The sequence below is a fragment of the Castor canadensis genome, chromosome 4 (genome assembly GCF_047511655.1).
Source record: "Castor canadensis chromosome 4, mCasCan1.hap1v2, whole genome shotgun sequence".
Classification (NCBI taxonomy): Eukaryota; Metazoa; Chordata; class Mammalia; order Rodentia; family Castoridae; genus Castor; species Castor canadensis.
The window spans coordinates 118,657,178-118,801,356 of record NC_133389.1 but is presented as its reverse complement, the minus strand read 5'-3'; the positions used below and the strand labels follow the sequence as shown (position 1 = coordinate 118,801,356).

Below are 144,179 nucleotides of genomic sequence, written 5' to 3'. Positions count from 1 at the left end.
GTGCTGTGGTTTTGATCAGGAATCCCCCCAAAGGCCCATGTGTTAAAGGCTTCATCCCTAGTCCACAGTGGTATTGGGAGGTGGTGGAGCCTATGGAAAGTCTTAATGACATTGGGGAAGTGCCCCTGAAGGGGACCGTGGAGTGCTGATCTCTTCCTCTCTTTTACTGGTTTGCTACTCCATTACTCCATTTGCTCCTTGCTACTTACTGCCATCCATTACTAGAGAACTTAAAACAATGCATCAGCCTGATCATGGACTGGAACCTCCAAAGCTGTAAATCAAAATAAATCTTTTCTTTTTATAAGCTGATTATATCAAATATTCAGTACAGTGACAGAAAACTGACTAACTCACTTGTGCACAGTACTGAAAACATAACCATAAATACTTCCAGACTGTTGGGTTTGTGGGTGCACGTCTGAATGCACAGATAACTGTGACCAGGGAGAGTGGAACACTGAAATGGCTTTAGCAGAATTAGCAACTGAATTAAAAATTGGTCTACCAGTACTGTGGGCCTTGGAAGTTCATCTTTCTATGCTTGATTTTTAGATCTGAGTATTATCAATTAATGACCATTTACTGCCCTGTAGAGAATGAAAGTATGTATTGAGGCAGATAAAAAACTTCCCTGTGGCTTGAGAAATAGGCCCTACAGTATAATGATACTGACTATAATTTTAAGTGCTCAGCATTGTATTTTCTGATATCCCCTCCACTTTTGAGAAGCAAATACATGACCATTGGATGCAGTGTATATGTCACTTCACCCAAACTGTTACCCAAGTTATAGGTGTAGCACAAAGGTTTTATGTAACCATGGATTTTCCACTAGTTAATCATACCATGTACATATTCATACAAAGTGCATTAGTACCAGTAAGCAAAAGGAAAAATAAGAAAGAAAAGATGTTTAGCTAGCTAGTTGTACAAAATATATTTTATAATTATTATTATTTTTTGATATATTAAGTTCAAATAGCTGTTGAATTAGGTTCCTAAGAGGGAAAGGTCCTCTAGTAGAGTCAGAGCTATGAACTGAGTGGCCTGAGGCAGAAGGAGGGTTCAGGAGGAAGTGTTCAATTAAGCTCAATTTACTCACTTGATTAGTATTTCTTGAATGGCAGACACTGTTCTAGGCACTGAGGAGGTACAAGTTAAGAAGATAAACTTGTCTTCCACAACCATGTGAGGAGTAAAACAATAAATGGAGGAATAAATTATCAAGATGGCTTCTGGCAGGCGTAAGTGCTATGAAGAAAATAATACCATGGTGTTATGTTGTACCACAGTGGCAAGAGAAGGGTTGTTAAGAAAAGACTCGCTGGGAGGTGACATGTGATCAGAGGGAACAAGAGGAGGGAAACATCTGTACTTCCGTGTGGGGAAAGTATCACCGCAAAGGCCTTTAGGCTGGAGTGAACTTAGTGTGCTTGTGTTTGAGAAACAGTAAGAAAGGCAGCATGACAAAAGGGAAAGAGAGAGGTCAAAGGAGGAGAGAATGGTATAGGATCAGACCTGTAGGCCATGGCAAGGAGTTTGGGCATTAAATTAATTAAAGATTGGACCTGTTTTATTGATTCTGGTACCACCTGTACACCTTCTGCCTTTGTTATCCCTTGTTTCTAGCTGGTAGTTTCAGGTCTATGTTATCTCCCTCCTCTTGTCCTGGCTATTGTTCTGAGGAATCCATCATCTTTTAAACAGGAAGACTTTATGTCTTTGAGGAATTATTTGGAGAAAACATCTTTGGTGGCTCATGAACTTCAAAAAGTATACCCTGGTTCTTATATGTGGCTTTTTTTTGCAAAAATTATACAAGTTATGAAACTGAAATCTAAATACAAGAATGGGTAAAGTGAGGTATGTTTTAGAAGCTTTATGTGTACTTTTATGGTGTAGGTTCCAGGACCAACTTACCTATATGGCACAGGGATACAGTACCTAGGGCCCACAATACTTTTAGGGGCTCATAAAAATTTTTTAATTTCTTTTAAAATCAGAGGGTTAAAGAAAACAAATAATACTATTTATAGTCATCTTCATGACAATGTACTCATAAATGTAATTTTAAATACAGATGTTCCTTGACTTATCATGGGGTTATGTCCCAATAAACTCATCATAAGGCAAAGATATCACAAATCCAAAATCCATCTAATGCACAGACCATACTGGCATTATAGTACACTATAGAGCACTGTTGTTTACCCTCATGATTGCTTGGATGACAAAGAGCTACAACTCACCTATGCTGCCCAGAGTCAGGACAGTCAGTCCCAAATTCAAAATGTGATGTATGGTTTCTACAGAATTTATATCACTTTCACACCATTGTTGAGTCAAAAAATCCTAAATCAGAGATCATCTATATTGAAAAAATAAAAGAGTGACTTAATTGCTGCAACATCCATCATCAGTCATGTCATTAATTGACTTCCTTCTTTTTTTTTTGCAGTACTGAACCCAGGTCATACCACCATGCTAAGCAATCACTCTACCACTTCAGCCATGTCCCTCAGCCTTTTTGTTTTTGAGATAGGTTTTTACTACGTTTGACCACACTGATCTTTGAATTCATGATCCTCCTGCTTCTGTTTCTGAGAAGCTGAGATTGTAGACATGCGCCAGCACACCCAGCTCTGGCTGTATTTTTAATTCAAAGTGTACTTCTGTTGCTAGTAATTGAAGTCACATTTTTAGCGAGTCTAAAACTTGACTTGGAAGACTATTCCTAAATGTTCTGCAGTAACGATTCACTAGAAATCCATTGTCCATCAATATTGTCTAGACTTAGCCCACCTAGTTTTATTTAAGTAAGGGGGAAAAAGGAAAATGAACCAAGTTTGAAGTAGCATTGTTAAAAAAAAAAGTTTTTAAGAGTCAATAGTCACAAAAAAAATTGTATCCAGCTCATCAAATTTGCCTTGGCTTAATATGTATTTACTAACTTACTTCTGTCTTGCTATTTTCATAATCTTCTATCATTAAACCAAGACAGTAGTTCTCAGTCTTGAAACTGCAGAAATAACCCCTTGAGGAAGGTAATAACTACTTACTTTTCCAACTACGCCTTCTCTGTCTACTTTGAGGCTTCTTCTTCCTCCTTCTGGCCCCTAAATCTTCCTGCCTGAAGTTTGCTTAAGTCTTTACTTTTCTTACTTTTGCCTCTGATAATCTCATTTACTCCATATTTTCAATGACAACTTTTCTGCAGAAAGATCCCAAATAGGTGAAAGTAGCTGAGACTTTCAAACTACAGACTCACCTTCCAACTGTGTGCTGCTCATCTACATTAGGATGGTCCAATGCAAATTTAATGCCCACAAAACCAAAAGCCCAAACTTCTTAGACTTGAATTTAACTCCTCCATTTCTGTTTAATGCTTCATTTCTTAACCTGCCTCTCCTTCTTACTGTAGCCTCACCATCACTATCATCATGGATACTACTTTCAATAATTTCTCTTTTTTTATTATCATATTATTGTTGTATTGGAGGTACATTGTGACATTTACAAAGTTTCTTACAATATATTATAGCTGAATTCACCCCCTCCATCAATAATTCTTAATTGGTTTCTTTACTTCCAATTGAGGAACATATCAACTTGAATCATCATTCTAAACCATGGCTTGAATCATGTTTCAAGAATTCTTTAAACACCTTGGTTTGCTTCTGCTTAAAATAGAGGAATGTTCCTATCCCTCAGTCTGATATTTAAAAGTTTAAAGATCTGTCAAACTTTTCCAGGTTCATTGCTTATCATCCAATAATTTACAGCTTATACACTAAAGTTGAACTTTATTACTATACTTAATATTTTCCCAAGACAGCATATCATAACTTGCCCCTTCAATTTTGCAGTTATTATCAATGCTATTTCTAGGCTGAAGTGATACACAACTTTTGAAATTTACCTTAAATTGTACCTTTGCCAAAAAAATTCCTGGTAGCTTGATCTGGCTACCATCTCTACTTCCAGAGGTACAATGATGTAATGGAAAGGACAATGACTTTAGAGTTCTATACAGCTGCTTTTCAAAGTCATTCTACAAGCTTTGTGATAAGGAAACCTATTAACTACTTTAAATCTTGGTTTTCTCATCTATAGAATGGAAAGAAACAGTTTACTAAAAAGTTAGATGATTGATGTCACCATTAGTTAGCCAATAGAATTGTGTTCAAATGATTAAGAAAGCAGAATTTTCATTCATTCAGATATATAGAACTTCAACTGGGGATCAGTTACTTTAAAATAAAGAGGAATGAACATAATAAACAAAGTCCCTCCTTTCCTGGAGCTAGCAATCCTGAGCTAACCATCATCCCAATCTTATCCTCTACTTTGAAGACTCAGAAACTTGAACTAGATTTGATAGGATTAATGGTTAGAATTATTTCCTATGATGCCTTTGAAAATGATGTAGGAAAACAGAATAACAATTTCTTTAAGCTAAAAATTAACTGTCAAACAAACTGACCCTTGAACATTAGTCTAACCACATAGCATATAGAGTCAGAATGAGAAAAAGTAAAGGTTGAAATATTTGATGAACAAGGCTATGACAACTGAATGGGTTGATATCTAAAACAGAAAGACAGTCTTTTTTTGTAAATACAAGTTTGTAGAAAGATGGCATCTAAGATATCAGACCCAGATGCCTGGGAATGGTCTTCTTCTGCTGCTTACCTCAATTTCCTGGAGAATTTGTAGAAGAGGTTCTCAAGTGTTATGGATCTTGAGGGGAGGGTTGGAAATGCTTACCACATATCTCTGTACAAAATGTTATGTAATGGTGAAGCTGGGATGTTGTTGAGTGAAAGACATTCTGATCTCATTTTTAAACAGGATTTATGAACCCTCATAAAATCACAGGATAAAATAGAAAGTACTTGACTGAATATCTTCCATTAGGTAAAGTAGCAGCTCAGAGTCAAATGAGATTTCAGTATCAGAACAAAAGAAATGTCATTATTTCCACATCTATTTTTAAGTTTTGGATTGTATTCCTAAAAAATTTGCATTTGCTAAAGTATAATCTAAATTTCTTATAGGCTGAGAACAGGCTTAATATTAAAACACCCTACCAAGCAGGGGCACTGGATTTTCAGGTACTTTGAGAAAAGAGTGACAGAAAAGGAGTTCTCCCCAAGAGCAGGCCAGAGGCTGGGTAAAATAGCACTCTCAGGGCTGGCCAGATATGTCCTGAACTATAACCTTGTTATTGGACCAAGGACCGGGAGAGAAAGTTTTTTAAAATTTTTGTTTACTGGAAATCCAAGATGGTGACTGGGACACAGCCACAGACTGCATGAGCTCTGTGAACCAGATACTTTTCTGAGATGCTGGAGACACGCTTGGCTGTGGTAAAGCACCAGGGATAGCCAAAACTTCAGCACTCTGAACCCCTAGCTCATGGAAGGCTTCTCCACACCATGATTTATGAACAGAATAGCTGGCGCTGCACACCAAGCCATGGAGCCACTGCTCCACAGGCAGTGGGATTTCCAATCCTCTGGCCCACTCCTCAGCCCTGCCAGTCCTGCGCTCCACAGGCCCACATGATCTCCCCCAAGCTCCCACCCCTCAGGCCTAACAAACCTGTGATCCACAAGCCCACCAGATCTCCACAGAGTCCCACACAATCTCTGCTGGGACTGCACCTTTCAGGCCTGCCAAGCCCATGATCCACAGACCCACACAATCTCCCCCAAGCTCCCAACCCTCAGGCCTGATAAGCCCATGATCCACAGGCCCACCAGATCTCAGCCAGCCCGCACCCCTCAGGCCTGCCAGGCTGGCTATCCACAGGCCTACATGATCTCCTACAAGCCCACACCCCTCAGGCCTGCCAGGCCTATGCTTCACAGGCCCATCAGATCCCTTCAACAACAGGCCTCCACCTGCAGGCCCGTGGGGCCCTGCCCACATGCCACCCACCACAGGAGAGCTCCAAATCTGCCTAGGAGACACAGACAGACAGGACTAGATGATAAAGGAGTAACGCCAGAACTACTAAGACTGAAATTCCACTGTACCTGAACCAGTGATTTTTTTTTTTGCTTCCTTTAAAGATTTGGCTTTATGGTTTGCTGTCTGATCATCCACCATCTCTCCCTGATGTTTTCCTTGGTTATCTCTTTTTTTTCTTCTATTTCTCTTTCTTTCTCTTTTTCTTCTTCCTTGGTTTTGTTAGTTTCACTATTGTAACTTAGCTAACACTAAATTACACATAGTCCAGGGACAGAAACAGTACCAAGTGGAAATATGGGAAGACAAAAAAAGGGATGGAAACCACTCTCCCCACAAAAATGAATTAGTACAGGATTCAGAGGGAAATGAAGAAAATGGATACCCAGATACAGACTCCAACAAAACAAAGATAAAGTATGCCAAAGAACCCAAAGAAGCCCACAAGAACACTCTGAAAGAAGAAATCCTGCAAGTAATCACTGAGAATTTCATGGAGATGTTACTAGACATGGTCAACCAAAACACACAAGAGGAACTCAAGAAATTCCAAAAAGACAAAAATAAAGAATATGAAAAAACACAAAAAACAAATGAATGAAATCATAGGAGCCCTAAATAAACACCAAAATGAAACAGAGAACACCATAAATAGATAGATAAATGAATTAAGGATGAAAATTGACAACGTTAAAGAGCAAGTGACCCACAATATGGAAAACCTCAAAAAAAAGAAGGAAACAAATACAAAACAAAATTGAAGGCCATTCCAGCAGAATAGAACAAACAGAAGACAGAATCTCAAAACTTGAAGATGAATGGTAATTAAAGAAAAACTGAAGAAGTTTAGTCAAACAACTTAAGACATGTGAAAAGAATACTCAAGAACTCACGGACTCCATTAAAAGACCACATCTGAAAACCATGGGCATTGAAGAAGGAGAAGAGGTGCAAACAAAAGGAATGTGGAAAATATTCAACAAAAACAATAACAGAAAATTTCCCAAATCTGGAGAAAACTATGCCCATCCAAGTACATGAATCCTTGACCAAAATAGAAATACCCCATGACACATTATTGTTAAAACAACAAGCACAGAGACTAGAGAAAGAATATTGAAGGCAGTAAGAGAGAAAAAAACAAATAACATACAAAGGTAAACCCATTAAAATCACAGCAGATTTCTCAACAGAAAACTTCAAAGCAAGAAGAGCATGGAGTGAGATATTCTGGGCACTAAACGAAAATAACTTCAACCCTAGGATACTCTACCCAGCAAAACTGTCATTCAAAATAGATGGAGCAATAAGAGTCTTCCATGATAAGCAGAAATTAAAACAATGTACGACCACCAAGTTACCACTACAAAAGATTCTCCAAGGAATTCTGCACACAGAAAATGAAAGCAAACAAAAGGGCAGGCAATACCAAACCACAGGAGAAGAAAAGGCAAGAAAGTAAAGAGTAACATTGATTCAGCTACATACAACCAAACCCTTAAACAACAAAGACAACTAAATGACAGGGATCACCATATACCTATCAATACTAACACTAAATGTTAATGGACTTAATTCTCCATCAAAAGACACAGATTGGCAAACCAGATTAAAAAGGAGGATCCAACAATCTGCTGCCTACAGGAGACCCACCTCATTGACAGAAACAAGCACTGACTGAGAGTGAAAGGCTGGAAGAAGATCTATCAAACCAATGGCCCCTGTAAATAGGCATGGGTAGCAATACTTATCTCAGATAAAGTAGACTTCAAACTTACATTGATCAAACAAGATAAAGAAGGACACTCTATACTAATAGAAGGGGAAAAACAACAAAAGGAAATAACAATTATCAACCTGTATGCACTCAATGTCAATGCACCCAATTTCATCAAACATACTCTGAAGGACCTAAGAACATATATAAACTCCAACACAATGATAGTGGGAGACCTTAATACCCCCCTCTTACTAATAGATAGGTCATCCAAACAAAAAAATCAATTAAGAAATCCTAGAACTAAATCACACCATAGACCAAATAGACCTAGCTGATGTCTACAGAATATTTAATCAAACTGCTGCACAAAATACATTCTTCTCAGCAGCTCATGGAACCTTCTCCAAAATTGATCATATTATAGGGCACAAAACAAGTCTCAGAAACTATAAGAAAACAGAAATAATCCCATGCATTCTATCTGATCACAATGCATTAAAACTAGAAATCAACAACAAAAACAGCAGTAAAAAACATGCAAACAATTGGAAGCTGAACAACACATTGCTCAATGATCAATGGGTCATTGATGAAATAAAAGAGGAAATTAAATGTTCCTGGAAGTTAATGAAAATGAAAACACAACTTGCCAGAACCTTTGGGACACAGCTGAGGCTATCCTAAGAGGAAAGTTTATAGCCGTGATTACACATATTAAAAGATCAGAAAGATCTCAAATCAATGATCTAATACTACAGTTCAAACTCCTAGAAAAACAAGAACAAGCAAACCCCAAAACAAGGAGAGAAATAATTAACATAAGAACTGAAACCAATGAAATAAAAACAAACAAACAAAAACACATATAAAGAATTAATGAAGGAAAAAGCTGGTTCTTTGAAACAATAAATAAGATTGACTCCTGGCAAACCTGATTAAAATAAGGAAAGAAAAAACTCAAATCAGTAAAATCAGAAATGCAAAAGGGGAAATAACAACAAAAATTCTCAATAAAATAATGGCAAACCAAATCCAACAACACATCAGAAAGATCATACACCACGACCAAGTCGGCTTCATCCTAGGGATGCAGGGGTGGTTCAATATACACAAATCTATAAATGTAATACAGCACATTAATAGAAGCAAGAACAAAAACCACTTGATCATCTCAATAGATGCAGAAAAAGCCTTCAACAAGATCCAACACAACTTCGTGATAAAAGCTCTAAGAAAACTAGAAATAGAAGGAATGTGTCTCAACATTGTAAAGGCTACATATGACAAATCTACAGCCAACATCATGCTTAATGGTGAAAAACTGAAACCATTTCCCCTAAAATTGGGAATGAGAAAAGGGTGCCCAGTATCCCAACTCCTATTCAACATAGTCCTGGAATTCCTAGCCAGAACAGTTAGGCATGCAGAAGAAATAAAAGGAACACAAATAAGTACAGAAACTGTCAAAATATCCTTATTTGCAGATGATATGATCCTATACTTTAAAGACCTCAAAAAAAATCTACCCCAAAACTGTTAGACACCATAAACAGTTACAGTAAGGAGGCAGGATACAAAATCAACTTACAAAAATCCGTAGCTTTTCTATACACTAACAACGAACAAACTGAGAAGGAATATATGGAAACAATTCCATATACAATAGCCTCAAAAAAAATCAAATACCTAGGAGCAAACGTAATAAAAGATGTGAAAGACCTCTACAAGGAGAATTAGAAACTCCTGAAGAATGAGATCAAGGAAGACTACAGAAGATGGATAGATCTCCCATGCTCATGGATTGGTAGAATCAACATAGTAAAAATGGCTATACTACCAAAAGCAATCTACATGTTTAATGCAATTCCCATAAAAATTCCAATGACTGTCATCACAGAGATCGAAAAATCTACCCTAAAGTTCATTTGGAAACATAGGAGACCACAGATAGCCAAGGCAATACTCAGCAAAAAGAGCAATGCTGGCAGTATCACAATACCCAATTTCAAACTATATTACAAACTCATAGCAATAAAAACAGCACTGTACTGGCACAAAAACAGACATGAAGACCAGTGGAACAGAATAGAGGACCCAGATATTAATCCACACAACTATACCTACTTATTTTTGACAAAAGGGCCAAAAAATATATGATGGAGAAGACAGCCTCTTCAACAAATTTTGCTGGGAAAAGTGGTTATCCATCAGCAAGAAACTGAATCTAGATCCATGTTTATCACCCTGTACTAGTATCAACTCAAAATGGATCAGACCCAAAACTCTGAAGTTAGTACAGGAAGGAGCAGGAAATACTCTGGAACTACTAGGTATAGGCAAGGACTTCCTCAGTAGAACCCCAGCAGCCCAGCAACTAAGAGAAAGAATGGACAAATGGAACTTCATAAAATTAAAAATCTTCTGCACAACAAAAGAAATGGTCTCTAAACTGAGGAGACCACCCACAGAGTGGGAGAAAATATTTGCTAGCTATACATCAGACAAAGGACTGGTAACCAGAATATACAGGGAATTTAAGAAACTAAACTCTCCCAAAATCAATGAACCAATAAAGAAATGGCAACTGAACTAAGTAGAACTTTCTCAAAAGAAGAAATTCAAATGGCCAAAAAAACACATGAAAAAATGCTCACCAGCTCTAGCCATAAAGGAAATGCAAATCAAAACCATGCTAAGATTCTACCTCACCCTTGTTAGAATAGCCATAATCAAAAACACCACCAACAACAGGTGTTGGTGAGGATGTGGGGAAAAAGGAACCCTTGTACACTGCTGGTGGGAATGCAAGCTGGTGCAATCACTCTGGAAAAAAATTTGGAGGCTGCTTTAAAATCTAAACATAGATCTGCCATATGATTCAGCAATACCTCTCCTGGGGATATACCCAAAGGAATGCAACACAGGTTACTCCAAAGGCACCTGCACACCCATGTTTATTGCAGTGCTATTCACAATAGCCAAGTTATGGAAATAACCAAGATGCTCCGCTACTGATGAATGGATCAAGAAAATGTGGTATTTATACACAATGGAATTTTGCTCAGCCATGAAGAAGAATGCAAATTACTTATCATTTGCAAGTAAATGGATGGAACTGGAGAACATAATTCTGAGCAAAGTTAGCCAGACTCAGAAGACCAAAAATCGTATGTTCTCCCTCATATGTGGACTTTAGATCTAGGGCAAATACAGCAGTGTTGTTGGACTTGGGTCACATGACAAGGGGAAAACACATACAGGAAGTATGGGGATAGGTAGAAAACCCAAAGCTTGAAAGCATTTGATGTCTCCACTCCAGAGGAACTAATACAGAAACTCTAAAGTGACAGAGGTCAACATGAGAAGGGGATCAGGAACCGGCGTAAAGATGATTTAGAGATGAATCAACCTGGGTTGTAATACATTTGTACACAAAAGCAAAGCTAGGAATCTCTCTGTATAGCTGTCATCTCAACTAACAAAAGCACTTTGTCTTTCTTATTATTGCTTATTTCTACTCTTCAACGGAACTGGAGAAAAGCATAGAACAGGTTCTGTCTGGAAGCAAGGGGGAAGAGGGGAGAGTGAGGGGGTGGGGAGTGTGGGGGGGAGGGCGAAGGACCCAAACAATGTATGCACATGTAAATAAATGAACAATAAATAAATAAATAAATAAAACATCCTATGTATAGATACTACACTCTGAATTAATATGAAGGAAGGAATAAATTATCCATTTTATCCCTAAACAAAGAGTATATATAATATTTAGTCATCCTCTGCTCTTCATTATTAGGGAGATGTTTGGGGGTTGGAAAAGGGCTTGTGAAATTCAGGCCTTAGATGTTGTGATAGTACTAGATTAGATCTGGAGAGAAGGTTGAATTTCATGTCTGTTTTACTCCTATCCTGTTGATACTAAAGTGTCCAATATATCCCGAAGACACATTGAATGGACATGCAAAGAGAAAACACAGAAGCAAAATATTCTTAACAAAACAATGTTTCTCTGACTTCGTCCACATTTATTCCACAGGCCATTTAGCCACACACAAAAGTGAAGAGCATTCGGTAATCACTGTAAGTGCTTAACCATCATTATTACTTATATATCCTTTCACCACTAAGGCCACTCTAAAAAGGATTTGAGGTGGCTTGCACAAACAGAGCAAGACAATAACAAAAACAATAGAAATGACAGTTGATGTTACTGGTAAGGATAAGGAAAGGAAACTAAAGCCAAGGGACTAAATTCATCTGCAGGGTTTAGGGTCTGTATACATGCACAAATGGGCACAATAACAGCACTGACGTTTCTTATACAAGTTTTGGTTTTTGTAGGTATCTTCTGTTTTCTTTGGAAAATCCTAGTTCTTTAGAACATGAAGCCAAAAGAGACTCTATAGTGAAGGAGGAATATATTAACTTTTCTTTAGATAGACCGTGCTATTTACTGAGCCCTCGCACAATGGTGCAGTGCTAGTTTAAAAACTGTTGCCTGAGACTTTCAACTCCTGTAAAATGTTCTTTAAGGAGATTTTCTTTTCTATTTTATTCTGGCACTATCCCAATGTTTTCATTTTTCTCCTGTTTTTCTTTTTTAAAATCCAATTATACTGCTCCTTTATGATATTCACTTAAAGGTGAGTCTTCAGATTTAGTGACACTGATGTTTAAAATAAGAGATATTTAATTTGTTCATATTTCAAAAAATAATCAATGAGAAGGGGGAATTATACTTAGGCACCAAAAGTAATAAAAATTGAGATTTCAAATAGTTGCACTTCACACTTTCATATTAAGAGTTGGTGGCGGAATTGCTGAGAGCCATCTGGAGCTCGGAGGTCTAAGACATGTATAGCTTTGATCTAATAAAGGCAGGCATGCACAGGTGTGCTGAGAGGTATTCACTAAAACTTATGCTTCTAGGGCAGAAGAATAATGCTCACTCCCTAGAGTACTGTTGTGGTTTTCTTTTCCAATTAAAAAAACAATTTTCTGCTGACTGTAGCTCATAAAAGTGTCAGACTGACAGTTTTGAAGCCTCAAATTTCTTCTTCCCCCAAAACAAGAGCAGCACAGGCAGGGTATTTACAAACTTGCTAAAGCATGCACAGTGTTACCAAGAAATCGGAGATTTATCGGACATTCTAGGAATTCATCAGAATGCTAAAATTTTTACATGAATCAGGTTGAACATCTGAAGTCTGTTCTATATTAGAAGAGGAATGGAAAAATTCTTAAGAAGTACTGGTAGCTGCCCTGTCAACTTGATTATTGCTCTTAGGAGTGTCATTTTTGATTAGGCTCAAAGATTATTTAAAATGGACATTCATTCTGCTTCACAGAAAATAATGGGACCTCTAATAGATTGTGTTCCATGAAAATAAGGCCACAGCAAGTAGATAAGCATTCAGAGGACTGACAGCTTAGCCCATGTGAGGCAATTCCAGACATCTAGTTCTACTGCAAATCTGACAGAAGAAAATACCATCCTTGCGAGAGGAATCTAGCAACATCTTAGCCTTCTAATTCTTTCTTAAAATTATTTTGTAAATCAGTATTAGACAAGCAATAAAAATAATAACTAAATCATCAAGTGTTCAAAATGACAATTTGACATGCATAAAATCTAGCAGAAACAGAAAACAGAAAATCAAAACAGAAATTTAAATGCTGGACATACATACCAGACACATATTCTAGTTAACACTATTATTTTCAAGGAGAAGAATCAAAACTGAAAATTTCAGTAGTTACTTAAAAATTAAAAGTAGTATAACACAAATTATGTGTGAGTGAGTAAGTGCATTAATATTGTGGACTCAACTGAAGAAATGTATACCAGAAAAAACATCTAGAATAAAGCACTGAAAATTTTTTAAAAGTTGGTAACACACAAGAAATGGTAAAGACAAAGAGGGCACAGTGGTAAGGCTTAATATATATATAATTGGAAAAGGGAGAACTTGAGAAAAGGAGAAGAAAAGTGGAAAAGAAGCACCATTTAAAGAGAAAATGGCTGAAAATATTTGTAAATTGATGAAAAATATTATGTCACAAATTCAAAACCTCTTACAAACTGTAAGAAGAATAAATAAAAAGAAAATTCACTAGGTACATCTCAGTAAAACTGCTACAATCCAAGAAAGTAATCTGGCAGGGGGACAAATTACTTTCAAAATAAGTAAGTTAGATTTACATTTGACTTCTCAACACAAACAATAAACCCAGAGCCATGGGAGGATATGTTCAAAGTGTTGAAAGAAGGTAGTGTCAGCAAATAATTCCATAGTCAAAAAACACACCTTTTAAATTTGAAGTTGAGCACAAAAGCATTTGACAAAATCCAGCACATTTTCATGATAAAAACTCTCATCAAGGAAGGGAAATGAACTTTTTCAACTTGATAAAGGGCAATTATGAAAAACCAGCAGATAACCATCATACTTAATGCTGGAATATTGAATATTTTCCTCCTAAGATCAGAGATCTGATCATTTCCATTCAACACTGTAATGGAGGTTCTAACCAGGTCAATTGGGAAAATGAATAATAAATAAATAAATGGCAGCCAAAGTGTAAATGAAGACCTAAAATTGATTATTAAATAAAAATATCTTTTTTCAGAAACAGAGTTCAAGAAGTAAAACAATTCCTGTCTAGGGGTTTGCACCAGTGAGAGGGGGAGGATGCAGGGAAAGGCTGTAGGAGGGGAATGTGGTGGAAATATTACGCACTCATGTATGAAAATAGAAAAATGAGACTGTTGAAACTGTTCTAGGAATTGGGGGAGGGGGATAAAGGAGAATGATGGGGGGGTAAATTCAACTATGCTATATTATAAGAATTTTGGTAAATGTCACAATGTGCCCTCAGTACAACAATATTAAAAAAAATTTAAAAAGATTTGGCCATTTTGAAACAGAGCAAAAAAAATTAAAATTGTTTGTTGGCAGATGACATGACTTCATATTTAGAAAGCCCTACAAGTCACTAAACAACAACAATGAACTAGTAAGAACTAATAGCCAGGCATGGTTATACACCCCTGTGATCCCAGTACTAAGGAGGCTGAGGCAGGAGGATTGCAAGTTTGAGGTCAGCCTGGGTTACATAGTAAATCCCTGACGTCAAACAAACAAACAAATAAACAAAAAATCCACCTGAGACAACAAACAAAACATAAAAACAAAAAAAGAGCTATTAAATGAGTATAATTAAGGTTGCAGGACACAAGATCAGTATACACACCAATTTTATTTCTATTAACTAGGAATTAATATTCTGAAAAGAAATTTAAGAAAAAAAATTCTATTTACAATAAATGCATATTAGAAATACATATAAGAAAAGTAGCACAACATTTACACTTTGAAAACTATAAAACATTGTTGAAAGACACTAAAGAAGCCCTAAGAAGATGGAAAGGTATCTCCTGTTCAAGTACTGGAAGACTCAGTGTTTTTAAGGAGAAAATACTGTACAACTTGAATCATAGATTCAATGCAATTCCTACTAAAATTCCAGCTGGCTCTTTTGCATTAACTGACAAGCTGATCCAAAAACTCATGAGGAAATATAACAGACCCAGAGTAGTTTAAGTAATCTTAAAAATGAGGATTAACAATTCCTGCTTAAAAATTTTTAAAACTTACTTAAAAAAACCTACAAAAATAAAAACAGTATGATACAGCATGAGAATAGGCATACAGATTGATGGACTAGAATTAAAAGTACAGGAATAATCTTCATACATATGGTGAGTTGATTTTTGACAAAGATGTCACAAAACTCAAAGGACAAAAGATAGTGTTTTCAATAAATGATGCTGGGACAACTGGCTTACATATGCAAAAGAATGAAGTTGGAGTCTTTCCTTACACCACAAAATATACAGTTATTAACTCAAAGATGTGTCATAGACCTAATGGTAAAGGCTAAAACTGTAAAACTTTTACAAAAAGTGTAGTAGCAAATCTTTGTGACTTTGGCTTAGTAAAAAAGCCTTTTGAGATATGACATCAAAATCATGAGAGTTAAAAGAAAAAAGTAAATTGCAATTCATCAAAATTAAAACTTTTATGATTCAAAGATGCCATCAAGGAAGTGAAAAGACAACCCCTAAAGTGGAATAAAATATTTGAAAATCATAAATCTGATAAAGGACTTGTATCTAGACTATGTAAGAGATAATTAAAGTCAACAATAAAAATATGAATGACTTAATTAAAATTAGGCAAATGGGATGGAAATGTATCTCAGTGGTAGAGTACTTGCCTAGTGTGTTCAAGGCAGGCCATGGGTGCAATACTCAGCACCACAGCCACACATCAACAAAGGCAAAGGATTTGAATAGACATTTCTCCAAAGAAGACACACTAATGGCCAATCAGCACATGAAGAGGTGTTCATCATTAGCCATCGGAGAAATGCAAATCAACACCATAATAAAATACAACTTAACATCCACTGGAATGGTTGTAATAAAAAAGACAGCAAGTGTTAAGATATGGAGGAAATAGAGTTCCATACATCAGCAGTGGGAAATTAAAGTGGTGTAGACACTTTAGTAAACGTTCTGGGAGTTCTTCAAATGATAGATTGTCCATATGACCCAGAAGTTTCAAAGAAAAATGAAAACATATTTCCACACAGAAACTGGGAGACAAATATTCACAATAGCCAAAAGTAGAAACAATACAGATGTCCCTCAACTGTTGAATGGATAAACGAAATGTATATGCATAAAATAAAACACTATTTTGCAATAACTCATAGCAGACAGTGTAGCTAGAGTATTAACACTGGTACAATTTGGCTGAGGCTTAATTCCCACAGGTTACAGGAAGAGGGTCAGGTAACACCTGCACATACAGTGGGTCGCATTGGAGGAGGGGAAGCATGTAATCTGGAAGGGAAGAAGAAAAGAGGATAAATATCTCAACTTCATTTTCTTCCCATTCTTCAATCTCATACTGGTGTATTCCATTGAACAAAACAAATCACACTCAGAGAGCCAGGATGTACATTGATGTCACCCATAAAGTAGATTTTCCTGGTGCATTGTGGAGAGGGGTGGAAAATCCAATGAAACAAATGGACAAGTTGGGTGAGGAAGTGTGGTTGAAATGGAGCAACAAAATAATACAAAAGAATATAAGAAACTGTAACCCAGATCTAGAAATAGTCAGATTTAATCCACAATGTTTAGGAGCTATCATTAAAAGTAACACATTGAACTACGCTTAGGTAATTCTGATTGCTTCTACCCAAAATAATAACTGCCATCAAATTAGGTGCACATAAAATTCAAAGACTGACCCTTAAATTAGCCTTTACTTGAAGCTGACAGCCACAAAAATTCCACATGGTACAGCCAGCAAAGTGTGTCCAGTCCTGGGGAAAAAAGCCCCTTAGCTGTTCCTTTTTTTTTTTTTCTCCCAACAAGCAGAAGACAGAGAATTAATCAGAATCAACCTCTGTGACATCCTGGACCCCTAGCCCATGGAAAGCCTCCTTAAGCCACATGGCACTGAGAAAAGTGGCACCATTTCTCCCTGCTGGCCAGCTCTAAGGCTGCTTATGTGAATTTGCAGAATGAACAGGTAAGCATCATGCACCATGTGCGACTCCATACCCACACACTGGGAACATAATCCAGGGCAGTCTCTGGGGAGACTGAATCCCCCCACCAACAAAATTGAACAGCATAAGCAGCAAATTGTAATCTGACACTGACAGTAGAGGTGGGAGTGGAACTCTGAACCTGCCCTGGAGAATGGGGGTGGAGCAAGGAACCGAACTCTCAGTGCCAAACTCTCAGTGAGGGAATGCAAGTTGAGCAACAGAGGCTAAGAGCAGGAGTGGGGTGACAAACCAACCTCCCAGAGGAGGCAAACTAGCACCTAGCAGAGGTTGTAGATGCACAAAGGCTGAGAGCTGGGGTGGGGCGACAGGCCAACCTCCCAAAGCAGAGCAAGTGCTGAATCCTGGAACTATCTTGCGTGGCAGAGGCAGCATTCAAAACTGAATTGGCCCACCTTGCTGGGGGAGGAGCTGACCAATCAGAGTTGCAGCTGAAGGGCAACACACCTGCTGCCTGTTGAAAACAACAGCTCTGACCATCCTGCATGAACTGGCAGGTGACTTAAGTCACCTCCCAATTGCAACTAACTTTGTGGATAGAGGAACCAAATGCTACTCATAAGCTAGTCACCTGGTGAGACCACATCAGAGCTCCCACTGTATGCCAATATCAGGATTGGATGCCTGAGAAATAACTCCAGAACTTTTACTAAAAGACTGAAATTTGTGTTTTTCCTGTATCGGGTGTTTTTTGTTTTGTTTTGTTTTCTGTATTATTAGCTTCATCGCCACTATTTTCTTACCCTATCCTTACCCATTCACTTTCCTTCCTTCTCCTGTACAATCCGTTGTTCTCCTTCCCAACTACTCTTTCTGCCCCTTCTCATCCACTTCTCTCCATCTTCACCTCCCCCTCCTATCACGCCCAATCTGTTACCATACTACCGCTCCCTCCTACACACTTACCATCCACTGACTAGCCTACTGAACCAAGTATACACAACCCCATCCCCCAGCAATTCCAGACACAAGCAACCTCCACTACAACAATAGAAATACACCCAAACACATACAAGAGTCACAAAACCCAGCAACCCCCTTACTGCTTCCTCCACCCATCCACCCCTTTTCCTGTCCCCCTTTTAGTGCCACCTTCACCAATTTCCCAAATTTCTGTATCTATCCTAATAACCATTACCCTCTCCCACTGTTTATATATATTATCAGCAAGGGGTTTTCCATATAATATGTAAACAACTGGTCTGGCATTGAAACCTGTGAATTTGCTATTGCTCAATTTCACCTCTAGGCCAGGAACAGAAAGAGCATATCAACCTAGCTAACAACCAAGTCAGTCACTACATAAAAATTAAATCAAAGGAAAGAAAACATGCAATTAAAACCACCAATTAGCCTCTCAAGAACATAGTTGCACAGCACCAAGTGAAGCTATGGGAAGAAGGGATGGAAACCACTCTCCTCAAAAAAATAATTCAATACAGGATTAAGGGGGAAATAAAGAAAATGGATACCTAGCTCCTGACCCCAACAAAACAATAATAAATATCACTAAGGACTCCAGTGACACCCATATAAAAACCCTCAAAAAGAAATTTTGGAAGATATCACTGAGAAATTCATGGAGAAGATAATAGACATGGTTAACCAGAATGTACAAGCAGCACTCAAGAGCATGAAAAGACATAGAAACAAATAAATGATCTCAGAGAGGACTTCAACAAACATCAAAGTGAAACAAAGGACACTATAAAAAGAGAGACAGATGAATTAAAGATGACAATACAAAAATAGACAACATAAAAAAGGAGTTGAAAAAAGATATGGAAAACCTCAGAAAAAGAATCAAACAGAAACACTGGAAATAAAAAGTCAAACAAAAAGCACATTGGAAGGCCACTCCAGCAGACTAAAACGAGTGGAAGCCAGAATTTCAGAGCTAAAAAATAAAATAGAAATTAAAGGAAAAAAAAGAAGAAATCTTAGTCAAACAACTCAAGAGCTGTGAAAGGAGTATGCACGAACTCAGCAACACCATCAAAAGACCAAACCTGAGAATAATTTGCATTGAAGAGGGAGAAGAGGTACAAGACAAAAGGATACATAACATATTCAATAAAATAATAACAGAAAATTTCCCAAATCTTGAGAAAGTTTTGCCCGTTCAGGGGCGGGAAGCCTCCAGAACACCAAATAGACTTGACCAAAATAGAACCTCTTCATGGCATATTATCATTAAAACAACAAGCACAGAAAACAGAGAAAGAATATTGAAGGCTGTAAAAGAGAAAACACAAATAACATATAAAGGTAAATCCATCAAATTAACAGTGGATTTCTCAACAGAAACCTTAAAAGCAAGAAGACCACGGAATGAGGTATTTTAGGCACTGAATGAAAATAATTTCAGCCCTAAGATACTCTACCCAGCAAAACTATCATTCAAAATTGGCAGAGCAATAAAAATCTTCCATGATAAACAGAAACTAAAACAATATATGACCATCAAGCCACCACTACTGAAGAATCTCCAAGAATTCTGTACACAGAAGATGAAAGCAAACAAAACCACAAGAAGATAAGAAATATCAAACCATAGGAGAAGAAAAGACAAGTAGTCAGGCAAGATGGTCCAGTACCAACAAATGGATTAAAAAAATGTGGTATTTATACACAATGGAATTTTATTCAGCCACAAAGAAGAATGCAATTTTGTCATTCGCAAGTAAATGGATGAAACTGGAGAACACCATCTTAAGCGAAGTTAGCTTGGCTCAGAAGGCCAAAAATTGCATGTTTCCTTCATATGTGTATTATAGACCTAAAACAAATGCAGTAATATTATTGGACATGGGTCACATCTAAAACTTGAATGTGGATGATATGCTCACTGTAAAGGAGCAAATATAGTAATTCTACACTGGCAGAGGCCACTATGGGAAGGGGACTAGGAAGTAGTGAAGAGGTCTGGTAGAGATGAACCAATTTGGGTTGTAATACATATGTGCATGGAAGCAATGCTAAGAATCTCTCTCTATAGCTTTCTTTATCTCAAACTAGCAAAATGCTATGTCTTTCTTATTATCTCTTATGTTTTCTCTTCAACAAAATCAGAGAACAAGAGGGAAGAACATTTTCTGCCCAGAAAGGGGAGGAGGAAGGAGGGAGGGGAGGGGAAGGAGGAAAGAAAGAAGGGGTGAGGAGGGTGCCCAAACAATGTATACACATGAGTAAATGAAAAAAGAAGAAAATAAAAAAAAAAATAACTGAAGCAAAAATTGCTGGGGGCATGAATTAAGTGGTAGAGTACCTGCCTAAGGGCAAGTTCAAGGCTCTGAGCTCAACTACAGTACTGTCTGCCAACCCCCACACAAAAAAAAAGAAAGGCAATAAGAAAACTAAATACCAGTGAGCTAGTTACTTAGAAAAAATAGACAAAAAGACTGGGGATGTAGCCAGGTGGTATGCAAGTGCTTGCCTAGCATACATATGGCTCTGGATTCTATCTCTAGCACTCAAAAGAAAAAAAAAAAGAATTAACAAATAAACCAAAGAGGAGGTTAATAGGGAAGATAAGAATAGCAATTATTAAAATAGAACACAAATGGAAAATAAGGTCAATCTTAACAAGCTTAAAAATTTTATTTTTTAATCAATATAATAAAGAAAATAGGAGAAGGCTCAGATACTAAATGTTAAGAATAAGGAATGGGGAAGCATAATAAATCCTTCAGATAGTCAAAAGCTAAGAAGAAAATACAAATGAACAAGACAATTTCTCAGAAAATGATGCTTGTCAAAATTCAGAGTAGAAAAATAAGAATTCAGAATAGTCCTCTATCTATAAAAGATACTGAGTCATTTATGAAAAGACTTCCCACAAAGAATATTATAAGGCCAGATGGCTTTATAAGAATGTTTACCAATGATTAAGGAAGAAGTAACTCCAACCTTCCTTTTCAACAGAATGAAAACAGGAAACAATACCCATTTCTCATGTGAGCACTATGCTATACTAACATCTCAGAAGAACATTGTAAGAAAGAAAAATCATAGGTCAATCTCATTCATAAATACACGTGCAAAAACCTGTAAAGAAGATATCAGCACACTTATCTAAAGCATATAAAATAAGTGTTTATTTATAAAAGTTAGTTTGCCATCAAAAAGTCAACATAGGGTGGGCATAGTAGCACACACCTGCTGTCCCAGCTACTCTAGGGGTTAGGTAGGAGGATCTCAGCCCAAGGCCAGCCTGGATAAAAGCATGCAATCTTATCTAAAAAACAAACTAAAAGCAAAACAACCAGGGACATAGCTCAAGCAGGAGGCTCTGAGTTCAATCCATAGTACTGCCAAAAAGCCAAAAACTCAACATATTTCATTACTTTAATAAAATGAAGGAGGAAAACCATATAATCAACTTGGGAGAGCAGAATAGTGGTTTAAAAATATTTCATATCAATTTGTGATAAAAATTCTTAGCAAAGAAGGAAAATTAAGAAATCCTCCTCCTTTATCTGATAAAGGGTATCCATGGTAACTGAATGATAATATTATACTTAATATCAATCCTTTTGAAATAAAGAACAAGACTAAGATCTTTGCTATTGACATATTCAACATTTTATTCAAATTCCTAGGCAGTGTTATAAGGTGATGGAAAAGAGATAAAAGGATACAGAAGATGTAAGTAAGAAAGACAATAAAACTGTTATTTATATATGGTTTTACATATAGAAAGCTTTAAAATATTTATAGGCAAATTTTTAGAATATGTAAAAGAATTATGTGAATAGAAAGTGCAATACAGAGGTGTCAGTTATTTTTCTCACTATAACAAATGATAGAAAATAAAATTAAACAAAAGGGTATCCAAAATAGTGTAAAATGTCAAATACTTGAGAGTAATCAAGCTGGGCGCCAAAGGCTCACGCCTGTAATCAGGAAGCAGGGATCAGGAGGGTTTAGTTTCAAATCCAACTCTGGCAAATAGTTCCTGAGACCCTATCTCGAAAAAACCCATCACAAAGAAAAGCTGGTGGAGTAGCTCAAGGTGTAGACCCTGAGTTCAAACCTCAGTACCCCCCCAAAAAAGTAGTCAAACAATAAATATACACGATATCTATGCAGAAAATCATAAAACATCACTGTAATAAATTAAAGGCATATGCAAGTAGAAAGAAGGGGTAATTATTTATGTTGGAATCTTCTTCATACATTGTGACACCCCTTTGAACATTAACTTAAATATTAATAATGAAAAACAGGACTGTAAAATAGGCACAGTGCATGGGGTACTAGTGGGAGGGGGGAGGGTGAAGGAAGGAGATTAAGGTGATGGTATATGGTGGGTGGACTTTATAGACCTACATGAGACAGAACTAAGACACTTCTTGCAATTGTTTTAAGTGGGGCAGGGTGGGGGTTGAGGGGGAGAGACAATGTAACTAATGTATAATATAAGCCTAGTAGAAATTGTTACTATGAATCCCCAGTATAATGAGTATATCCTAAAAGTTTATAAAAAAGAATATTATTTCTCCCCAAACTGACTTATAGATCCAATACAACAGAATGAAAATCTCAGTTGGTATTCATAGAATCTAGAAGCTAATTCTAAAATCAGATAATCTTGAAATTATTAAGACTTGTTAAAAATCATAGCAATTGAGGCAATGTAATATTGACATAAATATTGATAAATAAATGGAAAAGAAGACCTATACATAGACGGATAATTGATTTTGACAAAGGAGCATGTAAAGTTGTAAGGAAAGAATAGTCATTTTAATGAATGAGGCTAATGACATTACGTATTTATACTGAAAAATATCCTTCACACCTTTACATTATAATAAAAATATCAGTCTCAGTAGATTAAACCTGAAAGGCAAAATAATAAATTTTTGCAATATTCAGGAAAAAATTTCTAATCAGAATTTAAAAAATACAATCATTACTATATTTAATAAATTGTTTGTCTAAAATATAAGGCCAAAAATGGGAGGAGACACAAAACTTACAAGCAAAAAGGAGCTATCAACTAAAATAGAAAAGATCTGTGAGTAAAAAACAGACAAATAACCAATCATAAAAGTGGGCAAGAAATCTGAATTGGCACTTATCAAAAGAGGATACCCAAATGGCAAAGAAGAAAAAGTACAAAATTTTATTACTTATGAATAAAAGTCAGATTCCACAATGAGATACTGCTTTGATATTCACCAGAATGTCTACTGTGAAAATTCAAGGATATGAAAACCTGGGGAAGCTAATGAATGGTGGCAAATTGATGCCATCAATTTGGGAAGGTGGCAGTATTTACTAACAAACCATGACTTCACAATAACACTCCCACATGGTACACTTTCCAGAAGTGTATGCACATGTGCAGCAAAAGAAGTGTCATGTGCATTACAGAAGCAATAAATGTGGCCAAGGTGGAAATAGCCTAGAAGTGTAACTATAGTAGAATGTATTTACATAGGATGGAAGGAAAGGATGAGAAACTACATGCAAAAGTGTGGATGAGTTTTGCAAATATAATGTTAAGGAAACAAAATCAAGCATAAAAGGGACAGACTGTACAATTCCATTTATATAAAGGTCAAAACCAGAAAATCTAATTTATTTGGTTTAGGGATGGCTAAATTATAAACCAAAAAAAGGCTTTGGTAACTATGAAAATCTGGACTGGAGGGAGGGGCATCTGGAGCATCTAAAGACCGGACAATTCATTACCTCATTACCTCACCTGAGTGTTTGTCTAACTTCTGTTGCTTAATGTGTGTTATTTTCCTGATATAAAGGGTTAAGAAATTTGATTTTGCAAGCAGAGAGAAAGGAAAGCAAGGAAACAAGGATGACTAGGGTTCCTCCCAAGAGGCAGGGGCAAAGGGACAGAGAAGGCCCACCCTGGGGGGAGGGATCAGGAAATGAACTGCTTTCTCTGCAATTTTAAGTGTTGAAGTCCAAAGGGACAAAAACCACTCAGGGGAGTGTACCGCTCTTTTGTACCAACATATCTGCTTTATAGTTCCAGAAGTCTGAGGTTATGGGGAGGAAAATCTATAATAATACTTCATTAACTTCCCTTTTATAGAAAAATGCCTGCATAGTTCTTTATCTAGAATCATTTCTTGTAAACCCCTTGGATATGAAAACTAGTTCACCTGTTATTCCAAAATATTAATTCTAATTCAATAATCAATACCAATCTGTAAGACAAAATATTTGGAATCTCATTCTCAAAGATCTGTTCTTTTTTTTCTTGCCTATGGCAACTGTAATTTCAGAGACTATAATTTCTACCTATGGGGACTAGAGGAGGAGTTTAAAGCTTTCAAATGGATCCTCACTAATGCCTGGAGAGGGGAGACACATTGGGATCTCATTCCAGCCAACCAGTACTCTTCCTTGAGGTTAAGAAATTAAGGTGGCAACAAACCTAGAGTCTGTGTGTATAGGAGAAGGGGGAGGGAGGGAGAGAGAGAGAGAGAGAGAGAGAGAGAGAGAGAGAGAGAGAGAGAGAGAGAGAGAGAGAAACTGACTTAGTTGCTGGGAGTAGAAACAACAGCCATTGATAACTCTGCTGTTATGTTTAAACCTTATCATTTTAGAAGAGAAACAGCTACAAAACAGTTTTGAATAAAGTAAGATAATAACTCTAAAGTTAGTTTTTTCTTTGTTTCTTCAGTTCAAGTTATTTGCAAACACATACCTCATTTATACTTTGTTGGAATGAACTCAATATATCTCAATGCTTTTACATTAAACTCATTTTAAAAACCACACATAGAATTCAAACCATAATTCTGAAAATTGAACTGATGAGGAGTTTGCATGACACACATCATCAAAAAATGTTACTTTAGCTATTACCACAATTAGTATTAATTTTGTCCCCCAGGAAAGTCACCATTTCATCCTGGCTTGCCCACTGCATTGTATAAAGCATCTTGGAGAACACAACCTCCATGTGACCCAGGTCACTTAAGCCCTTTTCTGGGCCTTAATTTTGACATTAGGAAAATAAAGAAATTGGAATCCTTACATTTTTTGACTCAAAGTTTTTCTCCCCTCATGAAGTACCCCAGTTTTCTTCCTTGAAGTTAGGGAACTCTGTGTGTCACCAGTGGTTAGTTTGGTGCCCTAGAGGGGTAGAATGTGAGGTGGGCTGGGGGACAGATTTCTGGCTTCTTCAGGAGGCAGTGTTTACCTTTCCCTGGGCAGAGGTTATGGAGGTTAAGAAAACCTGGTGAAACAGATGCCAGGGACAGATGTTACCTAATTTGGTCAAAGAACATAGAGTGTGTAAAATATTTGGAAACCCTGAACACTGCACGGGGGGGGGGGGGTGACACGTCCTCCGGGAAGAGCAGAAACAGCAGCTCCCTGAATTTCAGTGCTGTATCTGGGAGGCACAATGTAGTTACTATTTTAAAGTCTGGGTTTGTAGGATCTTGACTACACCAGTGAGGTGTGCTGTTGTGCAAGGCACTTGATGGCTCTGGGCCTCCACTTCCTTTTGTGTAAAGTGAGATGAACATCTAATTGATGCAGCTGTTAGGAGGATGGAATAGGACAAGGCAGAGTGGTACTTCATTAATGGAAAGTGCTCTCTTTAAAGAAAATTAATAATCTTTTAAATTCCAGGCACCTTCAGGTTTACTCGTGCTTTACTGAGAATTCTCAACATCTCAGTAGTTTTCTATAATGATAGTTTCCACGGTCTCTCATCGCTCCCTACCCAACCCCCACCTCTGGCAGCTGAAAGAAGGGCAGAGGTTCGTGGGGAAGGGCTGGTGCAAACCTGGCCCCAGGATCCCCTGGCCTCCCAGTACTGTGGGGCCTGTCATGGCGGCCCGGCGACAGCCTAGGTGATCTCAGATCGCAGTGACAGAAGAATGGAAGGGTCTAAGGGTCAGTGCTGCCCAGACTCCAGAGCTCCGCCGGCCGGGGCCGGCTCAGCCACAGCTCCCGCTCTGCTCTTCTGGGTCTCCGGAGGCGCTGGGGCCGCCCGGACCCGGGGTTCAGCCGCGTGCACCAGCGCCCACCTGGAGAGGTGGCGGTGGCTGCACCAGTAGCCGGCGGCCGAGGCGTGGGACCGGGCCGGTGGCCGAGGACCGACGCCAGCGCCCCCGAGCGTCCAGGGCCACGCGCGGGGCCGACCCAACGCTCGCGCGCCCTCCCCGCCCCCTCCGCTCCGAGCCGCGCCCCGCGGCCCCCACCCACCAGCCGCTCCTCCCTCTCCCCACCCTCCTCCTCCGCCCCCTCCTCTCCCCCGCCGCCTCGCAGACTGCACCGGCGCGCGTCGGAGCCGCCGGGCCGCAAGCGCAGGCGGCGAGTCCACCGCACCTGCAGGGAGCTCGGGCTGCCCAGTCGGGCACCTGGGTTTTCGCTGCCTGATCCCCTTCCATCCACTCGCCGGGTGGCCCATGACGCCCAAGACCCCAGGTGGGAGACAATGACCACTTCTCTGCAAGATGGGCAGAGCGCCGCGGGCAGGGCGGCTGCCCAGGACTCTCCCCTGGCCGCCCAGGTGTGCGGCGCTGCCCAGGGGAGGGGCGACGCCCACGACATGGTGCCGGCGCCCTGGCTGCACGCGCGGGCGTTCCTGCCCGCTCCGGACGGGACCCACGGCTGTGCGGCGGACAGGTAGGCAGCCCTGGAGGGCTCTGGGGGAGTGTCCTGGGTTGGCAGCGGGCGAAGGGGTGAGGAGGCTAAGAGGCGGACCTAGGGGGTGAGCCATGTGCCCAGAGCTGGACCAAGTTTGTGAAAGTCTCATAAGACAATTCCCTTTAAGCTGGCTCCTACTGGATCAGCTGGACATTGCGATCTCACAGCACCTTATAAATAGCATCACCATTTCATTGAGAGCTTTTCTCTTGGCCCAACATCATGAACTATGAGGCCAAACTCCAGATTGACCACACTCTACTGCTGCTTAGTGGCCCTGCATTGTTTAAAAAATAAGCAGTCTTTTTATTTTCAAGGTTTGAAAGAATCAAAGCATAAATGGATCACCTCCCACAGACTATTACAGCAACCCTGGAGAAGCAAGGCATGGATTGACATTTGAGCAGTCTTTACTGTTCACAGGAAAGAATAGAGGCTTTAAAAGGTTTTCCAGTCCCCACAGCATTCAGCACTAAGTGCCTTTAGAGTTGCACATACTTTAGGAAAGAAAAAGACTACAACAGTACAAAAAATAATCTGTGCTTCTTTATGTTCATGCATTTAAACGGTACTGCTTTTCCTTCAGATTTTCAAAGTGCTCTGAATTCAGTCAAGTTCAAATTACTCTCCAGTGAACTACAGTACATTTTTACAAGCAAGTTCTATCAACTTACCTCCTCAGAAACACTGCCTTGCTGTTTAGTATGTATATAAGCATTTGAAAAATCAGCAGACTGTGTGTGGGCAAACATTGTGAATGAAATTTGAAGTGAGATGAACCAAAGCTATAATTAATAAATCATAACTTCCAAAAGTGATTAGTAACTTAATATAGGGATGAATTCACGAAATGAAACTTAAAGACTTTGTCAGTTTAATGGATGCATAACAGTGTCTGGCTTCTCAGGATAATTTTTGTATTAGTAATTATATGATCCATATTGCTGCTTCACAAAGATTGTTAAAAGTGCAGGAAATGGAGTTTCCAGCCTAGTGATATTTCTAAAGGTAAAAAAGAGATAGGAACACTATAGATTATTCGTATAATTAGCATATTTTACTTCGATCCACAGAAAGTACATTACAGACCTTTCCTGTATAGTTTATATAACATTAGCATTGTCACAGAGTGGTACATGTTGGCCTCAACAGCACTTTTTAATCCTGACAGCAATTATATTTTACATTCTGTTTTATGTAAATTATATCCTACGTTCTCTTGGTGTAGGAGAAAAAAGAGAGATCTGGATGTTCTGGAAATGCCACCTATTCCAAATCCTTTTCCTGAGTTGTGCTGTTCTCCATTTACATCTGTGTTGTCAGCAGGCCTATTTTCCAAAACTAATTCAAGGAAAAAGCAGGTATGGGTTTTTAAATTTTTCTAATTCATATATCTTGGGAGTTCTAAATCCATATGGTATTTAAAATTTTTGGTAGCTTATATTATTAAGCAGAAGCATTGCCTATGTTAAATGACTACTGACTGACATAGCCCTTTGGAATTGCTTTTCTATTAGGGCCTCAGTTTTCTCAGCTGTATAATGGCATGTAAAAAGTTACCTCTTAGTAGGGCTTAAAAGAGCATAAATATAAAGTAGTGTCTTAGAGCTATCATCATTTTTCAGGTAGGTAGGAGAGTTTTATAGGATAATAGATTATCAATTTTAAGTTCCACTTTTACTTGGAAAGGGGAGGGACAGTGGTTGTGGGGTGAACAGGAGACTGACTGTTTCTTTAATACCTTGTTTCATCTTACACATTTCAGCCTTTGCCATCCTCATTTGCTAAAGGGATGTGATAGAGTGAATCTGGCAAAAGGTAATTGGAGTTTAGGGCTTGACCTATCTTCTTCATTTCAGTCAATTCCATACTTTGAAGACTCTGATTGTAGAAGGCATATGATGTGATTAGAAGACAGACTTTTTAAGAAATGATTTTCTTTCTTTTCAAGTTTCTAGTTTGAGACTGACACACACAAATTAGACTGTGATGACCAAGCAACTAAGAGGCAGTGCACCATGATTATGCATTTTGAGAAAAAAGATCAGTGTATCTGGAATACTCATCTCTTGTCATATACTTCAAGTTTGAATGAGCAAAACAAAGAGGAGCTTTGTCTGTCAAAATGCACCTTGTTCTTGTAAGGGTAGAAGCAATAAATGTAAGCAGCTAGGTACTCATAGTGAGGAGAGGCATAATGGTCAGTGTGGGTAGAGGACAGTTGGTCATTTTCCCCATCTATTTTTCTCTTGCCTTTTTCTATACCTTTATTACCTCTGATGGATTCAGTGATTTGCATTTATACTTTTGGGAATGGAGGAAATACCCTAGGATGTAGGTGAATTGTTAATGAAATAGAGCAATAACAAAGATGGTAGGAAACATTGTCTTTTGATGAAGTCTGATACACACACACACATACACATACTTTGGAGGGGATAGCTTAACTGAACTATAATTTTTGACTGGAGAGATAGGCAAAGAAGGTAATCTCTCAAGAACTTTGTTATCAGGGTGAAGTTTAAAGTCAAATCTCAAGATAAAATTGGCCCTACTAAAACATCTAAGCCCTTTGAGAGTTTGGCTTTTGGGTCAGAATATAAAATGGGAATAGGGATGATTGATTTGACTGTGTGCCATGATGGTGGAAAACTGATTCTGGATTGTATCATCAGAGTGAAAAAGGAGTTGTCTAATGGTGACATTATATTCATTTAGAGAAATTTAATGGATAATTTTCCTTGTTATGGAAGGCTTGCCACATTTCTCACACCATGCTAGGCACCAGGGACCTAACTAAGAAGAAATGCTAGCCAATGAGTGTTTTACCAAAGTGTGACTTTTGTTTGGGATAGGGGTAGGGGTTGAACAGGGGATAGGAAGTAAAGAGAGAGGTCTGGACTCTCACTTCAATTTTATGAATGAACACAGAATGACTATGTCTCAGAGATACTTGATGACACAGGGGTTGTTTTGAATAGAAAGCTCAAGTAAGTGTTGGTATGTTCACGATAATATAACAGGGAAAAAGAAAGACTGTGGGTAACATGTTAGGGTTAAGGCAGGATGTTTGGGTATCTGAATGGTCAAACCACCAGAGTAACATGGATTGGAGAGTTACATTTTTTTTCAGGTTATCTTAACAAATTGGAAAATTGAAAAAAATGCTATGTGTTGTTATTGAGTCCAGTAGCTTTCCTGCTTTGGCCCTGAGTCCTGTGTCCAGTGGGACCAAGAGTAATGTCCCTACACAGCAGCTGTACTGTTTCATGAACAGAGTCCTGACTTGACTTCTAGTGACCAATCCCAGATGGGTGTACCAATTTTGAAGACCACCTCTTGCCATTATCTTCTTGGGCCCCAGAGCAGGGGACTGTATGAAGAAAAGGGTATCCTATATATATTTATTTTTTATTTTTATTTTATTTTTTGATGGTACTGGGGTTTGAACTCAGGGCCTCACACTCGATATGCAGGTGCTCTACCACTTGAGCCACTCTAAAGTTGTGGAAGAAGGCTCCATTTTACTTTCTTTTATGTTCCTCCCACACGCCTAGACTTTGCATTTAAAACTGATCCTTTTGTTTTTATTCTTTTGTACATGTTCTTTGGAATGATGGAAGTTTTGAGAATATTTGACTCTGTGTCAGTAATTTCCCCAAGCTCAGTATCTTTGTGACCCACATATTCTTTTTACGAGATGGTATTTCTGACCCAATTATTTCTAGCCTTCAATTGAGATGATGTAAACGATAGTATTTAATTGTATTATCCTAATGAATATTATCTATGACTGAAACATTACAGGATAATGTCTCTTTTCTTTATTTTCTCTTTTATCTGTTTTGCTTAACCATTCTTTTCTACCCATAGGAAGAGTAAAGAATTGTTACTGGTTATTTACATTTGAATGAAAGTACACATACAAATACACATATATGTAATAATAATATATTATTATTTGCAATAATAATATATGTTACAGTTTGAGATGCCTATACAAAACATAAGTAGTAAAGTACATTGAAGCCACAAATAGGATGCATTTTATCTCTGCAGATAACATGTCCCAAAGTATACAATATTGTAGGCTTTTAGTATTATTTTAAAAAGACAACTGGAATGAGAATCTTTATTCTTTATTTTCTCTGCCTTTTTTTATTGATGCTGACTACATAAAGCCTATTTCTTTGTGTTTGCCAGTAATACAGTTTTTCAAATTCAAATAATTTTTGTGCTTAGACACAGTTCATGTGGGAGCTATGGCCAATTGCTTCCCAAAACTATATAGTAGAACTAATGCAGAATGAAGTCTCTGAACATATTAAAGATTAAATCCTATGAAAAACTGTAAGGAGAGATGTTTGAGGTCATATAGTCTACTGCTCTTCTTTTACATATGTATAAGTTGAGCCTAAGAAATGGTAGGTGGCTAGGAGTGGCGTAATGAGGAACTGAAATCTGGATTTCTTGAAGATTTGACAGTAACTTTTTAAAGAAGATACAATTTCCAAAGAAAGCAAGGACCATAAAAGTACTATAATTAATACACTTTATATCACCCATAATATAAGACTAGCAGGGGTGACAAGTACCATTTGTTAATATTTCTCTAAGGACCTGGAACTTCTCTTTTTTTCTTTCCCAAAATGTGACTAACTCTCTATGTTTTTCCTCTACTGAAATTGAAATTAAAAATCCAACAAATAATTGGCTCTATCAAGTGATATTTGTTAGTATTAATACTAACAGTTTTTATGTATATACTCCACTGCATTTTAGCCAATGAAAACCGTAGGAAGTGAGTCTGTCATCTAAATTTTAAGATTTAAAAATGAATGTGTAAAAACTGGAAGTGATTTACCCATGTTTCCACAGTTTAAGTTAAGTGAAATAAAAATATTATATATGTTTTGTACCTTATCACACCTCATCTGGTCTATTCTGTGTGAAGTAAGCTTTTTTTGTACATCTCAAAAAAGATAAAGCGTGTCTTCCAAATAATTAAGAAATTAGCTTTCCATATGCTTTGTCTTTGATTTCCCTTTTCTCTAATGTTTCAAGGACTTTCAAAGGAAAAGTAGGTCTCTGTCCTCAAATTAAAAGGCCTCTTATGTCACTCTTTTGTGATACCAATAATTATTCCAGTTTGTATGTACTGAACCTGTATTTGTGGTCAAAGGGATCTTTGTGGCTGCTATATTAACTGAACTCTTATATGCTCATTTCTCTAGTATACATAGACACAGGAAGACATAAACTCTACCCTTACACTTTCAGCTTTCTAGACACAGCACTTATCAAGATTTTTGCCTCATTTTCTTCATCTATTCCTTAAATTTTTCATTTTCTTTGCTGAATTATTTTGGAGTAAGTCCTAAATATCCTATCATTACAGACCTGCCTAGTTTTGTATGTATTTCTGAAAAACACATTTAAAAATATAACCCAAATGCCATTATTACCTAACAAAAATAACAACAATTCCTTGGTATCATCTAAAGCCATCCATAATCAAATTTTCTCAGTTGGAATGGCACACGAAATCCTCAAATTACAAATGGGTTATGTTTCAAAAGTCTGCAAATTAGCTCTTTGAAAGTTTGATTCATTTTCAGATGGAAGCAACAACATAAATTGTGTTTAGGCCCTCCAAGCTATTTTATAAAATCCCATTTAATGTGAAATGAAACACGAATATATATGCAGAAAGAGTAATAGAAACAATACTTGTTTCTATTTGTGTTTCAAACAAATCTATCTTTGTAACAGCAGTTTTCTTCTTTTGAGTGCTGGTACTTGATGAATATCATTTTTTTGGAGAAGAATTTAAAACTGTACAGATCTCTAACATCTACAGTGTTAAAGTAGCCTGCAGAGAAGTGCTTCTCAAAGTGTGGTCACTAAACCATCTTCCTCAGAATACTTGGACTTCTTGCAAAACCCACTGAATAATGGGTTCTTGGTGGGAATAATTCCTGGGAAATTTGACTTTTTATATATTTTTCTCTGACATGTACAAAATTGGTGCTATTTTTATTCTCTACCACTTTCAGACTGTGTCAATCTGACCTTGCAAAACTGTGGACAAATCTATTTATTTGAGAAAAAGTGGGGATATTGAAAATGGACTTTAGTAGTTATTGTAGCTACTTATTGATTGTTGGAGATGAACTTCAAATGAACTAGTCTGAAAGGTTATGTTTTAGTGCCTGAAGGCCAGAAGTTCACTGGTCTCATGAGAGACTGGAGCTGAGAACTAGAGTGTCAGCACACATCAAGGAAACCACCTTCCCCCTTTTATTCCCCCTCAAGCACACCACATGGTCTCTGCATTACTGCTCATGAACAGCTGCCCCTAAGTTTTCCTAAGTTAATTACTAAGTGGTCCAGTACTTAGTAATTGGCTGGAATTTGTATCTGGAGAGTGATATTATCCCAATGTATCCATTGCTTATTCAATCGGTTGTGGCCAGAGGGATAGAGAGACCTCTGCTCGCTCAGCACGGGAGTGGGAGGTTCTGTGAGGTGGTATTGGTTTAGTTGGTGTGGCATAAGGTGAGAAAGAGAGGAATAATGGACAGCTAAGGCCCTGCGGGAAATTTTCAAACAAAAAAATAAGAGGGCACAAAAACTAATTGGTGTGCTATATGATTACCTGCTGTCTAGTTCACAGTGTCTAGCTCCTTTGCCTCAATTTACATGAAGCATATTTACTTCACAGTGGATTTGGCTCAGCCCACCTTCCATCACAGTCAACTTCTTGAGCCATTGTCCTGAGTGTACATCTTAGTGAGGTCCCTCAGTCTCTGATTGTGGGAGCTACCAAATCAGGATCCTTTCTACCTCATGCTAGTTATCTTCATTTGAGGCAGAAAACAGCTGTCTCTTCCTACTTTAAAACCTAAATCCCCTAGCAGATCTCCTACTTGTTAACCTTTTATTTCCGGTTTGAAGGTTACCTCCAATTTTGATTGGTTCTCAGTGTATATTTGCAGTCCAATCTTCTATAGGTTCTGTTTTTCACTTTTGAAAGCCAAGCTTCTGTTTTGTTTTTCCTTAGGGGCATATATTATGTTCTATCAAGAGAAAATTTGGTAGAAAAATTGGAGTCATTCATGGTTCAATATAAATGTGGATTTTAATTAATATAAGAAGATTTTTGCAGTCTTATGAATGTTGCTTTGAAAATGTCAGTTTATATGGGACAGTAATGAATTCTACTGGGGTAAAGTATATACTTAAGTGTGTTGGAGTGGAAATAAGTGGATTTCAGCTTTACCTTTTTAGCACTTTAAATACAGGACAGCTCAAGGCAGACCCCAGAAAGGCCACAAGCCTTTGTCACAGCAAAGAATAAAGGGAAAGTTTCATAGTTATTTTAGAAGAGAAATTAGAGAAATCCTTTATTTCTTGTTTTTCCTTTTGACCTGCACATTTAATACTCTTCAAAGGCACAGAAAGAATAAACAAAGATAGGAGGTTTAGTATTATTAATTAGTTTACAAATGTTTGTGTTCCAAAAGATCATTAATAAATTGGTAGTTTATTCACAAACATGTTTCCATAAATGTAATGCTGTATGTTCGTGGTTAGGTTAGCAGGCCAGTCAGTCAAAGGATTTTCTTTTAACCTGTCGTAGTTCTAACGAATAGTACACATAAAACATCCATGCAACACTTTTAATATTGTGTCTATGGAAAGATGTGGATCCTTATGATGTGACTAAAAGATAAGGGACTGGGATTTAGCAAACCTAGTTCTTAGTATCATCCTATTGCTGCTGAGTGATGTGATAACAGACCATTGCACTTATTTTCTGGGCCTTGAGGGTTGATAATTTTATTCTGTCCCCAGGACAAGTGATTCAGCTGGATCCTAAAGCATGGATCAGTCCATTGTAGTCATGAGAATGTCTTTGGTCTCACTGGTTCTTGACATTCCTCTTAGTCTCCATTAAGATCTTCCCATGTGGTCATCATACCTACTTTAATAAAGAGCACATTTGAGATGCCAGAAGGCAAACAGTATCCCATAAGCTGCCTTTATAGAGTTTTATAGAGACAATGGGTACAGGAGGGTCTCTTTAAATTAAAAATTGTGAATCAAAGTCAAGGTTTAACTATTAGAATGAAAAAGTTGCATCCTATTTGGAAGTTTGAGGTATGTGGGCAAAGTACAGAACCAAGTAAACTTAGAACTTAGGGTGTAAGATTAGATGTGAACATTCAGGGCTGGCATAGGTCCAATATACATTTAGTTGTGCTTGGCTTGAGGAGTGTGTAATGGTCATAGCCCCTGAGTTTTCTTCTAAATTCCTCTTGGTCTACCCTTCATCCATTCTTTTGTTGACATAAACCAAGGAAACTGCTTTCTGGTCTAGTTACTTCTTTCAGCAAAATAAACTGGATTCTGTGTACTTTTCTCCATCTCTGCTACTATAATCCTAATTTTAACCACTTTCTTTTCACCTGCAGAAGCCAGAAATGGCCTTGCTTCTACAATAACTTGTCTTGGACCATTTGCCATGCATTTGTTAGTGGGAACTTTTAGAAACATAGTTCACAGCATGCCACACCCTGGTAAAAAAATTTGGATAGCTTAGAGTAAATTCCACATTTCTTACTTGGCCTACAGCACTTTATGTGGTTTGGACCTGTCTGCTTCTTAAACCTTACCTGCATTCTACACTTTGTTCATTATACCTGAGCCACATTGTATCTGCTGTGAACTTGACAAATTCTTGTTTCTCCTTCCTTCCTTCCTTCCTTCCTTCCTTCCTTCCTTCCTTCCTTCCTTCTTTCCTTCCTCCCTCCCTCCCTCCCTCCCTCTTCCTTTCCTCTCTCTCCTCTCCCCTCTCTCTTCTCTCCTCTTTCCTTTTGGTTTGACTGTTCTTTGTCTGGAAAAATCTTTCCCTGGCTCTTTATTTCCCTAGATAACTCCTCTTTATTCTTTAGGGATCAGAATAAGATCATCATACCATGCGGCATTTTTTTTTTTTTGACCAGTTTATCTTCAGTAGTCTGGCTTTTCTTTTTCTTTTTTACCCTATCATAGTATTCAGTTTATTTTCTTGGCTGTGCTTATTGTAATCTGAATTGACTCATTTATCTATTTGTTGTAATTATTTATTGGTTTTCCATCCAAATGAATTATCTTGGGTTCATTGTTCTTAGGCTTTTTTGTTGAAAGAATGAGTAAATGGATTATTACAGATAAATGCATAAAAGCAAGTTTTATCAAATTTTGTTTTGACATATTTCTTCTAATCTTTATCAGTTATCTTCCTCATTAAATTAACAAAATATTCCCAGTTCTATTGAAATATTATATTTTTAAATATAATATTATATTTTTAAAGGCAAAATTATATGTTCAGATCCTAGAGTAATTGGATTTTAGCAATGTAATATTTTGCTTTCATTAACACATAGGAAATTTTGATCATGTGTAATGAAATTAGTGGAGACATTTCTGATTTTATGCATTATTTTTATATGTGTAGTCCCAAGTGAGGTGTGCTCAGTGGGCTGTTGTACTTTCTTCCCATTTACTATGTATTCATAAAATCCTCAAAATAATTTAAATGAAAATGTCAGGGGGGTTTGAGTCTCTTAAAGGGTAGATGACAGCAAATGTTTTAATTATTAACTATTAATGTCATTGGTGAATTATTTAGGCAGAGTTCATCACATGGAAATGGGGAGACATATATTTCTTAAAATATACACAAAGACTTTCCAATTGGATACAAACTCACAGATTTAAAGGATTAGTTTCCAGGTCATCTTCTATATTTACTTTTTCTTAAAACTTATTTTCTGGAGAACTCAGATTCTCCAGAACATGGAGCCTTTTCACCTGGAGTGTTAGCCTGGGGCGTATAACCTTCCAGGGCATCACACACAGGGAAAGTTTCCTATAGTGATTAGTCAAAATACCAAAACACCACAAATCATGTTTCCTTTTCTTTTCCCCCTTTCTTTTCTTTTTTTTTTTTTAATTTGAGACAGGGTCTTGCCATGTTCCCCAGGCTGGCCTCAAACTTCTAATCTTCCTGTTTCTGCCTCCCTATTTCTGGGAATGCAATTATAGACATGTTCCACTAAACCTTGGTGCTTAATTCTGTTTCTCTTAAGAGTGAATCATGGCCAGAAACAAGAATTCTGGTCCACTTTAAATGTTCTTTATTGAGATTGATGGTAATTTTCCTTTTCCACTTTTAGTTTTTGACTTCAGTTCTTCTAGGTTCAAACTGTTGTCAGAGAAGATATAACAACTCTCAAAAGAGAATTTCTTAAGAACAAAGCAAAGAGTGCATCACTGAAAAAGAAACATTGAATATTGAGAATGTTGTGTATTTCAGTGTGCATACCTTAATACATAGCTGAAAGAAAATGTGCCTACAAACACCTGACATGATACAGGTTACTGCTACAATTGAGGTTCCCAGGGAAACTGACTTGGAGCATAGGTTTGCCTGCAGGAAGTTTCGTTGGAAGAGATCTTGGAAATAATACTGTAGGAATCAGGTATCGATCCATACAGGAAGATGGTGGGCTGTGATGCAGTTGCAGTGTTGGAGTGTTGGATGTGTTGAAGTTCTCAACACATCCCATAAGAACTCTGGAGCTGGGCTGACCCTGCAGAATTGTTCAGAATTGGGGCATACATAGAATGGGTTACCTAGGAAATGCCCAACCTTGGATGTGGTAGCTCTCTTTTTTTTTTTTTTTTTTTTTTTCATTTTTCTTTTATTATTCATATGTGCATACAAGGCTTGGTTTATTTCTCCCCCCTGCCCCCACCCCCTCCCTTACCACCCACTCCACCCCCTCCCGCTCCCCCCCTCAATACCCAGCAGAAACTATTTTGCCCTTATCTCTAATTTTGTTGTAGAGAGAGTATAAGCAATAATAGGAAGGAACAAGGGGTTTTGCTGGTTGAGGTAAGGATAGCTATACAGGGCATTGACTCACATTGATTTCCTGTGCGTGGGTGTTACCTTCTAGGTTAATTCTTTTTAATCTAACCTTTTCTCTAGTTCCTGGTCCCCTTTTCCTATTGGCCTCAGTTGCTTTAAGGTATCTGCTTTAGTTTCTCTGCATTAAGGGCAACAAATGCTAGCTAATTTTTTAGGTGTCTTACCTATCCTCACCCCTCCCTTGTGTGCTCTCGCTTTTATCATGTGCTCAAAGTCCAATCCCCTTGTTGTGTTTGCCCTTGATCTAATGTCCACATATGAGGGAGAACATACGATTTTTGGTCTTTTGAGCCAGGCTAACCTCACTCAGAATGATGTTCTCCAATTCCATCCATTTATGTGGTAGCTCTCTTTAGCAGAGTAGAAGGGAAGACAGGAGGCCTTAGCCACAAGGTCTTCCTAACTGGTACTGGGAGAATGAGTGCATCAGCCCCTCAGAAGGGAGTGGGTTTGGTTGACAGCATCTACTACAGTTAGTGACTGATTCTCTTAAATGTAACAGAAATCTTTTCTGGAACTACTACAGTTTTTAGGATAAATTTGGTGAAACTAAAGTTACATGATTTTTTTTTCATATTTTTATGTATTTCTCTATTGTGGTTAAATCTATTTTAGTAAATTGTATTATGAGCTATTTATTTTAATTCTACTCAGTCTTCATCTTATTTCATCATAAAATATCTCAATAGTTTCTGCTTCCTAAAAAATTGTATGATAGCTGCTAGACTGATTTTTTAAAAAAGTTTGCTTTCATTAAAAGCATAAGGAATTTTTATCATGATCAGCATTACATTTAATGGGGCTATTTCTATTTTATATTTGGTTTCTACTTAATTACATCCAAAGCTGAAACCCAGAGGTGGAAATGTACACTCATACTATCGCCAGAGGGATCTTGTGACTTCCTAGCACTTCATCATATAGCTCAGAACTCTTACTTCAAGATTGGACGGCTTTCAAATATTTCTCTTGTAAAATGCAGTCCACAGCTTATTTTTTCAGTTTTTTAACTATTTTTCTCAGAATGATACCAACTCCATTATGTAATTACAAAGAAAAATTGAACTTTAGCTGATCAACTACAAGTTTGATTTGGCTGATTGATTTGAGAGTGAGGACCTTTTCTAATGTATGTTCAACATTTCTCATTAAATTGAGCAAACTAAGTCTGAAGCCTTAAACTTTTGATGAAAAAATATATAAAACATATCAGGAAAGCATTTCATGAAAAAAAAAAAGAGAAAGAAATCCTGCCCAAACCATTTGAGTATGTTAGTTTTGCCAAGGTACGATAATCTATCGCATTTTTCTTCAGATTTTTCCAGGTATATTAGTGAAAAGAATTGCATTTATGTGAAAGAATAATAAGTCACTCATTGTGAAGCTTTGTCAATTGAAGTATCCAAGAATTGAAAAAGGAGTGAATCTGATCAGGTACCAAGTCTTTTTAGGTGGTTTTCAATTTTTTTCCCAATTATATTATAGGAGGTCTTACTTGACTTACAGTTGTTTGGTGGACCATTAGAGATGATTTTAGATCAAATGGAATTCAATGGTTAGCATTCTCTTTCACCACCTCTGCACTCCTCTTTTATTGTGTTAGTCAAGTTTTCATTGCTGTAACAAAATGCCCACGAAAATCAACTTAAAAGAGGAGAGGTTTATTTTGGGTCATAGTGTTGGGAAGTTTCAGTCTGTGGTTGCTTGGCCCCATGACTTTTGGGCCTGTGGAAAGGTAGCACAACATGGTGGGGAATACATGATGGAGCATACATGGTGGAGCAAAGCTGCTTAATTTTTGGTGGATGGGAAGTGATGAAGGCAAAAGTGAAGAAGCCAGGGTTCTAGTATCCCCTTCCAGGCATTCCCCTAATGAACTAACTTCCTCTTACTAGTCCTGAGTCTCAAAGTATCTGCCACTTCCCAACTGTACTATGGGTGCAAGCTTTTAACCTGAGCCTTTTGCATGCATTCAAGATCCAAACTAGAGCATTTACCTGGCTTAATTTTCTTTTCTAGCTCTTGCTATAATCTGGTATATGTTCACACATATATGTTTTCCACCTGCCCTTTCCTACTAGCATATAAGCTCTGTGAAGGTAAGAACTTTGTCTTTTTACTCAGTTTTTAGCAGGTAAACAATGCCTGGCACTTAACAGGCCCTCACTAAATTCTTGCTGAATGAATGAAAACAACAGTGAATAAATGAATGGGGAAGGAGCAGGGAAGTATTTGTTATTAAGGCAAGGAATGGAAAATATTTAGTAATATACTGATAGTTTAATATAAATGGTATGAAATTTGTAAAAAAACTTGGAAATGTGAATTTTACTTTTGAGAAGGAGACTGATATTGTTAAAGGCAGAAGAACTCCTGGTCAGGATGTACATTTGGGTCTTGTTTTACCACTCTAAGCACATTCTAAATTTGGATTCGCCTTGCTCGGGATAAGTCCCCTTCTTTGTCTCTTTGGTCTCCTTGTAAGTATTTTCAGCCTTACCAGCACATGTACGCCAGTTAAAAAGCACATATACTTGAGGGCTGAGTTTAGTAAAGCCTTTTCAGTCAACTCACATCCACAGTGAAAGATTGCTTTCATTCTTCGGAAGGGTGACATATGTGTGAGAAGCACAGTATTCAGATGAAAGAGCTACTTTGGTATTATTTAACTGTGTATTGGCAAGACTCTATCCTGTATCTGGTTTCTCTTTAGAGCCATTTTGCATTATATTACAGTACTCTGACTGTGCCAAGGAAATCAGGATCAGCTGGAACACTCTGTAGGTCATTGGCTTGAAATCTTAGGGCACTGGGAACTTGATGTTTTGTTTTAATGACCTCATTTAGGCTGAACCTGCCTTTGTCCTAAAAGCATAAGGGCTTCTTTACAAAACCATGTCTGAACCTCAGGAAAGATATGGGAGAGGTTCAGAGAAAATAACTACATTTTTGAAGGTATTTGGGTCAATCTTCCAGGGTACAGTACTTAATAAATTATGACACTTTGTTGAGGAAGATGAAAAGGAGGCATAAAGCCTCTCCTGTTTGGATTTAACCACCCAGTTCCATGATACAGGTGACATACTTTAAAGGTTGAAAGATAATTGTTTTAAGGAAAATGAAGGAAATATTTACAGCTCATGTAGTAGCTTACAGGTCTTGTGTTCTGTCAGATATGTTTTCTGAAGATTTCTTCCCACACTTGTGGGAAGAAGAATTTCTTCCCTATTTCCCACAGTGGGAATCTATAATACATATAATACACAGTGGGAATCTATATGGCATGTGTGAGGATTGTGGAAAGGCCGCATGAAACACCTTTTTGAAATGTTAGTTTCAATTGAAAATTTGAGGAAAATAATTTTTGCATTAGGATCAGTAATCCTGTATTTGAGTAGAATCATAATTAACATGGATTGTTAAGAGCATGTTCAACATCTTAGCATTATTGCATGCCCTGAGATGGCAATGGTTGTGCAACTGCCCTCTTCCATTCTGGGTAGCTCTGATGGGAACATTTGAGAAACACTAGTGTAGTTTTTAGTTCTGCAAGAGTTCTTGGTAACCCTCGGGAGGGTTGTTTATCATCTCTATGTTTCTTCTCATTTCTTCTCTAGCCAAAGTTCTTTCTTTCTAGAAATTGTTTAATTTATTGGTACTTGTTTTGTTAATATTGAGACTATTGAGTTTTGAAGAGTATTTTCTAATCTACATTCTGCATTCTTGGTAGGAAATTGCTCTCACTAAAGTCTTTGAAAACCATCTATTCCTGAGCATCTACTTCTCAGTTTTTATTTTGATGTCTGAGCAGTTTGGACATTTTTGACTAGTCTTTCCTCCCTAAAACACTTTCTTAACTTCTTCCTCTTTCATGTCTTTATTGTAGGAGACTTATAGTGTTGGTGTTTAGAGTTTCGTCTTAAAAATTATTTCATTGTACTGTGTGATCTTATCTACTTTCATGGCCTCAATTGTAATACTGTAAGTCTAGGCTAGAATTTTAATTTGGACTGTCTACTCAATATCTTCACTTACACAGCCTGTAGACATCTCAAATTCAGCATATTCCCTAGTGAATTAATATTTTTTCCTCAGAAACAGGCTCCTTCTTGTCAGTTTCTCTTCATTGGAAATGGAATACTCTCTAACCACATCACAAATCACAAATCGTAGCTCACCTTTAGTCTCTCTGTTCCTATCTCTCCTCACCAGTTGGTTACCAAGTCTCTTTGAGAAGGCAACTCTTGGATTTATCTTCTTTTCATAACCTCGCTGACACTGCAGTATTTCAAACCAAATCATCTCTTTCACCACTAATTTGGACTCCCCTCACTGGTTACTCAACTTTCAGTTACCTTCTGCTTCTAGAAGGGTAATACGTTTTAAAAGGTTCTTTTGTTGTTGAGGAGGGAAATTACATGGAGTATAAAATTAGCTGTTTTAAAGTATTCAGTCACTAATATTTGCTGTACTCATTCACAGTATTGTCCTGCCTTCATACTTACCTAGTTTCAAAACATTTTTATTACTATGAGAAGAAGTGCTATAACCATTAAACAGTCACTCCCCACTCTTCAGCCACTTACAACCATTGATCTGTGTTATGGTGTCTATGGATTTATCAATTCTGAAATTTTGTAAAAATGGAATCATATAATATGTGACTTTTTGTATCTGTTTTTTTCATGTTGCAGCATGAGGATATATTTCACACCATGAAATAATTCCAAACATGTAGAGATGAAACTACTTTTTCTTTTTAAGAAATAAGAGATTATTTGTATAGTATATGGTTGCTCTCTCTTTGTACTTTTGTTCTCTATCCTGGTTTGTTTCTCCTTTTTCTACTATGAGAGGACCACTGATTTAAGGTTAGTGGGTATCTTTTCTTTCCTTGTTTTCATACCTTTACAATATATAGTACTATAGTGCTATAACATGTTTTAATAATTTTGTAAAAACACATGGTACATATGTGTATCTGTAACATACTGTTTTCATTTGATATTTTTGATTAATCCATATTAGTGAATGTATATCTAATTAATTTTATTTCACTGTACGCATACATCATAATTTATTCATTGTTTCTCTACTCAAGAAAATTTCCATCATAACAGCCCACATTGTAGTGTAGGTCCCTGCATCTGTGTTAGGGCGTTTCTGTGCTGTATGGATGCAACAGCTGGGATGTAAAGTGCATGCGCAATTTGACCAGATATTGCCAAAGTGCCATCCAAAGTGTTTGTACCTGTTGGCCCTTCATTCATCTTTTCTTTTTCCTACAAATTCTCATCAGCAGCTGGAATTTTAAGAGTTTAACCTCTTTACCAGTATAATGAAATTTAATTATTGTTATTTAGTATTACCTTGATTACTTATAAGACTGGGCATCTTTTCATTTGCTTCTGACCATTCACGTCTGTTCTTTGTGAAGTGACTGTATTTTTCTATTATGTCATTTTTTCTTTTAAAAACTTATTTGTAAGAGCCTTTTATGTGGTACTAATAGCAGTCTTTTGCTATCTATAAATGTTGCAGCTCTATTTTTTCAATAACAGTGACTTGTTTTAACCTTGTTTATAGTGTCTCTTATGATAGAATATTTGAATTTAGCTGAATCTACTTTTGTACTTTTGTGTGTCTTAGTTAAGAAAATTTTCCCTGTCTGTAGTGAATGTATTTTCATCTAATTATTTTAACATTTTACTTCTCATACGTGGGTCTCTAAAACAACCAACCTTCCTTCCTTCCTCCCTCCCTCCCTTCCTTTCTTCCGTCCTTCATTCCTTTTTTCTTTATTTTCTTATTTACTTACTCACTATTGCAACAGGCTCTTGTATGTTAGACTGGCCTGGAAGACATTATGTAGCCCAGGCTGACCTTGAACTCATGATCCTTCTACTTCATCCTCCTGAGTGCTGGTGTGCACTACCATGCCTAGCTGATTTATAATATGATAGGAATCTATTTTTTTTCAAATGAATAGCCATTCTGTTACCATTCACTAATCATCTCTTTCATCAGAGCTTTAAACATTTTCTTTATGACCCTTTTTGTAGATTGAAGTGAATGACAAACCTTATTATGTCATTCTCTTAAAACCATTTCATGCATTTCCCTTCTCTGTTCAAATACTGATTTTAACAGGGCCTTTGAGGTACTGTTTAGCACCACCTCTGTAATCCTGGCTTTACCTGATCTGGTGAGGGTTAGGACTTTATAAGAGAAGGTGTGAAGCCTACCTGCAATACTCTTCTTTCTTTAAATAACTAGTTTCAAATACATGTTTTTGATGTATCAGCTGAGAGTGTTCTCTACTCCTACTATATCAGCATTAGATGCCCTGCTTAGAGTTAACCTACCAGTTCAATTACATTGTTTACACCAGCTTGTTTACTTAGCTGTGTTCTGAGATCCAGAAGCTTTCTGGGGGCACCAGGAACCATATCTTATATCTGCCTTTGATATCAATATATTTTTGAGTTCTAGTGTCTGGCACATAGTAGGTCCTCTACAAATACTTGCTGGATGGACAGAGGGTTCAGATAACACTCTCATGATTAGAATTTGTTACCAAAATATCTGATAGATGACTATCAGATGCATAGTCTTCTCTTAAGAATTTTCAATGCTAATGAGCTAATTTAGCTCAAAATCAATAAAATCCCTATATAAATGCTTTTTCTTATGTCCATACTAAGTTTGTGCATAATGGTTAGAAAAATTAATTGCAAAAAATTTTGCAGAATCTTGCCTCCATCTTTATTTAAATCTCAGTTTTGATCCTTATTCCAACATGTCAAGGCATCATAGAATTTATTTCATTATAGTAATTGTACCTCTTAGCTTTCCATCATGTAGGTATAGCTGTCTTCATTCAAGAATACAAAGAAAAATAATATTATTTGATTGAAATTATACAGGTAGGAAGTGGCAGAGAGAGAATCCAAACTCAGATTGCCTTTTATTACTGATATTTGCAGACTTTTGACCTTCCTGCAGTCCTTTCTGCTTTCCTTCCCTCCCTTCCTTTTTTCCTCTCCTCCCTCCTTCACTTCCTTCCCTTCTCACTCTCTTCCTTTTTTCTTCAGTCCCTCCCTCCCCTCTTTCTTTCTTTTTTCTTCTACCTTTTATTTAAAAAACATTTTAAAGATGAACATATAAAGATTTAAAAATGGACCAGGCTCATACTACAGACAGAATAGCAAAGTAGAATTCTAGAGGCAGACATTGAATAGACATTCCTCTTACATGACACAAACAGTATGCTTAATGGAGTAGAAACAGTTTTAGATTTAGTCAAAGATTCCTTGTATTGAGTATATTGATGAGTTTACTTCTTGGTATATAAAATTATTGTAATTTTAAAAAAGTCAAATCTAAAATGACTTTTTACTTCTTTGAGGAAAATGACTCATGAAAGCAATTAACATATGAATTGTGAGGGTCTGCACAGTTTTTCTTCTTTTTTTTGTTTTTGGTGGGACTGAGGTTTGAACACAGAGCTTTGTACTTGCAAAGCAGGTGCTTTACAATTTGGGCCACACCTCCAATCCATTTTGCTCTGGTTATTTTGGAGATGGGGTTTCACAAACTCGTTACCTAGACTGGCTTTGAACCATGATCTTCCTGATCTCAGCCTTCAAGTAGCTATGATTACAGGCATCAGCCACCAGGGCCCAGAAGTCTGTTCAGTTTGAAAGCAGTGTGAACTCTTTTCTCTAACACTGGTTAACAAAGTGCATATATCATGCCTTTATATTAGAGACAACACAATTTTTAAGATGCTTTCAAAGATGTTATCATTTTTTTCCTTTTAACATCTGAATGTACTAAGTAGAATAATTTTATGCCAGTTTTGCAGATGGAAAACAATAGAGCTAAATATCAAAGTTTAAACCATACAGATAATGTCTATCAGAGCTGGGACTTTAACCCAGATTTTCAGATTTCAATTTCAGCTCTGAATACCTAACATAAAATTGATAGGTAGAGTTCTGTTTAAAAATAAAATTACATACAAATACTTTCTCCATGTTTTCAATTTTGTAGCTGTTTATATAGTGAAACATGGGTTGTGGCACTGTTCAGTCATCCTTTAAACTATACATCTAACCCAAATTGGGTATATACTGATCCCCAGCTACCTTCATAGCATTTTTCTTACAGTATTGCTATAATGTCTTTAAGAAGCATGAAAAACTCTTTTTGCTATTGATTCTGGAAATGTCGGAAGTCTTTATTTTTTTATTTTGTGGGATTTTTGAATGATTTTCAGAAACTAATAGGGAAATTGGATTATTTTAAAATCAGGATGTAAACTGACTGAAAGAGTTTAGCTGTACTCTGGGGTATTAAATTAATTTTCATTGACACATCCTTGTCTGGGATTTAATTGAGATTTAAGTTAGTAAAAATTCTGCCCAATGGCATAGAGAAGAAGTAGATGGAGCGGAAAGGAATGCATTTTCTCAATGTTTTATTTCCCGACACAGCTCAGGTCACCTGCTGAGACAGTAGAGATTTGGCAATAGACCTTTCCTGCTTCTATGTGGTCACCATTAGCAAGTCAGATAGTTACCATTTGAATAAATGTGGAGCTATAAATGAGTTCAAGTCATATTTTTCAAGTATAGTATTAAAAAGTGATTCAAGTGTTTACAGATTGCTTATAATTCCATTTTTTAAAAAATCAGTAATTCTTTCCTTATCAATGTAGTTATCCTTATTTCCTACAATCTTAGAAAAGTTGTTTTATTTATAGTACTTCAGGGTGGCAATTCTCAAACCTCTGTGGTTTGAAAATGCCTAGAGCATTTTCTAAGTGCAGGTTCTTTGGTCTCATACTTGAAGTGTCTCTTGCTATAGGTTGAGAAATTTTTACAGGCATTTCCCAGGAGATTCTTACAACTCTGATCCAGCTTTGTCTATAGAACACCTTTGAAGAAATCCTGATATAACTTGATTTCAGGGTTTGGAAGAACAGCATTTCCACTCCAGAGAAAAAATTGGGCAATCTGCCATCCTTACAGTAGGAGGTGTTACTCCTACATCCACATACTTTATACATATTTATGGTTTTATAATATTTTTTCTAAGGATAACACTTGTGTAACTTGTTTACTGCACCTTAAAAACTGATTAGGTTTTGCTTGGATTTTGAATTGGGTTGGCTTTAAAATTAAAGGGCGCATTTATTGTTTAATAAGGAACTGCTATGGCAATGGGAAGTATCATTGCTCCTGACTTCTGAAGTGGTTGCTGAAGTAGATGACACTGGGGGGTGCTGTTTAAATGTGCTTTTGTCTGGATAGTTCCAAATACACACAGCAGAGGGGGCATGCTTTAAACGACACAGGGAACCTGTGTCCTGATTGTTTTTACGTGAATTATTCTAGCTTGCATTATTAATTCATTTCATTTTGATTAGTAGAGACATATCATTTGTTGAAACAAATGATCTATTGAATAAAGGACTATGTGAATTTCTTACAAGGTAATTATTTGCAGAAAATATATTAAATGTGTATTTAATGAATCCTGTTTCTTTTCATGTTCTCACATTATATTATGAACAGTGACTATAGCTAGCATCTCCTGTAGGGTGATGGTTGTTTTTCAGTTGTGAGAATTAAGATTCTAGTATGCCTTAGGGCTAGTTCATTATGAAACTAGAATTAGCAGACTGCAGATGATTTGTTGAATACAATTTTGTAGTGTTTTGCCTGCGTTGAAGATATATGTCATTCAGACTATATCATGTCACTTCTTTCTTTTCTTTCATACTTAGTGCATTGTGGCAAATGTCTTTGTTTATAATGTAATATTATGTAGCACTTTTCATATATATATGTTAATCAGTTAATTCTTTATTATTTACAGCTGAATAAATCAATTTGAGCTAGGTTAAGCAGAAAAGGAATGCTTTTTTTGTCATTCTTTTTATCAAACTGAACTTTCTGGGTGAAGTTAAGGACACTATGTCCTTTCTTATCTCTTCAGTTTCTACTATGAAACATTGAAGAGTAAGGATTATCACTAATGGTGTCAATTCCTAGATACAGGGTATGGTGTATTAAAGATGGCTCTGAAGTCTGTGCTACACCTTTCACTGAGAGGTGGAACCTGTGTCTCTTGGAGGCCTTTGACTATTCCAGTACATTTTGGTGGAAGTGACATTGTGACAGTTTCTGGTCTGAGTGAGGCTTTGATAAACTGGCCGTTTCCATTTCCTGGTTTTGGACAATATTGTCTTTGGGAAACCTGAACTGCCTGATTTGAGCCCTGTCTGACTATACTGAAATACTCAGTGCTGGAGAAGCCATGTGTAGGTTCTCTGATAGTCTCAACTGAGACCAACTTTTCAGCCAATGAGCTGCCCAAGGAATTTGACATGAATGAAGCAATTGTAGATTCTCCAGACCAGCCCAAAGCCCAACTACCAGCTGAATGCATTGTGACCCTTCTTTGACATCATGTAGAACAGAAGTAACCTGCATGTAACCTGCTTCCTAATCCACAAAATCATGATACATAATCAAAAGGTTATGTTTTAACTCACTAGGTTTTGGGACAATTTATTGTGTAGTCATAAGAGAATCATAATACAGGTTAAGTTCATGAGTGGAAAGTAAATGAAGGCAACTGAAAGTAACCTTAGAAAACATCTTATTTGACCCCTCTCTTTTGCAGGGAAAATCTGTATTCTAGAGATGAAGTGACATGTTCAAAGTCAATTAAACATTTGTAGTCTCAGCACTCCAATCTGACTATGTTGCTCTTGCCTCTAGAAGACATAGGTATTTATATTTATTAAGATCATTAACTTTGCACTTTGCAACTGGTTAAATGAAGACATAGGGGTATAGCCTAGAGACACTTAAGGAACTGCTACCGTGTCTGAAAGAAGTTTGTAATCTCAAAGAAGACGTAAAACAATTTGTTTCAGGAAAACCCAGCCCAGTCATTTTGTATTATTTGACCAGTATTATAAAAAGTTACTTTCTAGTGTAATTGTATGTTTTAATACTCAACTATAGAAAGCAATAGTAAATAATGATGCACATAGTGTACACTCATATTGTATATATGCAATCTAAATATTAATGCAGTTTATATTTCAAAAAGTTCTTTGTAAATTTGGAAACTTGAATGCATTTTCCCAAAAAAGCAATTTTATGCAAAATTCAGTTTAACTGTTTAATATCCTGAAGTATGATATTAGCAGTAATCACCATATTTATGAGTTTTCTTTGGGGGAAATGCTTGCCGAATTCCAGCTTGGTGTCTGTGAACTCATCAGTCCAGTGCCTCCTTTTATTTGGCTTTGGTGGAGGAACTTCCTAGTTGTCAAGTAATGGAAGAGAAATTTCTAGGGGCTTCTGTGTAGATGGAGAGTATGTTCCACTTGGTGATGGGAAAAGATGGGGAACAACAGCTTGGTTCAGGACTTCTTGTTAATTACATTTACTAGTTCAAGTTAGCTCCTGGTGCATCTCCTCCCTTCCTTTTTCTAAGTATCCTACAGATTGGTTAACATGCTTTTCTTTCCATCCTTCCTGTTGTATTCATCTTTTAAAGATATTAATTCTTGAACACGCTCGAGAACAGGATGAAGTCCATTCATTTTTCTATATTTTCATATTTTTAAAGGCAAACTGTTTTTTAATTTCCTTTTTCTTTATTCTTTTCCCTCTTCTCATCTCTTACCCCCTTTTTCTTCCTATCCTCCTTTCATTTTTTCCCTCCCCCCCTTCCTTCATTCCTTCCTCTCCACCCTTTTTCTGTTTCTCTTAAAATCAACTGAATTTCTTTTATGCTTTGGGAACTGTTGACTGGTGTAGTTAATTAAATTCCTTGGCTTATTTTTAGGTGTAGTGCTCTGTTGTCTTTATTGCTTATATAACTAAGACAAATTGTTGTTTCTTTGCAATGCAGGGGCTCAAACCCAGGGCATGCTAGGCATGTGCTCTACCACTGAACTACACCTTCAGCCTATAACCAAGACAAATTCTAATATTTCTACTAGATTGTAAACCTTTCAGAGGAGGGATTACATTTAATTTGCTTTTATGATACCTAATGCTTAGCATTTGTATTTAATAAAGATTAAAGATCACAGGTGTGCTTCTCTTTATGAATACATGTCGGTGAGATGAAAGAAGGGCAAATGTACTGAACATTATTTTAATATCCTGCAAATGCTGTGTACTGCTCACTTTTCTAGCCTATGTGTTGTGTGTAACAAGAATATGTGAAGTTTTAAAGCCAAATTTTGCCACTGGTTTTATGTTTTACCTTTATTGTTTCCCTTCTGTAATGCTCTGGTGATATTGCTTGATTTTCTTGTTAGGATACCAATAAACAGCAGAGCTGTGAAGTATCATAGGTTGATTTGGTAACTTAACTAATGATAATGGGAATATCTAACATTAAATACACCCATTCCTTAGAGTCAGGTTAAATAAATGAAAGTTTTGTAAATAATTTCAAGGATTAAAAACTATCTAGGAATCTGTTTTTAAGGGTTTTTTTTAATGACAAATGAATCACAGTTCTTTACTCAGAGTTTACACTGTGACAATTCCAGCTTTCATCAAGGATAAGAGAAAAATTGAGCTGAAAAAGTTCAAGGTAATTTTTGAGTCACATGTTTCCTTAAGCCTGATTTGAAGTATAAAAATAAGATGCCAAGAGTCCCAAGTTGAAGAACAGACTCTTCTGCAAAATGTTGTCTTTATGCATTTATCAGTTTTTTTTTTTGTTCTGGCCACTCTAAACTTTTTGCTATTTTTATCTTGTTAGACTAAATGTACTTTGAAGAATTCCTCAAGTCAACATGAAGGGAAATGCAGCTATGTGAGAGTCCTAGAATTCTCAGAGAAACTCAGAATCTTATGTAAGAAAAGTTTTTATTATGGATTTTGGTTTTGGCCCCTTCCCTTTTTTAAAAACGAAAACTTGCATTTTAATGACTTAAGGAATATGAATTCCTTTCTTCTTATGTTAGGGTTAGAGTTGCTCAGATTTCATTGTAGCATAAAGTACCTAGGAACTTAATATTTGAAAAGATGAAGTAAATCTTTATGGAAATCTGACCTAAATTTGTTACATATTGAATAAAAAAACTCTGCTCTGTTCTTTTTGGCACCGTTTAATCACTTATGTTTGAGAAAAACTAATTTGCAATTATGCATAGAGTAGAATATTTAACAGTACATTCTAAGTTGGAAGTTCATATTTAGGCACAAATACAGAATACAGCCTTTGTTCACATTTCCCACTGGGCATGTCCAACACGTCTCGTGACCTTGCATGTATTTATTTGTTTGTTTGGTTTGTGGTGCTGGGGATTAAATTCAGGACCTTGTTCTTGCTCCACAACTTGAGCCAAGCCTTCAGTCCTTTTGCTTTTCGTTTGTCTTTTAGGTAGGTCTTGCTCTTTGCCTGAGGCTGGTCTTGGACCACAATCTTCCAACCTCTACCTCCAGAGTAGCTGGGACCACAGGCACACACTACTGTGCCCAGCTTGTTGCTGAGATAAGGTCTCATTAGTTTTTTCAAGGGTTGTCCTCTGATCACAATCTTCCTATCTCCATTTCTCAAGTAGCTGGGATTACAGGCATGTACCATTGTGCCTGGCTGAGACTCTTGATCTTATTTTTACACTGTGGCAGTAGTCTCTAAGTGCCATCAAATAGTCTCCCACATCATACCTTTCTCTTCTAAGTTATTACTAGAGTACTTTTTCTAAAAACCTAAATCTCAGCATGAGATTTGTTTGTGTTAATTTTTGAATGGCTTCCTACTGACTGCCTAGTAGAATGTAAGCTGTCTTCTGCTTACAGGGTCCTTTGTGATCTGACTCCTGACCACCTCCTCCTTGCCTGCTGTCTCACCTCACTCCATGTCTTACTTTCCCCTTCAGGCATAGCTTGCCATCCTTGAATGGATCATCACCTTTCCTAAGGAGCATGTCCTAGTATCCTGAAGGAAAACGAGTCTCATTCTCTTATATACATCACATTTGTTTTCACAGTGTCTATAACATCTGTGCCCATGACATTTTACATTAGCTCCATCCAACCATTGGATCATCAGACTGCTAAGAATAAGATTATTTCTTACTAATCCTTAGCATTAAGCCTTTGGTACAGTAGAATTTTAAAAAGCTTATGGAATGAGAGAATGTATAGGCTTTTCAAACTGAAAAATTCTTGATGTCCATTTGACTACATAAATATATTAAAAAATCCTTTGCATGCTTAAGTTATTTGATCATCTGGACTTGTTCTGTGTTTTCATTGATTTATCTAATAAACACGTGACACTGATCTGAGCTTTGGTGAATGAAATGGACAAGGGCCTATTAATGGGTCTGATATTATAGTTTGACCTTTAAGGAGTAAAATTATTTTCATGAAGAACATTTACTGAGTCTGGGAAGAAACTAATTTTGATGTTTAGTGTAAAGCTTGATGTTGAAGAACAGTTGGGGTACCCTTTTCTTCCTCTTCTCAAAACCCTATTTTAATTTTTATAAGCTTCTTTTTACCTTAAAAGTTTAAAGGAAAATATTTAGGCGTTAAGTTAAAACATGTACAAAGTAGTTATGGTAAATATATATATATATATATATATATATATATATATATATATATATATGTATATGTGTGTATAGCTGTATTGTTTCTCATGAAGAAATTGATTGCTTTTTCCTGCCCTTAATTATGGCTACAGCAGTTAATACTTGGAGATTGTCAAATTATGGGTGAGTCCATAGTTCTCTGAGTACTTGTGGTAGATAGTGAACATTACTTAAAAGTCATTGGGTAAATAATTACATGCAGCCTTTCTTACCATTTCTGTTAAGAAATGATATGGGATGTAAAAAATTCATTTTACAGGGCACTTTGTAACTTGTTAATATGGAGACTAATCCTTCCTTCCCCTTTCCTTCCCTTCCTTCCCCCTCACTTTCCTTGACCCCCTTCCTCTTCTCTTGCCCTTCCCTCCACCTCCCTTACCCTTCCCTGCCCATCCTCCCTTCCCCTTCCCCTTCTTCTTCTTTCCCTTCCCTTCTTATTTTGGATTTGTTTGAATCAGATGTTGAGCCTCTTGATTTGATCTGATTTTTTAAAAAAATCATTTCTTCCTTTCACCTTTTTTGTTTTGCTTTCTGTGTTATATATTCTCAATTTATGCTTCAATTTGAATAAGGTTTCTGTTTCAGTATTGAATCTTTAATATATTAGAAAACTCTCTTCTAATTTCTAGATATTAGAGTACCTTTTTCATTTTTAGAGTACCTTGATGTTATTTCTTCTGCTTCTCTCTGGAGATTATTCATGGTTTCTTTTAAGTTACTTTCTGTCCCATTTATTGTTTCTGATTATCTTCTCTGTTGATTCGCTGTGGTCCTTTGCTTTTCTGATAAAGATGCTCATCATATGTGTTGACTGGTTACCCATTCATATTTCAAAATGAGGCCATAAGTAATGATCCCTGTTTGTTGGCTAGCAGCTTTCTTGATAGTGTAATATTAACCAGGCTTATTGTGGAACCCACCTGACTGTAGCTGTAGTCCTTTTTTCTGAAACCATTTATATCTGATGTTTTGCTTGTCAGTATAATACTGGGGCTAATGTTTGGAGCTAGGTGAGGACGAAAAGCTTGGAAGGCAGCTAAGATAATGCAATTTCATTATGTGGGATATACATTTCACTCCAGCTTCCTCTGACTTTGGAGCATCTTCAGTTTCATTTTTCTTAAGACTTGGTGTTCCATGGGTGGTGGTTGAAGTTGTGGTCTAATCCTGCAGAGTAGGGACAGGAAGACATTGGGGAATAAAGACCCATTAGACAGATTTTTAAACCAATACCTTTTTTTATGTCTAGTAACAACTTCTCATCATGCCTTATATTTTTAGTTACTGTGCAGTACACAGTGAATTGTTTTCCTTTGTTTTTGCACCCAGGATAGACTTTCCTCCACTCTCCTAAGCAGTTTTCATTCTTCTAGCTACTTTATGGTTCTTTATTTTAAAGCTCATGGTTAAATTTGCTTCTGGGCTCTCTGTAGATGGATGTAGTGCCTGTTTATTGTTCTTGTTTTGAACAAATTTGAAAAGGAGGAGGAGAAACTGCATTATTCTGCCGTCTGGAAATTTTAAATCCAATGACAACACATTTTTTTCATTCATTTGATTTGTAACTTATTCTTTCAGTAGGTAGAATATAAAGTGCTTAACATTAAAAATATATTAAAATGTTCATTGAAGAGTCTTATGCCCATTCTTAGATCCATCATTCCCCTAGTATCTCCCTCAGTCTCAATAGTGACTTATTTTTATCAACTGCCTTTTACATATTACCATGTATTTGTTACATAAATATTAAGAATGGTAGGTAGGTGTTATAGGTATACTATATTTACTTTGCTTATTGGATTAACAATTTCTAGTGCATGTTAAAAGTACAGTCTACTATACAGTAATCTTCCCTTATCCAAGGTTTGTCTTTCTGTGGTTTCAGTTACCCACAGACAGCTTTGGTCCAAAAATATTAAGTGAGATATTCCAGAAGTAGACAGCTCATCAGTTTTAATTTGTGTGATATTCTAAGCAGCATATTGTCCCAAACCCTCCAGCCTGGGATATGACTCATCCCTGACTGTCCCATTAGTGACTTAGTAGCCATTTTCCTTATCAGATTGCCTGTTAGGTAGTATAGTTCAAGTCACCTTATGTAGTAGTGTAAGGTTGCATCACAATGCCCAGGTCATTCTTCTCACTTTATCTCACCAAAGAAGGATTGTATCATCTCACATCATCATAAGAAAAAGAAGAATGAGTACAGTACATAAGACATTTTGAGAGAGATACCACATTTACATACCTTTGATTATAATTGTTCAATTTTATTCTTACTTTTTATTGTTTGTCTCTTACTGTGTCTCATTTAGAAATTAAGCTTCATCCTAGGGATATATAGGAAAGAAAAAGAGTGCATACAGGGTTCAGTACTACCCATAGTTCAAGTTATCCACTGGGGAGTCTTGAAATGTTTTTCCCTCTGGTAAGGGGAGGCTAGTGTATAACTTAAAGTGATTTGTATTAGTAATTTAGGATTGGTTCTTGAATACTTGTAATCACATGTTCATTAAACAAAATATCCTGGAGAAACTAAAAAGATTAGAGGATAACAGATCAAAGAGGTAAGGGCACCAAGCAGAGTTGAGATGCATGGAGAGTAACAAAGCAACACTGAGGGAAATAAACAAAATAGGGTGGAAATGTTGATCAACTTGCATACCATGAGGAGGCATAGAGAACATCATCTGTGTAACACAGTGCCCTACTATATACAAAGTAAGCAAAGAGAGCAGGCTTGCTATTTCATCAATATCACACTGTTAAGTGATGGCCAGTTCTTTCATTGTTTTGGTCTCTGACGTGAGTAGGTTGCCATGCACATGAATGCGGACTATGCATACAGACAAAGGCTGTATGAACACAATGTGGCTAGTGGCCAATACTACCATGTGCTTTGGAGATCAGATTGTGGTGCCCAAGTCAGATCTGGGTTGATTATTCTCAAAGGTCTCACTGAGATCAGCAGCCTGTGAAGCATTGTGTCTGGGCCAAGTTTGCCAAGTGTATGTGCTTGAACTCCCAGAACAATAGACACTGCACTGGAGAAGGTGATAGGTTCAGGAAACAGATCTAGAGGATTAGTGAGGAATGATTGTGAAGTAAACTGGCCTGAGGCCTTTGTAGACCAACAACCCTGAACATTGGAGGATGCCAGGACTCCTATGAGAATTAGAAATGAAAGAATGGTGGTATTGGATCCAGATGGACATGAGTAGAACAGCCTTCACCCTTAACCTATTATTTATTTATTTAGGGAGGCAAGGCCTTGCTATGTTGCATTGCTGAAGCATCTGAGACTACAGTTCTATGCCACTGCACCCCACTCGCCTCTTTTATTGAAGAAATAAGGATTTACTGAGGCACTGTGGTCCTGAGGCTCTGAATGAGGTGTATTACTGAGGGGATGCAAGGGGAATTGTGCTTTTTCTTCTTGGTCTTGAAGTTTTTGAAGACTTTCGTCACGTAGTGTATAATTTAAATATAATGTTTTGGTCAAAATTCTTTACTTGATAGACCAAGGCAGAAGGTACTTCAGGGTTATGATGACAGTAGGAGCAAAGGCTGCTGCATCCTGAGTGCTCCTCCCTGATCCCTAGTCTTTTTTTTTAAAATTCATTTATTCATATGTGCATACATTGTTTGTGCCACTTCTCCCCACTCCCTCCACCCCTTCTTTCTCTTCCCCCACCCTCTTCGCTTCCAGGCAGAACCTGTTCTGCTCTTTTGTTGAAGAGTACATATAAGCAATAATGAGAAAGATGTAGCATTTTTGCTAGTTGAGATAAGGATAGTTATACAGAGAGATTCCTAGCATTGCTTCCATGCACAAGTGCATTACAACCTGAATTGATTCATCTCTACCTGACCTCTTCACTACTTCCCAGTCACCTTCCCATATTGACATTTTAAGGTTACTGCATTAGCTCCTCTGCAGTGGGGACATCAAACACTTTCAAGTTTTGGGTTTCCTACCTTTCCCTATTCCTCCTGTATGTATCCTCCCCTTAGCGTGAGATCCAAGTCTAATAATATTACTGCATTTGTTTTAGATCTAAAGTCCACATATGAGGGAGAACATACGATTTTTGGTCTTCTGAGCCTGACTAACTTTGCTTAAGATGACATCCATTTACTTGCAAATGACAAGATTTCATTCCTCTTCATGGCTGAGTAAAATTCTGCTGTGTACAAGTACCACATTTTCTTAATCCATTCCTCAGTAGTGGGGCATCTTGGCTGTTTCCATAACTTGGCTATTGTGAATAGCACTGCAATAAACATGGGTGTGCAGGTGCCTCTGGAGTAACCTGTGTTGCATTCCTTTGGGTATATCCCTAGGAATGGGATTGCTGGATTATATGGCAGGTCTATGTTTAGTTTTTTAAGAAGCCTCCATATTGTTTTCCAGAGTTGTACTAGCTTACATTCCCACCAGCAGTGTATGAGGGTTCCTTTTTCTCCACATCCTTGCCAACATTTGTTGTTGTTGGTGTTTTTGATGATAGCTATTCTAACAGGGGTCCCTATCCCTAATCTTAAAACGTCTGCTGCAGAGAAGATTGATGGTGGGAGAAAAATTTTACTTGCCAACTTATCTAACTGCTGTGTTTGAGAGGAACTCTCAATTAAGTGCCCAGATAGAAATTTCTGTGCAGTGTTCTCTCCAATGAGCTTAATATTGCAACTAAAAGCAGTTTCTTAGGGATGATAGAAATTCATTAAATCAAATAATTTTGTTGTGCTGAACAAATTACATAATTGATGTAGGGTTACAGCAAAATATTGGCATGTGTTATTAGCCATTTTCAAAATAAAGCAAGTGGCAGCTTTGCAAATATGGATTAGATTGGTGGGATCAGTGCAGTTATAAATTTAGAGCACCTTAAATAAAAATAATGGAGCTAATATTTCTGTTTATATTATGAAGAATGTGATTGAGTCTTGTTTGTGAGATTTTAGAAAGGTGAAACCACTTATATAAAACACTATCAAAGGATTTCATTCACAGGTTAAGTGAAATAATATTGTAGAAGAGACGTGTGTAGTCTTGCAGGATTTATTCCGTGTGAAGGGGCTTCTTGTGTGCTCTCAATAGAGAAAACTGGATGTCAGTTTGTGCTAATTTGTGATATAAATAGTGATTTTGTTGCTTTTCCCTTCTACAAACTGTTGAATTAGCTTTGTTTGAGAATTAAGGTCATGTGAGTTAGTTATTTGTTTTATATCAGAATTGATACATACAAATTAGTATAGTCCCATTTAAGTAAGTCATTGCAAAATGACATTGATTCTCATAGCAGCCTTTCAACTCAGGGCCTTGCACTTGCCAGGCTGCCACTTTACCACTTGAACTACACTTCCAGCCCCTTTTTTGCTTTATTTTTTAGGATCTGTTGTTTTGCCTAGGTCATCCTTAACTATGATCTTCCTGATCTCCACTTCCCTGAGTAGCTGGAATTACAGGTGTGTAATACCACACCTGACCCTTTGGTGACTGATCTTAAATGCTCTGAAAGTATTTTTTTTTTTTTTAGTACTGGGGTTTGAATGTGGGACTTTGCTGTTGTAGAGAAGGTACTCTACCACTTGAGCCACACTCCCAAACCTTTTTGTGTTTTAGTTACTTTTTGGGTAGGGTCTCACGTTGGCCTCAGACCAAGATCCTCATACTTACTTTTCCAGTATAGCGAGGGATACAGGTATGCACCACCATTCCTAACTTAGTTGCTGAGATAGGGTCTAAGTTTTTGATGGAGCTGGGATTTAGTCACAATCCTCCAGATAGGATTATAGGAGTGAGCCTCTGCTCCCTGCCAAAGAATATCTGATTTGAGAAAGAGTGAGAAGTTGTTAAGAGAAAATTCAGGGAACTGAACCAAGCACTCAACTAAGGACAAATAGGAGAGATGGAGGAAGGTAATGAGGCTTTGAGTTTCTTACATAACTTTACACCCTGGCATTCCCATGAGGGAATAAATACTGCGTGAAGAGAAGTGTTTTTGGCTGAGTGGTTGGTCCCTCCCAAATTCATATGTTGGAATTCTGGGCAGGTGCTCTGCCACTTGAGCCATGCCTCTAGCTCCTAAACTGAAATTCCTGAGTTGTGATGTGGAATTAGATAGTGAGGCCTTTGGGAGGTAACTAGGTCACAAGGTGGAAAGATGAAATCCTCCAGAATGTGATTAATGTCCTTATAAAAGGGACCCTAGAGAGCTACTTAGGTCTCTTTCTGCCATGTGAAGACAAAGTGAATAACTGACTGCCACTCAGATCAGGGTCCTTGCCAGAACCTGACCATGAAAGCACTCTGATCTTGGACTTTCTCCTCTAGAACTATGAGAAATAAATTTTGTTTTTTATAAGCTACCCATTCTTTCATACTTGTGATAACCATCCAAACTGCTATCACAGGCACATTGTTAGAATAAGGATATAGGATCTCCCAAACTTGGAGACATTTTCTGTGGAACTGCAAAGTATTCTTCAAAGCATAAGGTATCAGTATAGTTGTACTTTGAACTAAATACATTCCAGTAGTTTTGTTTCTTGTAACCAAAAATATAACAACTATAAACTTTAAATAGCAGTTGAACACTAATCTTATCTTTCAACTCCTGTAGAATGTCTATAAATGTACCCACTGACTGTAGGAGACCCCAGTGTACTGTGGTGTGTGCATTCTACATGCAGAAAGTATAATTCTATCACATCAATTTTGTCTTTCAGATAATATGCTAAATTCTTAGCCATAACTACATCTAACTAAATGCTATTCATAAGAAACTTCTGAAATGATTTTTTATTAGAAATTCTTATAAAGGTATATGGGAGTTTAGGTAGGATGCATCTTTTTCTTAAAATAACCTTCCCTGCAGCAAGTTGAGCATTCAAAACTATTGCATTGATTGTACAACCATTTTACTAAAAGTAGCTTGCATCTCCTCCCCATTTATGTCAGAAAATAATTGTCCTTATTTTGGTAATACACTGACAAGTAAAAAATGATGGCTGAAAATAAAAATGTAGATGTATCTTAAACAATTTGGAATGAATCTTCACATGACAAAATCTACATGAATAACTTCTGAGACAATCACTTTTGAAGAATTTCACTCATTGGCTGCATCTATAGGTTCTGGTATATGTGTTAGATCAGAATCATTATCACATAGTCACACCTCATCAGTATTTGAACTTAAGGTCAAAAAAATGCATAATCTCCCACAACTGCAGCTAAGAATACTTTTCTCTCTCCACCTACATAGGACTCTATAATGATGTCCACATTTGCTTTTTCAAAGTTTCTACTGTGACCACTGGCAGAAACAGCCTAGCAGGCCAGATGGTCTGTTGATTGGAGTAGAGAAATTCTTTGGCCCTTGTTTAATTCAGTAGTTCTATTCAATCTGCTCAGGAGAGTCTAATGAGAGAACAGAAGGATGCTGCTGTTAAGAGGAGGTACATTGGCAACATTTCTGCATTTCTTGCCCACCCTTGGCTGGGCTTTGTCGTTCATTTTCTTATCTTTAAAAAACTGTTAAATGAATCATTCAAATAACAAAAGAGTATTTTTCCATGTGGCATCATATTTTAAATAGGTGGCTGTAGGTTTAGATCCTGTTACTTAGAGACAGTTTTAGAAGATACCAAACACAGATTTATCTGTTAACAATTGAGAAGTGAACCATCTTCATTTGGCTTAAATATTTTGATGACCACCATATCACTAGTGTGGAAGGATTGGAGCGAGTGCATGAGAAGCCCTAAAGGAATGCAAGGGTTCTCTTTGGGACTGGATATTTACTTAGAAATTGCCATGGCAAATGTCGTCTTTGCAAAGGTCCTTCTGGTGCTCTGTGCCTTCTGGCGTTGACTTCAGTGATTCTCCATCTCTCCACCCCACATGGTAGTTTTTCATCTGTGAGAAAAGTTTTATGTCTGGTACAGTTTTATCTCCAATTGGTCTTGATATTAGAATAAAAAATTTTTCTGGAAGGTAACCATGAATGTCAGTTTCTGATCTCAAAGGTTGACGGATTCTGACTAGGGAAAAATAGAAGTGAAGATTTTTACCTTGAGTTCCTTATTGGAGTCTAAATTAATTGACTGCCTAATTGATTCCCTCCTTCCCTTCTCTCCTTTATTGGTAATAATGTTGTTTGTTAGTGTATGATATAAACAATGTAACATTATTGTGCCAATTTTTATATTAAAATCATTTCCTGAATCCTGTGGAGACATTGCAGTTAAACCCTGTTTGGGGAATATACAGTATTCCAATAAATTGAATTTTTTTTAATATTAGCTAAATGACACCTTTCTTATTCAAAGAAACTGTTTTGGACAGTTATTTGCCTGAGAAATGATTTTCCTTGACACTTACAGAACTAACTAGAAAGGTGTTCATTAGGAGCTCTTTTTAAAGAATGTCTTCCCTTGACCCTCACCTTTTTTTAATGAGTTGACTAGATAACAGAATTCTAGGTTCAAAGGAACTTTATGTCCAGAGAATTACAGATATGAATCCATTGTCATCTAGCATCCAGATTTGCAGATGAAAAACTTGCTTCCGATTCCTGTTTACTCATAAGACTTTTTATTTTGATTTATTCATTAGTTTTTAAATTTTCCTGTGGAAACTTTGTAGTTTTTCTCTTGTTGGGACTATGATATTTCACTACAGTATGATAAAAATTGTCTTTAAAAAATCCCAGAGTGATTTCTGCTTTGTACTCGGCAGGCTCTTTTAATCTCAAGCCTGTAGTCTTTTATCCAGCTAAGAGAACATTATGTGTTTCATTATTTTCTCTCTTCTGTTTTCCCCTTCTGGGTACAAATTTTGCCAAGCATTATGTCAGCCTGTGGTTTTGAATGAATTAACCTCTAACATCTTTGATCATCAATTGTATTATCATAAAGTGGAAATTATAATCCCGAGGAGGCTAGGACTCAATATGGCAATAATTCTTTCTCCTTCAGATGTTTTGCTCCTCTAGGCTTATCATCTTGATCAAGGCACTTGAATCTAAATATAGACTTCTGGCTCATGAAGTTTTGTCTGGCTGTTTTTCCCATAAAGGTTACTGAACTTGACTCTGGTCTTCCTTAAGGTACTGCTGACTAATTTCTTGAAAGTCTTTTGATACTGTAACCTGTGTGTTATTTGGTGAACACAGAGGTCAGAACTTAGAAAGGGTCAGAGTGTAAGTACACATGGAAGCTAGAATCTTAAATGACAAAGTGACGCTTATGTTTTAAGGTAAAAGTCTATAAAAGAAAATGGTGGCATTGACAGTATTTCCATGTGGGCCCATCTGATGAATGGCTGCCAGGTTATTGTTCCCAGAAGAACAGCTCTGGTCATGACACATTCCTTCTTAAACGTCTTCTTTGGGAACCAAAGTTAACATCAGTTTTCTCACTTAATTTTGGAGCTGTACAACAAGATACACTCCAGTGAAACTTCTTAGTTGTTTGTCCCATTATCCTCTTCATGCTCCTTCAGTTTAATCCAAATGTATTACTCTGTTTCCCAGGTCTGTTCCACACCATTATCTTACACTGGAATCCTCCCCCCTCCTATGTATATCAGTGAAAGACTTCTCTTTTCGGTCCAGCATGGACTCTTTCCTTACAAAGTCTTTGCCAATCTCTACCTCTCTTTATGTCCCAATGTACATGGTTTGTGCATCTTTTATGAAGTGTAACCTACTGCACTGAAGTGACTTTTGGCAGGAACTGTCAAACTTGTATGTGATCTAAGATCTTAAGAGTGCCTCATGTGTAACCTGTGCTCACTGAATATGATGGGATGGTGGAATGGAGGCACTGCAGTCAGGCTGCATCAGAGTGCTGTGAATAGGACAAATAAATTTGGAATTTGTTTTATTCTGTTTTTTAATGGAACTGACTGGTGACCAAAATTTATTTTGTTGAATATCTTGACTTTAGAGCTTTTTGTATTATCTCTTTGATCACTTCTTGAAATTTATGAATTTATTAAGGTAAAATTGACAAATAAAATTATACACATTTAAGGTATAGAATGTGATGTTTTCATATATGTACCTATTGTGACATGATTATAGCAATCAAGCTATTCCTGTGACCCTGAGTGTTATCATATTTGTGTGTGGGTTAAAAACCTACAAAGTCTCCTCCTTTAGCTGATTTTAATACTGATTTTTATGAACAGTTATAACTTGCTAATGACTCAGGAATACTGTCAGATATTAGGAAACTAACTACTCAGCTTCCAGTTTTTTTCCTGTCAAGAGTTTAGATATTGAAAAATGAAAATAAAATAAAATACTGATTGTGATTGAAAATTAGGTATATTTTGATGAAGTTTCTTATATCACCTAACTTTGCCCTTGGAAATAGTTTGAAAATAAATTAACATCATTTAGCATTGATGACAATAAATCTTAAGAGTTGAGTTCTATTTGAAAGTGCATTGTCTCTTTTACTGATGAAATTGAAGATAGCGAAAGATCCAGTTTTTAAGTTGCAGCATTTCTTATAAGGAAAAATAACTTTTACAAAGGCACTTGCAGTTTCTTGATAGGTATAAAGAAGAGCAGGGCAAGACATACGGAGGTGTGTTATGTGTGATTTATAATATTTAGGAGTATGATCGTTAGTCATACTTTTGTCTTCAGTCAGTAAGATGGAATCAGTTTGTTGCAAGTTAATGTATGCCTTTGTATTTTTGTGGTGATGATAATATTTAAAAGAACAGTACATAAGCCTCCCTGCTGGAAAGGATTTTTAAATTATAAGAACTTACTCCCAGTCATCCTTCTGGTAATACACAAATATTTCCTTTCCTTTTTTTTTTTAAGGGATGAGTGTCTTTTCAAGTTTATGTTAATTTTTCCCTTCTAAATGAATAAATGCTTAAAAATAATTTCCTGTAAAAGCCTCATTTGACAGATAAGAAAGTCCTGAGAGTTAGTAGAGGACCTGTGACTTTAGCTCAAGTCTTCTAACTTAACACTAACAATATCAGCAACAACAACCATAATGATTATAGCAGCTGGTAAAAAAAGAGAAAAAAATATTTTAGCTGGAAAGAAATTTTAGTATGCTTTGTTTTTAAATTGAGGGCCTTTAGTATTTTTAAATGCCAGTAAAAGGAATCTCCTTGAGAAAAGATTAAATATCCAGAAGACAGAGAAAAGATCATAAAATAAGGGCTCTAAGAACCTGGGAAGGAAAGGAGGATGTATTAGTTTCCTATTACTGTTGTAACAGATTACAATAAATTTAGTGGCTTCAAATAATACATATTTTTTAATCTTACAGTTTTGGAAGCGAGAAATTTTAAATTGGTTCCCTGCACTAAAATCCTGGCATCACCAGGGCTTCTCCATTCTTTCTGGCAGCTGTAGGTGGGCGGTAGAGAGGGGGAGGATCCATTTCTTTTCCCCTTTCCTTTTCCTTTCCCAGTGTCTGGATGCTGCCAGCATTCCTGAGCTCTTGGCCAAAGTCACTTTGAGCCTCCTTCCATTTTTACCTCTTTCTCTCTCTCTGTGTCCAGTGGCACATTGTCTTCTCTGATGCTGAGCCTCTTCCTTCTTTAAGAATCCTTGTGATTGATTACATGGGGACTGCTTAAGTAATTCAGGTTAATCTTCCATTATGAAGACCCTTAACTCAGTCACACCTGCAAAGTCCCAAGGATCATGGCAGGGACTTAGGGCAGTGGCTGTTTTTCAGCCTGCTACAAGGATCAAGCATATTTGGAGAAATGGGCTTAGAGGAAGGAAGGGGAAACTTTTCTAATTTAACTAGAAAGAAGGAAGGTGGAACATGTACAACATAATGGTGGCTTGCATGTCTCCTATTGGACATATATTCCCTATTTCTCCTTCAAAATAGAGACTGCTTGCCTTGCTTGAAGGCAGACACATAGGTGGACAATCCACAGAAGTAAGAGCCATTCTAACAACCAGGGCACTTCTCTGTAGCTAATACAAGAGGCTGCTGTATGCCAAGAGCCCAGAAAGTACAGGGATACAAAGATATCCTGAGGAGGGTGATGCTTACCTTTCTATAACTGGAGGTTTTCAAGGCACATTGAATGATCACTTGTCAAGAGAAGGTAAGAAAACACTCCTGGTTACAAAATTACATGTAATGAATTCATAAATAATTTTAATGTTTTCTGATAGTATAAGTGATGCTTCCTTCTTATACTGAATACATATTACAGAAATGGGTAATGTATCATAGAATACATTAAATGCCAATAATGCACAATTATTATAATAATAACTAGGTAATTGTTTAGGAGTAAACACTATACAGTAAGAATGAAGTCATTATTGATATTTGAGTAATCAGAGCACATGGTACTCTATTAAGTACTTTCCCTTTAACTTGACTAAACATAGCTTTTTGAACTTTAATTTTTCCATGAATAATTAGTGACATAAAATTATAAAAATTAATACATACATTAAAAATAACCATGCCATGATCCATATCTTCCCTCAAGCTCACTTTCCTACTTAGGCATAAAAATCATTAAAACTTTTGGTATGGATTCTTATCAGTCTTTTTCTGTTGGCTTATCTATATTTATGTGTATATATAAATGTATATGGTGTTTTGTTTGATTTTACACAAATGGAGTCACACTGAATAACTATTTGATTATTTTAAAATACTGTGTTTTGTCATTCCATTTTGTTAGTCTATACCTTAGTTCTCTTAATTGCCACCTAATATTTCATAGTTTGAGTCTATCACATTTTATTAATATATGATCATTTTCAATATATCAGTTGTTTATAAATTTTTCTCATAAGTAGTGAGGCAGTAAACATTCTTCTATATGCCTCTTTTAATATTTATGCTAGTTAATGTAGCTATATGAAAAGATGTGGCTTTTCAAGATACTTAAAGATGCTGCCAAATTTCCTTCCATAAAGTCTGTTCCCATTTGCATTCTTTTTGCTGGTATTGAGGAATTCCACCGCCTCACTTGGCACTTGGACAAGCATTTAACATAATTGGTCATTTAAATTTTGTCCAACTGGAGAAGATGTCTTATTAAATGTGCTTTTCTTTTATAACTAGTGAAATCGAGTATCTTTTCAAGTGTTTATTTTCAATGCATGTGTGTGAATTACCTGTTCATAATTGTCCTTTTGGGATTTTAAATTATTTTGTATAAATTTTTAAGCATGCTTAATGTATTCTGATGATGCTCATTTTTAAATAGGTTGCACATGTATTTTCTCATATTTGAGTTTGTTGTTTAGGTATTTTGTATTAAATACATTAAAACATTTATAAGTTAAAATTTTTAAAAAATTTTTTTGGTCTTAGGAAGGTTTTTACTATCATAATATTATTAAAGAATTTTGACTTCTAACATATTTACAAGTTAGTTAATTTTTAGAAATTTGTTTTTAATTTTCTAAGATTTTTTAGTGTATAGTGATAAGTGAAAAATCTTTTGTTTACTCAAAATGTAATAATCGGACCCTTTCAATGTTTTATCCTTTCTCTATTAATTTTCAGTACCAATCGTATACATACACACACACAAACACACACACATGCTCCCCCCATCTCCCAGGTCTACCACAGCCTTCTGTACTACGTGTACCAGGTGTGAAAGACACTCATGATCTTGCTCCTCTAACTTTCTTGGCTGTGCCTGACTTCCAAATGCAAAGCCCTGAGTTCAAACCCAGTATTGCCCCCCCCCAAAAAAAAAGAAAGAAAAAAAAATCCCCAGGAAACAAAAACTAATGTTTTGGCTGTACTTTAAATTTACTTTATAGTAATTTGATGGCATTGGAATGATCTACTCATTATAGGTGATATAAAATTTCTTTGTTACTGAGGAGTCTGTCTTTGACAGTTTTCTATTCTATGTTAAATTGTCTCTTTGAAATTTCTGTTTTCTGGAGTCAATCTGTCTTAGAGATTTATCCATTTCACCATGTTTAATTTGCATAAAATTGAGGAAGCTTCTTTCTATCTTTATTTTTCTCGTGTTTATTTTGCATATTAATATTTTCTCTCCTTTCTCCTGTAGATTTGTTTTGGTGTTTATTCTTTTTCCAAAGAAGAGATCTGAGACTTATTGGGTTTATCATTTTGTCTTTTTTTCAAGTTTTTTCCCTACTTTTATCTATTAGTTTCTTCGTCTATGTTTTCCTCAGCTTTATTTTAATGATATTCTGTTTTAGATGTTAATGAATTTATTTTCATATTTTATATGTGGTTTAATACTATGAATTATAGTCTAGGAACTGCTTTAGCAGTATAAGATATGAAACATAGTGTTTTGTTAAGCTTATTTTTACATAAATGTTTTACAGTGTTAGCTATCATTGTAGTCTATGTCAGAACAATAACAGAAGAGTGAAAAATTTCAGATAACAGGAGCTTCTTAACCTCAGGTTGTGTTAGTGAGTTTTCCTTTTATTGTATTGTGTTGAAAAACTGTTGCCTATACCCCTTGCATTAATATAATTTATTGGGTTTTTGTTTTTACCTCAAACAAACCAGTTTCTTAAACAGAAGGTATATTCTTTGATTTTACCTCACAGTTCAATGTATTGCAATTGAATCTATTTTATTACATTGTCCTATTTATGTTTCTTATATCTATTTTTTAATTCCTTTGTGATTTATCCTTTGTGTTACAATCTGACTCTCTTTACACCTACTATAGAGTTTGCTTTATAAGTGTGTATGAATATAATACCTTAATATTCATAGCCTTTCTATTTTTATAGTAAATTATAACACTCAGCATTATAATGTTTTCTTCTTTGCTTATTTAATGCTTTTTATCCCTCAAATTCACTATTGCTTGATATCTGCCTCTGTTTCCCTCTCTTCATCCCTCCCTCTCTTCTTCCTTTTCTTCTTTCCCTCTTTCCTTCTTTCTACATCTCACATGTCTTTGCCTATTCTTATGTTTTCAAACTTTGTTGATCCCTTAATTATAGATATTTCTCTTTTCCACAGAAGAAAATGAAATCTGCTTTATGACTCAACTGAAAGTTTGTTTTATTTAGAGGAGTTTAGCTCTATAACATTTCTGAGACAACACAAAAGTTTGATTTTAATATCATTATTATATGCTTTTACAAGTATAGATTTGAAAAAAATTCACAAGGTGTTCTGTTTTCTTAGCTTTGTTTCTACTTTGTCTCGATTAGAAAAGTTTATATTTCCATTATAAGTGTAAGAAAACTGTTACTCTCCTTATTTCTTTAAAAATTATTATTCTCCTCTGAAGAACAATAATAAAGCTAATATTTTACCTCTCCATTCTTTTCTACCAGTTGATTTTAGTATTATAAAATAAATTGTTTAACGTTCTCTGTGCTTACAGATTTAAATAAAATCTTTGATTTTAGTTACCATGGTAGTCAGTTTTTATGTTGTACACTGTATACTATATAGTATTCTTCCTTCAACTTTCATCTTTTGAAAGAAAATTTTGTCATTATCATACTGTTATAGATTATATTACTTACATTTTATTTTAGAAACATAATCACAAAGTTGATAGGAATTTAGTACCATAATTAGTTTCAGTGTTTATTCAAGTCCTGTTGCTCCTTTGCAGTGTTTATTCCAGCCATCTTTTGGATGGCTGCAGTTTATCTTACTGAGTAAATCCCTCAGTAAGATTCCATGAGAACAAGACTTTATATATTTCTAAAACTTTGAACATCGTGTGTTGCCTTTATAATTAGTGACTTTGTCTGTGTTTACAAGCCTTATTTATATTTTCTTTCTTAAGCTTTTCGTGAACATTATTCTATCCAGTTTAGAGAAGGCAGTGGATGTCACAGAAAGCAATGGATGTGGTTTCAGAGTGAGATGAAACAGATTTCCTCTCCTGCCCCCTGCCTTTTTTTCTTATTTTCCCCAGTAGTGGGATTGAATTTAGGGCCTCTCACTTGCTAGGCAAGAGCTCTGCCATGGGAGCCACTTCTCTCCCAGCCCTTTTGTTTTATTTTAATTTTTGTTTTTATGATAGATTTTCCATAACTGCTGGCCTGAGACTTGAGATCCTCCTACCTCCACCTCCTCAGTAGTGGGAATTACTGGTGTGAAGCACCATACATGGCTTCCCTTTCCTATTTATAAATGTCAAGAACTTTTTTGCCTTTCTGTATGAAGAGTTTCAATAACTGTGATATGAAGTGTCTGAGGGTTAAGTTTCTCTGGGGAAGTATATGAACTTTCAGTAAATCTTTATCACAAGAAGTTTTCTTGTGTTTTATACTTTATTTTTTTTTCTTTCCTATTGCTTTGGGTTTCTTCTGTCTGTGAGGATTGTAGTTACATTTCCAGATCTCCTTTACTTGCCTTTAGATCTCTCAGTTTCTATACAGAGTTTCTCATATTTAAAACAGTTTTTCAAACACAAACAAGCAAATGATTTTTCTTCACATTTTGGCTACTATTTATTTATTTTTGTGGTGCTGGGGATCAAACCCAGGCAGGAGCTCTTCCACTGACCTACATCCTTGGCTTCTCTGTGCTGTTTTTCTCCATTTCAATAGCATATATTAGTTATACAAATATACTCATATATGCATGCAGCATAAAATCCATCCTCCCTATCACCTCCCCCCTTCTTGGAACAAATTCAGCAGGTTTTTTTGTTCTATTTTCATACATGTGTTAGAACACTTCAACCATGTTTTCCCCACTGTAGCCTCCTTCACCCTACTTTCTGCTGCTGCTCAGACATAACCCATTTTTCAGTCCTGTCATCCATTTTTAAGGACTAGATTTCACATATGAGTTGGCTGCTTTTCTTATTTTTGTTACCTATTTATCCTAACTCTGATTTCCATGTAGAATTCAATAAATAACAGTGAGGTCTCTTGTGTTTTATTAGCTGATGTTTCATCTTCTTTTATTGTCAGTATTACTTTGCCAGTATGGGGCTACTTATTTAGGTCTTTTTGGGAGAGGTTCTTTTTCTAGGTTCTGGTTGCCTCCGCATCTGCATTCTTGTTTTCTTAGAATGTCTTTATATAAGATGCACTGTGATTATTTTTATAGAATGGGTCAAGAATTTTCATCCAGGGCTCGGGAGAGGTTGGGTGACTTACCATCTATACCTCTTTGTCCTCCTCTTTCTTGTGCAGCTCTCCCCCTACCCCATACAATTTCTCTGGATCTCTTCTTACCTTCATTCTCATATGTGCAAGTTCTGACTAGAATTTGATGTATTTTTGTCAATCTAATCCTAATGACTTATAGTTTCTAGAAAGTCTTTTAACTTATAGTCTATTCAAAGTATCTTTTTTGTTGTTTGTATTTTTGAGACAGGGTCTTACTATGTAGTCCAGGCTAACATTGATGGAGTGATCCTCCTGCCTCTATATCTCAGGGGCTAGGATTATATGGATGCACTACCATGCCCCACTTCAAAGTATTTTTTTTAATCCCAATCGAGAAGAAGATGAGATATTTTCTTTCTTAACAAGTAAAAAATTTCTTTTCCTTTTTATCATCTTCCTTCCTCTTTATTTCATGTCATTTTAAGTTTTGGTGCATTAAAAAAAGGCAGGTACTTGTTTTGTCTATTCTTTTGATTTAATCTCTCTAAAATTTCTGATTGTTTTTCTTAAGAAAACTTTAAAGTGAAATTTAAAGGTTGTGTAGAGAAGGTGTTTTTATTTTCCTGGCCTATATGTAAGTATAAGCTTTACTTATATCATAAGTTCACATACAGGAAAAAAATAGTTGGTTTCTTTTATATATACTTGACCCCTTGATCCTTTGTTTTTACCTCCCTAACTTTCTGAAAATTTTCCTTCTTCCTAGTCTGGTAATTTTCCATTTCTTTCTTATACTCTTCTTCATGTTCTTAATGGTTCTTCTTGCTTCTATTCAGCATTCCTAGAAAAAACATAATCTTCTACACTAAGACAAAATTAATGTCTTATCAAATATCTCTACCATCCAGGATGAGAGTCAAACTATTCAGCATGGTATAGAATGACCACCATTGTCATCTGGCTCCTCCTTCAGTATTTTCCAGAATGTTGCTTGTAAATCTGAATGTTTGTTTTTAACCTGGAATTACCTTCATTCCTGAATCCTTTCTTCATTTGAAGGACTTATTTGAGCTCTCATGGTGAAGTGAAGTTCTTTCTCTTTTAGGGTTCTCACACCTTATTCATAGTAAGTTTCAGCACTTAACACATTGTTGTATATTTTAATTGTCCATCTGCTTTCCCCTAGACTGTCATTCCTTGATACGTGGAAATACTGGTTCTAGAAAAAACTTCAGGTTTAGAACAGGTTGGCACATATTACAATACTTGAAATATGAACTGTATGATTATGGACCTGTATGACTAAGCCCCAGTGATGACAGGGACTTACAAGTCATTCAGTAATTTCTTGGAATGAAGGAATTTTCTATGGGAGTTCAAATTGGTGAAAAGATCTAGACATTCCTCATGAAAGGCAGTAAATGTTAAGAGTGAAGGGGGAAAACAAGATGGTTAAGATAAAGTTTATCAAATATGAACACTGACATGTCATATACTTGGGGAAGTAAGTGTCTTAGTAGAGTAATGTGAGCAGGTAGAACTAGAGATTCTGTGTTCACATCTAAAGATATAGACTATATATTAATTGCTATAATGATCTCCTTTAAGATTTTCTGAACCTGATGTTCTCAGGACAACACTTAGAAATAGCATTCACACCAGTGACCACTAAAAGAAGTATGTCAGATAGTGAAAGAATATCTAAATGTTCCCATAAAGAAGACTATGTACTTTTGTTCAGAATAAATCATAAGGCTAACAAGAGTTAAGATGAGAAAGGAGGCTTGTCCACTATGTAGCCAGCATGATCAGCATGATTAGTCTTTCCACATCAATTGTGTATGAACATAATACTGACTGTGTACAGAGAATGCTCTGCTAGGTATCCTGGGAGAAGCAGAGGAAATGAGAGCCTGGGTCTTACCCTTAAGGATTTTTATTTCTTTGGGCAGAAAAACTAGGGCCTGTGAAAGAATTTATAAGTTATGGGGGCAATGAGTTATTAAGCACAGGTTAAAACATGAGAAATGAACATTTAAGTCCTAAAAGAGTATAGACCAAGGGATAATAAATTTAAGTGGAAGGATAATTTCCTGGCAGAGTGAACTTTGATTTGAGTCTTTGAGTGCCATGATGAACCTGAACATGCAGTGAGCTGCCTCAAAGGGATAGCACAACGTATAGGAATGGATGAAAGGACATGGCAAAGTGAGTTTTGTGAAAGGTGAGAGATTAGATGGCTAGGATTTGGTAATTTTTCTAGCTTATAGCCTCCCCCAGCCCACTGTCTATATAGCCACTGAGCAGAAGTGTGATGGTCAGAAATTAGACATGCCCCTGCCCCCAAGTAATCATGTCTATTGTCTCTCCTTCTCTCTCTGCCTTTCAATTCTAAGATGAAAAGGAGAGATCCTTGAAGGATGCATGAAAACTGAAACTTTCAGAAGAGGTGTGACTTCACTTGGGTCATGAAAGATTTTGGAGGGTTCATGAACTAATGAATATTGTGAGCAGAGATGGGAATGCAGAACATGTTTTTGTGAGCTGCAGGAAACTTTTGTTGGAATTGAGTGGGTAAAAAGACTTAAAAGTTGGTCTTTACACTTAACACTGTCCTGTACCTAGGTATCACTCTCTTTTCAGTCTAGATCCCACATTGACCAATTGTTTACTTGTTGCCATGTGTCAGATCCTTTGGTAAAAAGGAATTAGGAGTTAACTTTGAATTTCCCACGGCAAGTAGCATGGTACTTTACACAAAGTAAAGACTCATATACATATTTGTTAAGTGTGTTAATAAAACAAATAAATGCATATGTGCATTAAAAACTTAGACGTTGAAGAGACATTTTATGCCAATTTTACCAAATTATGTACCATGATGTGAGAGTAAATATTGTAGAGTGAGAAATTGGGAGTGTCTTGGAGAGGTTCAGGTGAGTGTTTTGTCTTGGCTTATTGGTCTATGGTCTTCCTGAACTTAGGCAAGTTTTTTTTTTTTTTGACAATATGTGCTTATCTCTGATACCATTTCTTAGCTATTTGCTTTTTGAGACCTTCACTCTGTATCCATATCAGTTCTTAAATTCTGCACATTCTTTTTCCCTGATCACTTCTCGAAGCAAATGTAGTTTCTCTCTGCCTTGACCTCACCCCTGACACTTGGCATTTAATTATTATTAGTCTCAGGTCACACGGAGTGTGATGTTTTGATTTAAAAACAAACATTTCTATTTTGTTATTGAGATAGTGACATAACTTATTCAATAGTATATTCCTACTATCTAGTCTAGTATGTGGCATGCATATTGGGTTCTCAGTGTAATGATTTAGTGAAATGAATAGCTTTGATTATGGTGGAACCCAACAGCATTTTTGAGACCAGAGATCACACTTTCTAATGTACAAAGACAAAATTGAGAAGAGAAGACAGAAACAGTTAAACACTATGGACAATACTTTTAAAATTCTGTTTTTACTGTGGGCTCTAATATTATTGGCTCAAAAGTTAGACCAGAATCTTTTACTTCACAAATAGTAACCCTCATCCTGTATGAGGAGACTTTGTTGATAATTTTCTTTTAAAAGACCATGATAAACCTAACTGGATAAAGATAAAATTAATACTTACAGATTAGATCTGTCTGTGACTCTTTATGTTAAGCTTGCCCTACCCCCCAGCCACCATTCTGAGGGAGAACAGACTTTGAAATTCAAACTAGGGAACCCTGGAGTTTAGTGTCTCTTTTTCTTTTGAGGAGTATGAGCTCACCATGCACATAAAACACACTCAAGTGTAAAGCAGTGAGTGAACCCTGGGTGGCAGTCCTCTGGATAATGAAGTGGAAAGTTTGTATCTGGGCTGCAGAAGCTCTTCCATCTTGCCTTGTTGCCACAGGAATCACTTACTTATTTAGAAATTATGGGGAGGTCCTCTCCCGGCTAAAGGCTGTGTGTGTGTGTGTGTGAGATTTGGTCAGGAAGCACTTAGTAAGTCCAGCAAAAGGTGTCAGTCCAGAAGGACTTTATAATTGTAAAAACTCATATTACATTTAACCTGACAATGCTTTTGTCATTTTCCAGTGTTTCTTTCACTGTTTTAAAATTTAGACTTTTTAGAAATTTTTCTTGTTAATAATCAGTATTTTCACTTGTGAACTTCCTCTGAATCCAAAAATATTAGAATAGAAATTTTAGTTCGTTTAAGAAAAAATGCAAATGGTTATTAAAAGTATAAGATAGCTTTGAACAAGGGCTATTTTAAGTGCTTTTAATTGAATGTAATATGCTAAATTACACAAATCTGCTTTTTAAGAAGATATGTTTAAGATTCATATAGTGTGATTTAATGCCACTTTTATATTTAAAATTGTTATGTAGTTTGTTAGGATAATATTAAATAGGTAATATTTAACAGTGTGTTACATCAAGGATAGTTGGAAGGTCCACAATAATATAAAAATTTTAGCTGCTTAGAACATGAAATGTACCATTATATATTAAAATGACCTATTATAACATATAAATTAATATTTTACACCAATTCTAAATTCAGGGTTATTTTTTGTGATTCATACACTATGTTCTAATTGAGCCACTCATTAATTTTTTGAAGAGCATAAGTAAATTTAGTTCATTTACATATTTATATACTTTAAATAGATCAATGTAAACAGTTTCTTATCTGCCATATGTTGAAATGCCTTAGTGAAAACATAACTGCCTAGTCAACAAAGATGGCATTGAATGGCACTGTTTTGGAAAAAAAAATTAAGTGAACTAGATGCCTGTTAATCTTGTTCTTTAAATATCATAAACAAAAGTATCAGAATGTGTTTCCAAGGACAAAGGCAGTTTTCTGGGCTTTGATTGGTTGCTGCCCTGTCCTGTCCCGCAGCCATCCTTAATTGGCTTTGGGTAGATTGGAATCACATAAGCAGGGTGACATTTATTACTTCCCTAGTCGTTTCTTTGCACTGAGCCTTGAGATTCCCAAGGAGAAACCGTTAAAGATTTCTTTCATTTCGTCCATGCTCCGTGAGAGGAGATCATCCCAGCAGGAGCAGGCATGAGTTTGAGTGCAAGAAGAGTCACTCTGCCTGCAATAATGCCTATAGTTCTACAGAAAAGGGTATGTGGCTTCTTTTACATTTTTTTCTTTAGTTTCTCTTGCTGCTTTTGTTTCCTGTTATTGGACATTTGCTAATATATTTGAAGCTTACATATTTTTGAGAAAGACCAGAATTCATTAAGGCCATGTGTAATTAAAGGACATATTATTGGAATTGAACTGAGAAAAGAAATGCTGGACCAGGATATCGCTATGTTTAAAAAACAAAAATAAAAACAAAAAACTATGTAAAAGCAGTGTGGTCTCAGTTCTCAGTTTCAGGTCATTGTGATTTAGAGACTGTATTGATACTTTTCCTTTTTTTTTCTTCTTCTCTTACCTCAGGCCTCTTTGCCTTCACTTCATTAGGAAATCTGCTAGCTATTATGTCTTCTATTTGTTTATCAAGGAACAGTTTCTTTGTTTCTGTATAATTCATAACACACCCATGGCTTCCTTGTTGAAGGAACTATATAATTGTTTCACTATTAAAATATGTGGCACCAGTTTATTATCCTCAAGTTTTTACCTATTTCTGTTGAGCTTCTTTCTGTTTGCTCAAGGAAAACTTTCTTTTAAATTTTCTGTGAAAGGGCTCTCTATTAATTATTAGTGAAATCAATGACATGTATGAAAATATTTATTGGTTTTTTGCACAGATTACTGTCATGCCTTACTTGCAGCATTGCATTTTATAAGGCTGTCTGTACCCATGCAGTGTAGCCATATTAATTTTCTCTTGTAAATACACAAAGTAAAATACATTGCATGGAACTCCTTAAAGAACCAAAGTTGTTGCATAGAGATAGAAAGCACTAAAACATGTTTTTGGTAATGTGCTTTTGAACAGTTTTGGTGATACTAGGAGCTACAATGTTTATTTCTGTACTCAACTTTTAATAGTTAACTCTTAACTGTTAGTGCATTCCGTTAAGTCAAAGGTCATGTTTTAATTTACTTGAAACATGATAGATCCAATAATTAAGATGTTTTAATTTTTTTAAAAGTGTTTCTTTTTAAATTGCTTTTAATTGTTAGCTTTTCATTTATTCTCTCATCCAGTCAACTCTTTATTTATTAGGGACATTTTAGTTGCCACTGGGATAGATAGAAGGGAATATTTCCAACATGTGTTCTTTCTTGATACTTTCTCTCAACTTAAGTAAATTGAATTTAAAATATTTTGCCTTGAGTATGAATCTTTATTTTGAATTTGACTTAGCAGTGTATTAATAATGATAATATGGGCTTTCTGACTGATTGGGATGTGAAGGCTATGTCAACATATTTCAAATGTTCATTTTTATGTTTTAATTTTCTTTATCCAGTTAATGTTGCAAGCTAGATTGACCAAGAAACTTTCATTGTCATGTGGATTGTTTTGATGATATGTTGGTATGATGGGAAGTAAACCATCTGGACTCTTTCCATTAACTGGCTGTGTAATCTTGGGTAAATCACTTGAACTCTTGAGTCTTTACATCCTTACCTGTATGGGAATAGCTGGCAAGTTTTGAATAAATGATCTTGTCAGTTGTATTTGTATCTATAATTCTGTGAATCAAATAGTATATTTATGTTTTCATGGTTATTTAAAAATATTTAAATCATTTATTTTTTTAGACAGTATAAAATAATAGAAATGGGCACTATCATTTTCAAGATTTTGCGCAGTCAGTCTAGGGGAAATTCGTCTGATTAAAACTTTACTGGAAAACAGTTTCCAGCACTGACTTGTAAATAGAAAGACAACATGACTCTGGGAAGCTTGTGATTATCATTGATGATAGATCTGAGCTGCCAAATGGACACATCATCATGATTTCTCAGGTTTTCTCAATAATAAATTTCTTGTCTTGTAATTTTGTAAGTCACAATTCCCTAAGCCCGAGTCCATGATCTCCCTTTTCAGAGAGTGCACATATTAAATGCCGTACAATTCAGCACATTGTTATTTGCTGAACATACTGCTGTTGTTTCTTTCTCCTTGCATTTTAATCCCCCAGGATACCTGTATTCAATTGTTCTGAGATTCTTAATATCTTTTATTTTAGGAATTGGGTAGTTTTCTGAATAAAAATCATCCATCTGCTTTGGTTATACCACGACTAAGTTTTTTTTTTTTTTTCAAGACAGGAGATTCTTTCACACTGGTAATTAACTTGTCATTTTCTGTATGTTCTAGAATTTAAAATGATCTTACAAATAAATACAAGCACTTCAGGATATTTTGAGGGGGCAATTTCTCATCTTTCCAAGAAGGCAGTTGCTTTTCTCACAGATTTGGCATAATAAAACCAGCTCTTGCAAGAGAACTTACCAACTGGAATCCTAATCGTTTGAAAGGCCAAGAGCATTTCTGAAAGTGCTCAATAGTTCTGGGGAGTAATTTTCTTATCAGCCAGTATGTTTAATCGAAATGGCGAAAGATTCTTTTGAGAGTGTTTAGGACTTAAATTTTAAACATTGTCTTTAACAATAGCAGAGTACATTTGATCTTTGTGGAACAGAATATTTTGGTAGACTCTATCAGGTAGTTTGGAAATAGCTTTTTGACTTCCTCTAATTCTTTTAGGATTTGACTTCCTTAAGTTCAATGAATCAAACATTTAGTGAAGATACTTTCATCATATTCTTCACCAAACCCTCTGAATGATTTTTTTTTTTGACTTCACAACATTTTCTTCAAATAACTGCTAGGTTGTAGCTTTCTTTTTCTTTATTTTGTTTTTCCAAATGAAGAAGACTGAGTCTCTAGGGTGTCCAGTGGCTTATGCAAGGTCACCCAGAAGGTCACTGGCAAAGCTTGAAATAGAATCTGGGTCTTGTGACTTCCAGTGTATTTCTTCTAGATATGTGTTACCTCCTGAAATTAATATGTTAATGAAATTGTCTTATGGTGTGTATAGTTACCATTCCACTTCAAGTCTGGATTTAGCTTAGGCAATTCCTTTCATCTTCCTCTGCACCTCCACCAACTCACATATGTTGTAGTATAGAAAACATTTTACGTAGCAAGTAGTTGTAAGCTGAGTGTGTGTGTATGTATGTGTGTGTGTGTGTGTGTTTGTGGATGTGTGATGGGAAGACAATTTATACCAGGAACTCTACATTGACACATTATATCAAGAAAACATTTTAAGACCCCAGAATTAACAAGACTCAAAGATTGCAAAGTACAAAATAAATGCAAAACAAAATTTTTGTTCTTTTGTAAAAGCCTGCACGTTCAGAAGGCCAGATGTCCATATCTTTATTCTGTGGATAGACACATTTCATGCTTTTGTCCAATTGACATTGTTTTATAATTTATATTTGCAAGCATTTTTTCATTCTTTATCCAGACTACATTTATAAAAAATGTTAATAAGCATATGAGATCCTGAAGTTTATTCAGAAATTAAAGAGAAAAAGTGGTAACTTTTATAATATACATCTCCCTAAGATTCAAGTGCTTTTGGAAATTGTGTTATATGATAAATGTCATTTATGAGACTTAATATTCTCCATGCATATGAGATTAGGTTATGTTATAACCATTCTCTTGGTATAATCAAAGTCATTGCTGTGATTTTCTAAAATGATTTTTTAGAGCAAAGAATACAAATCCTCATATCACCATTTTCCCTAAATTCTTTTAAACTAGTACAAAATCAGTCCACACCTGTTTTAGCATGCACAGTGCTTCAGGGCCTGGATGCCCCTTGGTCTGCCTCCCTGTGTATGAAGACTCCAGTCCAGCACACTTGTACTTCAGATGGTACTAACATTTGTAGTCCCTCACTTTGACTCCCAGAATTGTGCTTTGTGGCCTATAGACATCTCCAGATTCCTGTTTTTCTTTTTCTCCCAAATGCTGTGGTCTCATCCTAAAGTCGTCTAAGAATCTTTCATGTTCCTCTTAATTTATAATCGAAGGATGCGTCTTTGTTATTCATTTGTTAATTCAGCAATACTGCCCTGTGACATCAATTTTATTCTCTTTGAACTCTTACTCAAATCTTATTAGCCATCACAGGTATGCATTTTATCCTCCATGGGTTCTCAAATTTGACTTTAGTCTTCTCTGTTTATCTTCTTTATTTTTGTATTTCTTACACTATTTGGTCTTCAGAATATTTTGTTTTGCAATTATATTTTAAGAAAATGGATCTTTAAACAAAGTACTTCACCAGTTATAGGCAGAATTTAATTTCATACAACCAGAAAAGTCAAAAGACAGTGATTAAGTAGGAGAGGAATTTATTTTTCTTTTACTTTGCAAGAAGGATTATTTGAAAGCTAATGTAGCAACATCACAATGTCATTGGGCAATCAAATTCCTCCTTGCTTTCTATTATATGTACCATAGTGTGGGCCCTCTTTCCTTTTACGGAGAGACAGATGCAAATCTTCCAGTCATCCTGTTCACACTCTTGGCACAGAGAATGGGAAGCACTACAGGCAGGCTGGTTAGTTTTATTCCATGTTAATATGACACTGTAGAATAACCACTGGCTTCTGCTTACATCTTACTGGCCAGAGTTGTGTCTTGTGGCCAACTCTGGATACAAGGGAAGATAGGAAATTCAGGCCTTGAGCTCCACACACTACTCTTCTCAATATCAAAATTCTTTAGGAAGGAAGAGGGCAAGGGTGACTCTTGTGGGCAACTCGCCATCTCCACCACACATGCCTCAGACATATTAGGCATTCAGTAAACATTTGTGTCTTGGATTTTATTACTGTAATGCCAGATATGAAATTTGGTGAAGCTTTTCGACAAATGTATTCTGTTACTTGCATGAATAAAGTAAGTAGGGTGAATGGGGAGACAGCAGATTTCCCAAGTAGAGGGGGGTAATGGAAGGCCACAGGTGGTGGCTTAAGTTTAAATGGTGGACTTGCTTACAAGGTAGTAGTGAAGTGATAGGGAGTTTGTTCCCACTTTTTATCCAGAGTTCTCATTCTTGCTAAACCTTGATTTTTCTTCTTCCTTTTTTATTTTTATCAGGGTATATTAGTTATGTATCAAAGAAGGTGTCACCAAAGGATAGTTTCTATATTTGCACAAAATGTTTCCTTTCCTAAGAAGTGAAAGTTTAGGAAGGGTGCCCTAGTAGAGGAGATTATGTGTTTTAGAGCTAAGGAGCCCTAAGTTTGAGCTTAGCTCTGGCTCTAACCCTTGACGCGATATTGTGTACACTCTTAAGCCTTTCAAATTTCAGTTTCTCTGCCTTCACAGCCTCACAGAGCAACTGTGAGCACTAAATGAGATAAATATTTAAAATATTTAACACACATTAGTAGCACAACAAATGTGATACCCCCCCCCCCACACACACATGCTACCTCTGCAATGGCTTGTCTTAGTTTCTGTTTGAGATGGGTTTTCACTTAGTAGCCTAGGCTGGTCTCAAACTCGTCATCCCTCCAGAGCCTCCTGAGTAGCTTGGATTACAGATATGCACCACTCTCTGTTCAGTTCTGAAATAGTGTGTTTTACTAGTTTCATAAGCAGTTTTAAATCTCCCTATTAACAAAACTTTAAATTTTCTGTGCTCTGTCCTGCTAAACTGGTTATCCAGAAATTTTCCTTGTAGTAAATGAATCCAGTGAAATTCAGCAGAAAATTGATTGTCTTTATTTAATGCCTTCAGGGGAAGAAGAATGATATACCTTTCTAATGCTTGTTCCCACTGCTTCCTTTCTGTTACTTTACTAGGACTCTAATTTGAATTGTAAAATATGAATCCAACTGTTATATGCTAATGAATTATATTTTACTTTAATCTGGGAACATAGGCTTAAATATAACAAGAGAGGGGTTAGATTATTTCTCCTTCCAGTAGTCTAGGGAGGAGTATTAGTCAGGAACTTCTGGGTTGTACATTTTGGAAGAGGTAAATCAGTAGACAAGATGACACTAGAGGGTTAGCTCGATGATAGAGGGGGCCATGCCACCTTTGATCATCACCGTACCCAAGTATCCACCACAAAGAAGGCACAGAGTTGGTGTACACAGATTGAGCATCTCTAATCTGGAAATACCAAATTCAAACTTCAAAATTTGAAACATTTTGAGAATCAACATGATACCACAAATAGAAATATCTACACTTGACCTTAGGTGACAGGTCAGAACTCTGTTGCACTAAAAATAATATATAAAATTACCTTCAGGCTAGGTGTATAAATATATATGAAACATGAATGAGTTTTGTGTTTAGGCTTGGGTCCCATCCCTCGGATAGTTCAATATGTATATGCAAATACTCCAAAATCTAAAAAAAAAAAAAAAAAGCAAAGGTCCAAAATAGAGGAACCACTTTGGGATATAAGAATTTGAGTTAAGGGATACCAATCTGCAATTAACCACTAGTTGTATAAGCACAATTTTTGTAAGACAAGATTGAGCTTTTTAGATGTTGACCTGCTTTTGGCATTTTCTTCTCAACGTTTGTCTCTCTGATGCTTTTACTTTGTTTTTTTTACCCAAGTTTTATCCCTCAGGGTGAAAAGTCATACATTCAAGTCTTTTCATTACCTTATCTAGCTCCAACATGCTGCTGTGGGCAATTTAGACTAGTCAGTGCCCTCCACACAGACCAATAAAAATAAAAAAGCTACAGTCTGTTCGTCAGTGATTACACATTTTCTTTAATACTCCTTAGAACCCTACAAGGTTGGTGGCCAAACATATTTTGGGTGAGGACCATTGGCTTGGATAAGTTAAGTGTCTTCCTCAAAGCTCCCACTAATAAATGACAGAGATGGGGCTGAGATCCAGGCGTCTGCCCTCCCAGCATGGGAAGCTGCCTCTCAGAGTTGCCTGGGCACACACCACATGGCCTGTGTCCACAGCATGGCTGCGATCCTTTCTCTTCTTACCTGTACTCTGCTCCTGGGACAATTCTCACCTCTTTTGCCAATCTGTCATTTGCTCTCCTACTTGTTTTTCCTTGCTGTGTACACAATCTTGCTTTACAGACTAGTGGGTAAACCAACGTGTCAGAGTATATTATAGTGTAACTGGATTGTAACAAAGTATTACTTTCAAAAATTTATAACAATAATAATTGATGACATCCAGTGCTTTCTTTTGCCAGTTTTATAGTCTGAGGAATCTGAGACTTGTAGTTGATGACCAGCTAGTGGTTACCAGTCTGATCTTAGAGCAGATTCCAGGGTTGCCCAGTGACTGCAGACGCCTGGATTAAGCATCCATGAGAACAGGTACTGACCCTCATGTTATTTTGTAAACTACAATGCATGGTCCATGCTTGGCAATGAACACAGATTAAAAATAGCTGGACTGATGAAGAGTCTCAGACTCTTGCTTGGGGCAGTCTGCAGGGCTGGCTGTCTTGGCTGTGCCCCAACCCTCTGAGCCAAATCTTAAAAATAATAATCTCTTTTTGGCAGAAGAAAGAAGCAAGACTTTTGGTAATTTCAGAAACTGAACCCTCAGAAAGGATAAAGATTTCCACCCTTGTAGGATATTAAAATGCTTGGTCTTAAGATAGTTCCAAAAGAAGAATTTAAAAAATTGTTTGGACAAAGCCAGAATTGTCAGTGAATACAGTCTCCTAATCAGACACATATATTTTCATATATACATTCAGCTGGATTTGGGAAAATATCAGAGATATTATTTTACAGTTTTTGAAGTCACGTTAGCTTTAGTAGTTAAATCAATATTTGAAGAGAAAATTTGATACCACCATTGTAAATCTCGGGGAGAACTTGGCCTTAGGAAAGATTCCTGGTGAGGTCATACATACACAGAGTGTATGTGTGTGTGTGAGAAAGAGAGAGGGGGAGAGAGATAAGAACTAAAATATATTTTATACTTTTTTATAAGCTTGTAATTCTACCAAGCAGTAACTTCATAGGGTTAATAATTTTATGGTTATAATTTTCAAAGTATGGTATTTTCACTGTATTTGTACTACTGAGACTAAAGACTCCCTCTGCTGGCTGTTTTAGTATTTGCAGTTTTTCTGGCAAGATGCTAAGAAAAAGTGAAAAAAAAAAAAAAAAGTTTTCCCCCCTAACATTCAAAAGCTAAGGTGCTTTGAAACATATCTGTATATTTGTATTCTAGTGCTTAGCTATCTAATGCTTTTACCCCATGTGATCCTGTAGAAGAAACAGCTTAAAGCAGCATGAAAGTCGGATTAGCAGAGTGGAAAGAACAGCATCAGGTCGGAGTCCTGAGTTCCTTGAGAGACAGGGTTCCTTGACTGTTGTGCCAGGGAATAGCTGTAGGTTGCTGGACAATGCATACCCTCTCTAGCTTCTGCTTCTTCTTTTGTAAAATGAGAGGAGTTCAACGAATGTTCTGCGAGAACCCTCTCACCTTCAGTACTTTATGATTCTGACAGTATTGATTACACTTCTTTTATGGGAATATGTGCTGTATACTTTTTTGCACTGGCATAAAAATACCAGGAAAAATCAACCACAAGTAAAATTACAAGGTTGGCATAAGTCAGTTGTTTTAGTTCTGTTACAAAATGAGAATGCTAGGATACAGAAAATGAGATGTTTTGTGTCTTAAGTTCATCAAATAATACCCCTAAATGTCCCAGAAAGATCAGACAGCCTATTTTATTGATTGGATGGCACCTTAAAATATAAGAAGTATTGTTTTATGTGCTTCCAACTAAACTATAATAGACCACTGATGGTAAGTTACATCCAAGTGTCAGAGAATATGTGAAAAAATACGCTCTTAAAAATCAATGAGAAAAGATGGCTCCTAAAAGTTCTTCAATTGATGCCAGACGGCTCGATAATTACAAGGAAGTCTGATGCATTTTGGGCTGTTATAAATACTATCATTCTCCACCTCATGGTTCCCCCTTCTGTCCCTCCACCCCTCCCCACCTGTCCTCCTTTCTCACCGGGTGAACTAGTTTTTAACTTTTTCACTTAGAGGTATCAGATGGTTATTCTGGGAATAAATGATTTCTTAAAAATTGACATGAGATACTGGAATAGCATAGTATCCAACATATACATGACCAGTGGTTTTATGCTTTAAATATGAATAAGCATTGCAAAGATGAATTAGTCAGTGTTAGCATCTTAGCAGGAGTTGCATGAGTTTTAAAAACACTAAAGCTTCAGAGAACACTCCTTTGATAAAGTCACTGGGAACATTAGTGTGGGATTTGTGATTTGACCCTCTCTGTTATTCATATTGGCTTTAGAGCCTAAAAAAGTAAGTATGTGTGTGTGTGTGTGTGTGCATGCGTGTGTGTGTGTGTGCGTGTGTGTGTGTGTGTGTGTGTGTGTCTCATTTTAGGATAATTTTTAACTTAGCTTTTAATATTTGCTTTCTTGAATAATGAAGTTGGAGCAGTTTCTTTTGCCTTTTTTCCCCTATTGCATAACAGAACAAACTGAAAGGGTATCCAATTTCTTTCTGTAAATTGAACCCCTACTTGAGTTAGGGTTTTTCTTTCTACCCAATAATGGCCAGGACTCAGGTCAAACCAAGAAAGGCAGAAAAGGTAAAGAATAGAGTGGGAGGGAAACATTGAATGGAGGAGGAGCCTTGAAGGAGACATTCTGTGCCTGCTCTCGCTTGCGGGCTTCTCTTGGTTGGACGCCTGGATGTGGCATGATTCTGCAGTGTCACTGACCCAAGCTGTCAGGTGTGGCAATACTAAATCCCTTTCCGTGCCAACTTTAGGGCATATCTAGTAGGGTAGCATGTCTGCACTGGGCCTCTTCAGCCTGATGCTGTGTGGGAAACTTATTAGTACATCATAAATCTTCATCGTTGCATTTCAAATCCATATCTGGAGCTCCTGCAAGCCCTTCCTGGACCCCAGACATTCAGGTCCTCTTCTGATTCAGTTCATCTCTTAGTCCAGACATGCCTTATAATTTTACTATTGAAATGTAACAACACAGAAGTGAATACTAGGCCAGAGTTTTTACACAGGAGGTGTGGCAAGGATCCGTCATGACCTTACTAATAAGAGGTTTAGAGAAGGGAAGGCATAGCTGGGGTCAGTGGGAACTTGATAGATCTGCCTAAGAAAGCCTTAGCTACCTGCTCCTCTTCCAAAACTGAGAGGAAAAACCAAACCTCAGTCTGGTTAATCTCTCTCAGGGCAGATTTTCTGTTATCTGTACTGAACCCTTTTCTACATGATTGCATCACCACCAGGCTATGGACCCTTTTTCTCCTATCACTTTGTAATCATACTCATGTAAAACTGTCATTTTAAAACTTAATGCTGTCTTGCCAACAGTTTTCCAAAGGTACCCTGTAATTTGGGTGTCTTAAACATGATCCCCTCTTGTGGCGGCCCCCTCAGTAGTTAGCTCCAACAGAAACCAGTACTGAACACTCCCAGATGGAGCCCTTCCCCGCCACCCCCGCACCCCAGGCCTCCTGACAGCTGCTATGCCACACCTGTCCCTCACAACAAAGGCCTGATCTCAGCAAGTTGGGCTGTTTCTGTGCCCTGCAATTTTTTTCTTCCTTTCTTCCTTGAGATAATAATATTTGTCCCACCCAGAAGAAAGATAGTGTTCCTACCTCTTTTTCTAATACGAACGAGCCATGTAATTCACCTTCATTCAGCTCATAAATTTCATGAAAACTAGCTTATGTTTTTCTCTTTGATCCATGTATGCCTTTTCTCCCCTAGCGTTTTCAAACTCCATGAAGTGTCAGTGCTGTGATTTTGGATTCCCAAAGTGTTTTCAAACTCCATGAAGTGTCAGTGCTGTGGTTTTGGATTCCCCAAGTGTTTCATGCAGGGTTATACAGGATGATTTCATTCTTCACTGGAAGAGTGTTTTATATAGTCCACAGTGTGCTCCATGCTGGGAATATCACAAGAAGCAGATACCACTGTGGTCTCTGATGTCATGAAGCATTCTGAGTAAGATAATAGGTAGTGATTACGTAGTACACGTGTGTATACATGGAATGAAGGGCCTGAACTTAAACTAGAAGGGTCATTGAAAATTTCTCTATGAAAATAGTGGTTTATATGAGGGAGGAAAAATAGTACAAGGTAGGAAGACAGTATCTTAGTCAGCAGTAGCAACATGTGCAAAGGCCCTGTGTCAAGAAAGAGCATGGCTTTTTCAAGAAACAGAAAAAGAAAAAAGATTGTGTTTAGAATCAGAAAATAAGGAACAGATTGTAGGGAATGAAGCTGAAAGGAAGAATAAGAATATAGAATGGATCTGCTGATGTCAACCGATTCCTGTAATTCTAACATTGATGAGAGTTATCTGTTCTGAATAACTAAACATACTATTCATGGTCAGGTGAAATGTGTTGAATATCTCCCTTAAAGGAGAGAATTTAAGATTTTTTTCCTCTTAGTTTCTATAAACTCTGTACTGTTTCACTCTCAGTGAGTATTTGACAGCTAGCAAAATAATACAGAATGGCAGTAATAAAGCAAACAACAGGTTTTCTTGAGCTGCTAAGGTTTTGGGGAACAGTCTTTGTTTTAAAAATACAATATTTTAAAAACTGTTAAGAGATTTGGAATAAGTAATAAAGGATATGTTACTTTCCATTCTCTTCAAGGGAACACATTGAATTGTTTGGTTCAGAATATCTAAGAATGTCTCCTCTTATCTTAGGACACCACATTCCTTATTTAGAAGACTGTAAGAATCCAGGGTTATGATGACCTCGTTATGAAAACATTTCACATGATTTAGGTACATTGCTTATCTGTTAAAAATAACCAAGAAATCTTGAAACATTAGAAGATGCTTTATAATCCCTTTTTAGTTGGATGATAAACTTTTTAAAAACTATAGAAATAAATTGTACTTTGGTGTCTTGTTCAGGGAAAAATTCTTATTTTCAATTTTCATTCATATAATTAATACATAATCATGACTAAATGAAATCATGCTTCTGTTTTAAGAATATATACTTTTCATCATGATAAAATTATTTTTAAATATTGTTTTAAATTATTTTAAATTAAGTATCAATTAATATAATTTTGCTTAAAATTATATTTCAGTTTTCTTTAACTAGAAACTGTCACAGAAGATAACCAGAGATAATTATGCTCCAGGTATCTTTTCCCTCTATGTTTGTTCTTTTTTCCCTGTTCTTAGTTTATTCTATGTATTCTTGTTCATTTATTTGTGATTAATCTGTGCTCATATTTCTACTTGTTCAATGACAATCGCTTTCCTCTCCACTGTCCTCTGAAAAAACAAAGGATAATGGGAAAAACCTATGGAGTATTAATTACATTGAGTCATCCAGACCCAACACCCCTGCCTGCTCTGTGGCGCTATCAAATGACCGACTGACAACTCTGAGTTCTGAGTTCTTTTCAAATATTCTAAAACAATCTAGATTCAAAAATGATCCTATTCCTTGGGGTCAACAGGGAGAAGAAGGCTCACTGCTTAGTTTTTGCTGTGTTTTCCTTAGGGATTTCCAAATAATGTTCTTAGAGTGAGAATTTTAGATGATTTTTGTGAAGAAAAATTAAATTTACTTGGGAACAAGGTGATACACATTGCATCAATACATTTAGCAACTTCTCTATTTATTTCTGTTTTAGACATGACCTATGGCTTATATTTTAAATTTTTTGTCTAAGTCTAAGAGGCTAATAGGGGTCTCATACTTTTTCCTGAAAATGATTATTTCTTTTTTTCTCTCTACATTTTAACATTGTTGTGTCTCTTAAAAATAGTTTATTTTTATAATCACTTTCCTCTACTTAACTTTTTGTGGAGGGCAGGCAAGGGATAGGAGTCCATGAATGAATGAAGTGCATAAACACGCCTTGTCAGTCCAAACAAAAGTTTGTTCCACCCACATTGCAGCCTATCCCTGTATGGGCTACTAAATTTTCATGACACATGTTCCTACAGCACTTTTTGAATCTGTAAACCACTCCAAAGGTCAAGGTTGTTCAGTTTGTCAGGAATACAGTGACACAAGGGTTTCCCAACATAGCCAGTGTATACACTGTTGGCTTTCCTTGGGCACTTTGTTTATGTTATAAACAGACCTTATCAGAGCCATGTGTCTTTTGTTAGTCAACTTTGTTCCATAGGAACAAAGTTCATTCCTATTTTTTGGGCCCAGGCAGAATTTCTCCCTGTTGGCCTAAATTTCAAATGATCTTATAGACAAATAGATGTGAATAGTAGTCCTATTATCCCTTTTTAAAAAAATTATAAAGCAAGTGGGAAATTGGGGACCACTGAACTAGAAATGCTTAATACTGCTTGATTAAATGGCATGATTATGTGGACTTCAGATCTTTTCCCCTCTCAGTATATTAGCAGAAACAGGATACTGATATTTTGCTCTAATGATTCTTAAGAGCAGCTCTGCTATTTGGGTTTTTCATGGTCATAAAAGTCTTAACTTCGATTTTATTCATGCTAGTTACATAGCTTTTGTCATGAGTTGAATTTTTTCTTTGCTAAAGGCTAGTGTAGTGATACTTTGGCAAGAGGTGTATTCAAATTTACCAGAGAGTTAAGACAAATTTTCTTTCCTTTTTCATATTTTTAAACAATAAATTAATAGAAATAAAACAAAGTGGCTAACAGTGTTACTCCATTGATGGTGTAAATAGTTTTCCTAGTTACTGAATAGATTTCAGAGATGATGAGAATATTTTATTGTGAAATCTTAATGTAGACATAATTTCACCATTCATTGTTGAGTGTGTATTTTGGACAAACATAAGCATTAAATAGGACTTAACAAACAAGGGCTTAAAAAATAAAGTTAAAATAAAACTATTAAGTTTTTCTCTCAGCATGTATTCTTTTAAAAATGAGTACATGCACCTGTTCCATAAATTTTAAGTTGGTGCAGGTCCTGTTCATGCATGCCTCTCAACTCTTGGCAACTTACTTCTTACACATTTGCAGCAACCTTGTCTGAACAAAAGTAGCATTTCCTGATTGGTTAATTAAATTTCTCATTTTCCAGCCTTACCTCCTGCTCTGTTCTTGTCTTCTTTTCACATCTGCCTTAGACTTCAGCATGTCTCTAGTCTTTTCATTTTCTTAGGTTATCTGAAATGAAAAAACTTGCAAAATAGGAGGTCTGCTTCTGTGACTCCCGGGGTGAGAGTTTCCACTGGCCAACCTCCAGTTCCCCCATCTCCTGGTGTGGAATGTACAGCTATGGCCCATCACTGTTCCCATTGGAGGAGCATACAGAGTCCGAGCCTCTCTTTGTCTCAGGTGTGGGCACACACCAGTGCTTAGCCCAGGCCGTTCTAAGTATAGTAGCATGGATACGGAGAGGAGACACCTATACAGATAGCACCTTACAAATGCATTGTCCTATGAAAGTAGCTACCCAGATGCAAACATGGGAAACACCGAGACTCCAAGCAGATTTTGACATTGTAGTGAACTACATGTTTTAATTAAAAAAAAAAAAAGGAAACTGAAAATCCAGAGACAGTCATCACTGATTTTGGTAATGTACTTTCATGAGCTTTTCTTTCTCATATGACTTCATGTCCACCTAAAGACTTCAAGACTCTGAGCTGCCACATTGAATCAATACTTACCTCAGATTTTTTTATATTGAAAAATTGTATATATTTCTCAATGAGAAGAATTTTAATTACCAGAGTGTGGAAATTTTAAGTAATTATATACTTTATGGGAGAAAATATTTTTAAATTAAATGTTACAAATTTGCATTGAGTACATTCTATGTGTAAAATATTGGTAGACTTTGCAGTGCCTACAAAGTTTATTCACTCCATAGGTCTTTGTTAAGCAAGCTTCACCCAGAAACCTGTGGTATAATCACATAGGGTAAAGAAATATTTTTCTTGAAGGAGCTTACTAGCATCTTTGGAGAGAAAGACATACAAACAAATAATTACAAAGTAAAAGCACATAGACGAAGCACATCACAAAACCTTGGGCATTCAGCCCAAGGAGGTTTCATTGGAACTGGGGCCAAATATAAGTAGGATTTTGTCAAAGAAAGCATGTTGGTGACGGATGGAACACTGATATGCATTCAGGAGAGGATGTGCAACTAAGAAAGAATGATTTGTAAATGTTTGTCATATTTGTCTAGGATCATAGAGTAACCCTATTCCATCTGGAATTAATCCTACACAAGAGAGCTCTACCAGGATGAGCTGATTACCCCTCAAAAGCTCCACTTCCAGATCATCCCAACACTTTGGGATTAGAGTTTAACATATAAATTTTGGAGGGCACAGGCATGCAGTCTGTTGTAGTGTGGCTTATTCCATATGGGCCTCATCTGCCCATGGTGTCTGTCTTTGTGAACATTAACAGTTCCAACCTACATCTCTCCAGACTTAGGGAATGTAGAAAAGGGGGCCTGCTGTTTGGCTACTGAACAGAGATGGGCTCTGACTGACTTTGATTCTAGCTAGTTTCTGTGGTTTAAAACCCTTACACCATGGCAGATTTTCAGATGTCTGGCTTGCACAGTTTCTGAGTGTTTGACAGTCAACCCCAGCAATCTAGTCCAGCTGCTCCAGCACAGCAGCACTGAGCTAACAAAGGAGCTATCAGAATCACAAAGACGGCTGGCAAGAGAGGTGATGGGACTTTAAAAGGAAATCTGAATACTGTCAGAAGAGTGTTAGGCACCTGGTAGCCAAGGCCAACAAGTAAGTTTACACTGTACTACTTAAGAATTTTTAAAAATCCTTATATAATTTCTTGGGATAACATTTTTAAGGTCCATATAATATTCTATTCTGTGAATAGTAGAAATTCTAGCACAAGCACAGCTTGATAAATGTTGGGGAATATTTTAGAAAAACCTCTAATTCTGAGTAATTTAGGGTAACATTGACTGCTCTAACAGTTCACTACTAACATACAGGTTTGTTTGTTAGTAACAGCTAACATAGAAGAAATTCTGCTCCTATCAGAATCCCATGTGGCTTCTCCTAGTTAGGCATCCTACCTGTAGTCATTAGGGAAAAAGCTCATTTTGTCCTATGGCTTTCCATGACTCAGGGTCTATGCAGTCATTTCCATGCAGTGTGGGTGAAAGAGAAGGGGGAGAATTCTGTGGGATAAGCCTTCAAGTGCAACATTCTCTGTGCCTACATCCCACTGCCTAACACCCAATCTCATGGGCACAACTAATTGAAGAGAGTAAAGAAAAGGGGTGTGCTAAATATCCAGCAGTCTTTGCCCAAACTTCCTTACCCAAGATAGAGAGATCCTTTCATGCTGCCTGATTCTGTTCTATTTTACATAAACATATCACCCAGATTGGATTATCTGCAGGATTTAAATAAGGAGTAGAAAATTATAAATACTGATAAAAGTGTAAATAATTTTTCAATAGCCCAGCATGGTGAGAGAATGCTTTTGAATAGTCTTTGAATTGCATTTAGTTCAGATACTGGAGAGGAGAGTGGAAGTTATTCAACAGAGGAATTTTGATTTCATAAATAGTTATGGATAGGTATCATTCAGTCAAAGTATAAGAAAATTAAATGTACAAGGTAGTATATAGGAATTTTATAGTCAGTAAGTTTGCTGACTTATTACAATGGTATTTTAATGAAAAGGCCTCCTAAGGATTGGGAAAATATTTGCAAATCATGTACCTAATAAGAGTTACTATCTAAAACTTATAAAGAATGCTTACAACTTGATAGCAGTTTTTCTATTTGATTAAAAATGGGCAACAGTCCCGAATGAACATTTCTCCATGGAAGACGTGAATGGGCAACAGGTAATCATCAGAGAAATGCTAGTCAAAACCTCCATGAGATATCACCTCACACCCACTAGATAGCTGTTCTCAAAGAGAAAATAATAGATAAGGATACTGAGGATGTGGAGAAAAGTATGCTTTATACTCTGTTGGTGGGAATAGAGATCAGTAGGCATTGTAGAAAATGAGTATAAACTCAAAGGAGATGAAATCACTACTTCTTAAAGACATCTGCACTCCCTTGTTCATTGCAATATTATTAACAATAGCCGTGATTCGGAAACAACCTAAGTATCCCATTGATGAATATAGAATTAAAAAAACCCTGTGATATCAGTATATATTTCATTGCAATGGAATATTATTAAGTCTTTGAAAAGGAAATCTGCCATTTGCTACATGTCTGAATCTGGAGGACATTATAATAAGCGAAATAGCCAGACATAGAAACAAAGATGCTGCATAATCTCCCTTATATGTGGAATCTGAAAAAGTCAAATATACAGAAATAGAGAACAAACAGTAGTTAACAGGGGCAGGAACGGGAAGGAGGGAAATGGGGAGATATAGATCAAAGGACAAAGTCTGTATCTGCAGACTAGCAGTCTGTAGGATGAGCAAGTGTAGGGATCTAATGTACAGCAGGAGGACTATTGTTAGTTATGTTGTACTGTATTTGGGATTTTTGCTAAGCGAGTAGATTTTAGTTGTTCTTGCCATACACAGAATGTGGGTAACCATGGGAGGTAATGGGTATGTTAATACCCTTCGCTACAGTAACTATTTTATTAACCATGCTTATCTCATAACATCATGTTGTATACCTTAAGTATATAATAACATTTACGTAAAAAGAAGCGAACAAGAGTATTTTAGCTTTTTTCTTATTTCTCATTACACAGGTGATTAAAGTGTACAGTGAAGATGAAACCAGCCGGGCTTTGGAGGTGCCCAGTGATATAACTGCCCGAGGCGTTTGCCAACTACTGATTGTGAGGAATCATTATGTTGATGACCACAGCTGGACCCTTTTTGAGCACCTGCCTCACGTAGGTGTAGGTAAGGACGCAGAATCACAGTCTCCCATTGTTTCTCTGTCCCTCGTGGTAGAGATCATATGGCAAAGACTTTCTTATATGCATAAAATAGAGCAAAAGGGAGTTAAGAAGAGTCCTTTCCTTGCCCTGTTCATTTTTTCTCATTGGTATTTAACAAAGAAAGAACCCAAAATGGGGAAAAGGTAGAAATATAAATTTATCACCCCTCTTTCTTTAAGTAATGATGTAAGTGTGAGAATTTTGGAGCAAAAACATGAGCTAAAATTCATAAAAAGACAAATTTCATTACAATCCTTAGTAGCATAATTAAAACTTTTTGTGACATTAATAAGGCAAGATATCATTTGGGCCACTTTTCAAGTTGATTGCAGTGTAGGTGAGAACAAGTATCCACAGTTGCATTTCTCTTTATGGAAATGTACAACTTCATTTTTCTTGAAAAAATAGGTAATTCCTTCATGTTTTTAAGACATAAGACTAACCTTTTAAAAATATTTAATTGAAAATTCATTTATGTACATTAACTTTGGAGAGTTTTTTTAAATGTTCTTTTAATTATTTATAAAGAATTCATTCCTTTATTAGGGCGAAATAGGGCTTGGCAACAATTTTACTCACTACTTTGTTATTTGGAGATACGAATGTGAAAAGTCATGCTTACATATTTGAGTAGATGAGGGAGGAAGGTGTTTGTGTGGCAAAGCATTTAGATTCTTTGTACTCTCCATTAGCTTCATGTGCTAACTGTAAGAGTTTACCACAAACTTGGTGACTTAAAACAACAGACAAGTATTCTCTTAAGCTTCTGGAGGTCAGAAGTCAATTAAAGTTGTCAGCAGGGATGTGCTCCCTCTGGCGGCTCTAGGGGAGAACACCTTTCTCATCTCTTGGTGTTGGTAGTTCCAGCATTGTGTGGATGTGCCTGCATTACTTTAATCTGTCTCTTTGTGGTCAGATGATCTACTCCTTTTCTGCCAATGCTTTCTCCCTCTTTCTTATAACTAACATTTAGGGACCTCCCAGATCATCCAGGGTAATCATCTATTTCAGAGTTTTTTGTTTGTTTTTTGGTTCATAAAAGGTAACATTCACAAATTCTAAGAATTACTGTTGTGGTAATCTTTTGGAGTGATTATTCAGTCTGCCACAAATTGCTTTTCATTCTATGTTAGAAAGCCTTTAGTAATAATCATCAAATCATTTAAAATAACTTATCATTGACAGTTCAATTGCTTCTATTAATTTATTAAAAAAATTATCCTTTTGTTTGACTCTTTAGAGGGTTTGCCCCCCAGAACAACATTCTATAGTAAATTTTGATTTGGATGAGAGGTTTCTCTCATGAAATGGAATTTAAAAAAGAGAATGTTGTAGGGTGAAGTGTTCTTAGGAATATTCATTTAAAAATGATTCTGGAAAGTGGTTTTGCCTCACACCCACTGCATTCCCTGAGTAACTTTAGAAAGTGTTGGTAGCTTTCCCATTTGACAACCACTGTCCTAGGACACTCAGAACCTCAGGGAGAGGACAGTGAAGCCTGTGGACAGCAGCTAGAGTTCACAATTTCCACAGGGATTCAGAAACTGAACCTCTGCCCAGTTGATGTTGACTGAGCTGCAGCAACGCCCTCTGGCCTGACAGCTGAGCGGAGACAGTTACACAGCTCTAAGGAAACCTGAATTCTGAAAGTAGTGCTGTACCAGCCCTGTGACTTCCTGTCTCCCAGGGCAGAAAACTTCAATGTATATTTTCTTCATTTTATGACTCAGAATATCCCAGAAGTATGATGCTAATTCTCAATAGATACTTGCCATATTCCAAACTACTTTACTTATCCTGGCAGGAATATAGCTCTTAATTAGTATAATACATAATTACAGTATTTTATTCTCTTACATTTTTCTTTTGGGGGAACTTTAAAAACATATTTTATTATAATCACTACAACTTATCCCTAACAAATAGCTTTGGAGTTCAGTAATAAAAACTACTCTGTAAATTAAATAGCAACTTTCTCTGAGATTATTACAAATTATTTATATTAAGGAATGAAATACACAAGTCTTTTAATGTGAAAGTCTAAAATGGAACATTGAAAATTAATTTGAACTACATACTAAATTTAAACTTCCAGGCATCAAATAACCATGTGAGTGTATTTCTCAATTACAGTGCTTTCTAGAAACTGCTGAAATAAAACCAAAGATGTGAGAATATGCCTTCTGATTTCATCAACCATGCACTGGACCAAAGCTTGGGAGAAAGGGTTTTAGTTCCATAACTGTCTTGGGTTCCTTTTCCTTTTTTTCTTACTCAGATTATGTAGCTAAACAAAACGGTTTCAAGCATGAATTGTCCCTAAATACTTAATTTGAACTACATACTAAATTTAAACATCCAGGCATCAAATAATAATATGAGTGTATTTCTCCACTATAATGTTTTCTAGAAATTGCTGAAATAAAGTCAAAGCTGTGAAAATATTGTCTCTTGGTTTCTTTAATCATGCACTGTATTGCACTAAACAGCTCCAGTCTTTACATAACAATGTAACAGGAGACTGAGCTGAGGGCTGGAAGTGCTTGGTATTCCTTAGCCTTAAATATGAACAGTGAATCTTTGAAATGTTGTATTGTTGTTGCTTTTGAGCAGGTTATAGATACTCATGCAATATATATAGTCAATCTGATAATATTTTATATTTGCATATTACAATGAATGGAAAAAACTAGAGTGAGTTGTTTTTTTTCACCTCAAATACGATGTGCAGTTACAGAGGTCCTTGGTCAATGAAATGAACCTCCAGTACTCACCTCTGAGACATCCATGAGTGCTTTTGATGTAAAGAACAAAGGACAAACTGCCAAGACTTTGGTGACTGACTAGTTGGCTCTGCTTACTGTTCAGGAGACATTCTTGACCTCTTTTTTGTACAAAATGAGTTTCCCATCCCCTGCTTTTTTGTGTGAGATAGAGTCTTGATAATTTTTGTCCGGGATGGCTTCAAATCACAGTCCTCCTTATATTTGCCTCCTAAGTAGCTGGGATTATAGGCATGATAAAGTATTTTTAAATATGAAAATTATTCAGCTTAATTGTACATAATAGAAATAAAGAGGTCTAGAATTAATATAATTATCCATAATTTCATAGCACTGAAGTAACTTCTTGCATTTCAAAAATTTCTTAAATCAGTCTTCTCTCTCTTCTTCTTTACTTCTCCTGGGTCTCATTCTGTAACTAGGCTGGCCTTGACCTAGAACTCATGATCTTCCTGCCGCAGCCCCTTGAGGTATAGAATTACAAGCATGTGCCCTAATGCCTGGTTTGTCTCTACATTTTAACACAAACTGTATTTGTCTTTACTTGTATAGAGTACCTTCTTTTTTGTGCACTAAAAAGTACATATTGAGTATATTTAGTTTTTTTACCTTTCACTTTATAGATTCTAATAAAGTAGGAACTCCTGCCTCCCCAGGCTGCTTTCCCTAAACAGTTTAGCAAATATTTATAGATAAATTATGTCAATTTTCATACAATTTATAGATCCTAGGTTTTTGGTACTAAATGTACCAAAAACCTTGCATTATGGTAGAGTGAGAAGGACAAGAAACAAATGACTAATATTTGTATTCCTTAGGTGGTGATAAGCTCTAGAAAAGGAAGAAGTGGGAAGAGGGACAGCAAGGGCTGGAGGTGAATGGGAGGTGGACTCTAAATAGAGGCATTGGGAAAGCCTCCCTGACAGAGTGATGCTTGAACAGGGAGACCCAAAGCACATAGCAGGCAGGCCTGGCAGCTAAGTGGGAGGCAGTGGGTGCTTTCATCTGAATGGAAGGAACAGCAAGTGGGAGGCCCAGATGCTGCAATGTGCTTGTGTGCAGGAAACAGCCCAGAGGCCAGTGCACCTAGAATGGAGTCAGTAAGGCAAAAATAATGGGGAGAGTGTCACAAATCTACCACAGGATCAGATCCTGTAGGGCCTCATAGACCATGGAGTGGGCCTGGCTTTTACACTGGGGCAGAGAAAAGCAATGGGAGGCCTTTGAGTTAGAGATTTGCTTTTAAAGTAAATTGTGATTTACTTTTAAGTGTATACTACTAAAGGAGCAAGAATCGAAGCTTTGACCTTTGAAGGCTATGCACATTGCTTTGCTTTTACATCACACTACCTGTGACTCCCTGAAATGGTCCTTATCTACTCTATTTCTGCTAGGTATACAAGTCCCAATGAACCCTCTTCACCTCCAGATTGCATATTTCTGAAGTTTAGTGTTTGTGAGATCCTGGGGTCCTATAGTTGAGAACATTTTCACTCATAGGAAACATGAGCGTTGAGGGTTTTCTGCACTTTAGCTCACGTTAGTGACCAAGATAAGCTTAGGAAAGTTCCAGACACATTCCTTGTTAATAGATATGCTGCCGTTGTTTCTTCTGATCCATCAAACCACACCACAAAGTACTAAAGTCAGAAGGGGAACACTTGACATTCAGAACGTGGTGGGTTCATGAGACCTTCAGTCTATTTTCAGAGTGACATTTTCTGTGGCAAAGGAAACTTCTATCTTATCAGCATTTTGTAATAGGAATGCACATTTGATAGCTCCTGTTCATGTACATAATAAGGTATGTATTTTAGTATCCATTTTAAATGCAGCAGTACAAAGACTCAGTGATGAAATATCTCATCTAGGGTCAAACATTGCATGGAGAGGTACTGTCAGATTCTGTGTATTTTCTACTTAAGCAGGTTGTTTTCTTCTTACAACAACAGGTCAAGCAAATGTTCTTAGGATCAGTGGTTGGTTTGTCTCTGATTTACTGTACGTCTCTGCCTCTCAGGCATGCTATAATTTAAATTTTGAATCCCCAAGCATATTTTCAGATAAACCTTCCTTACCCAGGTGGTATTGAGGTCCTTATGATCAAACTGAGCCAACCTGGTTCATTTTTTAGCAAAGCCAGATACTTATTTTGCCAGAGCAAGAGGATAATGCTGGAAACTGCCTGTTACTGAATTCGTGTACAAGAGGAACAGTAATACTAAGTTTAGAACTTTGAATACCATCTCCATGCTTCATGTCCTCTACCCCAAATTATTAGTTGTATACTGCTAAGAATTTTAACAGTAAATCATTTAAAAGTAGCTTAATATCCTGATTTTGTGATGATTCTCGGAATTGCATGATTGTGGGTTGTAATGTTATATATGATGATATGCTTCTAGTTTTACGCACAATTTTATAGACATTAAATTTAAAATGTCACTGCGTCAACAAATATTCCCCTTCTTTCAGGATAAATTAAACGGTTTTGTAACTGGTGTGCTTCTCCTTACAGCCACTGGATGTCACTGTCGTTCCCCAAATAGAGCCCTCGCTTTTACACTTTACAGAGGACCTTAGCTTAAACTCCTTTGGAACTTAATGGGATCTGTGTTTGTCTTACTCCCATTTTGATTCCTGATTGAAGCCATGGTACAAAGCATGTGGCAATTAACACAGTGCCTCAAGCACATATGTATAGACTCTTTCAGGGAGAGGAATTCATTGTATTTTAGTATCATTGCTAGGAAATAGCTGAGATTTCCATTGTGAATATTGTTGTGGAGTGGCTTGAATAAGCAAAATGAATGACTGGAGGCTTTTAATGAAACCATGTTTGTGTGTGCAGCCCAATCCACATGATCTTTGAAGACAGAGCAGTCATGGAGCAGGGGGTTGGGGGAGTAGTTCACTGCTGCTTGCTTTGGAGCTGCTTCTGTATTTTCATTTTTTAAACACAAGGGTCATAGTGTTTTTCTTGTTGTTTAGAGCTAATATGTAGTTGTACTTTCTGTGCTGTTTACAACTTAACCAGCTTTTAGAATTTTCACCACCCTTATCACCAGCAGAAAAAAATTGTGACATCCTCAGGACATGCAGGACCCTGATGCTTTCTGTACAGAGAATCATGGGCCCTGCCTTCCTGAACTTGGAGGAGATGTGCTGCCCTGTTGGCACACATAGGCCAGAAATGGAAAATGTTTAACCAGTGAAGAGGGGAAATGCCCATAAGTAAAGATGCCTCCTGATGCTGCTGATTTTTCCTTTGAGGCAGTCCCATCAGCTCAGCTGCCTGAGAGCAGATACCGCCATCTTGCTCTTGAGTATTTTGTTAGCTTGGCAGTTGGTCCTCTGCCTCTAGGGTACCAAGGTTATCCATCTGAATGCAAACCTTACTGTCAGTGCATTTGCTACCCAAGGTTCTTTTGGGGGCTTATAGTACCTTGAGACCTGACTGCTCTTCCCGTGTCTGCATCTGGCTCTCACCCCTCATCCTCACAGTTTCTGCATTAGAGAACTAACTGCCTGCAGGCACTAAGGTCTCTGCTCACTCTCCATGCTCTTGCTTTTAAGATTCTCAGGAATCCTTCTCATGACAGTGCTGGGTATTGAACCCAGGCCTTTGTGCATGCTAGGCAAGTACTGTACCTTCAGCTCTATCTCCAGCCCTTCCTACCCATCCTTAGTGGACTAACTGCTTTGCAGTTATTTTAGCCATTTTTAGAAATACCTATAAAACAAGGTAAGATGAATACCTTCAGCTGTCCAGACTGGCAGCTTACCTAATGCCACAATCTGGAGAGGGCTGAGAGAGAAAAGTTATAGGAGGCACCCCATTCTCAGTGTTGTATGGTAGAGACACCCTTCCTGTATGAAAGCAGACTGCCTCTTCCACATGCCCATCCCCAGGAGCACACACTACTGATCCGAAGCTGCTCCTTGAGATGGGCAGGATACTCACTGGCACCTCCTCTGCTCATGCAAGCTGGGGAAACTGCAGATCCTGAAACAACAGGGAGGCACTGAGAGTGTTAGCAAATTAGGTATAGGGTTGTTCAAAGCAGATGAACTAATTAGAAATGTCAAGCATAATGGTATAGTAGGAGATTATTATAAATTATGGTATATCCATAAGATACAGTGTTTTGGGTCATACAGTTTTTGGTCATGGTTTTTAAGTTCTTCCTTTAAAGATAGATGTGGACAAGTGTAAGATTCTAATGATGACTGAAGAGCAGTGTGTCAACGTATATAGTATTTTGTAAATTTTATGAAATATATACATACATACTTTCATGAAGCCCAGAGAAGACAGTAGGGGAATATACTGAGAGCGTATTCTTTATCAATATGTTTAAAGATGAATTGTAATTATCAGTGCTCTGTAACATTTTCTCTAATGGAAATGTATCATTTTAGTAATTAGCAAAAAGAAGTAAACATAATTTTAAAACAGATTTTTAAAGATATCTTCCTGAAGCCCCAAGTTGGGCCAAATACCCATCTTCTTTGCTGCTTAACCTTTTCCACAGCTGTCTTAATAGTAATCATGTTTTAAAAATGTTAAAGAGCTGAGACTATGTCCTAAGACAACAGGGAAGCTGTTGAAAGACTTTATTTAGCAAGAGAGCAATCACTAATGTCCTTTTTGAGAGCAGACACTTAGTAACCAAGTGTCAAAGAAATTCAAAGGATGACTTACAAAGTATATAGAAGGAAGTGTCTTAGAGCAGAGACCAAAGAAATCACATGCCATGCCTGGATGCAAATTGCCTCTGTCCTTAAAAGATGTGCTTGGGAACTTGCAATTTGAGGAAGCTGTTTATATGCACTTGTGATATTTACCCAGTCAGCTGGAGGTATCTTACATGCAAGCATTTTGTGGGAAAATAAGACTTCCTCTCAATAAAGTTGCCATGGTTAGGAATGAGCTAACACCAAGACTGGATTTGCTGAAGAATGAACTACAAGGCCTTTATAGTCATCAAGCTGAAGTGTCACAATTTTCCTGTTACTGCACTAGGGGAGTTGTATCTGGCAATTGCAATTTTCTGGGGGATCCTGGTGGTATTAAGTAGTATTCTTAGGTTAAAGAACCTTTTAGAAATTGAGCCCTGTATTATTCTTTGCTTCTCCAGTTTTTGTTTTGCTTGGTCAGAGGCAGTTCATTTTTATCTGAAAATAAGATTGACAAAATGTATGTAGTTTCTGCCCAGCACAGAGAAGTACAAGAACCATCTGTCTCTTGGAGTTTCCTGTAACAAAGGTATACAAAGAATTGTTTTCTGGGCGAATTAGAGGTAAAAGCCACTTTTGTTTCTTCTCTTATCAAGTGATGAGAAGAGTAGGGACTCAGGTTTCTATTTGAACCCTACTGCTGTACTTTCAGTAGATTCAGCCAAGAAATCCAGGCAGAAGGTCACAGGTGAGCACTTTCCATTCTTGGAGGATTGAGGGTTTTTAAAAGACTTTGAAGTTAAATCAACAGTTTCAGAAGAAACTTCTTTCTTTCTTCTTTTCTTTTTTCTTTTAAAGAGAAAGTTCCTAAAAATTAAACAGAAAATAGAATTACATATGGCTGTCTTTATTTGGTAATATTCCTTTCTGTTACCATAGACCTTTCTGATACGTTAGAAACAAAAACAAAACTTAAAACAGTATGAAGTTTTCATTTTTGTTTTAAAGAAGCTTTAAAAGCTCCTTTTGAAGATTTTATTTCCTTTTCCACTTTCTTGGTTGCTATTTTGAAATAACTTAATGGCTTTCCTCTCCTATTTTTCTACCTAAATATTTGACATTTGTAGTTCACTTTCCAATGTCTAGAAAATAACTTTAAGGAAGGTTTTTTTTTTTTAAATAGGCTTCATCAATTATTGGTTAGGCAGTTAGGAGTAGGAAATGTGTTTGGGAATGAAATGATTAAAAATGTATCTGTAAATTTTAATAATATGTTTAATAGTGTCTTAGATGGATTTTATGAAAATTTTTAAATAAGGTCTTTAAAATAATAATGATGAATTATGTGAAAATTTCCTGGGGTCCTTTCTCAAATGGTAACTCAAAAAGAGTCTGAGTTAATTCTGGGTTTTGGATATTGCAGCAAAGAGCCCCTGGTTGTAGGATTAATGTTTCTTTTTGATGCTTTAAAAATATAAATTTCTTAGATGGATTTCTTAATTGAATAAAATTTGCTTGCTTGTATAATGGGCTGAAGGCAGCGAGTGAAGGGGAAGTTTTCTTGGAAGCCATCTATCTGGCTTAATATTTTGCTTTTCTTAGCTCTTGGCAATGACAGTTTACTGTTAGATTCAGGCAAAAGGAAGATGGTCTTCCCTTAATGCTTTCCTTTTCCCTTCAAGGTAACCTACCTCAGTGTCTTTCTGGTGAACCTTCTATCTTTTTAGGTCTGTATTGCCAGGTAGAGTAGCACACACTGTAATACTGGTACTAGGAAGGTAAAATAGGAGAATTGAGAGTTTGAGGTCAGCTACAGGGTGAGACCTTTCCTCAAGAAAGCTAAACAAAAGTCTGTATTTAGTTAGCTATCTACATTAAAAATCAAATACTATTTTTTCTCTACAATGTAATTAATTGATAATCAATTATGCCTCCCAGGTGTTATTTAAAAAAATTTTTTTTTCTGGCCGCACTGCGGTTTGAACTCAGGGCCTTGGACTTGCTAGGCAGGTTCTCTACCACTTGAGCCATGCCTCCAGTCCTTTTTACTTTAGTTATATTTCAGATGAGGTCTCATACTTTTTGCTTTGGCTGGTCTTGATCTATGATCCTCCTCCCTAGCCTCCTGTGTAGTTGGGATCACAGGCTTGAACCATCATGCTTGGCTTGTTTTTGTGATGGAGTCTGACTACCTTTTGCTGGGGTTGGCTTCAGATTGAGATTCTCCTGAGTAACTGGGATTACAGGCATGTGCTACCACAACCAGCCCGTTTGTTTTTTTGCAGCCTTAATCCTTCATAAATTAGAATAGGGCATAGTATTCAAGAAAGTATCAAAATTGAGGTGATACAGAAATTTAAAAAGAATATTTAATACAATAAAAATTAAAAAATAAGATTCTATAGTAAGAAAATGTTATCTCCATTACCAGGCTGGTATGAGATAAAACAACTTTTAGCTCTATATGACCCTCTGGCCCTTTATTGCTTTCTCTGTATTTTATCTGAATTATTCACAAGAGAGTATAGAAATCTTCTTAGAAGGAATAGAATGTATGCCTTTTGGTTTCCTATGTACACTCTAGTCTTTTAAATAGCCGTTTTGAAGATACTTTTCTTCTTGATATTAGAAGAATATTTTTCTGATTCCAGTAATTACATTATTTGAACATTCAGTATTATAGTTCTGTGAAATTTTCTTTAAAAATTTATTCCTTATATGGTAAAAAATGCTCAATCCAGGAGAATGGGTGGGACTGGGGCTCATCATGGTGACTGAGATAAGCCAAGCTCAAAAAGCAAATTTCACTTGTTCTTGCTTATTTGTGGATCCTAGATCTAAATGATGATGGTGATGAGGATGATGATAATAATGGGACATGCATGTGGAAGAGGGAGGGTGGGGAAAAGGAAAGGATACTGAGGGATGAAGAGGATCAGAGCACTTTAGACACACACACACATACACACACATCATAGTGAAAACCACCAAACACTGTTTGCAAAAGGGACAGGACAGAAAGGGGAATTGGGAATATAATGGAAGGGGTGAACTTTTTCAAAGTATACTATTCACAGGTATGAATAACCATAATCAAACCCCTTTATATTGTTAATGTATGCTAATTCAGAAATATAAATTAAACTATTTTTAAAAGAACCATCATCTATTAGAAGTATGAATAAAAAATTTTTCCTTATTTTACCTCTCTAGATTGGTATTCTGGCTTATATTTGTATGTAATCAACAAAATGCTTGAGTAGATCCCACTTTCTTTTCTATTCTTGTACTCAGGGCCTTCTGCTTACTAGGCAAACACTTTGCCACTTGAGTGACACCCCCAGTTGTATTCCACTAGTTGGTACCCACACACATTGCACTATTTATTATATTACACATTTGTCATGGCTGTTCAAATGTAGCTTGATTTTTTTTCAATGCTTTTTGCATTTAATTTTTTAACATAGACCAAATGATCCATGTTATTTTCATGACAGGTTAAGGTTGGTATAATTTGAAACCTTGCCATTACTGGCATTTTCCTTACTCTTTAAACAGTATTATTTTCAATTAACAGGCATTTATTGAACACATTTCAAATTAAAAGGAATTGAGACAGTGAAGCATGAAAAGTGGAAGAAAATGAAAGAGTGATATTAGATGACATAGAAAGGGTGAATAGGACATGCATAGACCCAGCAGAGGCAGCAGGAAATGCCCCTTGGACGGGAACTTCCATGTAGTTCCTCAGTGGTGCCCTGAAGGAGAGAGACCATCAACTTGGGCTCAGATGGTAGCTTCCAGTGAACCCAGGCAGGCTGGCAATTCTGAACTTCAGTTTCTATCTGCAAAATGGAGATATAACTTGCTCAGTAGATTATTACATTATTTTTCTCAGGGTGCTACAACAAATTACCACAAACTTGTTGAGCTAAAAAACACAAATGTGTACTTTCACAGTTCTGGAGGTTTCCTTCTGGAGCTCTAGGAGTGTCTGTTCAGCTGCTGGCATTCCATGGCTTGCTGTGGGACCACTGGATTCTCTTCCTCCATGATCACATCACATTTTCCTCTCCTGTTGGTGTCAACTCTCTGTCTTTCTCATCAGAGAATGCTTCTGATTGGATTTAGAGCCTTTCTGGTTACTCTAGGATCTTCTCCCCACTTCAAATCCTCGATTTAATGACATGTGCAGAGAGTTTGCCAGCCACATAAAGTAACATTTACAGGTTGTAGGAATGAGGACCTGATGTCCTTGGGACCATCATTCAACTATTTCAGGTATTAAAAGAAATCAACACCATAGTGAAACAGCCCTCAGTTTGAGGTATGTAGAGTTGTAGCCTCCTTTATTTCTATAACTGGAGTTAATTTCTAAGTCTGAGTCTCCTGCCTTTATAATAATAGGGAATTTAATTTTATTGTTTGCTCTCTGGATTGCTCCTACTCTTGTTGGGGCAAGTAATTCAAGTTCTCTCAGTGAGTCATCTACAGGTTTGAGATGGTCATAGTTGAAGGCTGTGACCCATCTTCACCTTTCCAACACTGTTGGGGCATTTAAGTCTCAAGTGAGGCATTTGTCTGATTTCTAGTCCAACTGTTCTCTTCATGTCCTAGAAATTCTTGCTCCTTTGGAGCCTACTGCCTGAAACTTAAAGCCCCTTAAGATCATGGTTTTCTCTTAGCCCTCCCCCTATTTCCCCTCTGAGGATCTTGACTTTGCAGTGCATCTTCCCATACTGGGATGCTGTGAACTTGACATTGCACTCAGCATGCAGGGATTCTTGGGGATATAAAATTCTAAGGCTATGATTTCAGTAGTTGACTTGTTGTTTCTCATAGTTTTCCTAGCTTGTTAATGGTAACACAATCTTTCCAAGAGTTTAGACCAAGTACTTTGGTGTTTTCCTTGAATGCTCCTTCTTTTTCATTCATACCTAATTTGTTAACAAATTCTGTTGGCTCTGCCTTCAAAATGGATCCAGATTCTGCCTATGTTTTCAACCAAATCATCTGTTACCCTGCTTAAGCCACATAATCTCTCCCCTAGTTAATTGCAGTAGCCTACTAAATGGTATTCATTCTTTCAACAATTTTCAATTCTTACAATTTTCAAATCATTTCTCTACTCAACAGTGAGTTTGATCCAATTAAAATGTCAATTCATGTTATTTCTGTGTTCAATGTACTGTCTCATGTACTAACTCGGTGGAAAAGCCTATGCTTTATTGTGGACTACGGGGCTTTACACTATACCCATATCATCAAGTCTCTTCTGGTACTCTCCCATTTGCTCACTCAGCTTTAGTCACAGTAACCTCCTTGCTGGGCTCCAAATGCACCAGCTATGCTCTCACCTCAAGGGTTTTCTTCTAGTCTGCTGTAAATGTCTACTTGGCTCCTGCCATCTTCTTCTTTGGTCTTCGTTCAAAAGTTAACCTCTCAAAGAGCCCTCCCCTGAAAAGCTGTTGGAAATGGACTCCCTTCTCCTAGGCTCTCAGCATGTTCTCTCTCTTCCTTGCTGCATTTTTTTTCCTGTGGGGTTTATTGCCATCTTTTAAGAATAACATTTTATTTATTGTCTATATCTTCTCATTAAAATCAAAGCTCAGTGTAGTTAGTTATTTCTTACTGTGTTGTCTACAACAAAATTCCCAGCTCCAAGAGGAATGTCTGACAAATGACAGGCCTTCAGTGAATATTTGTTGGATGGATGAATAAAAGAATAAGTTACAACTACAAAACTACATGCGTTTATCTCAGAATAAGTAGAAGTAGACAAGCTTTTTGAGCAGGATTCACATTGGCACAGATGTTTTAGGGGATTTTTTTCTGCTTTCATTGTCCAAGTTGGAGTGGAAGAATAAGAAACAAGAGGTTCGGGGATTAGTCAAGAGACTTTATAAGATGAAGGGCTAAATTGGAGTGGTGACAGTGGGAATGACTGTGGTTTGTGAGACGCACTTGGAGGAAGAACACATGGCAGCTGGGGCTATCAGGAGTAAAGGGTGTTGGAGTGGATGTAAAAAAAATGTGCAAAGGTGAGAGTTTTAATTTTTAATTTCTTTGACAGAGTGCGGTAAAAATGATACTAACAGTAATAGAGATAAATGAATTTAGGAAGAAAAAGCAGTTTGGAATATGAAAAGGAAGATAACTTTATTTTATTGTTCAGGTATTCTTTTAAAGTTATGGTAGAATGCACATAACATAAAATTTGCAAGATTAACAGTTTTAAAATATGCAGTTCAGTGGCATTACGTGTATTAATATTTTTGTGCAAACTATACCAACATTTATTTCTACAATGTTTTAGCTTAACTTACTGAAACTGTATACCAATTCATAGTAACTCTTAGTTCCCCATTTTCCCCAAGTCCACGGCAACCACCATTCTACTTTCTGTGTCTATGAATTTGATCATTGTAAATACCTTATATAAATAGAATTACATAGTATTTTGTGTCTGTCTTATTTCACTTAGCAGAATGTCTTCAAGGTTCATCCATGTTATAGCATATGTCAGACCTTCATTCTTTTTTAAGGTTGCCTATCCACTTTGCATGTTCATCCCTTGATGGGCATTGAATTGAGAAACAATGCCCATTGCAATGCCTTTTGGCTGTTCTGAATACTGTTACTGTGAATATTTTATGTACAAATACCTGTTTGAATCTCTACTTTCACTTCTTTTCGATATATATCCAGAAGTGGCATTGTTGTGCTGTATGATAATTCTGTTTACTGGTTTGAAGAACCACCATATTCACTTTGGTTTTCGACAACTGTGTCTGAGGTGGTGGAGAATATCATAGTTAATACTGTAGCACGTATGAAAACAATCGTAGGTAGAGATCTCACTTCAAGGAAACTGACAGATGTAATGGAACAAAAGAAGAATGAATTCATTTAGAGAGAGAGAAAGGAAAGAGTAAAGTCAATGACTAAGTCTTAGGAAAGAGAGGCAGAGAAGGGAGCCAGTCAGTGAGACAGAAAAGGAGCAATCCAAGTTAGGAACAGAATCCAGAGTGTTGATGTACACTTAGCTCAAACTCATCCATATTCATTGAGCACTCCTCTTTCAAGAACTTCCTTTCAAATGAATAAGCTTCTGTTTTAAGTATAACTTTACTTTCAAGGGTTTGGGGGTAGTAGGTCACAGATCACTTCTGAGTGTTGAATTTCTAAAACACAGATACTTTTCAAAAAGGTCCTAGAAACACTAAAAATGCAGAGAATTTTCATATTTCTTAACTGGCTGCTCCCCATTTTCTCTTTTGCATTGATAATCCTGTGATTCTTTTTCCCCCCAACCTTTTATTGCAGAATAAGATATAGTAACAAAAGTGATGGGGCTAGGTGTAGTGGTTTACACCTATAATTTCATCTCCTTTCAAGGGTAGCCCTGCCAAAAAGTTCCTGAGATCCTAACTCAGCAAACAAACAGGCCATGGTGGAGCATACCTACAGGAGGATCAAAGTCTAAGGCCCGCCCCAGGCAAAAATGGGACACTATTAAAAACAAAAACTAAAGCAAGAAAGGATCGGGGCATGTAGGGTGTGGCTCAAGTGGTAGAGTGCCTGCATAATAAGCACAAGGCCCTGAGTTCAAACCCAAGTGCCACCACCAAAAAAAAGAAAAAAGGAAACAGAAAAAGTGAGCAAACTACATATGGACAGCTAGATGCCTTCTCAGTAATTGTGTGCGCCTGAGTAAGCAACACCCAGGTCACCTCCCTGTTATTCCCTGCATGCTCCACTCACCCTATATCTTCATCACCCTGATTTCTAGAGTGATAGATTAATTTTCCCTGTTTTGAGTCTTAAAAATGTGGGATCATGCAATATATCCTATTCGTGAATGATGTCTTCCATTTAATATTATATTTTTGAAATTCATCCACTTATTGGGGATGGTTGTCATAAATATGCATTACATTCTTTTTTAAGACCTATTTATTCATTCTTTATATCAATTGTCATTTGGGTATTTCCAGTTTGGGATTATTATGACTAATAGTGTTACAAACATCATCATCACAATTTCTTATTAAAATAGAAAATTTTCATGTTATATTTTACCTCTTTAAAGTTGTCATTGCTTAGCTCATTTAAGTTTCTTTTCTCCGTGCCTTTCCACCTTAAATTATCTTTCTTCATTGTTAATATAAAATGTATTTTCCTTAATATTAGTTTTGAAGGTATAAAGTACCTTGAGGAATTGAGCTCTTAATTGAATAAAATAAAATAAATACTTAATGCAAGTAAATTCTTGCATTAAAATTTTTCTTTTGAAGCATCTTATTTTAATTTTTTTCTCAACTTCCCAGATCTTTAATGCTTATTGAATCTTTTAAAATTTCTTCATCTCTTATCGAAAAATCTACTGTGAAATTTATATGGAAACACAGGAAGCCACGAATAGCCAAGGCAATACTCAGTCAAAAGAACAATGCAAGGAGGTGTCACAATACCTGAGTTCAAACTATATTACAAAGCAATAACAATAAAAACAGCATGGTACTGGCACAAAAACAGACATGAAGACCAGTGGAACAGAATAGAGGACCCAGATATGAAGCCACACAACTATAACCAACTTGTCTTTGACAAAGGAGCTAAAAATATATGATGGAGAAATAGCCTCTTCAACAAAAACTGCTGGGAAAACTGGTTAGCAGTCTGCAAAAAACTGAAACTAGACCCATGTATATCACCCTATACCAAGATTAACTCAAAATGGATCAAGGATCTTAATATCAGACCACAGACTCTAAAGTTGATACAGGAAAGAGTAGGAACTACTCTGGAGTTAGTAGGTATAGGTAAGAACTTTCTCAACAAAACCCCAGCAGCACAGCAACTAAGAGATAGACTAGATAAATGGGACCTCATAAAACTAAAAAGCTTCTGTTCATCAAAAGAAATGGTCTCTGAACTGAAGAGAACACCCACAGAGTAGGAGAAAATATTTGCCAGCTACACATCAGACAAAGGACTGATAACCAGAATATATAGGGAACTTAAAAAACTAAATTCTCCCAAAACTAATGAACCAATAAAGAAATGGGCAAGTGAACTAAACAGAACTTTCTCAAAAGAAGAAATTCAAATGGCCAAAAAACACATGAAAAAATGCTCACCATCTCTAGCAATAAAGGAAATGCAAATTAAAACCACACTAAGATTCCACCTCACCCCTGTTAGAATAGCCATCATTAGCAACAACACCAACAACAGGTGTTAGCAAGGATGCAGGGAAAAAGGAACCCTCTTACACTGTTGGTGGGAATGTAGACTAGTACAACCACTCTGGAAAAAAATTTGGAGGCTACTTAAAAAGCTAGACATTGATCTACCATTTGATCCAGCAATACCACTCTTGGGGACCCAAAAGACTGTAACACAGGTTACTCCAGAGGCACCTGCACACCCATGTTTATTGCGGCACTATTCACAATAGCCAAGTTATGGAAACAGCCAAGATGCCCCACCACTGACGAATGGATTAAGAAAATGTGGTATCTATACACAATGGAATTTTATGCAGCCATGAAGAAGGACGAAATGTTATCATTTGCTGGTAAATGGATGGAATTGGAGAACATCATTCTGAGTGAGGTTAGCCTGGCCCAAAAGACCAGAAATCGTATGTTCTCCCTCATATGTGGACATTAGATCAAGGGCAAACACAACAATGGGATTGGACTTTGAGCACATGATAAAAGCTTTAGCACACAAGGGAGGGGTGAGGATAGGTAAAACACCTAAAAAATTAGTTAGCATTTGTTGCCCTTAATGCAGAGAAACTAAAGCAGATACCTTAAAAGCAACTGAGGCCAATAGGAAAAGGGGACCAGGAACTAGAGAAAAGGTGAGATCAAAAAGAATTAACCTAGAAGGTAACACCCACGCACAGGAAATCAATGTGAGTCAACTCCCTGTATAGCTATCCTTATCTCAACCAGCAAAACCCCTTGTTCCTTCCTATTATGGCTTATACACTTTCTATAACAAAATTAGAAATAAGGGCAAAATAGTTTCTGCTGGGTATTGAGGGGGTAGAGGGGAGAGGGAGGGGGCAGAGTGGGTGGTAAGGGAGGGGGTGGGGGCAGGGGGGAGAAATGACCCAAGCCTTGTATGCACATATGAATAATATAAATAAATAAATAAATAGAAAGGAAGTGAGAAAAAAAATTTCTTCATCTCTTAATGAGGTGAATTGTTCAACTTGAAATAAATATTTTTATTTTGGCACCATGATGAGTTGGAGAAAGAATAACTCTCATGTCTTTATGTAAGTTTTGTTATCAAACTTATATTGTAATTTACATACTAATAAAAGGAGATTGAGAATTAACAAAAAGGACATTGTGATATTTTATGTAATTTCTGTTTTCAGATGAGTGCTTTAGTATGAAAATTTACATTACTAATTCAAAATTGATAAGAAAATGTGTCAATTGTCTTATTTAAGAATTAAGTTCAAATGTTTTGTGTTTGATAATGATGTATACATAATCTATATTTGTATGGTTGTACATTTGTTTGTGTTTGTCTATTTATCTGTCAGGGTACTCACTGAAACTTCCTTTACAGAAAGAATAATAGAAGACCATGAGCTGGTAGTTGAAGTGCTAGCTAACTGGAGAATGGAGGAAGAAAATAAGCTATACTTTAGAAAAAATTATGCCAAATATGAATTCTTTAAAAATCCAATGGTAAGTGTAATCTCCATGAGTAGTTATAGAAATTAATCAGTTAAATTTTACATGAAGAGGGTCGTTAATACAATACAGTTCTATTTGGTAAATCGTAGGTAAAGATTCTGATCCTTTAAAATTATACTCACATTTCTTATTCTAAAAGTGATTAGTCATAACTAAAATACTGGGACACCTAGTTTAGGGGAGCCATTGATTCTCTTTCTTGACTGTAAGGAAACCAAAACAAATGTACGTTTCATTTGGGAAATAAATTATTATAGGTCATCAATATTCCAAAAATTATTGTTTAATATTCTTCATAGAATTTGGAAAATTTAAGTGAGATCATTTCTAAAGTAATTGGTTATTGTTGGGAGTGTTGTAGCTTAGCCAGAAATTTAATATTGGCATGAATCTTTCTTCTCCAAATTATTGTGTTTTCAGTGCAGTAATTTCTGAGCTAAGTAGAAATGAGATAAAGACCAGGACATTATCTAGTAAACACTACTTTCATTATAGTTCTCTTTAAAAGAAAGTAAATGTGTGTCACATTCTAATGAAGACTAGGGATCTCGAGGAGTCAGAATAGCCTCTGGGCTTATTATTTTAAATTGTTTTTGTTTCTGCAGCTGTAGCGCATTTTTACACTAAGTTTTGGATAATTGGATTGAAGTGATCTTTTATGGAAAATATATGATACACACCATAATAGAATATTTTCAAAACCTGAAAGACCTCTTACATTCTCTTTTATTTTAACTTATTAATAGAAACATAATGGGATGATCTTTGACAAAAAATAAGAGTTCTAATAAAAATTAAATAAAATTAGATTTGAAGGGAAAGTGCTTTCTTGTTGCAAATCTTTATTAAGGAAAGAATTTAAAGAAATATGGTTTAGTGCTCATTTCCTATTTTATTTCAACAAGGCTAGACATTCATTTTGTGATCCTGGAGCCCATGGCTCTCACCTTGGGGGTGCTTTGACAGTATCTGGAGCCATTTTTGGTTACCACACCAAAAATGAGCAGGCCCACTACTAGTTGGTAGGGACTAGCCTGCTACTAAACACCACATAATGCATAGGAGAACTCCCCACAATACAGAAATAGTAGGCACAATGTTAGTAGAATGGCTATTGAAAAACCCTGCCTTAGAAGAAATACAGTAGAATATATTTTCCCAAACATGTCTGATCATGAGATTTACTTAGGGGAGTCCCAATACTTATTAAAACCTGCCCAGATCTCCTGAAATCAGAAACGCCAAGAATGAGGCCTGGGAATTTCTGTTTTAATCTGCCGTGGGTGAATTTATGATTAAACAAGTTCATGATAACAGTGAGTGGAAAGGATTGGACTTTTAGCTCCCCTACTGAGTCCTGGATATTCTGTGTTCTGGGCTGTGACCTTACATACAGCCTTTGTCCTTTACTTTGATGAGCCTTATTTTTGTAAAATGGGTTTAATAGTCTTCTAGTACCTGGTAGAGTGGTTGCAGTACTTAGGGAAGAGATGTGGACAAGTTCATTGTCTGCTCGAGGGCAATGTTTTGTAAGTCCAGGCACCAGGATCTCTCCACGTGGCATCACTGGAGAGTATGTGCTAATCTTTGGGTACAGCTTTACATGTATTCATTAAGACACCTAAGGGTAGAGTCTCAGGCCTGGCATTTTCTAAATCACTTTGTATGAATTTTTGGCACACTAGTTTAAAGAACATTTGCTTTAGATTACTGTATTGGTCATAACTGAATCTTTTCTAGCATGGGTTCAGGAATAATTTAATTTGTATCTTTTTGTTAGTATTTTTTTCCAGAACACATGGTGTCTTTTGCAACTGAAACCAATGGTGAAATATCTCCCTCACAAATTTTGCAGGTAAAATATATTTTCATTAAAATATATAATATAAGTAATAGCAAAATAAAGGGAAATTTATTATTCTTACTTAGTTATTTATGTACTTTGAAATGTTTTATCTTGAATGATTAACTTTCGCTGAAGGTAAAATCAAAAAGAAAAAAAAATAAATAAATGCTCTAAGTCAATAAAGGTCCCTAAAAATATTATTCTTCCAAGTTTTGGCCACTTGCAAAAGGATCTTAAACATTTAAACATTTAAAAATGTTTACAGTGACAATGTACAGTAATAAAAAAGTAAAATTAAGGAAAAATTCAAATGTTTACAATGAAAGGACACCTGCAGAGTTGTGCTCAGTGACAGTATAAAATATATTTAGAAAAATAAAAATTTCCAGTGAATTATAGTCATTTTACCAGCAGATACTTAGCTTTCCTAATAAATATCCTCAGTCCTATTTGTGGTAAAATATTTAGCAATTAAATGAATGGAGGAAAAATACAGAATATATTTCATACAGTAACATTCATAATAGCCTCAATGGAAATATTTGTATATAATTTTAAGATATTCCTAGCTGAAGCAAGAATATGAGTTTTCTTATTAAAGTCCCCTTAGTGTTGCATCTCCTGGGCTTATTTCTTCCAAAATGGCAGTTGTTTGAGATGATCATTTTCTAAAGCATTTCATTACAATAAATAAACTATTTCAGTTATTTCATTTCATTTTTGATAGAGTAGTAGTCTTGGTATCAGAAGCTCTATAGTTGTTTTTCACAGTTGCTGTTTTTGCTAAGCCCAGCATTCCCAAATCTATTTAATAATCTCTGGACTTTACTGAGGACAACTTTTGATATTTCCAATATAGCCTGGCTTTTAATATTTTAATATAGTAGGTTGGTCTATCACAGATTTGTTTCTGATGTGCTTTTTAATAGGGCATATTTTATTTTAGTCCATAAAAATATTTTAGGCATATGATTAGTCCCAAGAGAATTTTCTATGAGCTGCTTCCATGCTTTGGGTTTCACAGTGGCATCCCTCAGAATATTAGGGTAATGGCAGCAGCTGTCCCTGGGAGCCCTGATCTCAGCTTTCTGAATGTTTCACCCCTGTATTGTGACACTGTGGAAGAATGGAGTTTCTTCTCTGCCTCTTTTCCAAATCTTCCTTTAATATGATTATTAGTTATATTGCTTTAATGTTAAGTTATAAAAACAAGAAAAATCATAGACTTTGTAATCAGATAGTCCTGCATGTGCCCCTGACCTCTTCTGTCCACTGAGGCAATGTTTCCACTTTTTAAAAGGTTTCTGCTTTTTCTAGTGTGACCTCTATGACTCTCTTTTAAAAATTTAATTGGTTTGGTTTAATAAGTTGGAAAGCACTCAAACTAAAAAACCTACTTGCCTGTTTTGCATGTCAATTAATTAATATCTGTGGCTCATTACATTAGAAAGTTTAGTAATTTACTTTAAAAATGTAAATATCTACTATCAGTGTTTCCCTGAATAGCCTTTTAAAAATATATTACATTGTTTTAGTTAATAATTTGTCTTTCCATTTTTGTATTTGTTTATTCTTAGCAATTTCTGTTTTCTTCTTTTAATAAGAAACTAATAAATTTCTGCCCTCTCATGAAGGACACTGAGTGCAGGTATTCACATAGAGCTATTCCTTTTCATTTTCCTCTTCCTGACCATCACCGAGGCCCACTGCTTCAGTCAATCCTTACCATGGAACAAACTTTCAAATCTTAATGGCTGCCTCACATTCTGGCAGCAATTTTGAGGAGCAGGGGTTTGGGAACGGTTTTCTAGCTGAGTCATCTCTGAAGTACTTTGGCCTACTGGCGGGGAACTGAGGATTCCCTTATAAGCTGTTCTCTGTATTCTGTCTCCTTTCTGTCCATTTCCACATGGTGTCTCATCTTCCAGGGCTTCTGCAGTTTCTTCGGGCTTCTCACATACCATGTTCTTGGGCAATCCTACTTCTTATGTGACAACTGGCTTCCAAGAGTCAAGTCATGCAAAGCCATCAGGCTAGGATTGTCTAGAACTGTGTCACTTCTACCAGATTATACTGATCAAAACAGTGACAGGCTTACCCATATTCAAGGGGGTAGAGAAGCAGACTACCTAATCATGGCTCAATGCCAAAATCACATTGCAAAGAGCACATGGGATGGAAGATGTAATTCTCTTTAGACAACTCAACCTGCTGTGTCCACCCATAGCTATATACCCTCATCAGGGAGGTGAACTTGCCCCCACTTCCTGCTTAACATTTGAAATCAGGATTGTGATTGTACAGAACAACATAATGAACTTGATGAAAAGTATTAGGACCTAACTCTATAGATGATGTCCAACTTTTGAAAAAGACATTCAAATAACACAATTTTGGTATTTGAGTATCAATCACTTACAATGTTTATTTTGTGAATGCATTTTCATCAGGAATGTGCCTCAGATTTTTGAAAGCCTTTTTTCCTATTGTACATGCGATGTGGTTTCTGTAATGATACATAAATGATCTTGATAGTATTTGGTTTTACATGTTTATATTTGATTAGTAAAAGGCCACAATATCATTGCTTCCAAAATACTGTGAGACTAATTTTTTTTTCCAGATGTTTCTAAGTTCAAGCACATATCCTGAAATCCATGGTTTCTTACATGCAAAAGAACAGGGAAAGAAGTCCTGGAAAAAAATTTACTTCCTTCTAAGAAGATCTGGTTTATATTTTTCTACCAAAGGTACATCAAAGGTAAGTTGAAGTATCTGTGATGTGTTATGAATGATGAATTAGCTATAAGTTAAAATACACTTTACTTTGTTATATTGATTATTATTTGATGTCAAGAGTTAGTAATTTATTTTTAGATCTCAAACATTTACCATAATATATCTTAAAACTACTCAGTTTTATTTCATATATATTCCTATATATCTTTGATGGAATTTGTATGCTCTTTCTTAAGTACCACACTTATTGCTTATTTTCCCTACCCTGACTTCACTTATTTCTTCTCATCTGAAGATATCTGAGGCAGCACACTTTGAGGCCCAATGTAGTTTACACCTTTTCTTTTTACCCCCATGTAATAACAACCAATCATCAGAAGTAGGCAAGATCAAATTGGTCATATGACTTGGTTAAAAATGTTATAAAATATTCACTATATATCACTACATTATATTCTTCCAGTTAAATTATATTCTAGTCTGCACATGGAAATGATTTTCTCAAAGAAAATTTTGAGACTACTAGATGACTTCAATGATATCAGGACCTTTATACAAAATATGTAGGTTATCTCATGACTAATATGGCATCTCTACTCAGCAAGGAGACTGTTTCCTGTTCTCTTTTTCTATGATGAGGTCTCGGTTGATTTAACTTTATAAAATTGCAAAGGCTATGTGTGAATTAGTAAACACTGTGACAAGTTTTGGAGATGTGGCTGTGAGTTATATTTATAGGGAAACCTCTAAGTACCCATTCTATCCCCTTATTTACATACACATATGCACACTTAGAGTTTGTTAATGAGGCCAACTCGGCCTTGTAGCCTTATAGTATGATCTGTCTGCCGTAGTGGAACAAAAGAGAAGAAAATCATCATGCACCTTACAGGCCAGTGTTTCTTCAGCTACTTTTACTTCCAGATGAAGAACTGAGTTATATTGACTTCTACAGTGTCTGTGGAGAGGAAAAATTTTGTTCCATCTTTATAGAAATGAAGCATTTTTATTAGCTATCAAAGAATAAGTTTGTTAAAGCCATGGTGATAGAAATACCATTTGCCTTCCTTGCCCATTGTTCCAAAAGCCTAGGCAGGGTTTCAGTTTTCTTTTCTTGTCTTTGTTTTCTGCTTTATTCTCTAATGGAGTTAAGAATAACACTCACTCCTTAGATTAAAATCCTTAAGAACAGTAACATACAGAGAAATTTTTGAGTTGAAGTAACTACTGCTAAATGACAGTGAATTTTCTTTGGCTTTGGATAGGGTTGTGGTACTGTGGAATGGTGTGTGTGTGTGTATTTGAGCACCTCTCGTAAGTTTTAGTGCACATGGGATCTTGTAAAATTGCAGATATTGATTCTGTAGGCCTGGATTGGGCCCAGAGACTTTGCATTTCTAAGGAGCTCCCAAGTGATGTGAATTCTGCTGGTCTGAGACCACACTACTAGTAGCAAGGTTTTAGAACAAATGCATTTTGGCCAGTTTTGATTATATATTCAACCTCAGAATTAAGCACTTCTCCAAGTTATTAACCTATCACAGAATAAAATGACCCAGTGATTTCCCATGACCAGCTATAATTCTCATGGATTTCCCCCAAAAGAAATAGCTGTTCATGATTCTACTTTGCCTTGAAAATCAGACACATTCCACTGCCAGGTAATTTCCCTGAACACATCCGTATAAGCTTCTTTTTTTTTTTTTTTCCTGGAACAAGATAGTCATATAGCCTGTCTCATTCTTTCCTGTGTTGTGTTATGAAACACACAGATTTGAGGGATGGTTGTATCTGAACGTAGCAGGAATCATCTTCTCTTCCTCCTTTTTCTACTTAACACTGCTACAGAAGCTCAAACTAACCTTCCCTTTGTGTGGAACAATGTTATTTGAAACCTGGATAAAAAAAACCATTTCAACAGTTAATCTTTACTATCTTTTCTGTCTCAGATTCTTTGAAATGGTGGTTAAAGAAAAAACGTTTAAAATAGAAAATCTTATATGTTATTGGAAGTTAAGTTATAAACAAATTTTCACTTGTCTATTTAAATAAAATTTATGCAGTTTCTGGTTATTTAAGGATATAAAGACTTTTTTCCCTTTTAAAGTTTTTATGACATTATATGGAAATTCTGTTTGGGATATTTTTTATCTGAGATATAGATTACATAATATAATAGAAATGCAAAAAGAGATACTGCAAAAATATGTACCCTTTTAAACACTTTTTTTTAAGGAGCCGCGGCATTTGCAGTTTTTCAGCGAGTTTGGCACTAGTGATATTTATGTGGCACTGGCAGGCAAAAAGAAACATGGAGCACCAACTAACTATGGATTCTGCTTTAAGGTACAAGCTTAATATTTTGATAGATGAGTAAAGCAAGCCTCAGCCTTTTAGGTAAGCTTGAGTTTCTTTTAATTTCTTTTAAAAGGAGAGCTTCTCTTATATATAGGAGAATTTTAGTGGCTTTTATTTCAACAGGTATTACCTTCAAGATATGCATTAACGATAAACAATGTGCTGTGGCCTTCTAGCCTAACAAAGCGGGAGGGCCCCGAGACCTGAAAATGCTCTGTGCGGAAGAAGAGCAGAGTAGGACGTGCTGGGTGACCGCAATTAGATTGCTTAAGGTAATCTCATTGAAGACATGAATTTCTGTTAAATGCTGTCTTTGAGTATCATAAAAGTCTGAAAACATATGTGTTTCAAAATGCAAAGACTCACTTCGAATCTATGTGTCTATATGAGAAAGAAGAAATATACCGCCAAATGTATATATTCATTTTAATCTAAAAAGCATGCCAAAAAAATCCCCCAAAAAACCTGGAACTACCTTATTTGGGGTTGGTGGAGTGGCTCAAGTGGTAGAGCACCTGCCTAGCAAGTGTGAGGCCCTGAGTTCAAACCCCAGTGCTGCCAAAAAAAACCAACAACAACAACAAAAAAAACTGGAACTAAAAAGCAAACATTTGCCAAGTAGTGTGGAATAACCTTATACATGCATTTTTGTTTGTGTGGAGGAAGTATTCTATTCTATTTTATTGCCAGCAATCCAACATGATGTATATTTTAAAATGTGCCTACCTGGATATTTTTAAAAGAAGTCATTTTATGTTTTATTAAGGATTTTATAGATTGCTGTCTAGTTTAGTAACTGTAACTCAAATTATGGTACACATTTTCCTATGAATATGTTTTTAAAACACTTTTATAGTAAATAGAAATTATAACTTCCATAAATATAGTTCACTGGTGAGCATTTTGAAATGAATAGGAATGCTCTCTAATGGTGAGTACATATAGAACAGACACAGACCTGATGTCTTTCAGAATGTATTGAAAACACAGACTTATTTTTGAAACCTGTATGTGAGTAAATTTAACGCCACTTTAAATTTATAATTATAAAAGTGATCGGCCACTTCAGTTTGAAGGCACTGCAGCCAGTATTACAACTGATAATCACGATGGGCAGAATATTGTGAAAAGATTTTGTTGCAAAGTATAATCCAGAGAAATCATCTGTCCAACATTAGTCACAGCCCATTGCTGCTGGAGGAAATGAAAACACGCCTTACTCATATTCTTAAGTTTGTAGTTTGTGTCTGGGAACTAATAAAAGTTGCTAACTTCTAGACAATGTATATTATATATACAGTCTGTTATTGCATGCATGGGAATATTCAGATTATTAACAAAGTATGCACTGAAATTAGCCTTTTGATACATTTGGAGTTGAAAATCAGAGCACCTGGGATCTTCACTGGAATCCATTTTCTTAGGCTAAAGCATGAGGCACAAAACTTCCTAGTTAATGAGAAGTTTCTTGATTTTTTTCAGGTCCACTGTTTTTCTTCTGCTGTTGCCATTCTTACCATGTCTATAATTTACAGTTCCCAGTTCTCTAATTAGTAGTTTGCTGGCATATCTAGTAAGAGAAGGCTCAGTGTAAAGAAGGAAAGAATAATCATAATCAGATTAGTTATCCTTCTAGGCTTGAAAGAAGGTTTTATTTTGTAATTTAATTGTTAAAATTGAGGTAAAATTAATCTAAAATTAACAATTCGGCACCATCTAGGACATTAAGAATGTTGTGCAGCCATCACTTTTTCCTGGTTCCAACACATTTTCATGACCTCTAAAAAAAAATCCATCCACTTTAAACTGTGCCTTTCAGGCCCTGGCAACCACCAATTTGCATTCAGTATCTCTGAATTTATCTATCTGGATATTTCATATAAATGGAATATTTAACCTTCTGTGGCTGACATTTATTTAGCATAATATTTTTCAGTTCACCTAGATATAGCTTATATTACTTCCTCATTCTGTTTTATGGTTGTATAATATTCCATTGTATACATACATATTTTGGGTAAACAATTTATCCATCCATCTGTTGATGGCCATTTAGATTTTTGCCTTTTGACTACATAAATACTGCTATTGTGAAAATTTTTACACAAATATTTGATTACGAGTTTTCAGTTTTTAGCATGTATATGTAAATTGGTGGTTTTATGATGATTCTATGTTTAACTTTTTGACAAAAAGTCAAAATAGTGCCTGAAACTTTTTTACCTTCTCACTGGCAATATATGAGAGTGCCAGTTTTTTCATGTCCCTGACAAAACTTATCTTCCTTAAAAAATATATAGTCAGCCTCAGGGAAGTACAGTGGTATTAGAAGAGAAAAAATTAAATTATTTAAATGAAGCTTTAGATTTTTTCTATTTTATTTTTTATTGTTGTACAAGGGGGTACAATGTCATACTTATTCAAAAGTTCTTACAATATATCATAATTGAATTCACCACCTTCATCTTTTCCTTTCTTCCCCCCCATAGATACGTGGCATATTTTTTTATAATTCATCCAGTATAATAAAAATATACTTAAAAAATTAAAAACCTACCTATCACAACAAAAATTTGTACATTCACTTTTATGTACTTTGAAATAATTGAATGTGTTTTGAGATTTCCCTTTGATATGTGTGTTGTTTTAAAGTTTATGATTTAATTGCAAAATTCTTTTTGCTGTTTTGCAGACAGTGATTTTGATACTTTTTTTGGAGATAGGGTTTCATTCTGTAGTCCAGGCTCACCTTGAACTTGTGACTCTCCTCCCTCAACCTCACAATTGTTAAGATTACAGAGATGCCTGACCACTTCAGCTTGTTATTTCTTTAAGAGATTTGTTTCCTAAATGTTCTACCGTTAAAGTGGCTAGCGTGATGTTTGTTTTAATGAAGTATAAAAGTTGTGAGGTTTTGAAGTGTTTCTGATGCTTCTAGATTGCTCTTATCGCCATAAAAATGGAGGAAGGGAGGGAGAGAAAAGAGAGGGGAGGGGAGAAAATAGGAGAAGAGAAGAGAGGAAAGAAGAAGAGAGGAGAGAAGAAGAGAGGAGAGGAGAGGAATAGAAGAAACTCACAGATTCCTAGTTCAAAGATCATAGTTTTCTATGACTGCTGTAACAAAGTTCCACATATGTAGGCTTTAAACAACACAATGTGTTATTGGTTCAAGTCCAAAATAAGTTTATTGTGTTAAAACCAAGGTGTTTTCAGGGCTTCCTTCCTTTGTGGAGTCTCTAGGGCAGAATCTATTTCCTTGTTCTTCCAGCCTCCTTGACTAGCGGCCATTCCTCTACCTTCAAAGCCAGCGGTATCATGCCAGTTCCTCAGGAACCATCTCCCTGGTTCTCTCTTCTGCCTCCCCTGGCCAAGTCTAAGGCCCCTTGTGTTTGCATTGGGTCCATCTGGATAATACCCCATTTCAAAAATCAGCTGATTAGCAACTTTAATTCCCTTGTTCCATGTCACCTAATATAATCCTAGGTTCCTGAGATTAAGATGTGGAATTTTTGTGCGTGGGGGGGGTGGTTATTCCTATCTATCACATCTGTGTTCCTTGTTTATTTCACTAGTGGCAAAGTTTTGCCATATGCGACTGGAGAAGAGGGCAAACATCGGTGAGGACTTTTACCCTGGAGTAAATGAGAAACCAAATAGGAAAGTGATGCAATCCCTAGACACTTTAAAATAACCAGAGCACAAGAAACCAGGCCTTTGCCCAGGTCCCACAACACAGGAGGCCTTCCCCTGGTGGCTTGTTGTCAGTGGGGCTTCTGTAATTCCCTGGCTGGTACAGCTGGGTTCACCTCATTTTAGAAGTATCTCTCACATCTCTCTTGCGGGTTTCCTTGACTACCTACTGTGTTATTTCCAGGGTTTACTATTTTTCTTAGTGGGGAGGAACAGGTCTGTTTGGTGGACCAAAAGCTCCCTCTTATTTTTATGATATCTTATTATCAGGTATATAATAGCCTCCTACAAAGAACTTAGCCTCTTATTTAATTCTTAATCCCTTTTCTTTTCCACATATATATATAAACTCTTCATGTTGGCCAGATAGGAGACATTTTTTCTCTTTAGAGAAATTCTACTTGCATATAGAATTACAGAAAATCTGAGACTTAGAAGACAGGAGCTTTGCTCATTTGCAGTGCCCTAGTATGTGTTATCTCTGTCCCTTCCCTTCAATTAGAACTCTGCCTTCTTCTCTCTAGCATATTTTGGTCCCTATGTGCCCCTCCATAGGACCGGAAAATGTTAAGGTGACCCATGCCCTACCCCTTGGCCAGAGTTAAATGCCTACTAAAGGCCTCCAACAGCACAGAGGCAACTGCCTAACACTGCAGGTATCAGGAACAATATGTCTTTGAAGAAAACAGTCTTATTAGTAGGTAGAAGGCTTTTCAATGCAGATAAATAAAAGGTGGCCAAGCAGCATGCTTCTTGTGAAAGTGTTGGTTTGAGGTTATTATCTAGACTCCAAAATGAACTTGTCTAGGAATTAAGTTCCTCTGTCTTCTTTTTGAAGTTATTGGAGGCTTAGAGTTGATTTAAAATAATTTCATTAGATCTCTTTAATGCCAATCAAACCTTAAATTTAAAAAATAATTTTTAGAAGTTGAGAAATAATTGGATCAAAAACGTCAGCACAGAGAATTTTAAATAAGTGTGGGTTTATATTTATGTTAAAAGCAAAATCTTGAAAACACTGACTCCCCTAGCCCCTCTCTGATTTTTTACCTAATTACCAAATATATCCACTTTACTAGAATTAGTTTTAAAGAAAGAGTCTTTAGTAGAGAAACAGCTCTTTTGGAATGCTTAAATGGAATTCTATGGATAGGATTTTGATTCTATGGTGTCTATTGTATGTCTTCTTATAGGACTTAACTTTTTTCTTTTTCTTTCTTTCTTTTTGTTGTGTGTGTGTGTGTGTGTGCGCACAGGAAACCTATTTAATGGGGTTATTAAAGGTCTGGGCAGAGGAGGGGCTGCCAGGAATTGTACAGACAGATCAGTGAGTCACAGGCCCACAACTGGCCACAGGAGGGCAATGCAGGACCATTGGGGCTAGACCAGGTAGCAAGGGGAGCGCCAGAAGGGTGTCAGGCAGGCAAATCCTCCAGGGAACCTAAAGACCAGTCTTTAAGAAAGTATCTGAGCCAGGTGGTGAATACCCAGGCCAGAGCCTGGTCTAGGGTTGGAGTCTCCTGGGGGGCTCTCTGCAGTTACTCCTGAATGGCAAAGCATGGCTGCTTATTGGACTCCAGTAGCTCCTTGTGGTGGGCATGAAGGTGGTCATTCTTCTCCAGGGACAGACAGGAAACATCAGATGCAACATGGAATCAGTGGTGGCATATTCTGCTTGCCCAGTGCCATTGTCCTGTCCTTTTGTGCCTGCCTCCATCATCTTGCCCGGGTCCCCATTGTGGCCAACTTTACTGGTTCAAGTACTGCAAGGGCCATGTGACAATGGAACACAGTGACCATTGTATCAACAGCTGGCACCAGGAGCAAGGTGGAGGCAGGGGTGGAAAAACCAGGTGCTAGGGGACCTAACTTGTGAGTTTGTTATGGCTCCATGAAATGGAAAGAAATATTTTTATTTTTTAAAAAGCTATCCATCCCTTCGTTTTCACTGTTTTAACAAAGTGATGCAAATTTAAGGGAGTAGCTCCCAGATTCTTATAGGGACACCTCCAGAGCAGGTTTGCTCATGGCAGTTGGCATTCTTAATGTTCCTCAAGATAATAATCCAGTCACAATCCAAAGTTACTTTCCCTTGTAGCTTCCATTTCATTCCCTGTGATGCTTTCTCCTAAATGTGGAAAGTCAGTTCTTTCCACTACCACTTAAGTCTGAAATCAGCTGGATTCCCTGCTACTTTGATTTCCTTGGATTTGAAGCTAAAAAATTGATGCTACAGGAATACTGTTTACACCAGAAGGATGGTACAGCGATGAAAAATTTCCACGGAGAGCGAGATTTATGGATTTACCAATAAGACAAAGTAATTCAATCAGTCATCAGAGTAGCAGTGACTTTAACCCAGTGCTGATTAAGATGTATGTGAGATTCTCAAAATCTCTGTCCCATAAAGCATGGCACCTTTCCCAAGTGAGCTTTCTTATCACTAGGTAGTATACCACATTGAATGGTTGCAATATATTTTGGTGCTAACTATAATGAATGGAAATGTCAGCTCAGAACTTTAAATTGCTCAGCAACACCTTAAGTTGTGGATCCAAGTGAATCTTAACTGTCTTTTTAAATGCATCATTGTAAGGCACTAAAAGTGTGTCTTTTAAAATTTTGGTTATTTTGCTTTTATCTTAAGGAAATCTTACAATTCTTTTTATATTGACAATGTTTAATTACAGTGTTGATCTTCATGAATTATGAGTGAAGTAAGAGTCTCACAAGAATGTGTTTTTGTTTATTTATCGTGCAGTATGGCATGCAGCTATACCAGAACTATATGCACCCACATCAAGGTAGAAGTAGCTGCAGTTCTCAGAGTGTATCGCCCATGGTAAGGACCACATTTTTTTAACTTATATTTTATATTTATATCATATCAATTTATAATCACATTATACTACAAATATATATTATTATTTATTTACATTGTTTCCTTTTGATCAAGTAAAGTAGCTGTTTGGCACAATTTTGATATAATGTTATATTGAATTTTTTTCAGTTTTTACATGTGTGCAGCCTATGTGATAAAAATCGCAGCAGTATATATGAAGTTTTTAAAATATTTGAATAATGATATATGTTAAAGTTTGGAAAAAATATTTGAAAGAATTTTGTGAGCCATTCTGGGTCTTTACAATATCTGAAGATAAGATAATTTGTAGAATATTTTCCTTGGCATTGTAATCATGTTTTCTTAATTATTGGCTTTGATTGTGGATTTTTTATTTTAACATTGATTCTGGGATTGTCTTAACCTTGTATAAAGATGCCAGTGATTTGGAATTTCAAAAGCTGCAGTACACACATGTGAGCTGTTTTGCATTCTGGCTTTCTAACAATAATTCTTTTTTTTAAGTTCCAGGTCCTTCAAAAGCAGACTGCTTTTCAGGAAACCCAAAAACTGCAAGCCAAAATATAGGTCATGCATTATATTAACTCCAGTACTGTTTCTTAGATTTATACTAAATGTAACATGGATATTTAGTTGCAGACACACAGAGGCACATCTTTTACCTTCTTCAGGACCTAATTTTAATTAGGAAATGGAAAGAAATATTTTTAATTTAACATTAATTAAAATTAAATTAATTAAATTAATTTAATTTAATTTTAATTTATTTTTGAACTTAAAGTTTATGTTTGGCTATTTTTGCTGCACATTTCAATATTGAAAATATTAGAAATCCATGTGCCTATGTTACAAATCAGCTAATATGCATTTTTGAAACCCATATTTCTACTTAGGTTGAAACTGCGCTCTTCATGGCTATGACCAAGGATGGTGCACTTATCCCACATGTAATGTAGCAGATGAGATCTTAGTTCTAGGAATGAGGCATGAAATAATGTTGATTGGGAAGCCTGATAGGCTATATAGAAAAAGAATTCCAGGTCTGTAGTTATGTTCCTTTAAGCTATAGAAAAATAATTCTTCATCATTGTATCATATTACTCTTAAGCCCTAAAATAAGACACTAAGGATTGTAATGAATTTTTATAAAAGCAATCACTTTAAGGTGAATATTTTTACAGTTTATCAGCTTACTCTTATCTTTCAATCCATATGTATGTAAAAAGAATAATGAATTTTATTATCTTAATCCTTTCCTAAATCCATCTAAGTTTCTTTTAGAGTCTAAAGTTATTAGAATGAATGTGTTAATAGCAGACAAGCATTTGGAGGCAATTATTGTTTAGTGTCCTTTTAATCTTAGGAAAAAATTATTATAAATGCAATGCTTCCACTGTCATTAGCATACAAGTATGGTTTTATTCTCACCTTTTTCGTTAAAGTGATCCTGCTATCAATCAAGGCATGTGTGAGAGTTTAGTTAGTATGACTTTACTTGTTCATTAGCATATATAAGAGGACACACTTCCTGAGTGAACCTGGCTGGGAGTAGAGATTGTAGGGAAAGAAGTTCAGGTGCCTGTGTGGAAAGGACCTGTGCCACGTGAGAGTTGTTAATGACTAGAGAAGGAAGCATTTGAGAATTTTATCTATACTATTCTTAACTTCCATGAAAGATAAATAGAAGCTTTGGGATGTATTTGTGTTGCCTTTGGTGTCTATAGAGAATCTACTTTTCTGGATTATTATGGAAGAATCCATGACCTAATAGGTACCAGTGTCCCTCACCTGCTTCTGCTTTTCAGTCAGGAACAGTTTTCGGTGAGCTACATGGGAAAGGCAGGATACTTTAGTTACATATTTGAAGGAATAATAATATCTTCTAAATATTTACACATACATATTTTGAGAAAGGAAATGAGAAACAAAGTTCTTACATCCTAATGAACATCATAATACCATATCACAGCCACCCCAGTAAGAATCATCAGCAGACATTTTAGGAAACCGAATATATTTGGTTCTTTTTAGGGCAAATAGGATTCATTTAAAGGAGCATCTATTAATGTAGTCCTGACTAAAGTGAGAAGATGAGACAGAAAATCTACTCCATTTTTTTTTTATTCTTCACTTTTGATCCTGAACTGTAGTTTCTTCTCTGTACCTCCCACTCTGTGCTACATAAAAGAACCCTAGACAGTACTTAGCATAGAAGTTACTGCTTTTACAATAAGCTGTCTGTATGATGGTGGCCCAGTCACTAGTGTCCTGCCATCAAAAATAAAGGGGTCTTTATACAATCTCTGGAACCCATTGCACCTCTGTATCTGTGGCTCTATATGAAACAGATGAGAGAACAGTATTTGAGGAGGTTCTTTGCCCTCTTGTTAATGACTGAGCTGCAAGTTTATCGAGATACTTCGAATGGGATGAGAGAGTGTAGCTACTGGTTTCCAGGTAGCTAAAGTGCCCCAGAAACATTTGAGAGCTCACTGAGTGCAGGTGAAGCTGATTTCAACATGTAGCCTGGAAAAATCCAAGATATTCCCAGGCCTCTTCTTTCTTGGAAAGAAAGTTACACCACTACAATCATAGGCTATTTTCTTTGGGACTGCCCTGTTCATACCCTAAGAAGAAAGAGCTAGGAAAAGGGGTAAATATTTGAGAAATACAACTAATTCTGAGTGTTATCAACCTTGCTTTCCTATGAGAAAGAAATCAAGCCGAAAATGACCTTTCAAGTTTTTCAGACTCTGCTTTACTTACATTTCTTTGTCCACCAAAGGTAAACTATTAATTTTTCATCTACCACCTGCCATTCCATGTAGGAAACATTTGCTATATTCCTGTGTTTTTTTCTTAGTGTAGTTAATGTAGCAAATGAAAAAGTTCTTTATTTGTCTTGCAGTCCTCCTACATTGCCCAGTAATTATGGAATGTGTGATCTTGTTTTACATTCTGGCCTGCCCTATTGAAAGGGGGATGGGGAGGAACACCTGATTATGTTTTTATTTCTTAATAGTATTTTTATGTTATCAGGAACCTGAGATTACAGAACCCATCTTGGCATGTGAAGGTAGAGATAGTATAAGGATAAAGCTATCATTAAGATCAAGACTAGTTACTCTGTGGTTTGGGCAGGTGGATGCTTTTCATTAATGTCAGCAAAGCAAAAGTATATCCGACTGGTCCACAGCCCAGCACAGAAGATCATGGGGTGAGAAGGGCAAACTCAGGTGTGACAGAAAATAGAGATTACAGAGGCTGCATCCGTCTGGAAAGAGCAGCTGTCAGTTACAAAGCTCCTGTAACAAATGGAAGATTGCATGCTACATCTCTAGAAATATAGATGAACCATAATAAGATTTTGGGCCACAATCACATGGTTTGAAGAGAAAATAACAGTTGCTAATAAAGTGGGATATGTGATGCAATGATAAAGGAATCCTAAGTTTTTTCTTGTATATAAGGTTTTTTTTTGAAGTTCACATTTGAATAGGGTCTGTTTGACCAACTGAGACATGGCTGAATCTGCATAGATATAAAATGGTGCAACCCTCACATCTCCAAATACAGCTTAGCCTATAATTTACCACTATAATTCTACTTTTAGTTTTTCTCTACTATTAGTGGAGAGTAACTATTAAATATTTTCCAATATATTGCATTTTTAATTTTTTCTTTTTTCCAGAGAGTTTCAATTTGTTTTTCTATTGTATAAAATGATTGAGACTTTTTTTATTCAGTGCTGGGGATGGAGCAAGAGCTTTTGGCATGCTAGGTAAGCTACATCCCTAGCGCTTGTTCTTTTAAAACTGGGTATCATGTACTTCCTATGTTCCGTAGGTTGGCTTTGAACTCGCCATCTTCCTGCCTCTGTCTCCCAAGAACTGACATTCTAGGCTTGCATCATTATTATCCAGTGTCAAGTAAAACTATCGACTAGAGATTTTGACAGTTGTCCCTTTTTAGGACTCATGATTTTTTTTGTGAGTTGGCATACTTTTTAAAAGCTGACTGTGAAATAAGCAAGCCCCAAGTGAACAAAAATAAAACTAAGATCCAGGGACTGGATATTTTATTTTCACTCCAAAGAATATAGAAAGAAGTAATTAGCAAAAATGATGACTTTGTCACTTGTTTAAAAATGTCTTCATTTCATGTCACTCAGACTTATCATTCAGACTTATTTTTGCAGCTTCCATTTGTCAGTGTGTCTCCTCACAAGATGAAAAAGTGTTCATATATAAAATCAGAGATATTTCAATATTATGGAATTATCTGAATTATTATTCCACTAAATAATTTCTAAGTAAGATGAAATTTCATTTCTAAGTAAGATGAAAGTTGATGTGCTAAACTTTGAATATACATATTCTAGTTTGCTTCTTTATATTTCTAAATAGATGCATGCCTATATCAGATTCAATATATCTTCAATTTTGTTCATATATGAATGTATTTGACACATAATTGATAACTAATGAATCTCAAGTCTTAACAGAGAGATGAATTCAGAACTACTGGATCTTTTTTAACCATGGAAAGAGTTATTTCTTTCTCAATTAGTGTTTTGCCATTTTACAAGAGAATATGAAAAGAAATAGGTTTGTTTTATAAAGGAGAAAGACATGCTTTCTTTTAAAGCTTTTAATTTCTTCATTCAGCACTTATCTTAACAAATAACCCTGTAACTTATTTTGCCAAAATATTTTATAACACTGTTTCATCTCAGATGTGTATTTTAACTTTTTAATCTCCTAAAAGGCACTTTTAGAATCCCAGTCTAGAGTGGAAGTGTACTGCCAGCAAAACACTGAAAGATCTCATTCAAAAGTATTTTCATGATTCAAATGTGTTTGTTTGTTTGTTTTTTCCAGAGAAGTATATCAGAGAATTCCCTGGTAGCAATGGACTTCTCAGGTCAAAAAAGCAGAGTTATAGAAAATCCCACTGAAGCCCTTTCAGTTGCAGTTGAGGAAGGACTCGCTTGGAGGGTATTGATAGTTTCATATTCTTCAAAACATTTATGATTTGAGTTTATTTCATCCAAGAAGTTGAGATTTATTTCCCCCTTCCTTGCTCAGAGAAAAGGATGTTTGCGCCTGGGCACTCATGGTAGCCCCACTGCCTCCTCACAGAGCTCTGCCACAAACATGGGTATGTGTGTTCTCAGTCATTATAACTGAGTTGATGAAAAGGCAAATAGATGTGCCTTTAGATGTAGGGGAAAGTGCAGGCCATGGAAAGGTGATCTTGTCAAGCAAGATCTTGTATTCATCCATTGTATTTCTTCAGCTATCCATCGATCCCAGCCGTGGTTTCACCACAGAATTTCTAGAGATGAGGCTCAGCGACTGATTATTCAGCAAGGACCTGTGGATGGGTGAGTTTGATGTTTTTAGTTTTGAGCAGTGGTAATTTGGACTTCTCCTATAAATAATAATTACTCAACACATACTAAGAGTTTGATACTTTGGCTTATCATAAAACAAAAGTGCCTTTGTTCTATAAGGGTAGTTATCATTATATTTTAGCAATATCTGTGTAATCCCCAGTACACAGTGTGTGCTTAGTATTTGTATAGAAATGAACAGATAGATAGGGTATTTTGTTCTTAACCAGTGAGCATTAATATTATCCATTCTGTGTTGATTTTAGCATCGGAGATATTAATGTGTGAGGGAAAAATAAACTTGTTTTTTGGTATCAACATTTTGAGTTGAACATATAAGTGATATGATTCTAAAATAGAGTTTATACCATAACATTGTCCTACATCATATATTTTTTAGGTATGATGCAGAGTATCTTAATTAAAAAGGTTTTTCTTACATATATTGACTATTTGCTTTACCCATGAAAGATACATTTTTAACGTAAAGGCTTTTCTTCTCAAATTATTCAGTGTTTCAGCTACTTTTTATAATAGTAGCTAGATACCCTTCCCAAATGCAGAACAAATATGGAGGTTGTATTGAGGTTTAGATGAGAAATGAAACCAGTATCAATTTGAATAAGTGGTGAATGGGGTCTTTTAGCTTCAAAGGTTAGCTTAAGATGATGACAAGATTTTCAGGTGATTTAATACTGACATTTGGGTAAAAATGCATCTTCACATGGAAGATTATTAATAGGAGTCAGCATTTCACTAGATTCTAAGTAAGAAAAGATTTTATGCTTCTCTGCATAGATCATAGTCTTTTGGATGCAAATTTAAACATGTAGTAAAATTAAAATCTGATGAGACCAAGAAAAGAATAAATCACAAAGAATGATTTAAATGTTTTGGAGGATTACAATTTCCTTTATTTCTGAGCCCAGTAAAATTTGTATAAACAATAACCACATCTTTATGAGGTTTTTTTTTTTTTTTTTTTTTTTTTTTCCGGTTTTTCTTTGGAAAGATGTGATGGTGTCATGTGGACCACTAGGTGGTAGTGGTGATCTACTTGGGAAGGGGAAGAGAATTACAGCTTAATTTACCACTGAAACACCCTTTGTCCCATCTTCCAGTGATGTAATGTCGGAATCTCACACCACACAAATAAAATGGATAATCTTGTCAGGCATCTGTGATGCTTCAAATTTGGCTGCCTCTATGCCCAAGCACAGTAAGATTAGTATTGGAGTCACCATTGGAGATCATTTACACTCTGTTTGCCAATAATTAATACGAAACTGGTTCTGCACTGAATTGCCAGTAAATAAGAATTCATGCCTGGCAGCCTTTTCTTTTTAGGCCATTAGGCCATGTCTCGTTTTTCTAGCCTGACATTACAGAGGCTTTTCTGCTGCGTCCTTCCAGGTTAAAGTGCATATTGTTTGGGTATTTCTTTTACTTAAAACATTTTTGCTTAAGCTTTTATTAAGCAACTTCAAGGTTGGTTTTTAGAATATATTCACTTCTTTCTACTGTGTGCATATAACAGTAGAAACCAGAATCAATAGAAGAAAGAGAATCCAAGATAGAAGAAGGGGTTAAAAAAATCATTTCATTCTAGATAATTACCTTCTTCCAGGGGTTTAACATGACCCATAAGTTAAAATAACAATATACTAATTCCTAAAAAGACATAGCACTAATAACCAATATCATGACATGATGGCCTGACATGATATTGGTTATTATGAGCAAATAATCTGACAAATGGGCTGCATATTTATCCTATTAAAATTGCATTAGTATGATGACAGTTTTATAGTATAAGATTATGTTATAACATATTGTTTACCAAGTTGGATAATCTTACCCAGTGAATTAACAGTCATTGAGTCCCTGGGTACAACCTTTGAGTACACTTCCTGGATTTGTTACACACTGTTTTTCTATGAAATCCATGAGTAAACCTAGAAACATATTGAAATTCCTTCTCTCTCTTTAGAGTTTTCCTGGTACGGGATAGTCAAAGTAACCCCAAAACTTTCGTCCTGTCAATGAGTCATGGACAAAAAATAAAGCACTTTCAAATTATACCAGTAAGTAATTTGTGATTTCACATTCATATATTAGAGGTGATCTTAATGCATAAGCTTTTGAAACCGGTTTTCTTTTCTTCCTTTTATTAAATATAATTTGGGAGCTTGTGCTTTGACTAGAGTTAAGTTTGGCAGAAATGGTTTTGTAAGCCTGAATTAATATAAGAAATACAGGAATTGTAAAAATTAAATTTCCCTTTTTCCATGAAATATGATTTACCAATATTGAATAGACCCTGTGCCACCTATTGTTAAAAGGCCACTAAAGAATCTTTCTCCTGAGTTCTACTAATGGTTCTTTAAAAAACATTATTTTAAAGACCTTTCCCCTCTCTTTGCTCAGAAATTTTTTTGTTTTCCCTATTTTTTTTGTTATTATTGGTTTGTTTTTAATCATTATGGATAGAAACACAGTTGCTGTGAAACTGGTACACATTTAAATTCTGAGAACATGTAAAAATTTCTGTGTCACAACTTCTTTTGGAATTTCTCTGGCTCCTGTTGTCTGTGTGCATGCATGTATGTATGTGTGTGTAGGTATGTATGTGATGTGTGTGTTGGAACAAGGCAGTGTAGAATAAATGCCATCTACTCTCAGGAAGGTGTTTTGTAAGATTGCTGAATTTCTGGTGCTTCCATTTGAATTCCACTTTTTGGAATTATCCAGAAGTCCTATAAATATTCTTCATACTTCTTTGATTATGTGGTCAAAGTCCTCAGCACGTGTGAATTATTTAATGCCAAATGACTTCACTGCCAAAGAAAAAGACAACTGATATTATATTAGCATAATATTTTATTGAGAATCAATTTGCTGGTATGAATTATGTTAGTATTCCTTTTAAATATACTGTTGAGGTATTAAGAAAACAATATTTAGAAATGAAAATTTCAGTAAATAGGGGCATTAAAATCTGCTTACTTTTACACTAAATAATATAGATTTCTCACTGCTCAGTGATTCAAAAAGTTGTATTGTCTGAACTAAACAGAACATTGGGAGAGATAGAAACAGAGCAAGCAGAGCCATATTACTTATCCAACGAACAGATGATACTTCTTTTAAATGTGAGTGACACAACAAAAAAAAAGTGGACATGCCATAAAGTTCTTTTCATTGTTGTTCGTTCTATGAACTTAAAAATTTTAGCATATCCAGACATAATCCACAATGTAATGTGGTTACCCTTCTATATTATTTGCCTACCTTTACCAGTCTGTCGCTTTCCCTTCCACAGGTGGAGGATGATGGTGCCATGTTCCACACACTGGATGATGGACACACAAGATTCACAGATCTCATCCAGCTAGTGGAGTTCTATCAACTCAATAAGGGCGTTCTTCCTTGCAAGTTAAAGCATTATTGTGCTAGGATTGCTCTTTAGCCATACCAGAAGTGACTTATTAAACTATTGAAGGAAAGGATTCAAGGAAAAAAATAAAGAAAGACCATAAATATGGGTAAAAACAATACCATGATGAAAAAAACGTATCTCACCCATAAGTTGTGAAAAAGTAGTTTGTGCATTGCAAATAAGCAAAGATTTGGATTGGTATTACATTCATCATTTAAAATTTATTAGTTAAAATTAAACCTTAGGAAAAAATGATGTGGTGTGTTCTTGTGTGATTTTGCATTACTATAATAAGTTATGTGTACTTTAAACATCTATCTGCTCTCATTCACACATTAGAAGTCTTAAACATAAAATATGGAAAAGAAACTGGGATTTAGGCATTGAGCATGGTGGTGCATACCTGTAATTTTCAGCACTCATGAGGTGGAGGCAGAATGATCCTTAGTTCCAGACCAGCGTGGGCTACTTAGCAAGTTCAGGGCAAGCCTAACCTTCATGGTAAGGCCATGTAACAGAAACCAAGGGCTGGGGATGTGGCTCAGTAGTTGAGAGCTTGCCTAGCATGGGCAAGTCTTTGAGTTCAACCCCAAAACCACCAAAAATTAGGTGTTCAGAACGACTTTTTTGGTGGTAGTGGGGTTTGAACTCAGAGCATCACATTTGCTGGGCAGGCGCTCTACAAGTTGAGCCATGCCTCCAGCCCTTTTTCTGCTTCAGTTATTTTCTAGATAGGGTCTTTTGTTTTTATCTCAGATCACAGTCCACCTACTTATGCCTCCCAGTAGCTGGGGCCACAGGCTTGCACTACCATGCCTGGCGTGTTGGTTAAGAAGGGGTCTTGATAATTTTTTTTCCTGGGATGAGCATGAACCCTGATCTTCTTGGTCTCTGTTTCTCAAGAGGTTGGGATTACAAACATACACCACAGAATGCTTTTTTGCAGACTTAATTTGAATTACACTATGTTTTAAAATATTAATATGATAAAGCTTGAATTATCAATTAAACTACCTACAACTTGTTAATAAACTAAAAACTATTTTAAATTATGTATTTTCTGAGTTTATTATAGCTATAAGATCAAACCATATTTTGAAGTGCAACTTAACTCATTTTGAAATAAATTGACTTTTTTCTGGATAATTTTATTATGCTGTTGAATTGGTAATTATATTATAAAGTTTCTCCTGATATTGTACCTATTAGCAGTACTTTGTTCACTGCATTCATTTAATGATTGGCTGAAATATATTTTTTTAAGAAAATGATCAAAATATGATAATGATCAAAAGGTTTATTTAACTCATGCACACTTCATGGCATAAAAACTCTGCTGATGTGACATCGGCACCTTGATATTTCACACTTATCTCATGCTCTAATTTTCAGAACACTCTTTATATTCTTTCACTAACAATCACTAAATTCACACAAAATAGGTGAAATTGAAGATTCAAAGTATATAAGGATCCTATTAGGTAAATCCTTGTTCTTCTCTTTGTCTTCCTCTTTTTAAATTTGTCAACCTGACATCACCAATATGGCAGCCAAAGGGTTTGAGATCTTGAGGCACTAACCTTCCTTAGATTATTTGGGAAGATTTGGGGTTTTTTTCTTTCTGATTCTATGACTGTTGATCTTCTCTAACTGACCTCTGTAATATGACTGCAAGAAAAAAAAAGATTTTTAACAATATTTGAAAGATACATATGTTAGTTTTAGGTAATAGCTATATGGTTAGTAACCAAGCATGGAAAACATTCATGAAATGCTAAGAAAATCAATTATCACTGAAAAATAATTGTGGGATTTTAAAATACTCAATTTACTTCTCTAGTACAAAGCTAACCCTAAAACACTGAGGAATGGGTTGGTGTCCACACAAACTTGGAAGAAAGGGACTTCTACGTGGAGTAGTATTAGGAAGTAACACACTTACCCCTTTCAGTCTTCCAAATAGGCCTGATCCTTTTGTTTTATTCCCAATGTAAAAACACGTTGTGTTTGAATTGGAATGCATTTTCTCATTTTATATCCAATTCAAGCAGATATCATAATATATAATATTTTAAATATACATGCTTACCTGTCATTTATGCTTCTTATTTCATTGATAATCTAAGCTTCTTATTGGAGGGCAGTAATTGCTTCCTTTGATCTTAAAGTATAAGTCAATGAAAATTATTGAGGAAAAGTTGAAGGGAAATCATTATTTTCTTGATTCCTGCTGAAATAGGGATGTGTGTGTGTGTGTGTGTGAGAGAGAGAGAGAGAGAGAAAGAGACAGACAGAGTGAGAGAGAAACTTTAATACCATGTTAAATCCAAGAATGTCAGATACATTCACAGTTACTCCACTACTTAAGGCATTTCCTAGGAAATATGAGTTACCTTTGATTTAGCTGTGTTAGGTTGTTTTTCACCATTTCAGATAGGGATGAGGACAAATTAGCTGTTTTCTTCCATTTCTGCTCACATGGTAGAGTTATGCTTTACTCTCTGATACTGTTCTTTTTTATTTCCTTATATTGAAACATTAGCAATATTTTGAAATAGCTAAAAGACCTAATCAAACATGATAAAATTATTAGGAGCGCTTTAATTCAGAATAAATGCTTGTTTCACATGTATTACAGACTAATTTAAGTAGATTAGATTGACATTTGGATTTAGCTTGTTTAAGGGTGGTCATGATCAGTTTATCAGAGTTCCATGTGGTCTCTGACTTTTGAACACCAGCAATAACTGTACACATAGTAGCTGTATTTCTAATCATAATGTCCCTGAAGAGGAATGATTGTCATTGTTAATGGTTACAGCTTGGCCTTCCAAGCTGGCTTCACCATTTAAAAAGCTGTTCTCTCTTCTGTCAGACATCCTTAACTTTGTGATGGCTTGGATCCATTCAGCCATCAGGTGAAGCCTGTGAGCCACTTTCATGGAATGTCTTTAAAATGTACAAAATAAATGAAGTCAAAACAAACTAATTATTTACAGGCATAATTCTTTATAATTGTACATGTAGATGGTCCCCGTTGGAAACTCTGCATTGTACCTTGCTTTAGCTACTTCTAGCTGTGTTGACTGTTGCCCATGTAAGTCCTCTAGTTTTCTGTGTCATGTTCTGTAGGGAACAAAGTGGGTGATTCACATTGTTATTCACACTAACAGTGGGGCAAAGGGAAGTTTGCTTGAAATGTATGGTTATTGTAATATTTACTGAACATTCACTCAGCCAAACCTTCGTGCTTACTGCTTGTGGGATGTATCACCTTGTGCCAGCCTTGGCTTCCATGCTTTCACCATATGAGACATTTAGGCAGGCTCCTAATTGGGGCATTGCTTGTAATGCCTCTAACTGCATATTCTCTAGGCCATAAATTAGAGATTTACAAAAAATCTCTAATTTTATAAAAATTCTAATTAAAATTTTACAAAAATTAAAAAAAGAGGCCGAACTCTTTGCTGAGCATGTAACAATAATCACCTTAAAGTTCATTGCAGAAATTACTCATGTACAAGTACTTGGTTCTGCACTCAGAGTATCATGTGATATTTCTTTGCCATGTCAATATCCTTTGTAAATTTAAATAATTCACTACTTTCTAACTCAACTCCACATAATACACAAGGCATTAGGAATTAGAGTTAAATTTATAGTTCTGGCAGCATACTTTGTGAATTTGAATTCCAACTCATTCCTAGTAACCATATAGCCATAGTCAAATCAGTTTCTTCATCTAAATAGAGGGGACTAACACCACCATCACCATCAGAAGCAGCACTTCTTAAGTTGTCTTGAAAGTTAAATAAAATTCATATAAAGTGCTTAACACACTGTCTAGAATCTTAGTTAAGACATAGTTTTACACTAGCGGTTGTACATGCAGATTCTCCACCTCCCAGGAACATTCTCCTTTCCTCACAGTGCCATGGCTGCATTGCCTCTCCTTTGCTTCTCCTTCTAAGAGGAGTACATGGTACTTTTTAGGTTTGGTTCACTCCTTCCGCTAAGGCTGCTTTTATGGAAGTAGCCATGAGCACTGCAGCAGGAACTACCCAGTGCACCTATGGTGTCCGTGTGGACAGTCATACTGTGCTGCCTGTTCAGATCCTACACATGCCCATGTTTGTATCCACCTGCTGGTTAAAAAGATAAAGTGTGATTTGGGATTCTAACATTATCTAATTCCCTCTCTCTAAATTATAATGATGATTGGATAGAAAATATAGAAAATACAAAACCTTCTTTGTAGAGTCCCAGCCTAGACAGTGTGGAAGTGAGGTAATGCATGGATGAGCAGGGACATTGGAACTTTTCCTAGGAGACTGGTTGGCCCCTCCAAAATTAGTAAACTTTTACTGAATGATGTGTCCTTTCCCTAGCTGAGTCTTTCCTCAGAGTGGCTCCTGTTCCTCTCAGAAGCTCTTTTAATGTCAGCAATATGATTTTCTTCCTTGTGTGCTGTTACACTCACTCCAATGTGTATTGAGTGCCTATTATGTGAGAGCCACTTTTACAGACGCAAAATTGAATAAGAGAGCTTAGCGTATAAGTATCTATCCTGGAAGGCAGGCTGAGTAAGTGTTGTACTATAAATACAAAGGGAGAGAAACATTGGTTACACTTGCTAAAAGATGGAAGGAATAAAGTGGATTCCTGGAAGGCCTGTAGGAGTCAGGCTTACAAAGTACTGAAGAAAGGACTGTATGGTGTTATCAAAGGGAGGGTGCAAAAGCCAGGCAGACAAATTGAATTTAAGGGTTTTTCAGCAAATGATAACTTCATTGTAACTGAAGTGTATAGGGTACTATCACAGGGAAGTCATGGCAAATAGGACTGGAAAGGCAAGCTCCTGCCACATTTGAGAGAGTTTCAATGCTAGGCAAAGCAAGTTTTGTGCTAAGTAAAATCATAGCCAGATACTTCAATATTTTTCCCCATTAAATTTTACCTGCTTGAAATTGTGGATGGGCTTTATTCATCTTTTACCTCTGTCCTGCACTGCAGCACTTCTTTAAGTAACTATTGAATGTAGGAGTGAACTCAACTTCTGTCTTAAAAGTATCTGGATTATCTGGAATTAGACAACTGTAGATAAGATGGATAAGCTGATTCAGGCTGGAGAAGGAAACCAAAGGAGGGGACCCAGCAGGGAGCTATTGTGGTGATCTTTGAAATAATCAGGAAAGCCTTCTTGGGAGCCATGGCAAGATGAGAGGGTTTTGTGAAGGAGGAATTGTCAGTGATACAGAGATTGGATACCTGGAATGAGGGAGGAGTGAAAAAAAGAATAAAAATGATAAGTGTAGGTAGAGGGCTGGGAGCTTGGGTCAAGCATAGAGGACCTACTTAGCAAGTGTGAGGATCTGAGTTCAACCTCTCCACAAAAAGATTGGTTGGTTCCCTGAGGAGCAGAAAGCCTCAAATGGATGTTAATGGTGGTGAAAAGTTGATGATTTTTAACAGATGTTATCATAAGTCTCAAAGCAAAAACTGTATTTTGAACTTCTTCATAAAGGAAGGTGAGGCCATAAGGCAAATGTTGAAGGGAATAATTAAGTACAGAGAACATGCTTTGCACAGAAAATTAGGGATTAGGACATAGAAGCAAAGAAAGGAGGCAGAGAATGAAAAAAAGGGCCTAGTAAGTGGCTCTCTGGAACCAGGAGAAAGATGGCGACTGAGAAAATAGAGTTGGGTAGTTAAAGAGTTTTGGAAGCAGTGGAATGATAATGTGTAAAAGCCCATAACAGTGTAATAAGTACAAGAACAATCAGAATAAAGCATATTTGAGGAACAAATGAAAACTTGCATCATTAGGCATGGCAGATAAGGAATAAAAGAGACGAGAGTGAAGATATGGGTAACATTCAGCTCCTAAAGCACCTTTTAGGCCATGGAAGGGAGGGTGGGCTCAATTCTAAGAGTAATGGAAAGCCATTAATGGATTTTAAACAAGAAAATGGATAAAATAAAATTGAGAGCCAGGCATTGGTGATGCACACTCATAATCACAACACTCAGGATGCTGAGGCAGGAGGTTCACAAGCCTGTGCTAAATCTTGAGTTCCAGGCCAGCCTCAGCTACATAGAGAGACCCTTTTGGGGGTGGGGGGAAAGATTTATATTTGGATAAGAACAAGTTTTGTGGGTTGTTAATTGGAAGCAGGCAACAGTAGATGTTTTTCACAGATCATTTATAATGGTGAAAGATTTTTATAAAACAATTACCAATGGAGATTGGTCATAATCATAATGGATAGTCAAATATCTGTATACATCAATAAAGACATTTTTCTACAGCACTGGAGAAAAAGTAGATCTATGTGTGTGTGCATGTGTATGTGTGTCCATGCCAGAAGGATGTTCATAAGCATTATACTAGAAATAGTTGACCTTGCTCTCCCTGTCACAAAAATTAGTGGAATGTTGAGATGACTTTATATTTTACTTTCTTTTCTTTCCATGTAGCTTTTTATGAATGGGTATACATTTTATAACCTAAGCCGATTCTCTTTTCATTTTATGATAAAAATAAAAGACAGACTTACCTACACGGGAGGAAATTAAGTAATTTTAATTGTACTTTCCTAAATTTAACTACATTTGCTAATGGGGCCTAGCATTCTTCTCTAGTAAAGTATACATTTGGATTGTTGGCTGCTTTATGCATATAATCTCATTCCTTAATTTGAGTATGTTACTCTTCCAAAACACGGGAATTCATTATTTCTCATTAATTCTCAATAGACAAGGAACACATGACTTGGTGGATGGCTGCCTATTCCTTAGGAAAGAAAAGAAGTCTAAATTTAGGTCTTTCCCTAGACTATGGTCTTTGTAACTCAAAGGAACCAGAGAATTTTTATTAAAAGGACCTGTTTTTAACTTCTGAGGCTAGGCTAGCTCCTAGCTTTTCATCCTGGAGGACTGGTAAAGATTACAAAGTGACTTCAGCATCAAACTCCCCAGGTCTCTTCCAGCAGTGTTATCTAGACAGACATGAATTCTTCACAGATCCTAGGGAGACTGAAGGTTGAGTATATTTTCTGAAATGACATCACTTTCTTGTTGATATATTTTGCAACATTATAACATTTTACTAGAGTAAAATAAAATAACTTACCAGGAATTGCAGTCTACTTGGATAATTCTCAATACTTTTAGAAAATGAAAAATAGTTTTCTTACCCAAGTTCTAGATGCTGTCTCTCCCGCTCTTATTATTTTCTAACCCCACCAGTATAATACCTTTTCCTTGGTTTCTCATAGAAAATAGCTTAGCTTTTGTACTTCCTTGCCCTTGTGTTTGTTACCTTCTTTGTGCCTTTCAAAATTGTCCTTTACTTCATGTCACAATCATTAACTTCAAGTTATTAAATCATAGCTGCCTGTAAGTACCCAAACTCTTCGTGCAATAACTCAAATTATCCATGAAGCTTCTGGTCAATTGAGAGCTTAGTTGTGTGATTGAGAGGGACAGTGATGATGAAGATGATAGGCTAAATATTGTCAAGCCTGCTGAATATACCATGGAATCCTCCTCTTACACTCAACGTTTTCCCACAATTTGTAGAAATATGTTTACTTGAAATAATTCACGTAAATAGAACATCTTCATTACAGAAAATTATACATTAGCCAAAAAAAAAATCACTGTAGGAAACACAATATTGCCAATACATATATATATGTATAATATATATATGATATACACGTATGTATATATAAACAAATACATTATGTATGGTCTTTGAATATTTCACACTGGTTATTTTACATCCGCTTAATCTCATCTTTTTCTGGGTATCTGACTTATTTAAAAGTGATCACGAACAATCTCTGTCTTATATCTACTGTCTAGAAGATTTGATTGATTTGGTGATGCAATTTTGGGATATGTAAAATACATTATTTCTGACAAATTTGTCTTGCTAGTAAAACTGAACCACTTCCCTATGCTATCCTTAATAGGGTGTATATTCTGCATTCTGTATGAAATTACAATATTGGAGCAGTGCAGATAAGAGGATCTACCTTAGTACAATGTTAGTCAGAGTGTGGTTTGTGAGTCACATGCATCAAAAACTGTTTCTGTCATTGTTCTGCAAGAGATCCTAGAAATCTGCACTTAGGCTTTCCTGATAATTCTAGTACCATCTCAACGTGGAGAATCATTATCTTATGCATCTGAAAATCCTGCTCTCTCTTAGTGTTTTTTAAAATAGGTCATATTTTCAAAGTTATAACAAAAAAGCTATTCACCAAATTCCTGGTAGTGTAAAAGACAGTGTTGGTTTTCACTGATTATGTAACCAGTGAATCTATTTCCTTCTCCCATTATTTTCAGTTTGTCTTTTTTCAAACTTACCATGGCAAGGGACTTTTTCAGAGTCACTCGAACTCTGCCTAAGCAGAACGATTCTCATCTTTACTGAATTTCAAGGTTTTGAATGTTACACATGTGATGTGCCACATGTAAAGGATATACAAGTAGATATACCTCCAGCTAGCATTAAGAAAAGACATAAATATGTAAAATGCAAGACTTGCGGTAAACATCTGAAGAATCTGTACAATGCTAAGGGACAGCCAGTGGATGTCACCAGTGTGCCATGAATTTGTAGAATCAAGCATTGTTTTTGCTGTTACCTCCAGGAATAACTAGCTGGTGGTCTTATACCTTTGTAGCATTCAGTATGTTTTTCCCTTTCCATATAAATTATTGACTAATTCTGTACCAATTAGTTCTACCAGTTGGTAGATTTGTTATCAAGTTAAGCTTCAAGACAAGAACCTGGACTCAAATGATTAAAAATTTAGAGACAGTTGATTAAATATGCAGATAGTCTGTGAAGCTACTTCTTGAAACTATTATATTGCTTTTTAATACTAATGATTTGTATAATTAATCAAAACAAGCTTGAATGCATGTAAGAAAGAAGTGAGGCCTTACAGAGAATCAGGTTACATGCCAAGAAATAAGAATATCATTTGATTAGGACACACCCTATATGATAGTTACAGATGTTTTCTTTGAAAACATCATTCCCCTCTGCAGCAAATTTTTTGTTATAAAATGCTACAATTGTTTTTGAAATTATGTGCTGAATCAATGAGCAACCTGAAAGCTAAGTAAATATGTTTTGTGAATTACATACTTTTTGCTCCAATTACAAATCTTAATTACTCTGAATTTTTCAATTGAAGGTTTGTTATGGAGTGTCAGCAGTGGAGCATAGATGTCCAGAACTGCCGTTGAGGTACCTTGCCTGATAATAAAGTTATTTATTATCAATTTAAGAAATTGCCCTAAACATCTCTGACTCCTAAATTCTAAGTTTTAAAATGTGTTGTTCTCCACATCATTGATTCTTCTCTGCTAAAGAGGAATTTGGCATCAGTCCAGGTCTTTCCATTGTGCTACAGCAGAAAAGACATTAAAACTCTTCATACTGGTATTTTTTCCCCTGTGTTACAGGCAAATCAAACAGTATCAGAAATGATTACTATGTGGGGGACTCTGCCAAATGTTCAGCCCTATCATAAGCACTTTTCTTAGTTATGTCATTGAAAAAAATCCTATAAGGGAAGTTGTTCCCTTCTGACATTGCAGAAGAGAAAACAGAGAAGTGTGGAAGCTTGCTTTCAAATCATGGTGTGTACGATTCAATCGCCTAAGTTTTTCAAAAGGGCTCTGTTCAGTAGAGAATGCTGTTGCCAGGCTTTCTAAGGCCCAGGAATTGCATTGAATGTACTCCATGGGTAGTGCACTGACTAAGGGCTGGCAGTGCATGTCTCAATGTGAGCACCATTGATGCCAAAGTACAACGTTCCTGGGCAGAAAGCATCTGCCAAGCCTCTTCCAGAGACCTTTGAAGTGGGCTCTGTCTATCCTGACCCATTGTATTGAATCTGGTAACCCACACTTAGGTGTAGTTTTGAAGACTGTGGAGTCAGATCTATGTGGAACATTAGTGTTTATAAGTTAAACTTTGAAGCATTATTATTAAAGACAGGAAGACAGGAAGAATGAAGATAATATTTTCATTCTTAATTTGAAGATGGAGAACTATGGTGACTATGAATGATAGCCTTGTGCCCCTTTTTATATCCATTCCCCTAGAAGTAGACCTTTTCCTTATTCCAGGTTTCTTTAACTATTTACAATCATCTGTGCTTCCTCATATGATTAAAATACACCTTTTCCATGAAGTTTTCCAACAAAAATTAGATTCACACAGTAAACAGTTCTCTCAAAATTTTATACTTCTAAGAACATGTTAAAGTGTGTGTTGTCAAATTAACAGTCTATAAGGTTCTCTTGAACACCTAAAGTATTCCATATCAATTTCTATTCTCTTGATGCTACCTAGTAAAGTAGGCAGGTAAGTATTTGCTGATTCAATAAAAGACACATCTCCAAAAAAAATACCAAAAAGTATATAAAATAATCTTCTAGCATGTTAAAATTTTATTTTTATCAGTATTTTATTCCTGTTCTTTTTGAGAAATACATAAATAATATTAAATCAAAGTATACATTAGGACATTTCCAATGTTGTTTTATAACTGGCTGTTTCTTCTATCCCCATTCATCTATTTAACATTGATCACTTCCTATGTCTTAGAAATTGTTGTAAGTGCTAAAGACTGAAACATAAGAAAGACAAGTTCCTTCTTCTCAAAGAACTCATGAAAAGTGAGGATAAAACCACCAACAAATAAGTCTGAAAATATAGTTGGTGCACTGATAGAACTCATAGGTATCAAAGCAGTCCAAATTGGAAAATTTAACTTGCCTTTGGCTTTCATTATTTTCAAAATCAGATGTTCTTATCCCATACCTTGCCCATGAAGGCTTTAATTTAGTGAATCTTTATCTTCTATCTTATCCTCATACTTTTCTTTCCTATTGATTTGAGTTCAGAAAATCTTAACACTTTTGTATTCCATGTTGAAAATTTTACATATACATGTGTATCTATATTAATTATATATTATAGTGTAATGTTATATTATTTATTATATTCAGGAGTCTTCTTCATTCTATACATGA

General features: G+C 36.2%; 1 protein-coding gene across 2 annotated transcripts; it reads left to right on the top strand.

Annotated features, from left to right (window-relative positions):
• Positions 1–26,590: 26,590 nt before the first annotated feature.
• On the top strand, positions 26,591–134,167 carry Grb14 (growth factor receptor bound protein 14). Of its 2 annotated transcripts, XM_074070975.1 has the most exons (14): positions 26,591–26,962; positions 28,212–28,344; positions 92,398–92,554; positions 110,655–110,776; positions 112,566–112,640; positions 115,255–115,392; positions 117,606–117,716; positions 117,905–118,000; positions 124,180–124,260; positions 129,162–129,278; positions 129,369–129,441; positions 129,580–129,667; positions 131,667–131,760; positions 132,999–134,167. In XM_074070975.1, exons 1-14 carry the CDS (start codon positions 26,772–26,774, stop codon positions 133,143–133,145), a joined length of 1,623 nt encoding a protein of 540 aa, XP_073927076.1. In that variant the 5' UTR covers positions 26,591–26,771; the 3' UTR covers positions 133,146–134,167. The 2 variants fall into 2 exon arrangements, with proteins under 2 accessions (XP_073927076.1, XP_073927077.1); XM_074070976.1 differs by lacking the exons at positions 26,591–26,962; positions 28,212–28,344 and adding an exon at positions 74,478–74,814.
• Positions 134,168–144,179: the final 10,012 nt, after the last annotated feature.

Bases quoted from the DNA above. Each gene is read 5' to 3' on its own strand.
- Grb14 (XM_074070975.1), top strand. From the start codon at position 26,772: ATGACCACTTCTCTGCAAGATGGGCAGAGCGCCGCGGGCAGGGCGGCT. The intron at 26,963-28,211 runs GTAGGCAGCCCT...CTCTTGGTGTAG, and splicing joins CACGGCTGTGCGGCGGACAG to GAGAAAAAAGAGAGATCTGG. The intron at 117,717-117,904 runs GTACAAGCTTAA...GTGGCCTTCTAG, and splicing joins ACTATGGATTCTGCTTTAAG to CCTAACAAAGCGGGAGGGCC.